Source organism: Stegodyphus dumicola, chromosome 4 (genome assembly GCF_044657685.1).
Source record: "Stegodyphus dumicola isolate Sdum_Otavi_A_Nest chromosome 4, ASM4465768v1".
NCBI lineage: Eukaryota > Metazoa > Arthropoda > Arachnida > Araneae > Eresidae > Stegodyphus > Stegodyphus dumicola.
The window spans coordinates 187560250-187704428 of record NC_140771.1 but is presented as its reverse complement, the minus strand read 5'-3'; the positions used below and the strand labels follow the sequence as shown (position 1 = coordinate 187704428).

At 32.7% G+C, this 144179-nt stretch overlaps 1 protein-coding gene across 2 annotated transcripts; it reads left to right on the top strand.

The window, feature by feature from the left end:
* The first annotated feature begins 51145 nt into the window (after nt 1–51145).
* On the top strand, nt 51146–135904 carry Gug (arginine-glutamic acid dipeptide repeats grunge). 2 transcript variants are annotated; one of them, XM_035370632.2, is made up of 16 exons: nt 51146–51478; nt 65273–65553; nt 79158–79257; nt 79354–79452; nt 80301–80381; nt 85905–86052; nt 91870–91965; nt 97071–97261; nt 97542–97661; nt 100646–100920; nt 101219–102673; nt 111127–111274; nt 115105–115373; nt 118155–118794; nt 118876–119003; nt 132097–135904. In XM_035370632.2, the coding sequence occupies exons 2-16, from the start codon at nt 65465–65467 to the stop codon at nt 132176–132178; spliced, it is 3921 nt and encodes a 1306-aa protein (XP_035226523.2). In that variant the 5' UTR covers nt 51146–51478; nt 65273–65464; the 3' UTR covers nt 132179–135904. The 2 variants fall into 2 exon arrangements, with proteins under 2 accessions (XP_035226523.2, XP_035226524.2); XM_035370633.2 differs by lacking the exon at nt 97542–97661.
* The last annotated feature ends 8275 nt before the right edge of the window (nt 135905–144179 follow it).

Sequence of the window (144179 nt, the reverse complement as noted above, 5' to 3'; positions counted from 1 at the left end):
GTAATATCTGCAACGACCACCTGCTATCTTCATCAGATCTGATAAGGAACGATGATGATCTCTTCTTTGTAAATGTTTTATACCAGCAATTACATGTATCGTTCCAACGTCATTTATAGTTTTCCAATATGCTGTTCAATTTTTACGTTAAAAGGGTGGGTGGTGCCCTTCAAAAATTTCAAAGTTGTTTCACTGTAACTGTAACCGTGAAGGCTTTATTCTTTTAAATCATCACAATCTCCATCGCATACCTCCAAATTACAATATCTGAAATTTCATTTCGGTTGCTTGAGGGGGTAGACGGCTAGGAGCTCATTTATCAGGGAAGCTTTTTTTATGACTACCTGTACATTTATACCAAGAAGAATGATTTTCTTCATTGACCCCCTTACACTTTTCTCTATAATATACAGCATACAACATAATCGTAATAACTATAATTGGGCATAAATAGCTTTATATCAATTGCACTAAGAATATGAATAAAAGTTTTAAAAAAGTCTTTTGTAAAATTTGTTTTAATATTTTTATCTTATTATTTTTTTAATTTTACAAATATAAGCAAGCTTTCTGAAGCAAAATCACAGATTGTATTTTAATTAATGTGATGCCTGCGCTTGACTTAATGATGAAATTTTTTAATATTTGGTATAAAACTAGCACTTTTATGCCAAACCTAATCCTTAAATCCCCTCGTTCAAAAGAAATTCATGTTCCTTGTTTTCTGCACTAAATTGACTTCATTAAAGCCTTCTTCTCTCAAATAAGAAGATAAAAGAGTAAGTAATGCTGGCTCCCTAACAACTTTTGGAATATTTCTCTCGGATGGCGTTTAGATTCCGAGACTTAGTGTACCCACATGTTTTGAATGAGACTAGTTTGAAGATCCTCCTTCAATGTAGTCAGTCCTTCTTGCATTCTAACCAATATCAGATATATAACAGTTAAGAAATTTGTTGAGCCATCTTGGAAGATTCAAATTTTTAATGTCCTGAGCGTGTGTGTGTGTATTTAATTATGGCAAAGCACGCTAGGGCTATCTGCCTGAGGGGAGGGATGCCTTTCGTGGAGGACTTTCTAAGGGAAACTGGCTCGTATACACGTTACACATGGGGAAAACCACGAAAACGCCCATGCAGCCAGCCCGTTCGCGGAATTCGAACCTCGGACCGAACTACCAGTGTTCAGCGTCTTTACCGCTCGGCCGCTGGTGGGCTTTTTAATGTCCTGGAAACGAACATTAAAATTTTATTTTGTGTGAAGTTCCGCGTTCTTTGAATTTTTTGGTTGTGTTTCCTTGAGTTTCTGATTTTTTTTTTTTTTTTCGTGTTGTATTGATTGGAATATGATATAGGTTTATACCTATGAACAAGTAATTATCAGTTTTATTAATAAAATGTTTTGTAATCAATGAGATCTTGGTTGCGGGTATCAGTTGCCAGTGTATGTCTGGCTATAGACCCCCAGTCGACCCCTTGATCAGAACTAACCCCTTTTAAAATTTCATTAAGCCTCGTTGGAAATCTCTGATTTATAACATGGGAACGTTATATATCTTCTGCATGTCTGAAAATTTAAGAAATGTATATTGTAATTCTGATGTATAATGTAATAAAAATATTGAAGGTTTTAAATTATAGTGAATTAAATGCATTTTTATTTAAATCAATGAGACAAAGGATTAATTTTTTAAGAACAACATCTATTCCTTTTTAAATAACTTACTTTGTTAATTAATAACAAAGAGTTTAAACTTAAAAGATAAATACTTTACATTTCGCCAAATGGTAGCAAACTTGAATGAAAGTGAAACAACACAAAATCACTAGTATAAATGCAAATGTTAATATAAAAAATATGTAAAAATAGCTGAGAATGGGGTATAAAATATGAGAATAAAAAACGAATACAAAAAAAATAGATTTCAAAATAAAGTAATTCAAAAAACCAAAGCAGAACCACTTAATTCATCTATTTTTAGGCCATAAAAACGTATAGGTTATTTGAATTGCTGCAAAGCACACGAAAGCTGTCTGCTTAAGGAGAGAGATACCTTTATGGAAGAATTTTAATGAAACCTTACTCGTATTCCTGTTGCAACGGATAAATTCTCAGAAATGCCCATCAAAGTAGCCCAGAACTCGTGTTGAACTACTACTGTTCAGCAATGGCATTAGGCTGCTGGTAGGCAAGAGATAAAAAAGAAAAAGATTGCACGAACTCTTTTAATTACATTAAATGAAAAACAAAAGGCATGCAGATAGAAACAGGAATTTATCAGCTAAATTTTATCATTGAAAATAATGCACCTATTTAGATTATTAAAATACCGAAAAGTGCACGAGAACTATCTAACTATCTGCCTAATGTAAGAGATGCCTTTGCGGAGGACTTTTGCATGGAAACTGGCTTGTGTTATTCACGCTACATGTAGAAGAACCACTAAAATCAACCACACGGCCAGCTTTTTGCGTAGGATTGAACCGCAGCCGAACTCTTCACAATCCATCGATCTTAACCAGTTGGCCATTGGGAGGGTAGACAATGAAATGATTTACATGCTGTTTTTCTATGTAGTCAGTTGACACTGCAGCAAATTTGTTCCAACTCCAAAGAAGTTTCTCTATTCCAGAAGAATAAAACTGCATTTTGATCTATTTATGCACAACGTCAATAACGTCTAATCAGTCTTGAAATTCTTCCCTTCTAAAAACTCTTATTTTATGAAAATCTCTTATTTAAAAAAATAAATAATATTTCCATATTACGAATACTTATTTTAAACTCTTTAGCGATTTCTCTGACGATTATTCCTAGACTGCCCGAATTAGTGCATCAACGGTAGGTCAGCTTGTTTCCCTCAGCTGGGGCTCTTGGGCATCGAACATATGATTCATTTTCAACCTCCGCCACCTTTAAAAAAATCCTGCATCAATCATACATTTTAAATCGAAAGAGACATTCATCTTTAAACTTATGTAAGTCTCCAAGAAGTCTGAAATACGCTCTTACTTTCTTTATTCAAAAACCTTATAATTATTTTCTACTCAACTCTGTTGCGAACAACGTGTTCCGTCATGTCTATTACAACTAGCAAGGGATGATGAAAGGGCAAACTTTCGAATCAAACACTTTCAAACATGTATTCGTTTGCCCAATGAGTCACGAGCCATTTATCTATTCAAAATAATGGATCACTGAAAATTCTTGTTAATATTCTAATTTCCTTCATGATTTATTGTAGAAATCCTAATTAGATATATGGGTTCTTTCTCATGCATAATAAACTTCTGAGTAACCCTGAAAGATGAAATTGAGAACAGAGAATCTTAGAACAGAAGGTTTCAAATAGCATATTGGATGACATTCATGCAATAGAAATAATACAAGGTAAATTTTTTCTTTAACTAATTGCCCAAACCAGACATTCTCAAATAAGGTAAAACTTTAAGCAGGAAATGCGCAATTACGCGATTCGAATGCCGGAACAAAAATATTTAAAAAGTATATGCTTGGCCAACCAGATAAAGAATCTGGTACATGGAAGATCATTTCTAAGATATGTAGAGTCGTTTAAAATTTTTTCAATGTCTGGAAACTGAAGAAAGCTACTTTGCTCTCCCTGGGACTCGAACTCTGGACCTCCCGATATGCGTCTAGCGTGCTTCCAGTTACGAAACGAAGACATGCGCAAAGGAGCGAAAAAATAGATGTATTGAGTATGCTATTGAATAGTTTAATATTTAAAGTGTTTATCAACCTTGGAACAAGTGTTGCAAATGGCATGAGATGGTATGCATTTTTTGAGAACGTAAAAGTCCATTCTTAGCTGTCATGTCAATGAAAATGAAGCATTTAAAAAATTGCAGTCTTAAAAATCTTAGATTATTGTCTAACACCTCAGTTTCCGTGTACAAATTGAAGACTGGAATGATCTAAAATCGCACTGCTTAAACATTAAGTGCAAGATTGTTTGTATACAGTAGTTAGGGTATTAAATCTGTCCTCTAGGATATGGTCCTTTCTAAGTAAGTAGAATTAGCAAGGTAGACCTGGGAGTTGTCGAGTTCCTAATAGAGTGTTAGAACAAAAAGAATCAAGTTGACGAGCATAAAATTAAAAATTATTTTAACAAAATTTGTTACTCTGAACCTCTCTCAGTAGGTAACTCCTATAACACTGTGAAGACTGTTATTACAGTTTTACAGAATGGAAGAACTAGGGACTTAATATGAAGGTGTTTGCCAAAAAAAGCCAAACTCCACGTGCAAACTTGAAGGTTGGTGGATTAATTAAATGTCAACAGGGCAGGGAAGTGGGTGAAAGTAACTGATTAGCTAAATTTGGAGGGATGTACTAGACACTGTTCTTTGCTATCTACAAAGCTACAACAACCCTATGGATACAAGTAAATCTACAATATTTGAATTCTCAGGAATATTTTGCTATTATAGGATTTTGGAAGTCAAATTACGAGAAGAATAACTTTTGAGATGTTAAAAAATTAGGAAAAAATTCTTGAAATATATTTTTAGGGTTTATTTTAATTAAAACATTATTTGTTATGTTCAGATCTTTCTTGCGCTTACAGTGCTTCGTCCTCTTCACCAGAATGTGTAAATGAAATTAATTTTAAATAGGACTAAGATTCTACGTTTAGGAGAGAGGGCAACGTTAGTCTGCTTTCAGTCGGCTCCATCTTGCTGTGCTCAGATTCTGACTGACATTCTGCAGCTAGCAGCCAACTTCAGATTGGCTCAGACATCAGACAACTCTATGGTTCCTTTTGCCCTATTTTTCACCCCTACATTTATCTCAAAATCTAAATTATCATCTGGAGGGAATGAGCTGTGGGACTAAGTCAGAGGTGATAGAGAAGATGCAAATTAAAAACTCAAATTATTAGTAAAAATAAATTATCTCAAGATTAGACTGACTTTTAGGCTCGATCAAAGTGAGTTTAACCTTATATAATATTTTGAACAAAATTGATTCAGCTTGAAATTAAAATGTAAATAATAACTACAAATTTAAGCCAAAACTGAAATAATGTTTCCTTGAATAGAAATGTTTTTATTTATGTTTTAATTTACCAGTCTCAATGATATGGTAAGATAGTTTCCTTTTTATTTATTTACTATTTTATCTTTACTTATAATTAGCAATTGGATTTCAAAAGCAAGCAGAAAATCATGCATAAAGCAATTAACTGAAAATAAAATTCCTCAGTGCTTAAGTAATAATAAAAGATAAACTTAAATTTGCTTAATAAAAGGATCATCCGTTCAACATGTGACTAATAGTGCTTTTATAATAATTATAATCTTTCATTTTTTTCAATTTCATACTGGGATTTAATATTGGTATCATTTTGTAAATAATAGTTAATGTAACAATCCCAGAATATCACATTTAAATATTTTAGAATATTATGCTTAAAGCATAGTTTACTAAACAAAGTATAAGGATTAATGATTCCGCATGCTGAGAGGAGTATAAAAATTCAAGATATTTTGATGAATAGCTGGAGATCATATGCTCTGAAATATAACTGTGCAGCATGCAGTAAATCATGAGCGCGATCATCCTTTCGAATAACTTGACTTTTGTTTAATTGTTCCAGTTATTAACAAATTATTGCGCATTTAAATACACTGAAACCAAAATTTCAGTTTTAGATTGAGATGAGAATAGCCTAACTGTGTAAGATTTGCTTAAGAAGTGTGCTATTTCCAATGTTAAATCATGTCCTGGTTCCCTATTGTTTTGTCTGCTCGATCAAAATATGTAAATAAGAGAAATTTTAATAGAGGTAAGAAGCTAAGTTTAGGAGAGAAAGAGAATTAGCAACTTCAGCCGGTCGTAGTAAAAATCTTTTGTTATTTCGCGTGAGCGCTATTGTTTTTAGTTGGTGAGTTTCCTCTTCTTCAAAATTTCGTCAAGTAATAGTCCTGCAAATAGCTCTGTGCTCGTATCTAAATTTAAAATTTTAAGCAGTAAATAATTTTATTTATTGCTGTCTATAAATCCTGCTAGAAGCGTTAGCAAATTTGCATTGGTTAGTTTAGTTCTGTGCTAAGAACTAAAGTCAAAATAAATCTCTAGGCGTTGTGTTTTTGTAGCATTTACTTAATGTATAAGGTATTTCTCCCGCCTTCATAGCGAGCCTTCGTGATGTAGTGGTCTGCACGCTCAGCTAGTAATTGAGAGGTCCGCGGTTCGATTCCCAGCGAAGGCGTTGCATATTTTTCATCTTGCATGCTTCCAAAAAATACCTAATGTCTCTACAAATGTTCTGATATTGATAGTTAAACACTGGACGAAAATTTTGTTTTCAGTGTAGGAAGTATTTAGAAAACCCAAACTGAGCTTAATTTTACGAATAAATGCAAAGGATATGTTAACAATGAAATTAATATTTACTTTAGGAAACTAAAAAGTAATATTTATTATCAAGACTGCTAAGAAACAATTAAAGATTTTTTAAAACTAATCTCAAACAGAAGCATCAGTTGTAATGTGCCAACTTTTAACGACTCCCATACGTTAATGTGATACGAAGATTAGTATATATATATAAATTCCCGTTTTCAACTAGTATGTTTTTTATTATTTATATATTTATTGCTCTTTATTTCTTTCCTTCCTCTTCTCTCTCTCCCCGGTTCTTCGTTCTAAAGCCTTATAAATGACAGAGAATGTGAGTATAATTACAGCTATTAACTTTTTTTGCTCCATGCACTCCTTTCACCATTGCCAGACGATCATCTTCCCCTCCTTTCCAAAAGTTGAAAACTACATATACATTTATTTAAATTTAGATTATTTCTTAATGTGTTTCAGGAATCAAACAAGAAAACGTATAGAAAATATTGATAAATACCAAAATTTTATCAAATGTTTTTTATATTCTTAAACTAAATGTTTAATAGGTAAATAAAAGGTTGACTGCATTTTCCCCTAAAACTATGAAATTCCCCTCTCCCTAAGGTTGAGAGCCCCTGGTATAATAAGAGCCTTCCTACCAACTGATTTTGTAGTGTAATTGTTACCATATGGATTCAGCTTTCTGAAGGTATCGGAGTACAATCCCATCTGCAAAAATCTGGGGATAAATTCCTACAGAATCAAAAGTGGAAGGAAATAGCATTCTTGCTTAGACTTCCAATCCTTTTAAGTTTCTCACAACGCTTGTCACAATCTCGAAATTGCTTCATTCCTTCCTAGAGTTGAATTGAGAGCAGAGTCTGAACACCCGTGCGACTTACTTAGAGTATTTGGGTTTAGTCCAGACTCCGCAACTATCCGAGTCAACACGTCATGGGCCTCATAAGGGCATACATTGATCTTGTTCATAAACATGTTTACACAGTTCACACATACACATGCTTATATAATTCATAATATATGTTTACATACTTACATAGTTCATAGTAGATATAGTTACATGCTTACATACGAGTAGCTCATAATACATTGATCCTGTTTCATAATACATGCTTAAATTTTCATTGGCAATAATATATACAGTACTTACGCATGTGCTATTTTGGTAGACGGTTACACGGATTTTTGACGATTTTTTAATGTTAAATAATTATATCCTGTAAAACTTATTTTAAAGTATTTGAATTTAAATAATATTTTAATTCTTTTAAACGTTGGTATGATGTTTTTAATTCGATATGCAATTTAAGTAATATTTTAATCCAATTAAACGTTGACGCAGTGTTTTTATAGTGGAGTTTTTATTCTATTTCTTTGCTATATGAAAGTAATAATTTAGCCTTACTTTAGTATTTTACTATACTCGTAGTAAACGTATTTATTTACATTTGCCTGCCATCTTAAAAAACAACGTTTTCAACAAATAATTAATCTATTATTTTTAATAATTTTATAATAATTTAATTACAGTCGACATTTTTAGTAAAATAGATAACCAAACATAACCTCACAGGTTTAACAAAAATATTTTTCCATTTGAGACCTTATTTTGGCCAACCTGGCTTTCCTAATCAAAGATTTATTTATTGTTACATGGGTCAGAGGAAATTTATTTTAAATTTTTGGAGGAAACCTCCCTAATTGCTTCTTTAATGAAGTGCGAAAGATGTGGATCACAGATGAAGACCTTTTTTTTTTTTTTTTTTTTTTTTTTTTCTTTTTCTGGTACTTATCAATATACGACAGGTAAAATAAAATACTTTAAAAAAATGTAAGTACTTATTTTTCTTTTACTTTATAATTGTACACTTCAATTTTTATTAAAAAATTAATACACTGTTTTCAAAAATTCCTGAGATATTTATTGCCACATATGTTTTAATGTTAAATAATTATATCCTATAAAACTTATTTTTAAGGATTTGAATTTAAGTAATTGGAAATTTTTAATTCTTTTAAACGTTGATATGATGTTTTTAATTCAATATTCAATTTCAGTAATATTTTATTCCAATTAAATGTTGGCGCAATGTTTTTATAGCGGTGTTTTTATTCTTTTATATGAAAGTAATAATTTAATCTTACTTTAGCATTTTATACTCTTAGTAAATGTATTTATTTACATTTGCCAGCCATCTTAAAAAACAACGTTTTCAACAAAAAATTTATCCATTATTTTTAACGATATTTATTTTTTTTTTTTTTTTTTAAGTTTCGAATACTTTACTTTGCGTAAAATACGTAGAAACGACGTTTTTCAAGATGGCTGACGATTGTAAAAACCACGCCAACAATTTCGCCAACGTAAATCGCCAAAACTCGTCTACTAAATCGTCTACTAAAATAGCACCCTTACGCAATACTGATCTCTGCTAAATCTGCAGGAAAACAACAGGAACAAAAAATAAATAAATAAATAAATAAATAAGATAATCTGAAATGTAATCAAATGATTTTGGGACATATTGCTTAATCATACTGCACGATAAAAACCGAGTACTTGGAGATCAATCGTTATTGTATGTTCTAAATATAAACAAATAAATACAAGCCAGCAGTTTTGCAAGAAAAATCTTAATGCTTCCTTTAGCCTGATAAAGTGCGTTTCAGTGCCACCTATCAATAAGTTCAACGTATATTAAAATAATTCATATGCGAAGTAATCATCCTGTTTCTTAATGAAATAGGGTTTAGTTAGTTTTTCAGCTTGGGTTTCTCATATGGACGTCTCTTAAAAGAAATGCCTAGAATTTAAACGCATGTGTAGGAGTGATGTAGGCGACTGACTTCAAGAAGGAGCGGAATTTCTGATCGAAATCCAAGATTCTGTATTATCACCTACTATATAGCATCAAGTTTAACTGAATGCATAAAGAATGTGTAATGTGGATACGAGCTATCCCTTAGAAAATCCTCCACAAAAGCATTCCTTTCCTTAAGCAAGTATCCCTTGCGGGCTTTGGCATAATAAAGTAAACCAAACCAAAACACTGAGTGTATAATGTTTCATAACAGAAGTATGTGCTTTAGGAGGCCAGTAGTTCATGTATCGCTCATTTCACACGATATAAAAGAAGGTTCATTTCCCCATAATTGCATGAAATGTAACGAAGACAGATATAGATCCATATTCTTCTCCCGTGAATTCGGATATAGACTTCAGAGTGCCATTTAACATTATTGAGTATCACCGAGCATTATTCAATAAGGAGTGGAACAGACGATCTCTGTTACATAATAACTCAAAGCGGAAGCGAACCTTGCTACAAAGGTTTCACATGTGCTTATGAAGGTATTCCCTTAGATGAAAGCATAGACATCTCCAAACTCACAGTTTCAAACATCAGTTCTCGAAAATATAGAGATGAAATTCTAGACCTAGCAGGTCTAATGGGAGAAGCATTCATATTACAATATAATGCGTCTCATCCACTCTAAGCTTCATTATTTGGACAATACCTTTAAGAGAACACTTTTGCATGTATGAATTCACCAGCTAAATTAAATTTGTTTGAGCTTGTGGGGAATCCTGCAGTAATTCTCATCTAGCGCTAAATAACCTTTCCTCATATACAAAGAGACAAGGAGAAACTTCCGTGTTTTAATGATGGGACGGGGGATTTGTTCTGATCTTGGTAGAGATTAGATGTAGAATGATTAAAATCGCGTAACCCAAAATGTTCTGCAAATGTGCTTACACAAGCACTTTAGAAAGATTTCTTTATTTATATTCAGTAGTAGTTTATGATATATTTAATTCGGTATCAAAAATCCCTTTATCGATTCAACGAGATATGACGAAAGTGACAATTTTATAAACGATTTCCATTGATTGCTGAAGAATTTTTGTTACACTGCATGAAAAAGTTGTTAATTCAGAAAATAATTTATATAAAAATATCTGGAAGGTTTCAGATTTTAAATTACGTTCAAGGGTTTTTTTTAACATTTTGTGTGTTACCTTTATTTATTAAATGACATGTTCTTTGCACTTAAACCATAAAATTCAATTCAATAGCAATGCCGCAAAATAATTTTAAAATGAACATATCTTTAGAATTTCTGATACACAGTTCCGCGCGCTGGAGATGAAATGGTTTCCCCCCCCCGTAGAGTGTTGCGATTGCTCGCTTTGAAATCCTTGAGTTTGTTAATCAAAAATTCGTTAAAATTTTATAAAATATGAAATCAATAATAAAACAAATTCCAAATTTCAAATTTGGTCTTCCACATGCCCGTATTCGTAGGAGGATTAGGTCATTCAAAATTCGCTGGCTCTATGTACCGTTATTTTATCACAATGCGAGAAATATATATACATTTATGCAGATTTTTCATTATTTAATTTCTTCAAATATAATGCACGACTCTAACATTGGGTGGCAACAGTTTGAAAAGTGAAACGGATATTTATAGTGATTCAACGCAAAATCGCAAAACGAAAACAATAGTCCTTCAGGGGCAAAGCCCTTTTGGACTAAAAATAAAACGTATGATGAATTATAATTTTAGATTTCATTCCTTAATTTCCCTAATAATAATAATTTATTATATTAGGGAAATATATAATATAATTTTGTTTAATAAATTAAGTTTGAAAATTAAGTAGGGGAAAAATAATTTATCATATGTATTATTTTCTGTTCCAAAATCCTCTTTATCTTTATCTTTATAATGAAATTTGGTAATATGGTACCATTAAAAAATAACTTCAATGGTATTGAAGAATATTAAGCTCGGTGCATAAAAATGTATTATTGTTTAAGAATTTAGCACTGAAAATTAAACATGGAAATAACAATGTATCATTATATTATTTATATATTAAAATCCTTTTTCCTCTCTTTTTATTGATGCAATAAAACTTGATAAGCAGCACCTTTAAAAAAGTATTTTCATTCGTTTTTGCAAAATATTAATTGCTTTGAACAAAATTTTATCTTACTAGTTAATCAAAGCACTTCAATTTTTCAACTTAAGAATAATAATTTATCATACGTATTACTTCTATATCAAAACCCCTTTGACTCTTCATATACGCAAAGAAACTTAATAAAAAAGTTAGAGAGATTTTTCATTGGCTATAGATGGATATTAACTACACTGCTTAAAAATATTATTTCCTTCTTAAAGCAGCTACTGCAAAAGTCTTTTAAATGTCTTATTGTTTAATAATTAAGAACATAATATTATATATGCGAATAATAATTTATCGCCTGTATTATCTCTGTATAACACACACCTTTATCTCTCTTTATGCAGTTTTATAAATGAAGTTTTATAAATGTGGCTCTGCTAGAAAGATATTTTCCTTTATTATTGAAGAATATTAATTATATTACTTGAAAAATATATTGTTGTAAATAATTAATGACTAAAAACTAAATGCAGAACTCAATCAACGTTTAGAAGTCTGTTGATGGCAAAATATGAGGTGTTGTAACCAAGTAAATTTTGACGAGGGAATTGATTGTGTACTTCGATAAATTTGAGATCTGAACGCATCTCTAAAATTTAAAACTAAAGTTTTAATTTACAAGTTGCGAAGCTTTTAGCTCTTAATGTATATAGAGAAAGATAGTATCATCATGCATTTCAAAATGTTCTCCTTACTTGAACTGCAGCGAACTAAGGTCTCATATAGCATTAATCTAATTCAACTATCAAATGTCAGATCTCTCTTTTGATAAGGGTAAAGAGAAAAGAAAAAGAGTAAAAACGTGGTCTCATTCCTTTCGACTTATGTTAAATGTTATTTTTATTTGAAATGAAACGGATTAAAATCTAATATAGCAGTAATCTAATTCAACCATCAAATATGAAATATCTCGTTTGGATACAGTTAAAGAGAAAAGAGAGTAAAAGCTTAATCTCAACCCGTTCAAATTATGTTAAATGTTATTCTTAGTTGATTTGAAGCGAAATAACATCTTATATAGCAGCAATGCAAATCTCTCTTTTGGATACAGATGAAAAGAAAAGAGAGTAAAATCCTGGTCTGAGCCCGCACCGACTGATTATATGTTTACTTTGATTTTTTTTTCTTTTTTTTTTTTTTTTTTTTTTTTCTTTATTTTAGACATAACATTTTACTTTTTAGTCTATGAAAATATCATACTATTTATCAATCAAGAGTTAGTATTAAATAATGAAGCAATGTTTTTTTTTCTTTTTAGCAGTTTAGTTACATTATGATAGATATATGTTATTTTATTTTTCAATATATATTGGTAGTCTTGATCTTGTTTTGAATCTTAGTAGCTTTAAATTATTAACTGTTTTAAATGAATAGCTCAAGGATAGAGACATGATAATTCACTACTTGTAGTTAATGTTCATTACAATCTATTATTTATTTACAAAGTGAACCATTTAAAGGCAATAAATACATTTCTGAATAACTTAAATCTTAATCTTTAACTTTTTAATTTATCTTTATTCCACTGATAACTTTTATAAGCCGTCCTAAATTAATTTGTAATTAATCTTTAATGCTTTAGCTGTTTTCTGATTTTCATTCAGCATTACCAGAGCTTAACGATAATATTATTAGGTTTATTTTAGTAATTATTTTTTTACCGTCTGTTTCTTCTGTCTGTAACAAATATACCATATAGTACAACTAAGATAATGCAGTAGTCAGATAAAAATATGAAGGAATAATGCGAACAAATATTAGAATTGTCCCAAACAATAAAATCATAGCACAAAAAGATAAACGAGCAAAAATATACAGATGAAACTGAATAGACACATTGTAATATTTACCTATTACAGATATCCATAAAGTGTTTAATACTGGTGAGAGCATTGTAATCGTAATTGTAAGCAGGCATTCTGCAATAATTATTATTGCGATTATTATATTTATTATTTGTTAGTTTTTTATGATATTTGTGCGCTAAGTGAACATAATGATGTGTAATTATACTGCTTTAAATTTCTCGCAGATCTATTATTTTTTATGCACCATGCTAAGCTGGACACTAAATTCAGTTTTGTGCCATTCGTATGGCTTATCTATTTGTGCGACAGGAGTAAGCCTAGACCAGCGGTTCTCAACCTTTTGACTAACGTGTACCATCTAAACAAAAGCTGAAAAACTTTAGTACCACCACTACAAAATGCTACTACCACCACCACTTCTGAACAAAGCTCAGATCGCATAAATTTACGAGTGTTAGAGAAAAGACTCATTCAGGATGTTAGGGTTTTAATTTTTTAATTTAATATTTAAAAATACTTTGCATCTTTGCGTATCACCTATTTTTCTCTTGCAGTACACGTACCACCGGTTGAGAACCCCTGGCCTAGACCATGCAGACATAACAGAACCCAACTCCATTTGGGCCGATCCATGTTTTTTTTTTTTTTGGGGGGGGGAGTATAAATATGTGATTTTATGAACTCCGGCAAGTAGAAATAGCTAATATATGTAAAATTTTAGCCAAGTACATGATGTAATTGTACTAAACCTTTTAGTTATGATTTACCTGTTCTTCGTATTATTATTGCTTAACTAGACTTCTCTTTAATTCGGGCCAACAGTTGGTCAGAACAAGGAAAGTTTAAACAAGAAAAGGTGCAGTTAGACAGATAAATAGGTTTAATTTTATAAAAACATAACAGAATCTACACGGAACCCATTAAGGAGTCTGAATTTCTGTGCGAGTTATAGAAACTGCTGCTCGCAGGCTTGTACTTCCAATCATAAAAAAAGGTTAAATGACTCAAATATTCATTGTTGGCAATTTTGCATTTAAATAAAAAAAATTATTTAATCTAAATTACGAAATCTAACTTTTTACAAGTTCTCCCGCTTCCTATACTATTTAGTCTTAGAGTTGAACATCATATCAAGGGGCTATACATAAATTGAAGAACTAAGTGTTTTCATTTGTGCTTATCCAAAAATAAAATATCGATTTAGAAAATTATTTCTGATGTTAATAGATTACGTTTGTATTCACTCTTTTAAGATAATTCTACTAAAATTAATCTTAGAAGATAATATAATCAATATTTCTTTAGTAAATAAATTATATATATATATTTCAAAAAAATCTTATTCACGGAACCTTACAGAATTCTCGTTTTAGAAAATACTGTAATGTTAGTTGCATTAATTAAAAGTTAAAATAATTCTACTTAATGAGTTTATTGTTTCATTTTTAGAATAGGATTCTAAAGTAATAAATTTGCTATAGAATATTAATAGTTTGACAGTTTAGATACTGAACATTAATAAGCTCGTACCAGCTCACTGTCTTGGGTAACATTTACTAAATCAAGACTTTTTGAAGACGTAAGCGAATTATCGCTATGTCTAGATAAACAACTGCGCATAAGAAGGGTGTATCAGAGCCATTTATTCAGAATCAAGTAACTGAACATAAGGCACTTCTTGTGCTTCCAAAACCAGCCAGCGTTTATGGTTTAAAAGAGAGAATTTCAAATTAAAAGTAAATCTAAGTCTTAAGATAGCCAAAAGCTACACAGATATGAATAAGTTGGCTTAAATCTATACCGACGTGACAAGAACTACTGGCAAGAATAAAGCAACGTTGAAGACAGAGTGCTATCGTAGAATTTCAGCTACTGAAGTGGCTTTCAGCAGACGAAACATGCTCTGGCTAGCCAATCGAAACATTTCTTTAAATAGTATATCATTCTACCTCATTTAAATATGAGAGAGCTAAAATTTACATTCTGTTTGGCAGGAAAGGGAGAAATGACAGTTTAGATACTGAACATAAATAGCTGGTTAATTAAAATAAATAATATTTTGAAATCTATTTCTAAAGTTTCAAAAATTATGAATTACATATATGTGAAAGCTCTTTCCACATGCCAGTTGTAATAAAATTAAAATTACGAATTAGAGAGCTTTGTGTGCTACTAAATCACTAAAGCATTGAATGGTATTTAAATGGAAACAATCACCCTCGAATTACTCTAATTTATTTGTTAACCGATCCTTTAAGGCAAGTTGAAAATGACATCATAATTTGCAAATTTGAAAATTAAATCTCTCTTTCAATTTTTGTCACATAGAAAACAAACATTTCGAGTTTTTTTTTTTTTTTTTTTTTTTTTTTTTTTTTTTTTTTTTTTTTATAATGAGTGCAACGTTTTCCTAAACATAAGTATAAGAGTTAGGGAAATCCGTAAAAAGATAGATTTCGTGTTTTCCACAAATTTAATTTTTTCAATTAAGAAATATAAAGATATGAAACTTTGTATCATTTAAAAAAACGTGTTTGTAATTTAAAGTACATTTCTACGGCTAATAGTCACGAAAATAAAGGCATGGTAAGGACTTCTGTGGACACGGTGTGTATTTATAAAACATAACAAACTTAAACTTACCTGCACAGTTATTACAATTAACATATTTTAGTTGCAAGTTTACATGCAGTTTGGGATGCGATCGCTTAAAATAAAACATCTTAAGTATGGAACGTTAACCTTAAACATTTCTGCAACATGATCAAAAGAGGGAAGCGCGGCAGAAAAATTGAGAATACTTTTCTATATGATGACATATTATTATATCTTCGATTTGATTACCTTTAGCTTGAGATGATTATTATTATCATGATAAACCCGAAACATTGTTTTTATCCTGCATTGCTGTGAATGGTGACTACATTCCGTATTCCGTAAGTCCTTTGCATATCGGATTGGCATACCATAATCTGTTGTTTATAATAAATCAATAGGTTTTCGAAAGCTGGTTTATAAAAGCTATTTTATATTTTATTTAAATTATATCTTATGCTGAAAATTGCGCCATAAATTATAAAAATGAAAGTATCGGACTTTCACTTTGAGCCATTGTATTTCAGAAATAAGTATATCCAGTTAAATCCAAAGGATTAGTCTTTTCTTATAATTATTTTCAAACATTATTATATAAATATATACGCGCATATATCAGAAGCAAACTTATTATGGCTCGTCTGTCTTCATTTGAAAAGGATCTGAAGAAAACACATAAACTTCCTTCCGAGAAATATACGGAATAGGTTTAATAGGGTTTCCGTCAAGAAACACGTCAGTTTCTCTTAGGGTCAGAAAGACATGCCTGAGTAAGACTACAATTACCGTTTACGTACTTTGACCTAGATTAGTAGCGCTAAAACGCTTTGAGGATGCCCACTAAAATCCTCAACCTAGCTCAGAATCGCCTCTCTTTAACTCTCCAAGGAAATGGTAAATTTCCTGAAGGGGAATGCAAATGAATTCAGAGTTGTGGTGGTCAGCACAGAGTAATTACAAGAATACAGATAAACCAATACTAAAGCACGTTTTCGTAAATAGTAATATATACACTGTTTCGTGAGTATTTTACCACACTGTTTCTGAAATCTTGTTTCAAGTTTTGTACTGATATTTAAAGGAAAATGTGTAAGTATTTAAATTATGAGATATATTTTTTATTTGTGACTACTTACTGGCAAGAAAATCTATTATAAATTCCACTTTGCATAATTTCTCTAAAGCATCCAGGTGGCTCTGCAAGTAACATTTTTGTAAACTGGAAACAATTCGGTGCAATAATATGAATCAAATAAAGTATTTTTTTGAATATATTTCTGATTTGCATATGCTTTTTTTCCCTGTTTTTTAAGAAATAAGATGAGGCCAACATGTTTAGCAAAATTTCATGCAGAAAAAACAAGCATGATCTTGTAATTTATGTAAATATTTGTGATTATTTCTTTGCTTATAGGTTTTTATGAATTTTCGTATTGTTACCTTTATTTACTTATTTATTTATTGCATTTTATGTAATTTTTAGGTGCAAGGAATTTTCTCCATACTCACGGCTTGACTTTGTGGTTTAATTAGAAGTACGCCCGGCTAGCAATCGGAAGGTTGGTAGTAGGAATCTCGGCAAAAGCATTGCTGATTTCTCTAGGTTTTTTTTTTTTTTTTTTCTTCCTTTCTTTTCGGAAAATTGCAACAGATTCTGCAGTGGCACCCGAACTAAAATGTGGTGGGCATAATTCGTTACCACTTTGATTTGGCGACTGATTTCCCTCCTTTCCATTCGTCCTTCAAGCGGGAGACAAAGTCAGGAATTTTCTCCCTCCTTACCACGTGTTTCCGTGGAGTAACTGGAAACACGTGTGGGTAGTTTGAAACCAGATGAAGGCACTGTCCATTTTCAAGTTTCATGTGCCAAAATCAATAGATTTTATAACTGCGAGTTTAATCTTGCGTATTTTGTGAAGTTGCAACTTCTGATAGTATTTAACTAACTAGAACTGTTTGCTATTAAACGTAACAGTTCACTTTAAGAAAAGTGAACGAGCTGACGAGTTATTTACCTCTATTAATAATTACTATTAAACACAAGATAAAACAGCTATTTAACACAAAATTAACTTTGAAACACAAGATGAAACACCAATTTGCTAAGATACAGTTAATTATTACACACCAAAATTCTATTCAAACTTACTGTTGGGTCGGACAACTTGGTGGCAGTTACCGAACTCAGCGAACAACAACCTAACTAAGCTAACAATCTTCTACTCTGCAGGTGGCATTTCTTATAGCAAGCGGCAATGCAATGAATGATGAGAAGTCTACTAAGCTGTCAGTAAAGTTTACCTATACCTTGTATCAACCTATGTCTCTTGCCGTAGAATTTTCTAAACCTTTGATATGAGTGAACAATGCGACGAGTCAAAGTAAATAGGAATCAAATTAACATAAAATTAACTATTAGTAAAAATTTAATTCATAAATATCAAAATCTCTTCGATTTACTATCACTTGCAGTATTTTTAGTGTGCGTATGTTTAGTTTATGTATTATCTTTTAGAGCTTTTAATTCTGAGTCGACTGACTTTTAAATTTTAAAAACTGGTAAAGAAAGCCAGAGAAATGCTTTGATATGAGTTTTTATTTATTGTCTGTTTTATAAACTCTTTGATATGCGACAACTTACGGCATTTGTATATGTTTAGTATTCGCATTATTTTACAGAGCTTTTAATTCTGAGTCGACTGGGGCTTGAATTGTAAAGATGGTTTAAAGAAAATCAGAGAAATAGGTTGAAGACCCTTACGAATTTCGCCAACTCTGCAAGAAATTTTGTCATCGAATCGACAGTACGAAACTAACCAGTGTGCGAATGAATCGGCTAACGAAAAAGTTAACGTCGGATATCGCAAGTAGCAGAGCTGGACGAAGGAATATATTCCTTCGTCCAGCTCTGCTACTCTTGTTAGCAACGCTGCCAAAAGTCTATGCATAAATTCTAAGAACTCCATTCTTAAATATACGTTTCTCATTTACATCCTGGTGAGAGCTGATGAAAAGTAGAATTCATAGCATAATTCATAATCACAAAGATAATGGGTTAAAATGTTTTACTTGACCTGTAACCTCATCATACGTGAAAAGAATTATCGCTAAATATTAATTATCGCTAATTACTATTAAGAATTATCGCTAATTACTATTAAGAATTATCGCTAATTACTATTAGTCATGATAGGTTTTATTAAATAGAATACTGAGAATAAACGCACCTTCTTATGCCAACAATATCAGCAACAACTCGCGGTGAGGCAACTAAATAGAAACAGTCAAATTCAAGTTAGTGTAAATAGCAGTCAAACAAAACAGAGTTTAAATATACTCTAAGTTGGCTCAATAATTCTAACCGGAGCGTCAAAATCAAATTGTCTACAGCGGAATAATGCAAAGCCGGATAATTTCAACTATCAAGCTGGCAGAAACTAAATCTAGTGTGCACGCGCAGACCAGAAACACGCTCTGTCTTAAAATCCAAAAAACATTTCATCTTAAATACCATCTTAATACAGAAAAGGGAAAGGAGAAGTTATAGTAAAGGCTAAAAATGTCAATAAATATTAACCTTACAAGATTAATCAACTGAAAACTCTACACAACTATTAAGTTTAATTATTTTTTTAAGAAATTCTATCAAACCTGCTAGCGATAACTGACAACATTTATTGCTATGACGCATTAACTTCCTTTCCCTGAAGAGAATTTTCTATATAGTAGTTTATCGTTTATTTTCATCCAGCCAACAATTGCTGTCATGAAATTAAAAACTGAATAAAAAATAGCAACAAAGTTTTCCTGTTGAGTGAGAGAAACAGCAAAATGTTTTTAACAGAATGTAACTGGAGATGAAACTTGGTGCTTTTCTTGTGTCCTTGAAACAATCTGACAGCCATTTTCTTTGTTTGGAGAAGGCTGATTCCGCTTACAAATATTTCGGTTTCAAAATTCTTGAATTTTGGCGATTTTGTTTAATTGGAAAGGGATATTTGTTCTTGACGGACACAAGATGAACTCCATGTGTTATGTAAAAGTAATGGTCAGACTTCTGAAGAAATTCCGGTGTGATAGGCATGAACAAAATAAAAAATTGGCTTCTGCAGCACGGTAATGCGTTTCACACATTCCATTCTCTTCAAGCAGATTCCAGAATGAAACGGGTCAGATATCTTAACCATCACTGTTATTCACCATATTTGGCCCCCGTAAACCACTTTCTCTTCTCTGAAGTGAAGTCTCTTCATAGACTTGCAAATATATGCTGGAAGTTAAGAAGTAAGAATGCTGCTTTCTCCAATTTTCTCCAATATTTTATTCGGTACAAACTCAAGGGCTGCCGACGCACTGAGCAGACATATATATGAATGCATTTTTTATTTTTCTACTATTTTAGTACTTTCTTATGTATTTTCTGTAGGTTTCTTGTTGTAGGTTGTGAAAGCAATATGTTGCCAAGACAGAAGTAAAATACTTCTATCTTCCACGCTTCAGAGTGTTGCCATTCAGTAAAACCTAAAATACTTTCAAATTTAATCTGGGAAGTTATTGAGTAATAAACTAGGCGATTTAAAAGCAATACACATAATTCTTAAGAATATATTCACTACTTTTTAATGTAATTAATTTAAATAACTAGGTATTAACATAAGCTGCCTAATTAGAAATATTCATTATTTTTATGAAATTACACTAGCTAGACTCATTAAAGTCATATATATTTTTTCTTTTTTATGATAATTATTTTAGGCGCCCAGTTTTCTGGCGAACGGCAAGTTTCTAAAGAAATAACGTAGCGATACCAAATTATGCATGACAACTTCTAACACTTTATCGAGAATTCTAAAAGTATGCTATTTTTAAATATTTTGTGGTTTTGCTGCTGAATTTAATTTTATGTATTAAGTGTGTAGGGTTTATATTTATTTTAACTAACATTTATTTTAAGTTTAAACTATCTTTCCTGTCAAGCCTTACTTTCACCTGGAACTGCCAATGCCAGAGTATGTAAATTTTAGTAGAACGCGCAAGGATTCAAATTATCAGCGGAAGTATTCTGAGTTAAATAGAAAGGAAACGAGTTCGAGATGTGCTGTTCTTACTTCACGAGCGCGGAGGTAGTTAGCCAGAAATTGAAGAACCCCGAGTTTCGGCCTGTGTGCTTGCCTCGGAGAATTGTTATTCGTTCAACGTGATATTCAAAGTTTGCTAAATTAGCAGCGGTATTGTAAAACGCGGTGAGGTTAGTTACTTTTAGAGAGCCTCGTAGTTAGAGACTTGTTATTATTTCTTTTCAGGTTCTTATTTTTATTTTACCGCCGGGTCGGCGTAGTTTGTGAGCGTCAAGAGCACGCAATTGTAATTTCTTAAGTTGAATAAAAAGGGAATTAAACCCTTAGCAAGACTCTGTCTATTTTCCAGTTTCAACAGTCACCTCTTGGTTGCGTGCAGGTTGGAGGCGCGCAACTCTACAAGTGCGAAGAAAGTGATATTAAGTACATAAAGTTAACCCATAAATTGTTATTAATAAAAAGTCAAAAGAAAATCTTTTGCTACCCATCTTACTAAGAAAACTAAATATTGATATGGTAAACTGTGAAGAGACAAAAAAAAAAAAAAAAAAAAATCTGAAAGCCTTCAGATTTTACATTACGCCCAAAATAGCGTTTTTTTAACGTTTTGTGTGTTACAGTTATTTATTAAATATCATGTTCTTCGTACTTAATCATAAAATTCAGTTCAACAGCAATATTGTAAAAGAAATTTTTTAAATGAGCATATCTTTAGAATTTCCTGTGCACAGTCTCGCGCGATGTAGATATTTTTTCTTTTTGCTCGCTTTGAAATCGTTGAGTTTATTAATCAAAAATTCGTTAAATTATTACAAAATATGAAATAGATAACAAAATTTCAAATTCCAAATTTGGGCTTCCAGATGCTCATATTCGGGGGGTGTGAATTTGAATAACAAGTTCGTTATTCAAAATTTGAGGGCTCTAGGTACCGTTGTTTTATCACAATGCGAGAAACATACATACATTTATGTAGATCCTTCATTATTTAATTTCTTTAAATATAATACAGGGCTCTAATATTTGGTGGCAACAATTTGAAAAGTAATTCGCCGTTTATAATGAATCAAAGCAAAATGCCAAAACGAAATTAATAGTCCTTCTAGGCAAATTGCCCCTTTGGACTAAAAATACATAAATGTACGCCAATGCTCAATACTGCATTCGACGTTCTAAACATATGCTGCTATGCAGCTTTTAAAACTTTTGCGACTGAGTTTCTGAATTGTATGTGGCGTAAGTGCGAAGAAAAAACGAAGCTCATCAATAAAGCTATTTTTTTTGTTTGTTTTTTATCTGAAAGCTTTCGGATTTTATATTACGCCCAAACGGGCGTTTTTTTTTTTTTTTTTTTTTTTTTAGTCCAAAGGGATTTGAATCCCGAAGGACTATTAGTTTCGTTTTGGCATTTTGCGTCGGACTCATAAATGTCGGTTCACTTTTCAAACTGTTGCCACAAAATGTTAGAGTCCTGCATTATATTTGAAGAAATTAAATAATGAAAAATCTGCATAAATGTATGTATATTTCTCGTATTGTGATAAAGCAACGGTACATAGAGTCATCGAATTCTGAATAACGTAATCCTCCAACCAATATGAGCATGTGGAAGACCAAATTTGAAATTTGAAATTTGTTTTATGATCGATTTCCTATTTTTTAAAACTTTGACGAATTTTTGATTAACAAACTCAAGGATTTCAAAGCGAGCAATGGCAACGTTGTGCAGAAAAAACATTTTTATCTCCAGCGCGTGAGTCTCTGTATCGGAAATTCTAAAGATATGCTCGTTTTAAAACTATTTTGCGATATTGCTCTTGCACTGGATCTTATGGTTTAAGTGCGAGTAACATGATATTTAATAAAGAAAGGTAACACACAAAATGTTAAAAAACGCCCCTTTGGACGTAATTTAAAATCTGAAACATTTCAGATTTTTCCTTTTTTTTTTTTTTTTTTTTTTCCTTTTCCATTCACACGCACATACGCGAACAATTGGGCTAACGGCCTTTTCAACTAAAAATATTTAAAAACAGCATAATCTTCAGAATTTCCGATAGACTTTCTCATGTTCTGCTAATAAAAAAAAAATAATAATAATAAATAAAAAAAAAATTCCGCATACTGTGTTGCCACTGCTCGCTTTAGAATTGTTGAGTTTCTTAAAGTTATGGAAAATCTGAAATAGAGAGTAAAACAAATTTGAAATTCAAACTTCTGGCTTCCAGGTGACCATGTTCGGATGGAGGATTACCTTATTCAAAATTTGATGGCTCTAGGTACCGTCGTTTTATTACAGTGCAAGAAACATATATACATTCATGCAGATTCTTCATTGTTTAATTTCTTTAAATATTATACAGGGCGATAATATTTGGTGGCAACAATTTGAAAAGTGATTCAGTGGTTTAACGCAAAATTGCCGTTTCGACACTAATAGCCCTTCTAGGTTGGTACACTGCGAGCTCAGCGGGAGAGTGAAAAACTTTAACAGAGTAAAACCTTTTGGGCGATCGTTATAATATTGTTGCGTGCGTACGGGTTCGTTATGAAATGAATGCACAAGTCCGATGAAAAATGAACAAAAATTTATTATTATCACAACAAAAATGCTTAAATTTTCTCAAATTATCATGCAGTATTACAATATCTCACAGTAGTTATCTTTTAACTACTCAAATGTCCAATAGAACGTAATTCAAAACAGCTAAAGAACGCTAATCCGCGAATTCGCTACAATCAACAACGGTAGTTTTCTAAACAACAACAAACTAAACAACTACTACAAACTGAGATGTTTTCCTCCTTTTATAAGATTTTAAAATCACGCGCTAGAATTTTCCAGCACTTTCTCGAAATCAAAAAGAGATATTTATTTATTTAACGCACGCGCTCTTGTATTTTTAATTTTTCCGGCTTAGCTTTCTTTTAATATTCGTCACGCGCTGCACTGCGCGAGAAATAAAACCATTTAATTTATAATTGAACTAACATTAGCTTTTTAAATACCAAATTCGTAACACTACCCCCTTACCCAAGGACTGCACGTCCCGGGCAGTACAATCCCTGGACAGGAAGCTAAACTTACAACTATGGCATAAATGCAACTGAGGCATAAACATTACATTACAATATCAAACAATATAAACAATAAATGCAATAACTAACTTAAACAAATCAAATGCTATCTAATACTAAATACAAAACAAATACTAAATACAAATCAAATACTAAATACAAATCAAATACTGAATGCAAATCAAATCAAATACACATTTATAAACAAAAAGGACCATGGTCTGATACTATTTACAATTATTTACATTACGTACTATGGCCATAGTAATGAGCTAACCTGTCGTAATGAACGACTTTAGGTTTAGAGTTCGAAGACTTACGAATCCGAACCACGACGTCATTCAGCCTTTTTAGGACTGTATACGGGCCATCCCAAGGTGACTGTAATTTCGGACAAAGTCCTTTCCGTCGAGTCGGATTCCACAACCACACCTTGTCTCCTTCGTGGAACTGATGTTCACGAAGTAGCTCTTGTGTCGTAGCGGGTCTTCATCTTCTCCGTCGCCAAGTTGACTCGCTCTCGTGCAAAGTTGTGCATCACTTCAAACCGGGCCTGGAGATCTTGAATATATTCCTCAGACGATGAAGGAGCATCTGGAGGGCGGCCAAACAATAGATCACAAGGCAGACGAAGGTCACGACCGAATAGCATCTGTGATGGAGAATAGCCGGTAGTCTCGTGGACAGCACTGCGGTAAGCCAGTAAAAACAGCGATAATTTCTTGTCCCAGTCCTGCTGGTTTCTGGAAACCACTAATGAGAGGTTATTAAGGATGGTTCGATTGAACCTCTCTACCATGCCGTCTGACTGGGGATGTAATGGTGTCGTTTGGGTCTTGTCAATGCCGAGTAGTTTGCATAGTTCTTTGATTACTACCGAGGTAAAATTCCTTCCCTGATCGGAATGTAACTGAAGAGGCACTCCGAACCTGGAAATCCAGTGCTGTATCATTACCTCAGCTATTGTGACAGCCTCTTGATCAGGAATAGGATAAGCTTCAGGCCACTTGGTGAAGTAATCAACGACAACGAGTATGTATTTGTTGCCATCAGCAGTTCGTGGCAGAGGTCCCAGGATGTCAAAGGCGATTCGTTCAAAAGGCGCCCCTACGTTGTAACGTTGCAGCTTGCCTCGGCTGCGTCTCTTAGGTCCTTTCCTACCTGCACAGGCATCGCAAGATCGGCACCACTTTTGCACGTCATCCTTCGCATTATTCCAGTAAAAGCGCTCACGAACTCTCTGTAAGGTCTTCATTATTCCAAAGTGACCTCCCGTAGGGCTGTTATGTAGTTCTTTAAGGACATCAGGAATGCGGGATCTTGGAAGTATCAGCTGCCATCGGAACGTCTTCCCATCATCCGATTCGAATTTCCGGTATAAGACGCCGTTTCGAATGTGAAGTGAATCCCAGAGTGCCCAATATTGTTTGGTTGTAGGACTACAGATAGAAATGTCCTGCCAGGTAGGTTTTCTGTTTGACGACTCCATTAGATCAATTATGGGTTTAATGTCGCGGTCTTCCAGCTGGTCTTTCCTGACTTCATCATCACTCCACGGTTCTCGATCAGCAGATGTTGATGTTGTAATTTGTCTTGCGACCGGAGTCAGCAGCTCGTATTTCGCTTCCACCCTGGAACAATATCGACAGTTTTCTTGGCAAGGTCTTCTAGACAGGGCGTCGGCGTTTCCGTGTGATGATCCCTTACGATGACGGATAGTGATGTCATATTCTTGGAGTCTCTGTATCCACCTGGCTATTTGACCCTCAGGATTCTTGAAATTTAAAAGCCAGGTCAATGATGCATGATCGGTGCGGAGCAGGAATTTTCTGCCGTATAGATGGTGATGGAACTGTTCTACAGCTTTGACTATGGCGAGCAACTCTTTCCTGGTGACACAATAATTCCTCTCCGGTTTAGACAGGCACTTGCTCCAGTACGCCACTACACGTTCTTGGCCGTCTATTTCTTGGGACAAAACAGCACCAACACTTTCATTACTCGCGTCGGTGTCGAGAATAAATGGTCGGTCAAGCTGAGGATACGTCAGGATTGGAGCAGATGTTAAAGCCTCCTTTAAGTTGTTAAATGCATCCTCGCATTCTTTTGTCCACAAGAACTTTTGGTTGCTCTCTGTCAGCTTGTGTAGGGGTCTTGCGATGAAAGAAAAGTCCTTCAAGAATTTCCTATAGTAGGTGCAAAGCCCTAGGAAGCTTCTCAGCTGATGGACATTTTCGGGACGTTTCCAGGATTTAACGGCTGATACCTTTTCAGGATCCGTGCGCACACCTTCTGCAGAAATGACATGTCCCAGGTAAGTCACTTCCTTTCGGAACAATTTGCATTTAGCGGGACTCAGCTTCAGATTGGCTTCTTTCAGTTTCTGAAGCACCTTCCTAAGATTTTCTAAATGTTCTTCAAAACTCTTTCCGACGATGATGATGTCGTCCAGGTATATGAGGCAGGCTTCGTAGGAAAGGCCTTTCAAAACAGTTTCCATAAGACGTTCGAATGTTGCCGGCGCATTACACAGTCCAAACGGCATCACCTTGAATTGCCAAAGCCCTTGTCCCGTAGTAAATGCCGTCTTTTCTCGGTCTTCAGGCTGTATTTCTACCTGCCAATACCCACTCTTTAAATCAAGTGTTGAGAACCACTTGCTGCCAGAAAGAGTGTCTAGAATGTCGTCAATTCTAGGAAGAGGGTAACTGTCTTTCTTCGTAACCTCATTCAACCGGCGATAGTCGACGCAAAATCTTGTTGAGCCGTCTTTCTTTCTGACTAGGACGATGGGAGATGCCCATGGACTTACTGAAGGCTCGATGACATCGCTTTCTTCCATATCTTTTAACAGTGTTCTCACCTCTTCCTGTTTAGCAAACGGTAGACGTCTTGGATGTTGCTTGATCGGGGGATGATCGCCGGTATCTATTCTATGTTGTGTCAAACTAGTTCGACCCACGTCAGAAGATGAGCGGGAGAAAACAACTTGAAGATCTTTAATGACGCGATCGGCAGCATTCCTCTCTTTATCGTTTAATTGCGCATTCTGCAATAACTCCGATGTAATTCTCTGTGAGGACACGGATTCTTGGATGTTACTCTTTCTTTCAACAGTGGTTACTGGAGTACATGCTGCAACCACTTCACCTTTCTTAATAATTCTCCCCTTCTCAGTTACATTGGCGACTCTCACCGGGATAACCGTTCTGGATAGGTCGACGAGTGTTGAGGCTACTAGTACTCCTTTTGGGCTATTACAGTTATTGGGATATTCTATGATGCCGTAGCGGAAATTTCTGTTTTCGGCTATGGATCCAGGAAGTAAAATTTCTGTTCTTGCCGGTATTGTGATATTGTCTTGTGCTATGATTTTATGGACAGATTTAACTTCATCATTGACTCCAAATAACGCTATGTCCTCAGATGTAGAATGCAATTCGTTATTTTTAAAGTCCAAGGAAAAATTGTATTTCCTTAGAAAGTCCAATCCGAGTATGCAAGAATCAGTGATCTCTGCTACATATGCCGTGTGATGGTAAGCGGCACTTCCAAACGTGATGTTAGCATTTACTTTTCCATCGATGTTGATCTTCTCACCGGACACAGTCTGTAGGGTAACGCAGGGCGGCGTCCAGATAAGTTTGCTTCCCAGTTGTTGAGCCAAATCTTTTCGGATGATGGTAACGTTGGCTCCTGTATCTATCGTCATATTGCAGGGAACTCCATTAATATGTCCTATTATGAAAAGTCCATTACTGCCGCCTCTCACTGCAGAAATCTGAAGCGCTTTAAACTGGGGCTTTTCATGATCTGGCAACCTCCGCCCCGCGAGATGGCCACTAATTAGTTTCCCTGCTGTTTGTTAGGAGCGGTCTTAGCATCCGTGCCCTGGGGTGTTCTGCAGTTTCGTCGGATGTGTCCTTCAGCACCGCAGTTCCAGCACTTTACGGTCGGTTTCTTGTCACCAATATTCTGTCTCAAGGCGTTCAGTTGTCTAGTTAAATCGTCTAGACGAGCAGTGACTTGATCCCCTGGCTCCTGGACTTGAGCAGCTCTGACTGGATGGCGGTCTCGACGGGTGACTTGCTGGGCTGCCTCAAATTTCATGGCATACACTAAAGCGCTTTTCAGATCTTTAACATCCGCCATTCGCAGTGCTTTCTGTATTTCAGGGTCCCGGATGCCATCGATGAAATATTGCAGGGACAGGATTTCCCTTGTTTCTGTCGGGCACTCCGAAAAGGCGTGATGTGACAGCCTTTCAACATCCGTGGCGAGCTCCTGAAGCGTTTCGGTGAGCTTCTGTTGACGAGATTTTAATTGGAGCCTGCTGTAGTCTTTTAAACATTTCTCGCCGAAGCGCAGCTCCAAAGCGCCGGATAGAGCTTCGAAATCTAGCCTTTGATTTTCGGGAAGCGTCTGCAGGATATCCGCTGCGTCTGCTCTCAGAGAAGCGGCGAGATGACAGGCCTTAGCTTGGGAATCCCATCCATTCGCATCCGCAACGATAGAAAATTGTGTCCTATACACCTGCCAGGAGGTCTTCCCATCATATGTAGATAGTTTCAGAACGGAACGAGCAGGCATCGATAAAAATTTAAAACCTTCAGAATTGTTTCCTACCGTCGCTATGCACTTCTTTAAGCTGTCAACTTCTTTGGCGACGGCAGCAGAAACCCTATCATCAATTTGTTGTTCGACGGCAGAAACTCTCTCTTCTATATGTTCTTTTACAGAAGAAATTCTTTCTTCTACTTGTTCTTTTACCGAAGAAACTCTTTCTTCTATTTGTCCAACTTTAGTTTCAACCGCGTCTATTCTGCCTTCCATAGCCTCAAATTTATTTTCTATTACGCAGGTAATTTCTCTTTTCATTTCGTCCTGACCTGCTTTCATCTCGTCTTTAAGGGATTTCATCTCTTCCTTAACGCATTCCTGGCCCAATTTCATTTCTTCCTTAACGGATATTTGACCAGCATCCATTTTCTCTTGTACAGCTTTTATATCTTCCTTAACGGAGTTGACGGCTCCTTCCATCTTTTCTTGGAAAGCAGCAAATGCAGTCATCATTTGCCTGAATTGTTCTTCCATCGCTCTTGTTATTGGCATTCAAACCCCACTCCTGACACCAAATATTGTTGCGTGCGTACGGGTTCGTTATGAAATGAATGCACAAGTCCGATGAAAAATGAACAAAAATTTATTATTATCACAACAAAAATGCTTAAATTTTCTCAAATTATCATGCAGTATTACAATATCTCACAGTAGTTATCTTTTAACTACTCAAATGTCCAATAGAACGTAATTCAAAACAGCTAAAGGACGCTAATCCGCGAATTCGCTACAATCAACAACGGTAGTTTTCTAAACAACAACAAACTAAACAACTACTACAAACTGAGATGTTTTCCTCCTTTTATAAGATTTTAAAATCACGCGCTAGAATTTTCCAGCACTTTCTCGAAATCAAAAAGAGATATTTATTTATTTAACGCACGCGCTCTTGTATTTTTAATTTTTCCGGCTTAGCTTTCTTTTAATATTCGTCACGCGCTGCACTGCGCGAGAAATAAAACCATTTAATTTATAATTGAACTAACATTAGCTTTTTAAATACCAAATTCGTAACAATATGAAAACTTTTATATTATCTTTTATCATACCTCATAATTATTTTTTTTTTTTTTTCCAATCCCTCATTTATTTTTCAATTGATTCGAAAATATTTTCTTTCTTAAAAAAAATGCAACGCACGTGTTACGACAAATTTTACATTAATGTACTGAATTTTAAACTAAAACTAATAATAATCGAAAAAGTGTTTCTTATATTTGAATGCGTATTATATAAGAGAAGCGCACAATTACTCCAGAAAATTGTATTTCAGCGTTGGTATGGTCAGTCTTTCCGATAGCAAAGGCTACTAGCGCCATCTCGTATAGATAATTTAAAATATTATTTTAGAATAGTTTGTTTTTCTTTTTTAAATATAATATTTGTATTGAAAAATGTGTAAAGGAACATTATCGTCAGCACGTCGGCAACACATCAAAACCACGCTCTAGAAAGCAGTAATTTCGAGGAAAACAAAATTAAATTTTAATTTACGAATATGGGTTTTGAGAAAGATACAGTTATAATTTTAAATATTAATTGTTTGATATGCATTTCAAAGTATTAAGTATTAAGGTCGGAGAAAACAATGTCAATGGTCCTGACGTTCTGATAGTAATCGATTAAATGATAATTATTGATGTTATTGATAAGTATTGATGTAATTTTTATTCACAGAAATTCCAAAATATGATTATTTTCTCTTTTGAAACATTTTTGGAATGAAAATATATGCCTACGAACAATGTTTGCGAAAGTAAAGACGTAGTAAGGATTTTTATAGGCATCATTTAATATGTGAGACCTTCTCAATAGGACAAATAAAACCTTTCCAAAACGTGCAAAATAATGCATACATAAGATATACAATGCGTTTCAGATGTTCCCTATTAAACCTTCATTTTGCTATTGATTCATTTTCTTTTAGTTGTAAAGTATAACCTGACATAATTCTAGTGCTCTGACTGTCGTTTCTTCCTTTCTCCTGCTTAATGTGTATGGTACTTCACTCTGTATACGACATAAGAGTATAAGCAGAAATACTAGCAAAAGATTCTCGTTATTCCAGGAACTAATAGTTACAATAAGAATTCGGGGACTTCTGCGCTATATAACATACTTTGTAGTAATATAATGAGAAAATGTTTTAGAAGGCTGATACTAAAGTCAATAAATGAATTAATAAGATGTAAAGTAATATTTTATTTTTTAAATATAATATACTCAAAAGTCTAACATACTATTGTTATTACTGTATTTCCTTGCATATTTGTCCCCCTGGCATTTTAGAGCTAAACTCTGAAAATTGTTTAAATATTCGATATTTTTCCCTTCCTCGGTTCCGCATAGTTTTGCTCTCTAAAGATTAGTTTATTGGAAAATTGTTATGCCGTTCGTTAGTTTTGTTTGTATTTAGTGTTTTCAATTTGTATTTGCATTTTTGTATTAGCATTTCATGCATTTTATTTTTCCTCGCATTTATTATTTGAAATGTGTTTTACCCAGAATTTTCGTTAAGCTACCCAACCGTGGCAGGTATTCTCATGCTTAAGAAGCTTTCGGGACATGTGGTTTCACCATACTTCTATTCTTTACGTTCTAGCTCATTGCAGTCTTATCTTCTGATGTGTTCGATCTTCCGAAGTCTGGGTCTTTTGCTCGCTCTACTCTCCTTCGTTCCTTCAATGCCTGGCTTGGGAACTGCGATCAAGACTCATTTATACGAGGTGATCCCGGCCTTTACATCCGTTGAATATCCATCAGATATCGTAATGTTAACATTACTGCATTTTCTTATTCGAATGTAGGTTTCTTTTACAGAAATAATATTATGATAATTACCAGTAGTTTATCTATGACTATTTTTCATTTGTTATGCTTTCACAGTAATCGTATTCTTCGGAAATTAAATAACTTGCATAATTTTCCCCTTTAGATATTTTTACATTAAATTAGCTGAAAGAAGAGGAAAAACACGCGAGGAAGTGTGTACATATCTCTCTAAGATATATATATAGAGAGAGAGAAAGAGATATATAAAAATGTATAGATAGATACAGCTCTCTCTATATATAGATAGGTGTGTGTGTGTGTGTGTGTATATGCATGTGTAAGAACAAATGATGAATTTTAATCGTTAGCTAGTTACTTTATAGTTTTATTTTTTCTCAGCTTATTTAGATCAATTTCTCAAATGACAATGCTTTTACTCACTGTCAGTAAGACTTCGAAATTCATCATACAGCACCTTAATAACTAAGCAATATGTCGCTTTTCCTCTAACTACATTGCTTGCAGTGCCGGATTTAAGTATAAGCTGAACAAACTATAGCTTAGAGCCCCGCACTTTCTTAGGGCCCGCCGAAAAATTGTAGCATATCCCATATCAAAAACATTGACTCATATTCCTCACATAGGGCCCCGTATCTCAAATAGCCAAGGATCTCGCCAAATCTAAATCCGGTCCTGATTGCTTAATATAAAAATATAAACTTTTTTGTTATAGAATTCGTTTTTCTTATTGATGATAGTGTTGAATAATGATAAAATTTAATACCACAACCGATGTAACTAATGCGCATGCAAGTTGACGTTACTGACATTAAAACTGATGTAACTAAATTATTACGCTAGTTAGATTTTTTATTGCTATGCAAACTGATTTTATTGAGTATGGTAGCGAATGACAAAATAAAAATATTCAAATGTATTTTTCTTTCTCTTTTAAAATCTGGGTTATAATTTTCTAAAGTATCATCGTGAAGAGCATTTGCTTCAAGCCTCATCTAACATGTGGCGCCATCTACCCGTTTTAGACAAAAACAAAAGCTATTTCGTTACCCCTTTCATCTGTAAAAGTTCTTTCAGATGGTTTCCATAGAAGTTTAATATGGTATTTTGCTTTAAATAATTTAAAAGGTAATTTCTCAGACATAAAATGTTTTTTTCACCTATATTGTCTTTGTTATACTACTTTAGGCTCTTCTGCGATCTGTGATTTCATTTTGCGTACTGCACAGTGGCACTAACCATATCCTCCAATAATACGTTGCTAGACTTATTGTGAACAGTTGCGAACGCTACATAAAACAGAAAATTGACAAAGAATGTATATTGTTTGTTCTTTGACACTGACACAGCCTTCTCAAATATGGTCAGATTTAAATGAATTATGCAGAGTAAGACATCACAAATATTAGACAAAATAACAATGAAATATATTGTACTACTAAATCAAGTACGTAAAAAACAACATTCTTCCGTTTATTAAACTCAACTAGTTAAAAAAATTAGCCTCGTATTACGTTCAAACTTCCTAAATAAATATAATTAAACTCAGATTGCAAAAGACTGATTCTTCAAGCTTTGAACATTCTGTTGGTAACTATCAAAGCTATTTATTATTTATCCATTTAACTTATTGAGGACTATGGCTTATTTATCGTTCAAGTGTATAGCGTTTCAATATAAATGATCTCACCAATATTTTTGCCAGTAAAGTTCTAGCCCCCTCCCTCTTTGTCCGAACTGGAGCTGAGAGGGAAATAATTTTTTTTGTTATCTTCAGGTTCACAAAAGCAGTCCACTTTAGATGCATTGCAAATGAATGAGTGTTCCTTCTCGAATAGCGGCTGATAAGAGTAGAGTCTCTACACTCCCTCTTTTAAGCATTTCAGGTTCAAAATTTTCCCACTGGAATGCATTCGTTATGCTCGCAGTTCTAAGTTCATGAATTATATGTATCATATATGATCACTAATCAGCCTCTGAATGGAAATGATGTATATGCTGTGATAAGTTATCCTTCTTATCCTCATATATTCATATTTTGCGTAACTGTATTCTTGAATTGTGCTTCTTTCCTGTTGCTTCGAAATGTGTTTTATCTTCAAGACAATCGGACTCTTTCGGACCATGAAAGTGAGAAGTCGACTTAACAAAGGAGAATCTTTCTGTGGGCTAGAAATGTGAATTTTTAAAATATAACAAATCATTGGAATAAGCATATTTTAATTGTTATGTTCGTAATTAGTAACAGGTCAAAAATATTTAGGCCTAAGAGAGTAGGATAAATTATTGAAGAACTATGATGTTGTTTGCAAGTGCAACCAAAGAGAAGCTGCATTGAACCTGGAAATTTCCTAAACAGCATTATACAGTTTACTTAAAACAAAAAATTATAACTGAATAGCTAATAAAAAATACAAATATATCAATCAAGCGCAAAATGGGAAGAAAAATCAAAAGACTATAACAGTGCTACGAAGCTAAAGAAGTATCTCTGTCTGTAAGGCTCTTTTCACCACAAAATTGTAGAGTTCACAGCTGTCTGTACCAACTGTTGAATGGCTCATAAGATAAAAAAAAAAAAAAGAGAGAGAGAGAGAGAAATAACATTAGGCATTAAAAACTAAGTGATGAGAAAGAAAAAAAAAAAGATACATTGTCATGCTTCTGTAACTGGGTAAAAGACTTTTATCTGAGCTGATAAAAGAATACAATTCATATGAAATTCAAAATACAGAAGAGTTTACGTAGCTTTATACCAAAATACTCATTCATGCTTAAAAGGCAAACAGCAGCTGGTTCTTAGGAACAGGAGAAACGCGTTACTTATGTGCAATATAAATGCAACAATTAAGAGGACACCATTAATTAGTGTCAAAAGCAAATGAAAGAGTTAGGATTTACCTCTAACTTAGCAGAGCAACGAGAAATCGTGGATGAAAAAAGTACTTTTAATAACTTTCTTTTGAAATGGGATAGCGAACTGAAAAATGAGATAAAGTCGCTTTACTGTTATATAAGGCGTTATGCCTCTTATTTTCTCCTGAAAAATATTAAATTAGTATTTCTGCCTTCAGATACTATTAAATTAATGATTAAATTAGATTAAATGAGATGCCTATCATTCAGCGTTTAGAACAGGGTATTATTAAAGCTTTCAAATTCCATTACAGAAAATATGTGGTTCAAAAAAATGGTAAACAAAATTGAAACTTGTGAAAATGTGAGAACTTCCAGAAAGCTAATTAAGTTAATGCCATTGCTTGAACCATATATATTTAGTCGATGCATGGGGAGTAAACACTCAAAACATAGTTAAAAATTGCTTCAAGGAGTTTGACTTTTATCCAGAAAACGCCTCGGAAGAATCGAAAGTTATACCCAATGCTTCTACGTCCGTTAAGGAGGTTGCGAATAATCTTTTTTATAATACGTTAAAATTGACGATAATATTAATGTTGCATGGGAAACATTGAGCACGATATTAAGGAAAAGAGCTTCAGAAACTAAAATTTACAGTAAAAGTGATATTGAAGAAGTAGTGGCCATTTTATTGTGGAGACACCTAATAGGCGGCCACCGTTACCTCCTATGGATGGACAGATAATTTTACATCTATGCCTTTCTCCGGGATTCGAAGGGCCGAACCCGGGCCCTTCGGCATCACGGTCAGGATCCTTTAACCACTATGCCGCCTGGGTGGTGAAACGTATTTGCGTTGCTAAGCTACCAACATAATACCAGTAAGAAATGTAAAGAAACCTGGCGCATAGAATATCCGTGTCGGAAGATGCACACGCTTAAAATGTTTTTCAAAATCTGTAATGACTAATAAAGTTGGTTGTTCGATCAAAAATGGCGAGATTTATTCAAAACTTCATTACAGACGTATAATAGAATAAATACCTGGTGGTACCCGCTGGGAAAGAAAGGTGAAACCAAGTGTTTATTTATAAACAAAAGAAATACAGAACGTGTGCGTGTAAGATTTTATGAATATTATGACATTTTATATGAAAATGTTTCATCTTATAAATGAATTCAACTACTAGAACGATATTCTAAGTTTAAGCTTTTGGATTTGTAACGAAAGTTCTAGATCAAAGTCGAATCACTCATAATCCAAAAGACGAGATGCATGGCCTGGAGGGTTTTCCATAAATTTTAATTAAACTTAATATTTACATATATACAATGTAGGCTAAAATGCCTGAATCGAATATTTAATGCTCAAAAGGCAAGAACTGAATAGTTCCAGCTAAAATCTAAATCGAATTCTATTGCGTAGTGCATCGAAATTCTTCCTTCAAGAAGACGAATATGTTTTCAAGTCACGTGTTCAGAAGGGAAAGGTTAAGTAAGCCAATAGATGGACTCGTAACGCCATCTCTTAGCGATATCAAAGAATATTCCTTAACACACTCCCCACCTGAACTCTGACAAGAGTTCATCTAACTCAGTTATACATACAATCAAGTACATAAATCATATTCTATAAAAATATTAAAAAATACTAATTAGTCAAACACTTCAATTCCAATACAGGTATCAAATAATAAATGTTATAACTAATAAATGAACTAAATTTTAAAATATTTTCCACTTTACTGAACAAACTTAACTAACGATATTCAATTTAATCATTAATAGATAAAAAAAGAAAAAAAAGAAAAAACATAACTAATCGTTAAAGTTCAAAATATATAGTTCAAGAGGATATAGGTGTTGAACAGTACGTTTTAAAATCCCATTACCAGTTTTTAATTCGAATGATCGGACTTTACCATCACGTCCAGGAATAATTTTTATGATTCTACCAAGTTTCCATAACAGTTTGTTTTTATTATCTCCTTCAACTAAAACAACATCTCCTACTTTTAGTTCTAGTTGAAGTTGCGGATTCTTAGAGAAATGGGCAGTTCTAAGATCTAATAAATATTGTTGCTTCCATTTCCACCACAACTGTTTTAACAGCAATTCTTGATAACGCTTTCTTTTTAACAGCGTTTCTCTTGTCGTTTCGCCACCGATGATTCTAGCAAAGGTCAAAGGATACTTCAAATCAGTTTGTCCAATGTTTAAGAAGTGCATTGGAGTCAACGGTTGCGGCTCGTCATTGTCGTTGTAAACGTAACTTAGAGGTCGTGAATTAAGAACTGACTCCACTTCGACAAGCACTGTAGACATTTCTTCGAAAGTCAACAATGCTTTTCCTACGATTTTTCTTAAACATTCTTTAACAGATCTAACAAGTCTCTCATAAAACCCTCCCCACCATGGGGCTCGTTCGATTATAAATTTCCAATGGATTCTTTCTTTGGCAATGAAATTCTTGAATTTGTCATCTTTTAAAACTTTTGAAAAATTCTCAAGTTCTTTCTTTGTCCTCTTAAAGGTCTTGGCGTTGTCAGAGTAGATGATTACGCAGTTTCCTCTTCTGCTCAAAAATCTGCGAAATGCAAGTAAAAAGGATTCTGTTGACATATCTGATACAAGTTCTAAGTGTACAGCTCGGGTTACTGCAGAAACGAACAAAACAATATAGGATTTTCGAATGTTTTTAGAATTCTTTACGTAAACTAGTCCGGCGAAATCAATTCCACAGACTGCAAATGGAGGCGATTCTTGAATTCTATCATTTGGTAAGGGTGCTGTCATCTGGTCTGATGATTTAGCTAGATAGTTTTGGCAAATTATACAACCTTTTAATGCTTTTTGACTAACTGTCGTCCTTTAGGAATCCAGAAGCGTGATCTGACTTTAGGCTAAAGTTGCAGCAATTCCTCCATGCATTATCTTCTCATGTTCTTTGCTTACAATTAGAATCGTTAGTCGAGAATTTTTAGGTAAGATTATTAGATGTTTATTATCTAGTGAGATGTCAGAAAATTCCAGTCTTCCTCTCAACCTCATGATTTCCTTTTCATCAATGTAAGGAAGAAAATTGTACAAAGGAGAATTTTTTCCAACTGAATTACCTTCTTTGAGGGATTTATATTCTTCGGCAAAAAACTTCTTTTGCTCTGATCTTATCCAGAAATTTTCTGCTTCTTGTAACTCTTCAGCTGTGAGAGTTCCTTGAATGTCGCTAGTTTTTCTTAATTTTCTAATGAAACGTGTTGTGCAAGCAGTGACTCTCAACACCTTCTCTAATTTGCTATATTTTGATATGTCGAAAAGATCATCTGCACTTTTTTCGATTGTACATTCAAGTTGATGTATATCACCGGATCCCTTTCGGTATTCTAATTAGTTTTCATGTATTGTTTCTTTAATATCTAATCTTGGCCAAAGTTCGTGAGGGAGTTGAAGCCATTGGGGACCTTGCGTCCAAATGGTCTCATTTATTAACTTGGAAATCTTCGTTTCCCGAGATACGAGATCTGCAGGGTTGTCGACACCTGGGCAATAATGCCAATCTTGAGGTGAACTCAATTTTTTTATTTCTTCGACACGATTCCTGACAAAGGGTTTGAAGGCTTCGGGTTGTTTCTGGATCCAAAAATAAGTAATTGTTGAGTCTGTCCAAAAATAGCACGGAATTCTCAATTTCAGTGCTTTCAGAATATTGCTGACTAACTCAACTGATAACAATGCCCCCATTAATTCTAACCTCGGTAAAGTAAGGGATTTTAGTGGGGCTACCCTATTTTTAGAAGAGACAAAGGCCGTTTTGATTTCTTTATTTTCTGTCGTGAAACGTAAATATGCGACTGTACCATAGGCTTTGACACTTGCATCTGAAAAGCAATGTAGTTCGAGATTTTCGACATTAATGTTCGAGTGCATGAAAAGGTAACAAGAGATGGAGAATTCAGCCATTTGAGGTAGCTCTTCACACCACTTTCTCCATTCAGAGGACAAATCTTCAGGTAACGGTTCATCCCAATCTATTTATGACAACCAAATCTTCTGTATTAAGCACTTTATTCTAACAGTGAAAGGTCCTAAAATTCCAATCGGATCGAATATCCGACCCAACACTTGTAGAAGAAATCGTTTTGTTTCTATTGGTTTAGATGTGAAAGACAATAAATTCCGAACATCAAAATACAGTAAGTCCTTTGAATTATCCCATGCCATACCTAAGACTTTAAATGGGAAATTTTCTCTATTAAAATCTTCAGGATTTTCATCTGGAACGATACCCTGTTTTACTCACAATTCATGTAATTGTATTGAGTTACTATGCCATTTGTGAAGCTGCATGCTTGCTTCCTTAAATATTTGGACCGATTCTAGACTCGTAGTTAATGCTTCATTGATCGTTGGTTGGCTTCCAATCACATCATCTACATATACGTTCTCATTCAAAAAGTTAACTGTTGTAGGATAAAGTTTATTATAATTTTTCAGATGATGTTTAATGGTAGCGGCTAATAGAAATGGACTACTATTTATTCCGAATAAAACTCTAGTGAACCTGTATATGTCAGGAGAAATGGTTTCATCATTAGGGAAATCGGAAAACAGAAACCTGGTTGCGTCTCGATCTTTTTCATGTATGAGAATCTGTAAAAAGGCTTGTTTTATATCTGCGGTGAAGGCTATTAGATTATACCGAAATCTTAACAATATTTCGAATATTTCAGGGTATAAATTTGGCCCCACATGTAGACAGTCATTTAAAGAAATGGATCCTGGGGCATGCGATGATGCATCATAAACAATACGTAATTTACTTGTAGCTCGATCCTCGCGTATAACTTCCCTATGTGGCAAGTAAAACACGACATCCCTTTCATTTGAAATTTCTGAAACTTGTTCGATAATATTTCGATTTAACTCATCTCTTAATACGTTCCTGTACTCGGAAAATAGATTAGGATCTTTTTTAAATCGTTTTCTAAGTCGATGAAATCTTTGTTCTGCGATTTCCCTATTATTATTTAGATTTGATGTGTCATGTTTCCAAGGCAATCTAACTTTATAGCGAGAATTTTCATATGTTATATTTGATTCGAAATATTCGACGACTTCATTTTCAGTTGAATTGAAGTTTTCCCTCTTATCAATAAGTCCTGAGTTTTCCAAGTCCCAAAATTTTGTTATTTGTTTGGAAATCAAATCTTTCCCTACAACTACATTGAAAGCTAAAGAGACATCCTCATCACCTTTTCGTCCATGTAGGCACCAGCCGAAAATAGTTTCCACTGCAACAAGATTTTTGCTTAAGCATTTAACGTGTCCCATTACTATGTTGTAATAATAATCTGCACCAATTAGAATGGCAATGGGTTTTTTTACAATCGGGAAAATCTGCGAGCAGCAAATTTTTTAATTGTCTGTTTTGCTTAATTTCTTCTGATTTAGGAGGAGGAATATCTGCATCTGATATATGATCAGTTACTAATAATTCAACTTCTATTCTAGAATCGGGAGAACTTCTATGTTCTAAAGTTAATTTAACTACGTCATAATTTTTTTGGATGGAAGAAGTATTCCCAAAAGTGTAGACAGTCAATTTTTCTTTTCTTATTACTTCGAGGTTTAATCTGTCCGCTAACTCGCGAGCACAAAAACTTTTCATACTTCCACTATCCAAGAGAAGTCTGGCAAACACCTTTTCCTTAGCTGTTTTAACTTTTATCGTGCAAGTCTGTAAAAGAATTGTATTATTTGCATTATGTGAAACGGCCGAAACAATTTCTTCTTTGTGTTCCTTAGTTTGTGTATCATTTTTCGAAATTGATATACTATCCTTTTTATCACTTGGTTTATTTTTAACTATCGAACTGGATTTAAAACATATGGCTTCTGAGTGTTTACCTTTGCAAATTTTACAAACTTTAGTTTGGCGTTGCCGGCACTATGAGATTTTGTGTTTAGGGGCCAAACAAAGAAAACAACGCGCTTGTTTTTTCAAAATACCTCTCTTCTCATTAACTGTAAGGCATAAACAGGACTCTGAGTCATGGTTTTGAAAGCAAAAAATGCAGTTTCGATTTGATGACGCGGCTGCCATAAATTCATGTGTGGTGACAGTTTGTTTATGTTTCGGCGTCGGTGGATATCTGTTAATACCTTTCATTTCCGGGTTTGACTTGCGTGGAAAGGATAACGAATTAATCTTTTCTCGCGATTCTATTTCTAATCGGAGAAAGTCGAGAAATTTGTTTAAATCATAGGTTGAAGGATTTTCAGTATTTGTACGATGAAATTCTAAAGTTATATCGTTCGGGACAATTTTCATCAAAATTGGAATAAACATGTTGGAATATGTTTCTGGTTTCACACCGAATGCTAAAAGGCTTCTGACTTGAACGTTAATTGTATCATAAAGTTTTCGCAATTTTGCCACTTCACTTGAACTTTGAACGGGATTTAAATTTAAGAGATTAGAAATGTGTGTATTGATAATAAGGTCACTTTGACTGAATCTATTTTTAAGAATGTCTATAGCAGAGTCATAATTAGCCTCTGAGATTGAGAGACCTTCTACGGCTGATGCTGCGCTTCCACATAAATAAGTTCTCAAATAATTAAATTTTTCTGTCTTCGAAAGTGTAACATTGTCATGAATAGTGACCTTGAATGAATTCCAAAAATTCATCCAATCGTTATAGTCTCCGGAAAATTTGTGAATTAAGAGTTTGGGCAATTTCACATTGCCTTCAATCTGTCTTTTGGTTTCAACTTCTGTAGATGAATTATTTAAATTCGTGTTGATATTTTGAGTATTGTATTTCCTTAAATAGCGGTTGATTTTAGACTTCGCTATTATTATTTTATCGTTATATTCCATAGAAGTGTTAATATCTGAATCTAATTTTGATTCATCTTCAATCAAATTTTGTATTTTTTCATTTAAATCATGTAGTTCCGTTTCTTTACTATTTAACAATTCCAAACAATTTTCTAACTCTTCTTGATTTTCTTCTTTTAAATACTCATCTACATTTTTAATAATTTGAGTTACAGAAGCACGTATATGTGCTCGATTCTTAATTAGTGTCTTCTGTTCCATTTTAATAAATTATCAAAGGAGACTTATCGTGAGAAGTCTTCGCTTACAAAGCTAATCCAAAAGGCAAAAAACACAAATTTTCAAATTAATCAGATTCTTTTCTGGAGCCGATGCACCATTATGTAACGAAAGTTCTAGATCAAAGTCGAATCACTCATAATCCAAAAGACGAGATGCATGGCCTGGAGGGTTTTCCATAAATTTTAATTAAACTTAATATTTACATATATACAATGTAGGCTAAAATGCCTGAATCGAATATTTAATGCTCAAAAGGCAAGAACTGAATAGTTCCAGCTAAAATCTAAATCGAATTCTATTGCGTAGTGCATCGAAATTCTTCCTTCAAGAAGACGAATATGTTTTCAAGTCACGTGTTCAGAAGGGGAAAGGTTAAGTAAGCCAATAGATGGACTCCTAACGCCATCTCTTGGCGATATCAAAGAATATTCCTTAACAGGATTAAAGCGTTAAAGTATTTAGCCTGATTACGATGTTCGTTTAAAATTTGAGCTCTTGTATTAGTGTCGCGAATTTATTACGTTAATATTAGAATATTTCTATTATAAAATTTCAGCTCTTGTATTAGAGTGAAAAATTTATTATGTTAATATTATAATATTCCTATTCCTAAATTTGAGCTCTTCTATTAGAGTCCCACATCACGAATTTTGTTGTGTGAATCAAGTTAGAGGCTTGATTTTTTTTATTTATTTACTTTAGTATAATTTATTAAGAGCAAGCTTCGCAGATTTTTGTTTATCGGAAAGCACATACGTTTTGTTGCATTAAATGTTTCAGAAAAAGAAATAAGTTTTGTCATACTTGAATTTCTAGTGAAAAAAGAGACTAGGTTGAGCAAGTTGATTTGAATTTTTGAATATTAACTAAAAGCTTTTTAAAATTAATTTTGAAATACTGTCCAAGAGTTTTTCTATTTCTGAACATGTCATTTCTTGCCAAGGATAGAAAACAAGATTTAATAGAAGTAGCCGAAAAATTAGGTGAGGAAGTGCCGCTTACTAATAAGGTCCCAGAAATTAAAAATTAATCACTGAAAGTCAGTTTTACGATTAGGAAGAAGTTGAATTAATTCTAAACTGAATAATTGCTGAACGCCTGGCTCAAGAAGAGAGAGAAGAACGCCTGGCTCAAAATGCGAAAGAACAACGTCTGGCTCAGGAAGCGAGAGAAGAACGCCTAGTTAAGAAAAAGAGAGGAAAAATAACAATTAATAATATTGTTATTTTACCGGTACGAAAGTAGTTGATGAACACTTCTTTCACCGAATCAATTGGGCGTAAGCAATTCCACGCTTCAACAACATCACATCGATATGTATGCCGAAATGAAACTTTAATCAACGTGCACATATTCTTTTTTACATACTCATCACGACATCTTGTATACTTATTATTTTTTTTAATTCTGACATGCAAAGCAGCTAAACATTCTTTATTTCTGAAACTAGCCTCTTTCTTATTTAGCCTTGCATGTTGACACACACAATCTGTCTTAAAAATAAACTTTGCTGTTTTCTATTTGCATTGTTTTGTTTTGGAAGATACAATCCAATGCACGTGGGAAACAACTTCAAAATGTATTTCCCAATTCTCCCATTCATCTTCGCTATTAAGATCACATCCGATCTCAAAGTCGAAATCCTCTTTTCCTCCGAACTTGGAAGACACTACTTTGTAGGAATATCCATCAAATAAAATTTTATAAAATTCATTTTCTACTTCATTTGACATACTCGCAGCCATCACAAATTTGAAACAGAAACCGACAGCATTATTTCCTTTTGCGCGTGCGCTTGGTGTCACTATTTCACCAAGACCTGATAAATCGCCAAATTTAGTCGCGGGTTGCGAGTAGGGAGGAAGTAAAAATACGCGACCGGGCAACACATCTAAGAGAAAACATAATGTAAGTGAATCTGATCTTTCTGAAAATGATAGTATATTTAAGAAACCCAATAAAACTGCTAGAGCTCCTAAAGCTAAGACTAAATTTTTTGCAACTACATCTATTAAATTTGAAGTATTAAGTCATGCAAATATTGTTGATAACAGTGTAACTCCAGACTGTGGCAGCAATTCTCAGCCTGAAAATAATGATGTAGCTAATTCAAACTCAAATGTATCTGCAAATATTTCATCTAATAATATTTGTAAATAAAAGTTCTCAGCAGCACGCCCCTACTGCTGTTCAACGTGTAATTCCCCCCCATAATAGTTAGACCTGATGCAAACGTTAAGTTTAATGATTTTGCTAAGTACTTAGCCGCTAAACTACCGATGTCAAGTTTTTATTCCGTCTGAGTGGTGAATTTCTAAAGGTTGTACCCTGCACTGATAATGATCATAGGACTCTGAGTAAATACTTTCTCGAAAAAGGCATTGACCGTTTTGTAGTCAATTTTAGGCATGAAAAGCCTGTTAAGCTTCTACTGAGAGTTTACTTTCTGATATGGAGGTCTCCGAAATCAAAGATGAGTTAGTTAAGCAAGGATTCAAGGTTCTCAAAGTAGTGCAGCTGACAAAAATAGGACTCGGGCCCCATGCCCTTATTTCAAGTACAGTTATTTAAAAATGAAGTAATCGATCGAATCTATGAACCGAATGACCTTCGTCCTTTTCCAATTACGGTGGAAAAATATGTTTCGAAATCCCAAGTCCGCAATGCTTTAACTGCCAGAAATGGCACCACTCCTCGGAGAATTGTCATGTTTCCCCACGATGCGTGAAATGCGCTGGACATCATAAGACTCAGGACTGCGATAAAGAACGCTTAGACGTCCTTTTTAAGTGCTGCAGCTGCGGAAAAGACGGCCACCGAGCCTCGTATAGGGGTTGTGAAAAATTTCCTAGCCTTAAGAGGACTCGGGCCCCATGCCCTTATTTCAAGTACAGTTATTTAAAAATGAAGTAATCGATCGAATCCATGAACCGACTGACCTGCGTCTTGTTCTGATCTTCTGAAAAAGCCTTCTTCTGATCGCCGCAATGGTGTGAGTTATGCTCAGACTTTAAAATCAGACAGTGAAGAACAAAATGCCAATTCCTCTTTGGAACCTGCTGCTATGGACTTAAATTTTTCTACATATCTCACCAACGTGTTAACTTCCTTTTGTAGTTAAATTAATCACTCGTAAAATGGTTGTAAAAGACAAACATTTATTTGAAGATAAATCTTAATAACTTATACGTAACGTATTCGTAAACGTACATAATATAACAAACGTACTTACTGCATCGTACCGTTAAACATTTGAAGCGCACATCATCTCAATGTATATTTTTAAAATTAAAAATGGAAAGACATCCAGAAATTAGCTGTTGCCATTTTCTCAATAGATATTTTGTCTAATAACAATTAAATAATTTACAATCGTTCTTACATTCGACCATCCTGACTTTTCAATTGTCCTCAATTGAACCAAATCTTATCATGCATTAAAACGACAAATAAACAACAACAAAAATATAATAATAGGTAGGAAAAAAATGAAATATAATTTTAAAAAAAATTTATAAGTCCTATACGAAGTCTCTATAGCGCAATGGTTTGCGCACTGTTCGCTTGGGCCTTTTAAGTTCGTCGTCAACCTCGTCATTATCATCATCTTCTCTATTTCTGGAAATGATGGCCTCCGAAGATCTGTTTTTAGCACGTGAATCAGCTTGGTGGGACTTTCGACAACTCATTTTTGATCTGTAAAGTGGACAAGATCTATATCCTTGACCGCGTGGCTGCTGTTCTTCGTCATTTCCTTCAGTATCTTTACTAGTTGCTTCTCCTTCCATTCTACTTTGACTGCATTGAGTGTCATTCCTATGATAGTGGGTTTTGCTATTAAAGCACCTTTGATAAAATCGTCTGGGATTCCAGTGATTGTCTCTTTCACCTCCTGAAACTCTTTGTTCGTTTTTTCTTTCATTTTGTTCATCTTCACTTCCATCACGTTCAACGTTTCGTGGAAGTCCTATGGATATATAACTACAATATTGCCTGAAGTAAGGATGACGTAATTGCCTTCGCAAAGGCCTTTGAGGTTGTAGTTGCTGCTTATCATCTACATTCTTTTGGCTCTGACTACCATCACTTTCGTCATTCTGTCTTTGCCTTGGCATGAAGTGGTGTTTAGAGAACTGTTGGCCACAGTGTCGATTTCTATTTGCAGCATAAGAACTACTTTTCACCGAAGTGCGATTCAGTCCAATCAGATTTGCAGCTTCATTCCTCTCTCGAACAACTTCAAATTCACCATATCCTACACTTTGAACGGCACTTTTTGTATTGTTTTTCTTTACTGGAGTTTGGTGAACGAATGTATCTTCTTTGGTGTCCATTTTTATGAACTCAGTGCACCTGAGTTCTGAAATATTTAGTGCGAAGCTATCTCTGTATTCATTCGAAAGACGCAATAACACTTGCTGGTGATCAACGTCGAGATCCGAGCCAATTTTAACTTGGCTTAAATTTATAGAAACATTTATGTTGTCAATATTTTCCGTTTTTGCTAAGTTCGAGCTCAATTCAGAAATTTCAGTATTTAAACATAGTTCAACTTCTTCTGCTCTCCCAACGCAATGATCTTTTTGGAGCCTAACACTTATATCGCCAACATTAATCACTGGTATACAAGTTTCGCCATTTTTAATTTCTAATAAACAGCTTATACCTTTGGAAGGATTTTCTATCATAATTAATCCATTATCTACAGAATCTGTTTGAGAACTGACAAGACTGATTGTATTTTTCTCTAATTCATTTTTCTCAAGAGCTTTAAGGCAGACTCGATTTATTTTTTCATCAATTTGGAGGTTACTAAATAGTTCATCTTCCCTATACCCGACGTGAAATCTTTTTCCTATTCTGACATAAGCCATGTGAGGTAGATCAAGCCATGTCCGTCCGATGATTAGATCAACTGGCTGTGCATTATCAGGTACAAGGTATATATTTATGCTTTGGCCTTTTACATTATCAACTTCAATATCGGCTTTAATCATTCCTATGGAGGTCACTGCAGGCACCCTTTGATTTCCAAAACCGTCAATTCATTCATAGCAGGTTCTGGTTTCACTTTAAGTTTCTGAGCAACTGAAGTCCTTAAGAGACAACAAGAACTCCTCGTATCAATTAAAGCCTGTACTTCTTCAGAATTATTCAGTTTTGCTTTCTTCAAATATGAATTGCTCTCTTCTATATTTTCGCCAACTTGCTCAACAGAATAATTTTTATCATTTGAATGATTATTTTCAGCTTTAGTAACACAATTTTTAGCTTTATGACCTGTTTTATTACATTATCGGCATGTTACTACTGGTTTGGGCAGCGAACAGTCCCTTGAGATGTGTCCAAAATTATTACAGCTGAAGCATTTTGGTTCACGTTTTTCATTATGTGTGATAGCGTAGAGTTTTTTCTTTTCGTTCATTGTAGCAACTGGACCATCTTTAAAAGAGTTTCGTTTATCGTAAGACCCTTCTTTACGCGGTTGTTTATTGTTGAAAGTTGACTTGAAGGTATCATAATCATCTAGTTTTTCAACTAAATCAATTGAAATCAATTCATACCATATGTCAATAAAATGTTCTTTTACTTCTGGAGACACTTTACGTTTTATCTGATCCGCTACAATAAGGTCGCTAAGTTTCTCAAAAGTATCTACTTTAATTCCGCTTATCCATTTATTAAAAAAATTTCTTAACTCATACGCAAAATTCTTCCATGTGTTTCCTACACTCTTATTGTGCGTAAAAAATTTTTGGCGAAATTTTTCAGGTGTCATCTTGTACCGTTTTAGTAAGATCCTTTTAACTTCTTTATAATCGTTTGCAATCTCATCGGTTTCTCTGGTGATTAACTGAGCAATATCATACGGCAATCCAAACAAATGAGTAACCCATGTATTTTCTGGTATTTCAACTTGTTTAGCCAAACGTTCAAACATGATTAAATATAAACTGATATCATTTTCGTCAGGTTTAAATTTTTGCATCAAACGATGCAAGTAGTTATTAGTTAGATGAAGCTCTAACTTTGGATTCACGTCTACGTTCTTCAATTTCTTCTTGACGTTTTCGTTCTTCAATTTCTTCTTTTTCCTTTCTTTCATTTATTATAATGTTTAACCATTCTTTGGCGCATTCTTTATCGTACTCTTTGCTAGCCAAAATTATCTTTTTCAAATCGCTCATTTTATGACTCTCATTTACATCTTCTCCCAATTCTTCAGCGATTTAAGAATATTTTCTTAAATCGCATTTCTTTGCCTTACCGAAAATAGACATTTTCGTACTCATTAAAATGCAAATTATATATATATGCTAGTATTATTAACTTCCAATTTGACAACTTAGTAGAACACAATTATTGGTATTTTATAAGTTTGTTTGACGTTCTAAATATATTTAAAAATTTAAAGAAATGAAAATAATAAACTCTCTTTCCAAAATGATAAAAAAATAACAAAATTAAATTCTATAATAAATATGTTACATCAATTAATGCACATACCTTGAAATTCAAATTCTTTTCAATTTATTTACGTAATAGCAAATTCTTGTAGCTTTAGGCTTAGGTTTCAGAATAATCCCACTTCTGATTTATGTTAACTTCCTTTTGTAGTTAAATTAATCACTCGTAAAATGGTTGTAAAAGCCAAACATTTATTTGAAGATAAATCTTAATAACCTATACGTAACGTATTTGTAAACGTACATAACATAACAAACGTACTTACTGCATCGTACCGTTAAACATTTGAAGCGTACATCATCTCAATGTATATTTTTAAAATTAAAAATAGAACGACATCTAGAAATTAGCTGTTGCCATTTTCTCAATAGATATTTTCTCTAACAACAATTAAATAATTTACAATCGTTCTTACAAACGGTAAACACGGCATGAACTCCAGCAGTTTGCCAAACGGCAGTAATCTGATAGAATTATTGGAACTAATGAAAATTCTATCTGAATTTCAAAGAGCATTTGGAACTAACGCACACAAGGTCACTAGGTCTCTCAAAAATTAATTCTATAATACATTTATAAAAATATGTAATAGAATGTTTAAAAAATATGTAATTTTCTGTATTTAAATGTTTATATTTAACTGTTTAACTTTTGGTACCATCTCTTGCTTTGGTTAAGACTGCTGGGTATTTTTGAACTCCTTAATTTTTGCTTCCTCCTAAGTACTCCTCATCTTACTTGCATTTCCCAGCGCAGTGGCTAATCGCACCGACGGTGCGAATAGCCAAGAAGCTATTTTACGCCGATTTCCGTAAGGTAGGCGGTAGCGAGAGCAAAGATTGTTAACCCAGCAATAGAAAGGGTTGTTAATTGTTCACCAGCAAGAGAATAATTTCCAAGTAATAATTATCGGTTACAAAGACGAAATCAATCTATATACATGATAATATTCAGGAAATGATTAGATAAAATAGGGATTTAATGATGGTTCTATTTGCAAGAGAGGATGTGTAATTAGTTAAAAAATCTTTAATGTATTGACAAAAAGGCTGCAGAAATTACTTAAATTCTTTTATTTAACACACAAATTTTTATGCAAACTTAGACCCTAGTCTTATAGCATTGGACTGTCAGAATTATTATTCAATAAGAAAACAAGTGAAAATTACAATATTCTTATATATTCATCACTTTTTCAGTATCCACTCATGTTTATAGGTTAAAATGCCATATTCAAAATCAAAGTTATTTATGAAATAAAACCTTATAAAATCTGATAAATCATTTGTGTGTGCAAATTTTTAAATCTAAAACTCTTACATTAAATTATTTCTGTCTTTTAAATTACATATCATTATTTATTTCAATTTAATTTATTAATGTCTTTGTATTAATATTTCAAAGTTCTTTGAAGTACCTTTTCGTGTCCTGAAAATGCCAAGTACTTCTATAAAAAAATAAGCAGGTATACAGAATTGTCAATAACCAGTATTATATGATTCATTTATTAGTTGATTTAATCGCTTTTAAGTCATTTCATGTATAAATTTTCTGCACAGAAATCCTCTGTCTAATTTTTATTATCTTTTCTCTGACGAAAATTTTCAAAGGAGAATGAATTAAAGTCTTGAATGCGCAAAACACATCTTTGAAGCTAAATGTATTCTAAGAAGTACAAAACATGTAAGCAAGATCCCCCCTCCCACTAATCTGTCATTTAAACTATTCGAACCGTTCAAGAAAACAATAAACATTGCGAACATAAAAATCTACTCTTTTTTATATATACTTTAATAAAAGAAATGTTTCTTCTTTTTATAAGAAAAGGAACCCATTTTTCTTTCTAAATTTTTGAAAGTCGCCAACGCTTAAAAAATGATAAACTACGCCATGGTAGTAACCCGCCTTTAAAAAAAAAGATTCGGGCAGTTCGCGTACCTGGAATCCGTTACTTATCTGACAATTCAATGCGCATGCGTGGTTAATGGTGGTGCGAATAGCTTAAGCGGCTAATCGCACCACTGGTGCGAATAGCATCGACCCATTTCCCAGCCTAATTTGAGTATCGCCATTGGTGTAGCCCTGAAATATTTCATCGAGGACTTTTTCCGCTTCCTACATTGTTCCTGATCGACGTGAAGTCTACTTCGGAAACTCTATCATTGCTTTTCCCTACGAGTTTTTCAACTCGTAGGGAATGTTCTCCCTCTTCTATGCTCGGACATATTATAAATCGAAAATCGTCAACATGGTTAGCCCGGGAAATACGACATATCATCGCGATAGTTCATTCATCTCTGCGCATGCGCCAGCTACACAATTTCGCCAAGACCTGATAAATCGCCAAATTTAGTCGCGAGTTTCGTTTCCTAGGGAGGAAGAAAAAATACGCGCCCGGGATAGGGCTACCGCGCGGGTGCCTGATGTTTGCGAACTGCGTTCGCCTGAGTCGACCAAGAATGACCCCGAGAGCTATGATGGTTTCTATCGACGATCACTACTCTAGTGAAAGAAAGAGCCAATGGGCATTAAACGAAACTAGAATAAGGCATTCTGGCAGCCTGCCTTTATTTTTACTAGGCAGTCTACTGCTTTTACGAAACCTAAACGTCGCCAGTAACCAGTAATTCGAAAGCTTCGATATGCATTGCTCGATCTACGAAATCAGAAAACTTTTAATCTTTTTGAAATCTATGATAGATTTATCTCTTTTTGCAACTATATTAGTTAGCTCTTATTATTTGGGAAACAAGTATTATGTCAGTTTAATAGTGAAAGAAAAGCTTTATATTTTTATCATTGCAATTTTTAGACTGCTTAAGATGCAAAAATTAATACATCAGTTACGACCCAAATTATTAGTATTTGCTCATTAAGCATCATATTTAAATTCTTTTCTTATCATAAAACATTTTTACTGTGCTTCATATTTTCAAGTTGTAAAATTGGTTTTAGTTTATTATCAGCAATTTTCAGCTTTGCATGCACAATGAAAATTAACATTTCGGGTTTTTTTTTTTTTTTTTTTGGTTTGTTTATGGTTAGAATTCGAAATAATCTTGAGTACAAGTGGATTCAAAAATCCAAAACTAACTGCTGACCTTTGTCCCATTTATTAGATTACGCTTATGGGATTAGCTAGCCTTAATTATCAATTTTTTCCTCCAATCTCTTGTAAGAGAAGGAAGCAATGTGTTTTATCTTCTGCAAACTTTTTTTTTTCCTAGTTGAATATTTGTCTTCGATTTTGATTACAACTTTAATATTTCTGCGCTTAAGTGTCATAACAGAAATAAAATTATTGTTCATTTCAAAGATAATATACTCATTGCTGTCACGTCAGGATGAGAAAATGTACGAGTTGCCGTGAATGTGATAAGATAATACTTCGATATCAGTAATGAAATTCTAATAAACAGATTTATATTTCAAGTATTACATCTGTATGATTTTTATAGTTAAGCGATAACTCCGTCGTTTAACGTCCGTCGCAAGTGCTTAACCCAAACCACGGATTACTATAATCAAAATGGCGTTCATTCGAGGGTTGTGAGAGGCCGAGGGCCTTTTCTGCGTGGAAATGTAGTTCTAAGGATTTTAATTAACGGTTATCGATTATTTGTAATGAACACCTCTACACGCACAAAATAACCAAGTAGAATGTGCCATGTCTTACGTGCATTCTGTTTTGGTATGTACAATAATATTTTATGATCAAATTGGGTGAAATGTTTACGTATTCAGAATTTGAATTAATTTTAAGATTGTCTATCTGAATCTTCGAATCTTGATAAAATATTTAGAAATTTATATTGAATAATTTTTATTTGCAATGGCGTTAAATAAACAAGGAGCATGTTGTTTCATGTGACTTCAGTGATGAGATAAGCTTTAAAAGTATTGAATAAGCATATTTGTTGCATATGTTGATCATCACTAGTGGTATAACAGGAAGTCTCCATTATAATTGCGTATACATTAGAAAATTATTTTCCACATTTCATTTTTCATTTAAGTGCTTGGGTATGAAAAGTAATATTTTAAAATTATTTTTATTTCTCAGATTATAAAAATCCATTAGGCTTAACATCGTCTACATTAATTAAGCCCATATAGATTAGGAACAATTTAGTTAAATTTATTACTGTTTTTCGTATGTGCCGTGCAAAAAATATATAAATGTAAACAGACCTATGAATAGAGAAATACAGCAAAGCTTCCGCTGAATGTTAAATTTAGTTTGCAGTATTATTTTCTTTATTTTAGAAGTGTTATAAGCTATGCTACATGATACCGTAATAATTGCAAAATAATAATTAGTAATTATAAATTCTAACAATCCAGTAATATTTAATGATGTTTATTAATTAATATTCGTTTGTAGCGAGCGTATATGTCGTAAAAATTGTCTTAATTTTTTAAGAGAGAGTTTGAAACCTTAGCTTCTTTACTGCTCGGTAAATTTCATACGATGCACTTCTGAATTGTAATGCTGTTTTCTACAATAAATCTTGCCATAACTGTTGTATCAAGCAAACGTGCCATACGTATACTTTTTAAGTAGACAGTTTGCAGTCCATGCATGATTAAAAAAAAATGTATGCAGTAATTATGCTTAATTTTTGTTCATGCTTTTAAGTGTGTGAAATTCTTAAGAATTGTTTTATTGATTTTCACCATAAGATATATAAACATAACCCAAAATGGTAAAATATAAATCTCTATTTATAGTAGCCTTGTATCATCATAACCAGTCTTAGTTGTTAGAAATTAAATTCAGTTATGTTTATAATATGTTAAATATAATTTATCTGCATTTATAAGACACATGCAGTAAAATAAAGCTTCAAAAACTCTTAACTGAAGTTTTTTGGCACTTATACTTTTACACCTTTGTGCATAATTTCTCTCTGATTTGTCGATTTGTATTTAATATTCTAAGGATAAGGTATTATCCTTAGAATTCATAGTATTTTCCGTTATTTAATTTGGATTATCATAACAATGGTAGCACATAATTTCTAATAATTTTAAAATCGAAAATATTCTTTTCCTTCTACAATTTCAGGAAGCAATACTGAATTATAATTTTACTTCTGTCATTATAATGGGTTGTTCATGCAATCTTCAACCCAGTTATTATTTTTAGATGGCCTTCAGGTCTTGATAATGTCTAATCATAAATAAATTTATATAAGTAAAATGCAAACATACTTTAAGTACCACTTTATCAAAATTAGTTGATTATAATCATTACATAAGTTCCTACAAGTTAAGTTCCTTTTGCTTGATTCTGCACTACTTGATCTGTTTATCAAATGGAAGTAAAGCATGCTATCATGAAATATAAAACTAAGCAACAAAAAACAACCTTTGTTGGGTGTAGATTTACGATAATTTTTTTTTTTTTTTGTTTGTTTGGTTCTGAAGAAGAGGGATGTGTGTCTGATTGCCCTCAAAATGGTAAGAGTTTTATACAAAATTTAATCAAACAAAAGTTACTTTTTTGCTCAGTGTGATTATGTTTAAAAATTTTTCATCACAATCATTCTGCCTTTTTGCAGTTTTGGAACTCAGTTAGGGAGTTATTCTGGTGTGTTGAAATCGAGTATAAATACATCTGTATATTAAAATATCAGTAGTGTCGCTGAAATTTTCTTTTATTCAGCAAAAGAATTCTGAAAATGTTATATTGGAATTAAATATATTAAAAGTATTATTAATGATATATTTAGTAAATTTCATAGTTTCTAAGCATCCTTGGGTCAGTGCATTCATGTGCTAAAGCTTATTTGGTCTAATAGATAAGAAAGGCATGTTCGAGCGTTATAAAAATCTTTACATATAATTAAGTTTATGGAACAGATAACATTTGTTTTAGTGGGAATGATGGTAGTGACCAATATCTGAAATTTTTACTAAATCTAAAAAAATACAATTAAATTTTACTTTTCATTACTGTTGTGTAGATTTGAATGAATTTTAATTTGATAAATTAGTTTTTTATTGCAAAATGGGAGGAAATATTTTATTGCTAGATTTTATATTGAGCAGTTTTTCCTCTGATTGTGTAACCTAATGTCGGTATCTGTCTCATGATTAATAAATATGAACATAAGTACATTTTTACTAGCAGAGGCTGCACTAGCGGTCAAATGGTTAAGACCACTCATTAGTCTATCTACGTAAAATGGGGCCTACGGCAAGAAAAATTGTGCCCTCTCTTTTATAAATATTTTTTATTAACTTGGTTTGGCATTGGCACGAGTGTATGAAATGGCATCCCTAGCGCATCCATTCCATATTCCCTTCCTGCCATAGCATAGACCCCTGAGACTGCTGAATACTGGTAGCTAGAACTGCCAGTGTTTGATTGAGCTGGTTTCAGCTATCCTAAGACCCCAAAACAATCCTATCCTAAGGGAGATAGCTCTCATGTTTTAATTTTGCCATTTCCAAATAATGTGTCGTAATCTTCATTAACTGGAAATATAATATTATAGAAAAAAGGGGTTTGCAGTTGAATCATCAGTTTTCTATGTTTCATATTCACTTATTCTGTGCGCATAATAAAGATTACTGAATTACTTTAAAACTTCTTAAGAGGTGGTTTCTTTACATAATTTGAATAACCTCTTTTTTGCAACTTCAGCACTAAGAAATAGAATTCAGCAGAAAGCAGAGGTAGAAACTACATTTCTAAACATGAGTTCATATCCTGCCTGCCTTATTACTTTTGTTTATGGCCATATTCCTTTCACTTTGCAGAGATTTGCGTATCACTTTTAAATTTTTTGAAATATTACCATACATTATCTCTTCTTGCACTTTTAATCATTTTTAGATGAAAATTATTTACTGGAGCAATTGAGTTGGAAATAGCAAATTTAACAAGTAATGTTTTGTTAAACCTGTACCACTTGACACTTTTTTTATTTTCCCATATTTCCTGGACATCAGTTTAATTTAGCTTCTTTACTGGCTATAATTGTCTTTATATTCATTTCTCTGTCAGTTACATTTCACCTAATCGGGTGTTTTTTTTTTTTTAAAACTTCAGTGGAACTCACAACTTTGAATATCTCAAAAGATAAGCAGGCAGTTATCCTGTATCTTTAAGAAATATAGATTATTTACAAAAGAAAGTTTGTATCGCATACTTTTGAATACTTATGAAATTAAAATATTACTTAAAACCAAAAAGGCCACATAGTTTTTCTTTCTAAGGGAAAGAAGTTGCCCCCAAAATTTTTTTTGGTCATCTATTCCTTAATTGCAGCTTATTCATTTAATTAATGATGACAGGAATCAATGTCTACCAAGTTTTGGGTTTCGAAACTTCTTTCAACTGAAGTGCAACACCCTACAGGAATAACTACATTTATTCATCAAGACAGGGCTTCTTAAACGTTTTCCTGTCGTAACCCTTTTTTATCATTGAGATTTTTTTGCGACCCCCAGGACCCCATAATATTTACAAAAATTTTGTGTGACCCATAAGCTTTGCGCAAATCTGACACACTCGTGAGTGAAGCTTTCAGTTTTTTAACTTGTACTGTAATATACTATTGCAGTTTTAGGTCATTAACTTTAATTTCTAATTTTAAGACATAGAACAATGGGAAAATTTTAAATAAGTAACAGACGAAATGACAGCATCCCAGGCAAAGCAAGGAAAATGAACGTTTATATTATAAAAAGAATGTGTCGAAACGTTTTAGTTTTTTGCGTTGACTGCATTTACTTATCTTTATCTAATTTAAGATACATTGTATAAAAATATTTGGTAGCTGTAAAATTATTATAATAAGTTAAATATCAAAACTGCTAAAATTTTTGGCGACCCATAGTTTAAGAAACCCTGCACTAAGTGAAAAACTATAACTTAGGCCTTATTCCCCTTCCACAATGTGTTTTTGGAGGATTTTGTCATGAAATTATAAAGGTTTCTTTGTTGCTGTTCCTGATCGCTCCAGTTAACATTGAGCCAAAAACACAGAAGAAAAACTAAAACACAACAGCAAACAATTTTTGTAGTACAGCTGCAATGGAAAAGCATTTTTTGATGATGATTTTGCAAAATCTCTTAACTGAGCATTGAATAGATTAAACCTCTGAGCATCCGGTCATGAGATTTTTTATAACTTTTTATGTATTAGCTTATAATTTAAGATATTTTGCTTTCTTACTTTCATTAATAATGTAAATACCATCTTGATGAATGTAAGTTTATGAAAATAGAGACTAAAATAGGTAAATATGCAAATTTATCTAATTAAGGCTCATTAAATACAGATGTTTATGACAGATCCAAAACCCCAGGCCGCTCAGAGGTTTGAGGGTTAGCATCTGATTTAACTGATTGGTCAGAGATTATCTCTTGCATTACCTTTTGTTGTACTTATTTTGAAGCTTGCGTGTTGTGTTTTGCACATACAATCAGGGTTCGTACGATCCTTAAGAGTCCTTAAATTTTTTAAAATCGATTTTTGGTCCTTAAAAGTCCTTAATTTTGGCGAAAATAAGTAGAAGGTCCTTAATTTGAATCATCTGAAATTTCTGTTTGTTTTTACGACTGCCATTTTGAGTGTGAATTAGCATTCTGGAGGCATATTTTTGGCAATTCAGTGACGTATATGGTTATCTTTTGAATGGATTCATGGGTTATAATTTGTTTCTATTTCTAATATAAAGGATGGGATACTCGAGTTTCTAAGCAAGAAGTGAAGCATTTCAAAATTCATTTTTTTCTAATAAAGAGCTCTTAAACAACTTTTTGCTTTTGGAGTTGTGAATTCTTTTATTAAATGATTCTAAATTTGACGACTTGTCAACATTTTGGCAATTTTAAGATCAGTTTCTATAGAAATTTTTAATTCTGAGATCTGAGTATTTTTCGACGATTTTTTTAAAACATCATAACATTGATAAATTTTATTAAATAATGGTAATATATTGGAATTATATTTAAAAAATGATATTAAAATGAAACATTTTTATTTTTCGCTGTCATATTATAAAGTTTCATTTTGGCAACTTATTATACAATATTTTGAATCTGAAAAATAAACAAGGTATAATGCTATAAAGCATAATTTACGAAACAACCCTTAGTAAAAGCAAAATTAGCTATGTAATTAGTTAAAAATGTGTTCTTTTGAATTTTTTCATAGTAAGCGTTTTTCCCATATAATTGTCTCAGATTATTCAAAATTCTCAGAATATGCATCAGTTTTCTCTATAAAATTCATTTTACACTTTTTCCTTCCTTTTTTTTTTCCAAAATATTTCTGCCTTTTTGCTATTACAGAATTGATTGGGATAATTTTTTATTAGTATTTTTGACATTGCAGCATGGAAAGTTTAGATGGATTTGAAGGCAAGATTTATAGACCCACGATTCTAGAAGATTTGAGAAATATGTGACAAAATGAAAAATGTCTCCATGGTATCAACACGTAATGGATGTATTTTACAGAAAGTTGTGATGAATTTCTTACTTTTTGGAGAACGTCTGGAAGAGCAATGGAAACATAATATTTGAATATTTTACTCCTGATACTACTTGTAGAATCTTTCTCATAACATGTTTATCTTCTCTTTCTTTTTTCTACTTTTCATTAGACACAAGCATGGAAAATATCAAAAATGCTTCTAATCCTGTCACTAGAACAGGCATTGTAGAAAGAGATTTTTTTTATTAATAAAGAAATTGAAAACTTAAATTTAAAAGATTCATCTAATATGTCTTAATGCATCATACACATAGCTGGCACTAGGCATTTTCCCACCTGATGCAATCTCTGTGGATCCTAAATTCTGCTGCCTAGTGCCTTTCTAAATTCTGCTTCCAATGCTTGCTCTAAATTCTAAAAGTTTTGCCATTTCTAGATTTTGTTGTTCGGTGTGTCACTAAATTCTTAAAACTCTGCCACATCAGTTCTGTAACCAGCCTTTACCATATTCATATTTCTTCTGAATGTCCATATTAGTAAAGAAATAAAATTAGCTGCTTTTTCTGTACATTCTAAATGCATTTAGTGTTATTTAGAGTAACAGAAATCTTTAATTAAATCCAAAAATTCTAAAATTAAAAGGAAACATGTTGAAGAAAGAAACTGAATACATAAAGAAAATTATTCTTCAAAGATATGTGCAGTTATTATTATGTAAATTACCCAATTGTTTATGATGTCAGCCTTTACTATATCTTCTCATTTCTGTTTCCTCATATGATAGATTTACTGAGCCAGATTAAATTAAAATTATTTAGTTGATTGCGTTGATTTTGTACATAAACACTTTTCCGTCTTGTTTTTTTGCATTCCTGCCTTAACCCGTCACTTTAGACCCTACATTCCTATACAAAAAATGCATGTTTTAGTACGCTCCACCACCTCTTCAAGTTTGCCCAATGATCTATGAAACACCCTGTATATACAGAACAACTTATCACCTCTGGTGCTTTAATGGCTTATTGGAACCTTAAAGTATATTAACTGGGTTACAACCTCTGGAACTCTACATAAAGCTATGACATTGACTGCCTTTAGCGGAGCCTGACTAACTTTCAACACTTGCCAACCGTGCCTACATCAGGCCTTTCAGGTTTGTTCCAATCAGCAGGTCTCTCGCTAGAGAAGCAGCAGAGGGACAACATTCAGTCTTTTGTTATGAATCATGCTAGTTATGATCTTACTTCTAATTTTAACATATGCTGTTTGATATAAAATCTCCCTGCTATTTACTAAACCTCTAGATTGACCAAGTATATGACAAAATTAGACATAAAAAAATCAACATAAAGCTAACTATTAGTAAAATGTAGATGTCACTTATTTTCTTTCTAATGTGTCCAAGTATTATAAGTGTAAAATATTTAATGCTGCTTGGTAACTGCATGAAGTTTATTTTATTCTCAAACTTATTAATAATTATGTTAGTTAATTCATGTTTAGTAATAATGCATACTACTTAGGGATCTATTTTATTTTTAGGATGGTATTACAATAATGAAATTCAGGCATAGAATAATATTTTTAATTGAATTTATTCAGTTTCCATTTGCTCATAGATCCTTAATTTTTTCATTAATGGTCCTTAAAAGTCCTTAATTTCCGTGTGCAGAAACACAACCGACTGTATCATGGCCTTGAAGCGAAATCAGTTTCGGGAGGTCACATGATCAAAATAGTCGATCTCTTTCTCTTTACAGCCCACCAGTGGCCGAGCGGTAAAGTCGCTGAACACTGGTAGTTCGGTCCGAGGTTCGAATCCCGCGAATGGGCTGGCTGCATGGGCGTTTTCGTGGTTTTCCCCATGTGTAACGTGTATACGAGCCAGTTTCCCTTAGAAAGTCCTCCACAAAGGCATCCCTCCTCTTAGGCAGATAGCCCTCGAGGCTTTGCCATAATTACACACACACGCTTTCTCTTTACCATAATCCCAGAGTTAAATTTTACCGAAAATAGTAGTTTGTCTTAAAATAAATATAAGTAAAATTAATAAACGTGAGTAGGTCGTATGATTTACATTAAATTTTTCACAGTGCAATATTTTTACAGGCAGTAAAAATGTATATCTTCAATAATTTTTTTAACAATTTGTACTTAGTTTATGTAACTAAAAATATCATTGAGAATCACCACATGCGAACTTTATTTATGTAATTTTGATAAAAATGAAATTCATTTATGTAATTTGAATCAAATTTATTGCCAAAATAATATAAAATCCACATAAGGGGGGGGGAATTCAATAGATTTATGGATGCAAATTTTAGATTTTCATACTAGTAAAATAAATATTAAGGGAAAAATTATTTTGTAAAACTCCATGCCGCTACCATCGCATTAGCTATATAAATTTTTAGAAGTCAAATACCCATAGTCATCTCTCTTCACTCCATTCACTAGTAAAATCTGCATATCTCAATTTTATCGAATCAGGGAAATGAATTAAAATTCCTTAAATGCTAGAAAATTTGAATATAAAGATGAAATTACATGCACGTTATACTATAAATAAATCTTTCAAGATAATTTCAAAGAGATAAATGCTAATTGCATTCATAAAAAAGGACAGCCATCTATTTGTACCAGTTCCAATTTTATGTTGAATCACTTTTTCCAAACTATCCAAGAGATAAGTGATTAGGCTTGGTTTTTATTTTTAAGTATTTCCCCAAATTACAGGCCTATTCCACTATTAAAAATAAATTCATAAAATTTGGAGCTGTACCATTACATACATGCTACATATTATTATACATAATCTATGCAGAAACAAAGCATAAATCAAAATAAACAATTGAGTTATTAACTGAAATTAATTAATTTTTTTAACATTTTTATATGAACATTTTATATTAATTTTGTCATTTTTATATTTTGTATAATTATTTAACATTATTTTGCAAATTATCAAACATATTTTCTAACCGAGTTTGTAAATTCATTCCACAAGTGCAAGAAGCTGTTAAAGTAACTGTATAGTGTAATAACTGCATGCAAGATAACTTATATAAAATATCCATTTGCTTTCCTGGCATAAGAAATGCATTTTCCATGTTTTTAAGAATTTCACCAAATAAGAAATAGACAATTGAAGATTTTTAATAGAGTAACTTCAGATGGAAAATTTTTAATTTCCCCCTTATCTAATTCTTTAAGAAAACAAAAAATATCATCTGCTGTATCTACTGAATGAATACTTTGCAACAAGTCCTGGCAAACATTTCATTTTATCACTCTTAATTTTTTCATGGCATCATAACCTGAAACATAAACTAGCACTGCTAAAATATCAGAAGAAACATTTTCTATAAAAAATCACTAATTAGTAAATTTGAATAATCAATCAATATTCGCAAAAGTAAAGATAGAATCCTTATCATAATCTGGTAAAAGGGACAGTGATATTTGATGATGAAATTATAAAACGAAGCTTCTTCTCACTTTCTAATAATTGTAGGTCATTTATTTAATAATCTGAACCTGACATTTGCCGATACATTTCAAAACGTGATTCAGGAGCGTCAGTTTGAAATTTTCCTAACAATATGTATTCAGCTTCATACTTTTGAAACAAACATGGAATCAATTGAATGAATGCATCTGTAGTTGTTATTAATGCCTGAAATGTTTGTGGTGATAAAGTTTCTTTTATTGGGACAGAATGTCAAATATGCTATTAGAAAGAAATAATCAAAATAAGGAATTCCTAAAGACTATTCCAAACAAATATTCAAAACAACACTATGCGAAACGTCCAAACTAATGTATTCGATGTTATGTTAAAACGAAATACTTGAATAGGATTGAGAACAGCTACAAATTTTCCTAAATAAATCTAAAAATTAAAAAAGTATAAAACGAAGTATAGATAAAAATATTATTTACCTTAGCGTTAAGTGATTTAAAATCACTTAGCAAAATATACATCCAAAAAATCTACGACCACGAGTTCACAACCACACACTACGACAAAAACACATCGACCATCTCGATCACGTGACTTTTGCGCTTCAAGGCCATTATAGAGTTGGCTGTGTGCAGAAATGTGTATGAAACCTGTTAATGCAAAAAGGGGAAATTCTGCAAAAGATGAAGGCAGGTTCCACACTTTGGTTTATAGCAGAATTGTATGGAATTGCGACATGATTGTGTATGATATACGGAAAAATAAAGAAAAGCTGTTGAAATTTTGCAGCAACAGAGATTTTAGCACCGGAATCCGAAACCGAAAATCTTTGCATGAGGCGAAATCGGCAAACCTGGATGCTGTGTACATATAATAGAATGAATAATATAATCAGTTTATACATGTAATAATAATTTAACACATATAATAAATTATTGCAATAATGTATTAATAATTTAATTAAATGTATCTAATACGCCTTATTTATTTTGCACTTTGAGTCTGAATATTATGATTTATCTTTTCTGTCTTGAAATTTGCAAAATCCTAAAATCCGCATAACCTCTGGTCCCAAGCTTTGCAGATTTCTGGACTTCTACTGTATTACAAAAGAGAAGTTCAGGCACATATAATATTTTAATTGAATTTATTAATTTGCTATTTGCTCATAGGTCCTTAATTTTTTTCAGTAATGATCCTTAAAAGTACTTAATTTCCATGTGCAGAAATGTGTATGAACCCTGTAGTTTTTTTTCATTGTAATCTTTATTGCTCATGTTATTGTGTGCATTAAGGAAAAAAAAAAAAAAAAAAAAAAAGGACATATGCTGAAAGAGGACTTTTATTCAGGAAAGGGGGGAGCCCCATAGTTGTTTACCTTTAAGTCAGTTTTAAAGTATTAATTAACTCTTGTCGATGGCAAAAAGCATTTGCCGTGAAGGTTTCTTTTCCACATTGGTCAGTGCCATCTGTGCTGTTTGCAAATGCAAGCAAGTTTAAATAAAAGGTAAAAATATTCTTTAGATTAGAAAATTCTGATATATATATATATTAGATTCAAAGTAATTTGTTACAAAATATTTTCATAAACTATTTCAAATGATGGCTGGTTTATTTAAATCTTTACATAATGCATTCGACTGCAAATTTTGTTAATCAGTAATTAAATATAGACTTTAAAATTAGATAAAATTCAGCTTTATACTAAGGTATAACAAAACTTTATAACAAAAGAAAACTCTGAGGGGAGGCATTTTGAGAGAATCATGTCAGATGAAATGCATAAAAAAGTCAAAAGTTGAATAGATCTTTAATAATGATATATTTTTTAAAAAATTTCAGAATTTGAAATTGATTTAAATGTTGTTTTTTTTAGTTTTTCTTTTACAGCTAGTTTTTTACATCACTACATACCTAGTCTTCTTCATCTGAGTCATAATATTATTATATATGAAAGAGTTAAACATATTTTCCATGACTATGAGGAAATTTTTAATTTTTGTTTATATCAGTCATCGAACTCGTATTTTATCTGTTGTTACTTGAATTATGCTTCGTGCTTGAAATGAACTCTCTTGGAGAGAGATGGTGTAATTTTTGCATAGATTAGCAGTGGAATGAATGAACTTTATTCACACTTTGGTCACTGTATATTGAACAGTCTCAGTTAATGATTCTTGACTGTTTAAATCTACCTTTATCAGGTTTAATAATGTTATTTTCGATGAACTTTTATTCTGCTCTCATTCAATATGCATGCTAAGTTGCCTGTATTGCATGTTATTTCCAATGGAATGATGATTGGTTGATGGTTATCATTCTGTAATGAATAAAATGTTTCATATGATTTGATTATTGGAAAAAAAATGTTTTGTGTTTAGCATTTCTCTCCAGCCATAATTAGAAATTTCATTGCTTTGCAGGACTTTCCATTCATTTTTGTCTTTTAAAAATATTTTTAATTTTTACTTCATTTCTTTTTCCCTTCTAGAAAGTTTAGAAAAGAAGTTTTGCCTTCTTTTGAATCACATAAGCATCATTTGTTTTTATGACTTTTTGCCATCTCAGCAGTAGCTGACAAATTTTCTTTCTAAAAAAGTCATTAGGTTTATTTGTAAAAAGTTATTAAAGTGCTGTTTGACTATCTCCAAAGAAGTAAGCTCCAGGCCATTTGAAAAATTTTGATAAAAATCCAAGGTAACAAATATCTGTGAATATTGGGGGAGGGGCTGACGCAAAACATCCTAGTGATACTCGACAGGTGTGCATCTGACAATCATCAAAATATGGGGATGAGTATTGTCATGATGGAGCATAATTGCTTAGTTCTGAATACTTTGCTTCAGTTTCTGCTTTTAAAATTGCTATTTGAGAAGAGTGTGTGATTTAATAGTAAGAATTCATAATACTCAATTCTTAGTCCCACCATGCACAGTGTGTTAATTTTGGGATGAAGCTTGCCTCTTGATGTTAATAAAGGAGTTTCATTTGGCTTATCCTATGATCTTTCTTGTTAATATTATCATATAGTATTCTGCTCATTATGTATCGTACATCATAGTGCCTTTACATGCATTGCTGTCTTCAAATGGTCATGTACTGTACTTTTCAGAATATTTAATCTGTCTGATGGCTACTGAACTTTACAATGTGTATTTTCAGAGAGTTGGAATTTTTGTGATAAACTTCTGAAATTACCTTTGAATTATGTCATCAGAAACAGCACTTTTGTCCATGTGCAACACAAATTTTATGAGTGCTTTGGCATTTTTTTCTTTTCTTAAATAAAAGAACATATGATGGAAATGAACTTCAGAGTTCTCCATTATTAGCATGCATTGAAGCCCGAGTTATGTCACATCACATGCTAGAACTGTGTATCATCATCATCCCTTCTGAAATATCTTCTGAACTTGTTTCATCCCTTCTGAAATGCACTTAATCAACTAATTTTTTTAAAAAAATAAATCTACTGTTGAAATAATGACAGTATCTTTGAAATGAAATACATAAAAATAAAATATATAAGAAGGAAAGCATATAGTATTAAAATGAAATAAAAATTTAAAGTAGTATTAAAACCCTGTTAACACTCATAGTAATTTTTTCCGGCCCAATTTACATCAAAATTCAGCAATACATTATACTAGTATGCAGAATACATCGTATTATAAATCAGATAATAAGCTCTAACAATATCCCAGGCTGTTTGAAGTGGAAAGATGCATTTGAAATGACAATATAGAAGCAGGAAGTGATTAAAAATGGCTGTTATGTAGTAATTACCTGTCATTTTCAAGATTTCCTTGGGAATATCATACCAATAAATGTCTGATTTGCTGTTGCTATCATTTGTACAAGTGCTAAATTGTTAATACAGTCACAAATACTTTGTTTCCTTAAAATCGGTTTATTTATCCTTATAATTTAACTGACTTTATCACTGTTTGCCTTCTATACTATATTTCCATGAGTACTATATACTTTTGTTATATAGGAAATAGCTTGTTTCATCTTTGATGTGTCACAATCTTGAAGAAAGCAAACAGCTTCTGTTTTCTTTCCTTTTTAAAATTCAAGTATGAGAAAAAATATATTAAATCAAATGCAGGTCAATGGTGGTATGTTTTGTTGTTGTATATTGCAGAATTAAGGTTGAAACAAAGCTACTGTTTATATGAATTGTTGCTGTGATTGTGTTGCACATCATTTGAATATGTTCTGGTGCTATATAACCCTGAAATTCAATACCATGAAAATTATTTGTAATGTTTCATATGAATCAGAAGTATTATTATTATTTTTTTTTTTCCTGTTTGCATTTTATGCAACTCTGTAGATGTAAAAAATGCATAATCTTTTTTGGTGGTTAAAAGAATATGATTTATTACAGTCAAAGTTTTATTTTTTATGCAGTAAACTGTACGAAGATGATATTTATTGGTTGTCAAATCTTTGAAATGTTCAGAGCTTTTGCTTCGTCTTTTATTTAATGCTTTTGTAATTCTTTTATTGCATATTAAAAGTCTAGTAGATATAGCATGAAATAATATTTCTTTTTAAGGCTCAGAAGTAAGACCTTGGAACTACATTTAATTGTAAATGTAAGGGACAAGTCACTTTACATAGAATTGTATTCTTCATTAGAGATTCTAAAACTCACAGGCTGGCGGCGACAATTCAAGGTGAAATACGGGTGGGTCCCAGCCACCAGGCTCGCCTGCCAGAATATAAATCAAATATAAGGCCTCACGAAATGCCAGAAAAGTGTGAAGTACTTGAAGAATTGCGATGGTCTCCTGGTGTTGCTGATTGTGATCTCATGATGTATCTTCGTGCAGCTAGGTATATGTTATGATTCTGACCTTATGCATGATATTATGGCTAAGTATTTTACTTTATTATGAAATGGATAACTCATTTAATGTTTGCATGTGTTTACTACTGCATTCTGTGTTGTCTAAATGTATAATTTTTAAGTGTAAAACATGTTTGTAGTTCGAATCTTTTAATTATTTATAACTTCTAAGTTGAAAAAAAGTGGACAGTATGCAAATTAGGGTTTTTAAAATGTGTATTTTCTTTTCTTATCCACTGTGTTTTTACTACTTGTACTTTTATAATTTTGCCTGTATTTTATTGCATAATGTATAGTTTACTAAATGAAACTAAAAAATATTTCTTAGAAATTCCTTGAAAAAAGTAATTAAGATGATGTAGCAGATGTGCAAAGTTGGCATAGCTTCTTGTTATGAGTATTCTGCTGTTTGAGTATTAGTCCTTGCATATGTGAAATAAGATTTTAGAAATTTGTTCTTGCTGTTGCATACTTAAAAAATGTTACAGAAACTAGCAAAGAAATAATTTGACAGTATAATGCTTGACATGCACATTTATTTACATGCACGTTGCGATGACAGCATACAATAATAAAATCAAGGGCAGTTTAGTGCTGCCTGCAATTATCATGCATGCTTCATTCATTAACACTTTCTTCTGAGTGATGTACTGTCATCAGATGTTCCTCCTACCTTTTGAGGTGGATGACAATACACTCAAAACAGTCACAGTTATTATAATAATGCACAAATTATAAAGGAAGTTAAAGGAAATACAAAAGCACTTAAAACAGGTAATATGCCCTCAGTAGTATATGAGATTATAAAATACAAGTTTCACTAAACATTGTATACAGAATTCAGAGGCATAGTACACATTTCATTAGTCAACCACTGCTTGTTGTCAGAGGAGTTGGATCATCGTGAAAAACAACACTAAATTGAATACTTATTAAGACCATAACAATCAACAGTTGGTCTTAAATTATTAACTTTTATCATCTTTTTCACTTTGGAAAGATTTGTTTTTGAATGAAAAGTATCAAAGCTATCTCTTCTCTCTGTTTCAGAAATTGTTAAGTCCTTATAATATAAGGTTAACTTTCCTAAGTCATATTCATTTAAAAAATTAATTTATAACTGTTTTTACATTTTTATAAAATCTGAAAATCCAAGATATACTTATAATTTTTTTGAATTGTGAAAAATAGTTATAATGCCATTTAATATTTTCATCAATTTTTATTAATGAAATTTTAATTGTTTTAGGCATTTCTGAATTAACCAAATCTTCTGGCTCCCTTACAGCATTCAGCTAACATTCTCCCTTTTCACTTAACTAATCAGATCTTTCCCACCATTTCCATTCTAACAATTGCTCAACAGAGCATCTTCTAAATACAAGAGTTTTTGCCATACTTCAGGGAAGGTCAAAAAATGAATTTCTAATGCATGATTAAGGACTGAAGTTTTCCTTTATTCTGATCTCTTTGTATTCAAAACAAGGCTGTCAAGAAGTCTGATCAGCAATAACTATAAATCTCAGATAGATTAAGATCCTATTCAAATTTTGAATTTCTGATCAAAGTTCAAAAAGACGATTTAAAACTTAGATAACCACCTTACTTTGAAATATAACAAAAGTGTTTCATGTTACTTGCCCATCTCTTGGCATAAAATCGTAAATATTCTTGAAATTAAAGCTCAGCTTTTAATCAAATTAACAATTTTCACAGCTTGATTTAAAACGATTTTCAGGCTTTCAGGGATTGTTTTGGCTACTAAAATTTCACAGTGTATGGAGCAGTGAGTAAATTTAGTTTCAGGTGCAACTTTCTTAATTTGAGAAATCACTCTGGAAAGTTTTTCTGTTAAACCCCGAGCTCCATCACTGCATACAGCAATGTACTTATTCCAAGGAATATTATTCTCAGACAGAAAATTGTCAATTACTTTGAAAATTTCACTTGCAGATCTGTATCGTGAAGAGATTCACAAAATAAATAATCTTCAGCAATTCGTTCATCTTCTTCGAAACATATGTAAACTAATAATTGAACTAAGTTCATTATATTGGTACTTTCATCCAATTCCAATGCGAAATACTCATTGTGTTTTATTTTTTGAATAAGTGTCTCTTTTGTGAATTTGCCATTTCATGAATTCGTAGACTTACTGTATCATTTGATAACGGAATATTATTAAGTTCATTAGCCGGGTTTTTTGTTGAATAATCATAAAACGACATCTTTAGCTGCTGGTAATATTAAGTTTTCTACAATAGTGTGAGCCTGCCCAGTCTTAGCAATTCTTAAACTAAACAGGTAACTAGCTTCCAAAGCTTTTTCACTTGAAGTAACAAAACCTTTCTTTACTTGTCTACCATTTTTAAACTCTGATAATTTCCTCTTAAAATATTCAGATTTATCCTTTAAATTAGCATGCTTAGATTCAAGATGCCTTTTAAGAAACGATGGTTTCATACTACGGGTTTACTACTGATTGGGTGATAGTTAATCGCAAACATCACACTGAGGTTAAGGTCCATTTCTTCTCCATTCGAAGTTAATCCAAATGATAAATAAATTTCATTATATTTTCTAGAAACAATTTTTCTTTTCAATATTCTTACTGCTAATAGATTGTCCTGGATCCATCACATGTGAATCATCACTTTTTCACTTAGCCAATCCTAGCTATTTTTACATTTTGAAAAATTTAGATTTGTCGTATTATTTTTTTACAAATATTTAAATGCACAATATATTACGAATTCTTCAAAATCAGTTAATGATATTCTCAAATCGTGTAGAAAAATAAGGATTACAAAGCAACAAGAAGACAAAATACCGGCTGTTAGAGACAGCAAACCAATGTAAAAAATGTTTCTCATTGAAAATGGAGCAATATGAGCCCGGAAATGGCAACATATAGTGCTGACACTCTAATAAATCAATAAACCCTAAGAGAATTAATGAGATACTATTATCTTTTTTATAGGAACTTATTTTTATTTCCTATTAAATACAGCATCCATTTCTTTCGCTTCTTTTAAAAACGTCATTCATGGCAAATTTTGTTATGTCTACGGCTAAAAGAATGTTTGTGAAATGTACAATATGGAAAAACCATGAAAACTGCCATGCAGACAGATCGTTCGCCTCTTGTTAAGTGATTATTGACCTTTAACAAAACTCAGATCACATAAATTTATGAGAGTTAAAGAAAAAACTCAACCAGGATGTTGGAATTTTAATTTTTGAATTTAATAGTTAAAAATACTTTGCTTCTTTACGTTACCACCTATTTTTCTCTTGCATACCACCGGTTGAGAACCCTATAGTGCAAACCAAGGAGTTCTTACCAAGAGATTGTAAAGGGATCAATCTGGTTTTAAGTGATAAGTGCCAGTCTAGATCAAGTGTGAACTAAAGTAGCTTTTACCATATTATGATTTTTTATTCTTTTCAAGTAACCTTTCTGACTGCCATCATAAAACAAATGTAAACTGATTACCTCATTAATTGATTTAAGGCCAAATTATCTGGATGCACGCATACGTATTAGAAAATAAATGCTATTCTTTAAATCAGACCTTTAAGCCAAATTGCCTGAAATTTCATCGCCCCATTAACTCCGTAAGGACCAGCGTAGGAGAATGAAGCGCAATCACGGGACCGCACTCGCTGAAAGAGATCGTCGCCTTCGGCCTGCGCATTTTCAGCAGTTAAGCCTAATTTTACAAAAAAAAATCATATAAAGTCATCATTTTGATATTATGACTTCAATTTTTAAAGTTGTGTATTTAATGTACTTGTTTTTAATGTGTATTAATAAAAAGAATATCACATTAAGAGAAAAAAAATTAAACAGGCAAAATACTAAAATCATACCTATACGCACAGAAATAAATATTATAAACATGAAAAAAATTTACAAATACTAAATTAAAAAAAAAAAAAAAAACACTAAACAAGAATTACCTATAGAGATTCCAATTTAAAAATTCCGCTGTGTGAAATAATTCAAAACAAGGATCAACATAAGAGTCCTACCTTGCATGTTTCGCACTCAAAATATGTTGTTTGCTTTCGCTTTACGTAGGTTTTAGCTCACACAACGCTTCTTCTCCTACCTTTATTACCTTTTCCGTCAATGTGAATTTTCAGAAACTGTCTTTCAGTTAGATAGAAAGGTGAAGCATCCTGTGATTTTGGACAAATTTTTTTAAGTTTTTAAGTAAGGTCTCTTAGTCATGGCTAACGGAATGAAACTGAATATAACCCTAACACATGCCCCAAAACGTCTTCAAAAGACACTCAGAAATATTTCATTCTCAAAGCCTGTGTGACATCAGGTTTGTATTAAAAAACTTCCTGTTTCTCTAAATCGAAAACAGCGTCCACAATGACCGGAAAGTGATCAAGGAAAGACCCCCACTGGCGGGATATCCGTTACTGATCACGTCAATATATACATTATATGTAATTACATTATATGCAAAGTAAATGCATTATATACCAAAATATGCCTGCGTCATTAAATATGATGACCATTCAAGGCATTATATATAACCTATTAAATCAAGTAAGAAAAAAACGCTGGCTCTTTCCTGAGAAATACAAGCAGGATGCATTACGCATCCAGAAAGCTGATAGTCTTTCTCCTTCTGTAAATAATGTTACTTTTTAATTAGCCAAGAAAGCTTATGTTAAGTTTCAAAATAAATAGAATGAAAAAGAAAAGAAAAAAAAAAAAAAAAAAGAGAGAATCCTTACGAAATAAACAAAAATGTCTGTTAGCCTTTAATTCACAGGTGCACTTATAAAGAGCCGTGATTTCCAGTTTGTTTATTTCAATAAATCTCTCAAAACTGGAAGCACGAAACAGAAACTAATGCAAGTGCATGAAGGTCAAATGTCGTATGAATCAACCCATGTGAAAACAATTATGGCTGATCTTTAGAATATGGTAACTGGTAGTTTGGCGACATTTTGGAGGCGATAAAGGTTACTACCTAGGACTTTGGTAATAATGTGAGAAGCACGCAGTTCGGATTACGCATTATTTTGTGTGAGGGAAATGAGAGATCATGAGATATGTCATGTGACATTAATGGACGAATTACAGTTGTTTAATCGGAAAAGGGGGGAAATCTGGAAATTTCGTATTTAGCTATATTCTGTGTTGTGTGAAACGTGACATTAATGGACTAATTATAGTTCTTTAATCGGAAAAGGGGGTTAATTTGGAAAAGCTTCATTGTGTGTTGTGTGAAATAGTGTTGATTAATTTTCGGATTGCATGCCGCTTTGTAAAGTGAATTCTAAATTTTTAATGTATTTATCTGATAATAATAATAAGTTGAGATTGTGTGAAAGGAAGGATATTACAAGTTTAAATGGCGGTGCAAGAAATATGGTGAAAATGGACATTTTGTGAAAAGGAGTGTAAGGAAGGGTACTTAGTTTGCTGAAAGTAGTTTGAGTATAGGTGAAATTTTATTAATTTCTTATTACTTGGTGAATAGACTTCTAGTTGACTACTGGATTTAGGATTTAGAAATTAGCAGTAGTACTGCAGCGACGTAATGAAGATTCTGAAGAAGATTAGGTAAGTTAGTATTTTTAAACATTTGAGGATATTATTTTTATGCATTGTTCTAAATGTAAGGAGTAAATAAATTAAAATGGTATTATTTGAAAATTGTTATTAGCAATGATTTAGTTTAAAGTAATTAGGATTGTAATTTAATTTTTATTAATTTAATGTATGTGCTTATTTATATTTCAAGTAGTGTTTTTTAATTTAATTATATTTTAATTTAATGATCGTGATTTTGTGAGTTATATGTTTGTAGTATTTTGGAATATATTTGAGTAGTATACGTTGAGTATTTTCATGCATTTTCGTGAAATTTTTCTTAATTTATGAGAAAAAAGCAGTGTACATGGATATAGTGATGAGTGCGCAATGCCATTTTTGTGCAATTCTGGGATGTTTTTTTAAGTAAAAATAAGTCGATGTGTACATGGTTTAGTGATATTTTTATTAAATGATAGTTATTTTGTGAATTTTGTGTTTGTAGGAATTTGGTATACGTTTTAGCTGAAGTAAACGTGCATGGAAATAATTTAAATATTTGACACTACTAAGTATTTGTAATGTTTGCGGTATGAATTCGTTGGTGACGTTTAAAATATAATAGATAATTTAGAGGTAAAAGTTTTTAGATATTTTATTTATTTTATACGTGGAAATGTTTATATTTGGAAAGGGTATATACTTTTTTGCAATAAGGTAATTTCATATATGTTCTTTTTACCGGGTTTAAAGATTGAGAAAATTGTTATGCATTTTCGTGAAATTTTTCTAATTTATGAGAAAAAAGCAGTGTACATGGATATAGTGAAGAGTGTGTGCAGTGCCATTTTTGTGTAATTCTGGGATGTTTTTTTAAGTAAAAATAAGTCGACGTGTACATGGTTTATGTGTATGTGTTATTTTGAAAAACTCGTAAGGAGTATGGTATTGTGCACTTTTTCCCAATTTTGCAGTGAATATTTGTCATGATTAAGCAGTTTTGTTAGATAACATTTTTAGCATAAGTGTAATTCGGCTAGTAGATTGTTGGAAGAAGTGTTCAGTAGATAAAAAGAAAAGAAACATGGCTTTACTTCGTGAAGACAAAATGGCGGCGGGGAAAAAAAAATAGAGGGTTGCTGTAGGAGAGTTGGTCGCCAAATTTTCGCCAAAAAATCGCCAAGTTATCATAATGTAAAGATCAACCACAATTATCACTTAGCTCCATTTACTGGCTTTTAAAAATTGAAATAAATCAATTCCGTTTTAATGTCATACAGGACGCTGGGCTGGTAAGAATGGAATCATTGCGTCCCGAACAGGTTTAAGTTTCAAATTATAAGTTTATTTCTACGTTTATGGCTTTCCTTTATAACTTAGTGATAGGGCAAATAATGAACTTTCCTTTGGAGTCTTTTCTATTATATCTAGTGATAAATAATTTTGGAAAATATCACAATATATTTTGAATTTCTCTGGAGATTTAAATTTTTAGTACTTGGCATTTTTTAGCTATTGCTATTCTCCAAACATTTCCCAAATGATATTTTTGAAGAATTTTACATTTTCAGTTTTGTGGCATACAAATCTTTCGATTAACGTTAATTTTTATTTTGATGTTAAAAACAACTTTCTTGCGCTTAGCACTCGTAACATTTTCTTTATTCATTTTTTAACTCAGAAATTTTAAATCAATTTAAATTGATAAGAAAATAAGCATGAAATATAAGAAAAATAAGAAAACACATGCAAATGCAGGAATAAAGCTATATATTGTATGCATGAATTCTTAGCTGTATATATATATATAAGTATTCTTAGCTATATATTGTATGCATGAATAAGAAAATATGCATGGAAATACATATGAAACAAGAAAATCCCGGTGGTCAACCAAAACAATATATTCAATTATGCACATGCAGAACGAATTGTATTAGTAATCATTGCAACCAAACCTAGAGATGCAAGCAGTTTTTAGAGCAGGTTCTGTCTTGAACTTGCACATGTTTGTTTTTTTACACATTTTTGTGCATAGTATTGTTGCGTGTGTACGCGTTCGTTATGAATTGAATGCATATGCTCTTGTATTTTTAATTTTCTGGCTTAGCTTTATTTTAATATTCGTCACGCACTGCACTGCATGAGGAATAAAACAATTTTATTTATAATTCTACTAACATTAACTATTTAAATACCAAATTCGTAACACTGCCCCCTTCCCCAAGGTCTGCACATCCTGGGCAGTACAATCCCTGAACAGGAAGCCAAACTTACAACTAAGGCATAAATGCAATAATAAACATTACAGTACAATATCAAACAACATGAACAAAAAAATGCAATTACTAACTTAATCAAATGCTAAATACAGAGGCTGTTCGCACATTTTTTAGATGATGTATATTGTATTCACAAAACTAAATTACATAAAATTCTTATGTTTTAAATGTTCTATTTGACATCCCTTATTCTGAACTATCTTTCGACACCACAATTTCCAGGATAATATTGCCTTTTGAAGTGGCAGAAGCGATATTCTATCCCATTCCTCCCGAACAGCTTTGCAGAGTCCTGTTAGGGTTTGGGGACAACGTTTGGATAATGCAGTTTTTAAAAGTCCGAAAGCGCAAAAATCCATAGGTGACACATCAGGAGATTTAGTAGGGATATCAGTGAAAGGTATGGCTTTGATACCAGTTTTTGTTCCATTTCTTTTAGGAAATTTACAGTGGATTTTGATGTGTGACTGCTAGCTATGTCCTGATGGAGTCTCACAGATTGATGGCACTGTGGGTAAAGCGATGGTGTTTCATTCAGAAAAATTGGTGATAAAATATGTTCCTGATAGTATTTGGAGTTAATCTTGACATTTTTTTGCACTCTCTTTATTTTTAACTTGCCATTATAAGAAAAACCAGCAACAACCATGAATCCCTTAGAAAAACTTTCTTTCGATTCTTTGAACCATGTACTTAAAATTTTTTCTCTCCTTTTATGATAATAAATGGCTCTTTTTTTTGTTACAATCATTTAAATACACCCATGCTTCATCTATTGTGACAATTGTTTTCCAGTTTTCTTTGGATAAGTGTTTCTCATATAGAATTCTGCAGCGTGTCCTGCGTTGAGCGATATGCTTTGGAAGAAGACGATGCACATTGCATTTTTTCGCTTTCTTAAAATTTAAATCAACGTTTATCATTTTGTTTACAGTGGACACCGAGCATTGTAATGATTTTGCAACTGTCCTTTGACTAGGGGGATTTTCTTTTAACATTAAACAACGTACCTTTGCAATAGTCGAAGATGTCCGTTTTTTCCTTGGACTCTTGTTTGGAATTTTTGTCCCACTTGAGGCTCCAATTTGACATTTTTTTTCCTTTCTTGTTGATGATATTACCTATCGAGGATTTAGATGTCACAAAACCATGACTCTCACATCGTTTTTGGATAGCGGAGTATGCATATTTCTCTTCAGAAAGAGCGTAAATGTAGCCTTCAAACCTCTGCTTTGTTAAATTCGCCATTTTGAATAAAAACAAAACTTTCAAGCCACAGATGATAATTTTGACTTTTAAAAACATAGTACAATTGCAATTACTTCTTTTGCAGCAAACGATTTTTTATTACCGCTTACCAAAACCGTCTAAAAAATGTGCGAACAGCCTCTGTACAAATCAAATACTAAATACAAGTCAAATCAAATATACATTTAGAAACAAAAAGGATCATGGTCTTACACTATTTACAATTATTTACACTGCGTACTATGTCCGTAGTAATGAGCTAACCTGTCGTAATGAACGACTTTAGGTTTAGAGTTTGATGACTTATGGATCCCAACCACAATGTCATTCAGCCTGTTTAGGACTGTACAGACCATCCCAAAGCTGACTGTAATCTAGGCCTGACTTGTTTTCGTTGAATTGTGTTCCACAACCACACCTTGTCTCCTTCTTCGAATCGATGTCCAGTAGCTCCCGTGTCATATCTGGTCTTCACTTTCTCCATCGTCAAGTTGACTTGCTCTCGTGCAGAACGGTGCATCACTTCAAAACGGGCCTGGATATCTTGGATGTATTCCTCAGGCGATGAAGACGCATCCATAGGGTGACTAAACAGGCGGTCGCAAGGCAGACGAAGGTCTCGATCAAAGAGCATCTGGGATGGAGAGGGCTGGCGTTTTTCTTCCCCTAGTATGATTTCAGCCAACACTTGAGGACAGCTTTCTGAGCAGGTCCTTTCAGATAAGATATCGACATTTCCAGGTGAGGATCTCTTCTAGGGATGGATAGTCATGTCCTCAGATGCTCCCTAGAAGTCATAGGAAAAATTGTATTTCCTCAAAAAGATCCAATTTGACTATGCATGGATCTGTAATATCTGCCATATAAGGCATGTGATGGTAAGCGGCACTTCCAAATGTGATGCTCACCGGTAACTTCCTAGCTATGTCGATCTTATCGCCAGACGCAGTCTGAAGGGTAACACAGGATGGCATCCAAATAAGTTTATCTTTAAACTGTTGAGCTAAATTCGTCCGAATGATGGTAACATTAGCTCCTGTGTCAATGATCATGTTACAATGAACTCCTATTGATGGATAGCCCATTACTGTTGCCACTCACTGCAGGAATCTTGAGCACTTTAAAGCGCCGTTTTTCATTATCTGGCAATCTCCATTCTTCAATATGGTCATTAATTTGTTTCCTCCGTCATTGCCAGGAAATGGTCTTATTTTCCGTACCTTCGTATGTGGCCTTCAGCTCCACAGTTCCAGCACTTTGGTTTCTTGTCATTCCTTTTCCATCTCATGACATTTAATTGTCTGTTTAACTCGTCTGTCTCATTTTTCTTACCCTGGAGTGTTCTGTTGTTCCTTCGTATGTGGCCTTCAACACCACAGTTCCAACACTTTAGGACTGGTTTCTTTTCACTGTTATTCCGTCTCAAGGCATTCAGTTATCTAGTTAAGTCATTTAGACGAGCAGTCAGTTTATCCACTGGCTCTTGTACTTGATGAGCGGCTCTGATTGGGTGGTAATCTCTGCAGGTTGCTTGCTGGGCTGCCTTGAATTTCATGGTGTACACCAGAAGTGCTTTTTAAGTCCTTGACATCTGCCATTCGTAGAGCCTTCTGTATTTCAGGATCCCGATCCCGGATGGCATCGATAAAGTACTGCAGGGACAGGATGTCCCTCGTTTTTGTCGGGCACTTTATAAAGGCGAGGTGGGACAGCCTTTCAACATCCATGGCGAGCTCCTGGAGTGTTTCTGTTGGCGGGATTTTAATTGAAGCCTGCTGTAGTCTTTTAAACACTTCTCCCCAATGTGCCAGACAGAGCTTCGAAATCTAGCCTTTGATTACTGGAAAGAGTCTGAAGGATATCCGCTGCGTCTGCTCTCAAAGAAGCGGCGAGATAACAAGCCTTAGCTTGGGAATCCCATCCGTTTGCTTCCACCACTATAGAAAATTGTATCTTATACACTTGTCAAGAGGTCTTTCCATCGTATGTGGATAGCTTCAGAAAGGGACGAGTAGGCATGAGCAGAAATTTAAAGCCATCTGAATTGCTCCCTGCTGTTGCTACGAATTTCTTTAAATTATCAACTTCTTTGGCAACTGCAAAAACTCAGTCGTCGATTTCTTGTTCAATATGTTCTTGGATGACAGCTACTTTTTCTTCAATTTGTTGTTCGATTCGCTGTTGGACGGCCGAAACTCTTCCTTCGATTTGTTGCTCTACAGTAGAAACTCTCTCTTTTATTTGTTCTTTCACAGAAGAAACTCTTGAATTTCTCCAACTTTATTTTCAACAGCATCAATTCTGAATTTGTTTTCTATTATGCGGGCAATCTCTCCTTTAACAGATTTCATCTCTTTAACTCATTCTTGGCCCAATTTCATCTCTTCCTGGCCCGCTTTCATTTCTTCCTTAAACGAAGCAAAGGCTGATATTAACTGCCTTAGTTGTTCTTCCATCGCTCTTGTTATTGGCCTTCAAATCCCACTTATGACACCAAAAATTGCTGCGTGTGTACGGGTTCGTTTTGAATTGAATGCACAAGTCTGATGAAAAATAGACAAAATTTATTATTATCACAACAAATAAAACAAAATGCTGGAATTTCCTGAGAAATTCGTACAGTATTACAATATCTCACAGTAGTTATCCTTTAACTACTCTAACGTTAAACAGAACTTAATTCAAAACAGCTAGAGAAAGCTAATCCGCGAAATCGCTGCAGTCAACAAGAGCAGTTTTGTAAACAAACTCTCAAAATAACAACTAACTAAATAATGAATTGAGAGGTTTTCATGTCGCTTATATAAGCTTTTTAAATGAACGAGAATTTTCTGGTATTTTCTCGAAATCAAAAAGAGATATTTATTTATTTAATGTTAAATGTGCGCGCTCTTGTATTTTTAATTTTCCTGCTTAGCTTTATTTTAATATTCATCATGTGCTGCACTGCATGGAGAATAAAATAATTTTATTTATAATTCTACTAACATTAACTATTTAAATACCAAATCCGTAACAGTATTAAGTATACGTACATGGGCACCGTCTTGCATAGATAATCAAGAGTGCATTCTATTTTTATTATTTGAAGTTCTGTTTTATGTGTTTGATATATCTTTTTTTTTGGTTTGTAAGAACATTTTAAGGACTCTATAAAATGAGTAATTTGGAAGTTTTATAAAAAGTGCCTACTTAGGAAATACTCATTTTAAAAATTCAATTCAAATTAATTCTAGATTGATCAAGTCTGGTGTAATTAAATATATATCGTAATAAAAAATAAATTATCAAAGTGGCATTAAAAATAAGAGTAAAACGTGTAATACTTAATTGAATTAGGAAAAATCTTGATTCAGAAACTGAGTCAATTAGTGAAACAATAATTGAAGTAAAAGTTAAGGAAGTGTGCATATGAATAAAGTTCAGTAAAGTAATTTGTAAATAAAATTGGAGAATTTGAAATTTTTTTTTGGTGTGTGTGTGGGTGCATGTTTGAGAGAGGGAGAACTTAGTGGTAGGAATAAAGACGCTATAAGTGTATAGTAAAATAATATATACAGGATTTTATATCATGACAAAAACATTCATGAAAAACCTGGATTAAAAAACTATAAATGCAAAGTATACGGTTTTGTCTATACCATGCATATGTCTTCATGAGAATTATTATTATTATTATTATTTTTATGTCTGTTATCATTTCATTATGATTGTAGTTGGAAGCATGTGTAGCTGTGAATTGGAAGGGCTGCCTAGGTGGTATAGTGGTTAGTAACACTGACTGCCATACCGATTGGCCCATGTTCAAATCCTGGAGAAGGCATGGATATTTGTAAGTAATGTGTGTGAGCTACTCTAAATACATGGTACTCTAAAGGGAAGGGTCTACTCTAAATACATATCAACCTGTCGAGGGGATGGGAGCAAAAGAGGGCCCCTCTGGGGTATTATCCCTCAGAATTGGGACAGAGTTGCACAGTTAGTGCAGCAGGCTATACTTGTGCTGTAAGTGATAAATTTCTTGTGTCTCGCATACTTCTACCCGTTCCTGGTATTGGAAAGTACGGACTGCTGCCAGAGATACAGCATGTTGTAAATATTTGCTTTATACTGAAAAAAGCGCTTTATGCGTGAGAGTATAATTGATGCCTCCCTTCATTTTTTTTAGGGTGGTGGTTAATAGTGTTTATGTGTGTCCCCTCTTAGCTATAAAATTGGCTTTTACGTCTTCTGTAATGTAGAATATTTTTCATACCATTTTTAAATAAACAGATGTAATTTTTTAGTCGAGTTTTTTTGTCATTTTGCTGAAAAGCTCTTGGTGTATATGATCATATTCCACTTGTTAGAATATATTATATTGTGTATGAAATGATTGATAGCAAAAATTCACTCTTTAAATATTGCTTAAAATGTTAAAAAAATTATAACTATTTTTAAAAAATGAACTGTTAACTCATGTGAACATATGTGCTAAAATAATGAATTGTTTGAGCAGAAGCATGGCTGCATTTGCTGGCATGTGTGATGGTGGATCTGCTGAAGATGGATGTGTAGCTGCCTCTCGTGATGATACAACAATCAATGCCATGGATTTGGTAAGTTAAATTTTGAAAGCTTTTTTAATGTATTATTTTTAAACATCTATCTTATTTCAATATTTATCTTAATATATTATTTTTGTTTCTCCACAGTTGCATGAAAGTAGCTATGACACTGGTAAAGCCTTGCAGGCTCTTGTAAAGAATCCTATTCCACCTGGTGTAGAAAAGAAATGGGTTGAAGAAGAACAGGTAAGAAGTTATTAGGCTCAAGTAAATGATATTAATTTTACATTTTCATACCATTAACTTTATGAAGGAAATTTTAAGCTTCTTCTGAAAAGCCTTTATCACCAGAAGGTGTTTAAATAAACAATTTCATGCAATTCTACACAGGCAGAAAGATCCCACCTTCCTGGTTTTAAAAAAAGTTGCTTTCTGATTATTCATCATTCCAGAAAAGTGTCCATTAGACAACTCACCACGACACCAAAAAATAATTTATCTCGCAAGCCATGTGTCGCCAAAAACGTGTTTAAGTAACAACCCAAGTATACACATTGCATACCCTGAAATGGCTTTACACTTCTTTGGAACTCCAAGTTATCCCTCCTATGAAAATTTCAGTATTTTACCATTAATCGATCACATACTGTAGTTTTTATCATTTTTGATGAAATCTCAGGCTTATCTGTATGCATGCATAGAATGTAATGTGGCTTGCTTAAAGGCATCATGTTTTTTCCTCCCTCCCTCTTCTCATTTTAGAGATTTGGTGCCGAGTTTGGCACAAAAATCAAGAAGAGTGCATGTCTTGTATGGAAAAAGAAGAATGTAAAATAATAATAATAATAATAATCAGCACTGGATGCATTATTGAAATAGACATAAAGGTATCCAAATAAATGCTTTTCTCCAAAGTTGGCAGGGAGTTATCTACTTTTTGTAGAGATGCATGTAATCTGAAAATAGCTGTATCTGTTTAAATTTGTTGTTGTTTCAGTGTGTGCAAATGCAGACTTCAAAATTTTCAAAAATGCTATAATCTTTATATGTATTTTTAATATAGAGAATTAAAGAAAAATTATTTATTTTTGCAGAAACGTTTTGTTAAAGGTTTAAGACAGTATGGGAAAAACTTCTTCAAAATTCGTAAAGAGCTTTTACCTCATAAAGAAACGGTAAGATTTTGCATTTTTCCTGTTATTTTATGCATGGATTTGTTTTATAAGGCCAGAGGGTATAATTTGAAGTACCTTGGAAGAAATAATTCACTGAGCAGTTCTGTATTGGCATTAAATAATGTATACAGTCAAAAGCCTTTAATCCGGAATGATCTATAATCCGGACCTCAAAGCTACAAACTTTCTGCGCATGCGTGTACGCATAATGCGTCTACTCATGCGCATAATATGTTTACGCATGCGCATTTAATGTATAACGGATGGTGTAAGCTAAGCTAAAATTATCTAATTATCTATTTCAGTTAAGGTTGCAGATTGCGTTGTTCCTTAATCTTCTAATTGGACCTGGCTTATTTTTTGCAGATTGTTAGGGCAATTTTATGCGAAGCAGGTCGTTTCGACACCAACGGTTCGACGCCGGAGCAGTTCGATGCGGGGGCAGTTCGACGCCATAATTTTTTCTTATTTTTATTTCTTTTTAGAATAAATATGAAGTAATATAAATAAGTAATATGACTGATTTTTATTTATTGAATTAGAGATTGTTTGCATGCATATTTGAAATAAATATATGTGTGTATATGTGTAAAAGTGCTCTAGATTTTTGTTTGTGTTCCAGATTAGTGAGAAGCCCCCTCACAAACCCCCGGGGCATTAGGGAGGGTTTTTTTTTTTTTTTTTTTTTTTTTTTTTAAATATTTATTTTACAAATCAGCATCAAAAAAGCAAAATACAGAAATGGTAATTAAACAAATGGTTACAAAGAAGTTATATTGCAGACAAATAAAATTACGGATAAATAAGATTAGAGATAAATAAGATTACATCACAGAACTGTTATTATACTAATCCATTGCAAAATTATGCGCCACACCTTTCAGTTATTCCATTATTTCTTGATTTTCAAAATCTTCAACTATTACTTTAATTCTCATATCAGCTCGCAGATACCTATTCCGCTTGTGCGGTGGTTCATCTCCACGTACAAATCGTTCATAACATTGATCAATTGATTTTTGAATGTGCATGAGACCATCTATGAATTCTCATAATGTGGGGTGGGAAACACCAAATTCGTACTGTAGACGCCTGTGCGCTGCTTCCGCGAAATTATTGGTGCGTCCTTCGTTATTTAAGGTTTTAGCATAACATGACCACATTTCTGGTTTAGAAGTAGGATGACGGCGACGATTATTTTTCTGAATCCTTCCAACGTAATAATCTTCAAAGTTATCTAAAATTGGGGTTAACTCTTTAGGTAAATTCTCACTCAAAACTTCTAAAACATTTTCAAGTTCTTCAGAAGGCACAAAACTTAATGCAGAAATCATATGTGCATAGATAGCAAAATCAGTATCGGTATTATATTATTGCATTAAACGGAATTCTACTAATTTGCGCTTCATATTTTTCCCAAAGTGGAACAAGCACCCTTGAATTTCTGTGTTTGGAAATTTGCTTGAAAAGGTGTTAATTAAGGCAATTTCAAACTCTAAAGAAATTTTTTTTGGCTTAAAAAGTGGCCAGTTGTCTTAAATTATTTCAATCATGCGTGTATATGTTTTTTCCGCCTTGTCGGGTAAGAGAGCATAAATGATTGGCAGTACCAAAACCTCTGCATTCGACCATAATAACAAAAACCTGGGAAAAAAGATTTGGTGCTAGACTAAAAGTTCCATTAATGTAAATTTTTGTTACGTGGTGAATCCAATCGCTGACACTGTCTTTTCCGAAAATTAAAATTCGGTCTTGATCACCCGATCCCGAATCGCCGATAACAAAATTTTCGTCATTTTTTCCATAATTTCTGGCAGTTCAGTGAAAGCCCTGTCAATTGGTTGCGACAGGGCTGCATTTATGTCTTTTCTACGTTGTTTAATAACTAATCTTACAGCTTCTCGACTTGGAAACTGTCTTAATGCTCCAACAGACAGCTCATGCGTTTCTTCCATGCGAATTACTGCGGGAGTTTCTTGTGTTTCAACAGCTTTTCGCTTTATTGATGTTAAAGTCCGGACAACTTCCATGCGTGCTGCATTTCCATCATGAGCATGATTGCGAACAAGTTTTAAAAATTGACCCGTAACTGCATCAATGTAAATTCTTCCTTTACATTTATTGTTTTTGGAAAATTCAACGTTACAACGACACAAATTTTTTGCTCCATTTTCTATATACTTATCGAAACAGTATAAACGTCGCGGTGCGCAATGAACTGGAAGTTGATCTGTCAGTACTATTCTTATCTTCAGGGCAGATGTTTTTATTTTATTCAGCTTTTAATTCCTTACTAAATGTAGTATTTCATCTCGATGTACTCCATCTCTGATATGGTTTAAATCAAATTCGTCATTATAAATATCGCGAATACACATCAAATAGTTTTCTAGTTGGAATTTTTCTAATTTCGACTATGCGTAATGTATGCTTTACGCATGCGCCCGTTGAAAAAAATGTTTAATAAAGTAAACAAATAAATATTAAGCTTGCTTTTTAAAAAAAAAAAAAATTTGGTATCCTTTAGATCGTAATTGCTCTTTATTCCATAAATTACAGTTTCATATTTTTAATTTTATAATTTCTAATTAATATAATCGCCGAAGTCTCGACGAGTCCGGATTAAAGACTTTTGACACTGTAAATATTTAAGAAAATATTCATATTTGCCATAATATGAAAATATACTAATGAATTTAAATCCAGAAGGCATGCAAAATTTGTCTAATTCCAAAGAGATATATACTGGTAAAGAAATATGAAAATATTTAAAAAAAATTTTCTCCCTAATGGCATGCTCTAAATGTTTATAGGCATTGTCTGCTGCTAAGGCCAGAAGCAGTGGTCTGTTTATTGTGGAGACACCTTACAGGTGAGGATAATGAATACACCTTATAGGTGAGGAATGGACAAATTACATTCATGCCTTCTGTGTCATTCGAACCTGGGTCCTTTGGTATGCCAATCAGAGTCACTAACCACTTTCCCATCTAGGTGGCTGTTTTTAAATTATGATGCATATTTTTATAAGTTTCAGTGTATATTATTCCCAAGAAGCTACCATATCTGAAATTTAAAGAAGAATTTTCAGTGATTGCAGGGAAGAATCAAATTAAACAGTAACTAACATTGTAAATATTAAACTGTAGAAACTCTTTGTATTCTCGTATGATTTTACAGTTGCAAAGTGACTTTTTGTAGTTTTACAACTTTTTTTCTTTATAAAGGACAACATTTTTATGCATATATATCAAACAAAATTACTTTACCATTCAATATTGAGCACTGAATAAGGTTTTAATGTTCTTCGATATCCTAAGAAAATTGCTGTGACAGCTTTTAATACCTCTAACCATTCTAAAATTGAGGAATATCCAGAAAACTCTTACCACCAATGTTTGCTAGAAGGATCGTGAATTTTTAAGAGTTACAAATAGTACATGATTTCTGTTTTTACAGTTAAACAAGGATGATATGAAATGTGAGTGACAAAAACAATATTAAATAATAGCATCATTTAGGCAGCAAAATATGAACATTCATTTTTAATTATTGTGTAATTTAATTACTCTTGCATTTTGGAGAGTTTGAAAGAAGACTGGTTAAAGTTCAAAGTCCAGAAGAATACTTAAATACAAGTGATCTTGACTGGAAGTCTGAAATATTACAAAAAACACAAGCAATATTACTCTGATTTCAGCAGCTTTGTCTTTTCTGTCAGAACCACATTCGACTTTTCAGGTTGTCTCATACATCCTTACCATTTTTTTTTTTTTTTTTTTGCTTATAACGTGCTCCGCCCTTAGGCACTACACAGAAAGGGAGGGATGCCCCGTGGAGGTCTTTTTAAGAAAAACTGGCTCATATCAACAATACACATGGGGAAAACCACGGAAGTGCCCATGCAGCCAGCCCGTTCGTCGGGACTCGAACTACCAGTGTTCAGCAGCTTTAACCACTCGGCTGCTGGTGAGCCATCCTTACCATTTGAGAAGGAAATCTAAAGCATTATACATAGCTGCCAGTTCATCCAGTTTTTCATCCCATTTCCTGGTTTTTCTATTTTTAATTTTTAGCTTTTACTGAGAAAGTTCTTTTATAAATAAATAAGCTTTTTTTTAAGCAAGATTTTCTCAGTATAAGAATGTGAGAAAATTACAATATCAAATTAAGATATATCAGAATCGTATTATAGATAGTTTAGTTACCTGAATCATGCATGATAAAGTGAATTTAAGTCAATTTGAAGTACTTTGAAATGGTAACACTGCATAATATGGAAACCTGCTTAAAAGCTTATGGTATTCAATCAAGGCCCTCCTAAAAATTTCTCAGTTTTTTTTTTTTTATTTATTTTTTATATATATTTCAAAGTTTGCAAGAATGCATTATGGTTTTATGCAGATAATGTATACAATTAATATGAATATTTGTCATTTCATTCGCTCTACTTTAAAGATGACTTTTAATAAATGTGAATAATTTTATAAATTTTTATTCATGGAAATGATAGAGAGATACTGCAAGGAGATAATCTTTTCTACAGTTGTTGCTTTACTGAAATATCTAATATATTCAGAAGTCCTCAGAACATTCTAAAAATATTACGATTACCCCCTCCCGTAATCAACTGTAAGTTTTTTTATTTTATTTAATGTGTTCACTATTTTTTCACTCAGTCTGATGGAATATTTCTTATTTTCTCTTTCAGTTTAGTCTGCTCTATATTCTTTAATTCTAAAAATACTGTACAAAGTGCTCTTCTCAGAAGTATATATGCAGTTATTTACAAATAAACACAAACATGCTGAAAGTTTCTTTGCTTGTCTAACAGTTTAATATTACTCACCAATAACAGAGCCATGAGATATTTAAATGTTTATTAGTTTAGTTTTAACCATCTATTTAATATAGAAGTGGTACAAAGTTTAGTCTGTAAAATAAGCATTGAAAAGGTAGAAGGCACGAAAAACTTCTAATCATTTTCCGATGCATTATGTGCGAATAAATAAAGCATTTGCTAGTTTTTAAGAACAAATACTGTATATAAAATATTACAATATCTTTGTAATGCCATGAGAAGTTATTAATTAAAAAATAAAAAAAGATGGCGTATTGTTTACTACATTTTTAAATACTGTATATAAAATATTACAATATCTTTGTAATGCCATGAGAAGTTATTAATTAAAAAATAAAAAAAGATGGCGTATTGTTTACTACATTTTTTTTTCCTAATAATGACAATCGCTGTATGTTACGGTAACCTTAGAAATGATGATCTGCTAATGTTGTAGCTTAAGATATAACAGTAGTGCCTTATTCCTATAAACTTGCTGACAATTCAAAAAACAGCATGATGCATTTTTGAAAATTTGCAAGTTAATGTGCAAATTTTCTTAAAGAGGAGTTTTGTTAATTTAGACTGTTATCTATAATACTTTATCACTTCTCTTTTTCTGCTAGTATCTTTATTATGTATGATGTCTTAAATCAGGTTTTGATTACTGTAATTTTTTTTAGGCTGATCTAGTAGAATTTTATTATTTATGGAAAAAATCGCCTGGAGCTGTGACGTCTCGGACACATAGGCGTAATCGTCGTCAAAATACCCTTCGCCGTATAAAACCTAGTCCGATCAAGCAAAACAGACCAACTTCAAATGATTATAGTAAACATGTTATTATTTGCCAATGTGTGATAACATTACTGATGTTGTAAATTCTTTAACCTGAACCATTATTCATCATATGTTGCAAAATTAAATTCATGATATAAGAACAAAATTTATTTTATATGCGTGTATTTTATGTATTTTTATACTTTTAATAAAGATTTCTTTGACATATTTTTATTAAAAAACTTTGTATTATTAGAAGTTAGATAAATTCTGAATTTAATGTTATAATTCTCTTGAAATTAAGATTTTGTTCCATATATTCTAATTTAAGTAGTTTTGCGTGATATAAAAATAACCTATTTTATAATGTTTTTTTGAGGTATAGCTAGAAGAGTTAACCAAAACTTTTGATTGTTTAGCATACTTCATTTCTGATAATTCATTGTTAAAGATGTCAGCCCCTAAAAATTAAAAGTTGTGGAAACTTCTTCTTGATATTCTTTCCTTTGATTCTAAAGGATTATTGAGGAGCAAAATCTACATCAGGTTGATAAACATCTAAATTATTTATTGTAACATTTCATTTCTGCATTTACAGTGTATTTTTTTAATACAGTAGAGGAAGAAAAAATTTCGATAGTGGAAAAAAAAATTATATTTGTTTGCAAAAATTGACTTTTAAAACATATAAAAAAATAGTATTTTATACAATTGATAATAAGGTCTAAAGTAATGCAAATTCAGTAAAAGGGTTCTGAAATGCAGGTAGTTCCCATGTAATATATACTCAGAACTGTTACGCAAAAAATGCTGTGTTGTCAGAACTATTATACAAAGCTAAAGAAGAGACGGCTCTGAAAATTAATCACAATATATAATTTTACTTTTATTAGCATCGGAAATATGCTCATAAATTTTATTATTCCGTTATTAAAAGGTTTGATAGTTTAATATTAATGCACCTGGTTGTTTCGTCAATGCTGTTAAGTAAATTTAAGAGCAAGATTTTCTCTGATTTTCTCTGAAGATTTTCTCAAAAAAAAAAAAAAAATAATAATAATAATAATTTTTTTTTTTTTTCCACTTTTAACTCAAAGCGGCTGTTATTGGATTGTTTCATTTTTTAATTCATGATTTTGCATTTCACTTTGCATTGTTTCACTTTTAATTAAAGTTTGTTGCCACTCGGCAAGATGTAACTTATCTTTCAAATTTAATGTCTCTGCTACTGATTAATAAACTAAGCTGTTTAAAAGAAATAGGTGCAGTTTTTAAGAATATTATTTTATTTTTAACTTTTAAATCTGATTCAGTTAAATAAAAATGCCTTTATTTTACAATATAGCTGATTGAAGACATTAAATATTTATATAGAATTATGTTATATACTTTTTCATTTCTCAAATGTACACAAGATACATAACATTTTCATGTCAAGCTAAATGTACACTGGTCATCAAAATTAAAGGATAATGACAGAAATAAACATAACTGATACTTGTGAAAAATTATTAATGGAAATTTGTACACAAGCATTAGTTAAAAAAAAGTGTTTGGCATTTGGTTAGTCGCAAAATTCAAGTGTATTCGGTCACAAAATATTGAAATTAAAACCAAATTTATGGAAATTGGAAAGTGATAGGCAGATTAAGTATTCTTTTGTGGGAAAAAGTTTTCTGTAATATGGTGTTTGGTCACCTCGAACAGATATGCATACCTTACATTTTGGATTTCGTAGACTTAGCAAAGTATTGGTCAGGTCTTGTAAAAATGCAGGTCACTCTTCTAAAAGTGTACCTTTCTGTTCCTGAAGGGTCTGGGAGGAATTTGGCACCATATGAGGCATCCCACACATGCTCAATCGGTTTCAGCTCAGGTGAGTAATGTGGCCGATCTGTTCGAGTGATACTTCCCATTTGCAAGTATTCCGATACTGCGTATGCTCGATGAGGCCGAGTATTGTCATCTGTTAGCAAAAACTCTCGACAAACAGCACCCTTAAACTGTCTAACTTGGGGTTCCAATACCTCATCCCACATATCTTCGAGTGGTCACAAAATCTCCTTGGAAGATATGCAGCTTGGTGTGGCTATTTGTCATGATTAATCCCCAAACTGTTAAACTGACGGGCAAGTTGCATGTTCCTTCCTCTCCATATCAAAACGCATCTAGAATCACTAATCAGACTATACCTGGACTAGTTAGTAAACAGTACTTGGGCCGAGTCATCTTGGTTCCTTTGAACATGACAACAGCACCAGTTTAAGCAAGACGTTCTGTAAGCTGGAGTGAGTGGGATACAAACCATTGGTTTTCTCATATCCAGTCCAACCTTGAACCCTTTATGCTGCAGTAGAACGGCTAATTAAAGTTTCTGTGGCAGCCTAAAGGTCTAAAACTAAATCCCTTGTAGTTGCTTGGCAGTTTCCTTGAGCTGACAATGATAGAAAACAGTCTTCTGATGCAGTTGTTATTCTTGACCAAGCATTGGATCAGCTGATAGGCTGATCCAATGCTCCAAACTCTTGAAACTAAACTCTAAAAAGTGGCTCCAAACTCTTGAAACACGTTGAAGAATATTCAAATCTTGGACCACCTCCATTTGTGTTTGACTTCCCTTGATTCTACCAAATATTTACCACTTTTGACCTTCACTTAAATGATGCCTTTGAGCCATAACTACCGAATATTGATCACTCTTAGAAACAATGTTCCGTTTAAACAACTCTACAGGGAGTTCCAACATGTCCCCATTGTGCACTACATTGTCAGTCGCCGAATTTGCAATTTACTGAGGCTAAACTATTCGCCAAAGTCCAATTTTTTGTTAATTTGTATTTAATTAACATAAATAATTATAGCATTGGACATTGTTTGCAATGTTAACTTAGTGAGCATATTTTTTCTCATTATCCTTTAATTTTGATAACCAGTGTATCGGGTGTACAAATAAGTTTTGAGTGTTTTTTTGTTTTTTTTTCCAAACTTTTAAGCTTTATTCAGAGAAATGTATTTTATTCAAAGTATTGTCCACAGTTAGCTATGACTTTTCCCCATCTTTCAGCTAGCGTACGGATACCGCATTTAAAAATATTCTTCATCTTTTGAGGTGATCCAAGAATTGACCCAATTTTTGTCTTTGCAAAGTGAAATCATGAGTCATCTACCGGAACAAGTGGAAGTCGGAAGGAGCGAAGGTAAATACAGCGGGTGGGGTAGGACATCCCATTGAAGCACCTCCAAAGTTTTCTTGATGACTTTTGCAACATGCGGGCGAACATTGTCGTGCTGAAAGGTCATGCCTTTTGGTGTGTTGGGGGCATTTGAGCTTCAATGCATCAACTGTTTGTAACGTTCCTCAGTGATGGTTTGGTAAAACATCAGTAGCTCATAGCCGAATACTCAGAGCTGATCATAATAGATGCACATATTCATTCATAGCTTCTTGCTATGAATATTCGGTTTGGCCATTGAAGTTTTGATGCATGGCTGTGCTTACCCCACGATTTTCTGCACTTTGGGTTGTCATAATAGCTTCATTTTTTGTTTCCCTGTCACGATGTAAAAACTCTTTCTGAATTTGCCTTTATAGCAGTTGTTCGAATGTGAAAAAATGTCATTCGACGTCTCTTGGCTTGAGTTCATATGGAACCCACCATTTTGCACCATACCCATGGCCTTGAGATGCTTTGAAATCGCCTGTTGAGTCACTACCAAGGTTTTCGCGAGTTCCTCTGGAATTTAGCATGAATCTTGGTCCAATAACCCTTCCAACTCAGTGTCTTGAAACTTCACTGTCACATGTTTTTATTGATGGAACATGTTTCCCATATGCTTCACAGAGTAGTCAATGTCCATCAGCTGCACTTTTCTTCAGATTAAAACAAAAAAGAAGCACTTCCTGCAAATTTTGTTTTGTTGGTACATGGGTTGAGTGCAAAGAAAGTTTGTTGTTTACACTTCAGCGAAATGAAACAGACTGATTTTTAGACAGAAATGCTAGGGCTTTAACATGAATGTTACAAGATTGTCCGATAGGATTTTAATACTAGTAACGCCATCCCTCAAAACTGTCAAAACTTTTTTGTACACCTAATATATTCATCAAGTATTATGTAAAATGTTTAGCTGTTCCATCTGAGCCATCAATATTGATAATTTATCCAGATAAACCACATTAAACTTTAAAAGAACTCTTTAAGTTCTGATTAAAATCTTACTCCTTTCAGTTTTTTTTTTTTTTTTTTTTTTTTTTTTTTTTTTTAAAGTCGGAAGAACTTAAATCAGTATATGTGATTTTTGATGTGTATAAATTTAATTTCCAAATGCTGCCATAAGATTACCTATTTTTGAATGCATTTAGGATAGTATTTAACGTACTTGATGGATGGAAAATTTTTCTTAAATTCTAAACTTCATTAAGAGTAGGGATGTGTATTTGAAATCAGAACCAGGTTGCATTTCTAGGTTTTGCCTACCAATACTTAATTTAGAGTAAATATTGAATTTCAGAATTTTCTTTTGTGCTGCCATTGTCTGAATTGATTTATTTTCTTTAAATGGCAGTTTAACTGACAGTGGTAGTTAATAGTTGTTTCATCAGCCTGCCAGCAGTTCGATATTTTTATAAGTCATTATGTCAACAGAATTTTGACATAATGACCTTTCTGAATGGTGTAGCAACACAAAGTATGTTAATGCAGATATTGTTGTCACAAAGTATTCACATACATGCAGTGTGTAGGTGATATGATCTGTTGAGCAAGTCAATTAAAACCATCTGAGTGGCATGGCTTGTTTAGCATCTGCTTGTGAAGAACTGTATTTAAACAATATTATCTAAATTTTTGGAATTAGTTCTTTTAGACTTGGCTTTCCTAGATTTTCATTCATTAAGATGATATTTAGATCATTTAAGATAGTAAGAAAGCAAAATAATTTAAAAAATAAGGTAACATAGACACAGTCTCATGACCAAATAAAGGGTAGCCATGCCACTCTGTGGTTAATGCATAATTTGCATTGGATAATGTATGAATAGATATGAATTCACTAGATCCGGGATGTACTTTTTAAATTGTACAAGAAATTTGATGCTTCAGTTTGTTAGGAGGTTTACTTCCTTGCCAAATGCAATTCAATCTTGGCACTTAGAAGACCTCATATTATTTTTAATGATGTCATCTAGTAACCAGTTCTTTCATAAGATGGCAGCCAAGTGCCGTATTTTATACAATAATGGTCATCTATAAACTCTCAATATCGCTTCAGTCGGAGATGAGGATTTCACTTTTCATACGTTTTTCATTCCAGAGTTGAACAGTGTTATGCCAAAATGAAACTCCTATGATACGAAAAAAGTTAATAGCTTACTTGTAAGCAAATACAGTCTGTGTTGTATACTGAGTTCATCTAAATCACTGCTTTCTGCTCATTTGATTAGATTTTCAAAGAAAATTGAATTTAACCACACTGTTTTCTTAAAAGATTTTTAGTGTTGTTTTTTTTTTTTTTTTTTTTTTTAATGACAAAGCTGTGATTATAACAATTCAGTATTTTAAAAAAATGTCCATAAATTCAGTAGATCTGCCATTGGTAATCTGGATTTGTTGTTTGTTGAAATAAACATTGATTGCAGTTCATTATTACAGATTTTGCAGCAATTACAAACACTACCTTATTAAGAGGGAATATTTGTTTTTACAGGAGATAAACTTCCTCTTTTTAATACAAATGTATTTTTTATTTTATAAGACTAGTTTTATTGTATTTGTAAGTTTAAAATATTTTTATTGAATTCCCATGTCTCCATATTCTTGAATATTTTAAAAATTTCTACTTTTTACTAATTATGTGTTTATATCGTAGTGGATGGTAGTTCAGGTAGTGATGAAGGAGAAGACTCCGAAGATTCTGATTCGAGAGATGTCACTGGATATCAGTGTCAGAATTGTTGTACAACTAGTAAGTTTCTGTTTTATTTTGTATTTTTGCTGCTATAACTGCAAGGTTGTAGAAGTACATTATTTTTGGGAGGAAATGTAATTTTTTTTCCCTCTTAATTTACACAATTTCTTAACCCGTGAGAAGTCACGCGTAGCACAGTCACCCCATGCGTCAAAAATTTCATTTTAATTAATCATCCTTCTAGTATCATCGTGTTTGACACTCCCCTTGGAATGTGTATTGTTATTTTTGCTTGTTTTTCTTTTCTGCAAGAGAAGCAATCGTTTCTTGAAATCCATGATGGAATGGGGTGACTCGGTCACCCCGTGCGACCATTACTGCTTCGAAAGTTTTCATTAGTAGCAGCTTAGCTTCATGCTCTTGTGTGTTTCCATTGTTGATCTGTTGGATTATTTGATAGATAATAGCTTACAAACGTAAATTTACTGAATATGAAAAAGAGATGGAATGTTTGAAAACTCTATTAGATGAAGTTGAGTATTCTGAAAAGGAAATTGATCAAGATAGTGAAAATGAATCTGATGAAGAAATATACAGTTCTCACAATAGTGAAGTGAATTTGAGCAGAATGATGAAGACGACAGTAATCGTGATTTAGTAAAAATAATTTTTATTAGCAGCAATAAGAGTTTGGCAGAAAGGAAAACCAAATTAAAAAGGGAAAACATCTTCTAAAAATAGAATAACTCATTTACCAGTATTAAGAGGAACTGCACGCAATATAACAGAGTCTCTAGAAAGTTGGGAATTGTTTTCCAATGCTAAAATGATGCAATCCATTGCAGAGTGTACAAATATTTGTATTGAAAAAATATCGGTAAATTACACCAGAGATCGGGATGCCAAAACGACAAATGATGTGGAAATTTGAGCACTTTTTGGGCTTTTATATCTGTGCGGCTTGCATAAATCATCACATATAAATACGCAATATTTGTGGGCTACTGATGGATCAGTCATTGAAATTTTATGGAACACAGTGTCATATAAAGGATTTAATTTTCTTCTCAGGTGTCTAATGTTAGACAATGTGACCAATCGTGAAGCTCGGAAAAAATTGGACAAACTGGCGGCTGCGAGAGAATTTTTTGCCAATTTTAATATGGTCTTCCAATTTGGAAAAGTTTTATACTTTGTGTGATAAAATAAAAATATAGGAAGTTTCACTCCCGTATGACGAAACTTGTTCGGGATGTTTAATCTCAAATTTTGCAATTTTGTATATCATTTTCAACTAACCTTGAAAGATTGGTTAATTATGTTAAAATAATTAGTGCAGTGCAGTTAAAGTGCAGCAAAAAATGTGTATAATTTAATAGGCCGTACACGGAAGTCATGGTGTTCACATAAGATTTTTTCTTTTAATTAAAAAAAAATTGATTGTACATGTTCAGCAGTGTTTTATTATACATTATCTAATTATGTACTCTGAATTTTTTCTGAGCATCGGATGCTGAAGTAAAGGATACTGAAAAAATTTAAACAAATTATTTAAAGCCATCAGAATGTTTATGAGTGATGTAGAGAAATGTCAGTTATCTTAATTAAGTTTCTCTTTTCTTTTCTTTTCTTTTCTTTTTTTTTTTTTTTTTTTCTTGAAAGTTAAACCCGCTTAATATTATCTATAGCCTTTTAATCGAATACTTTCAAAATATTTAAAAAAGGAATGATTGCAACACAATGCTGAAAAAATCTTCATTTGAATAACAATTAGAATGTAAGCTTTTGGGATGTTAGAATCTTTCAAGAATTTTCAGGATGTTTGACTTATTTCTTGGAATTGTTTAAATTTGGGAGTACTGGCTGTTTGAAAATTAGACTTTGAGGAAAAAGGCTAGACTGTAGTGTTTTTACAAGTTTTTATTTGATGCAGTTCTGAAAAATGAATGCTAAAAGTGACAATGTTTGTGAAGCAGCAAAATTGTTCAGCATTCTTCCATCCTTTGTAGAATGTATCGCTTGCAGTGTCTAAATTTTCATCTTTGCAAACTGTAATCATTTTACGAATTTTACTGGTGGATTTTACAAAGCTTATATTTGTTATGTCAGCCTTGTTAAGAATTGCTCAAAAGCCAAAATGTGCTTTTGAGAGACAAAGACCAGTTTTCATTTGAATGAAGATGTCAACCCATACAGCTGCTCCATATGAATAATTTATGCAATTTAAGGCACCATCTTTGAGTGTGACTGTATTGAGATTATACGTGACTGTATTATGATCAATCAGCAGTGCATATTGATGGTTGAATTAAAATTTCAATGCTGAAAACTTTTAAAAAGTTTAAAGGAAAGGAATCTTCAGTAGAAAATTTAACATGCTTTAACTAATGTTTGTCTCTATGGGTGGGGGATGGGCTTTATAAAATCTTGCGTTATATACTTCTGAGAGTGTTTCGAGATGCCTAAACTGTGACTTTAGTAATTCAGGATTCTGGAGCCACCTCAGATATTCTTTAGATTTTGATTCCAATTAATTTCTGGTAGAGAACATGTTATTCACGTTATGAATCAAAAGTTATATTTGGTGTGAAGCAAGTTATGTTTTCCTTGTGCAGACACAAACATTTTACTAATTTGATTTCTGTTACACCTTATGATATCTGTTACCCTTCTTATGGAAATCAAATAAATTTAGTAGTCATTTTTATTCTTTTCAAATATCTCCAGTGCTCTTATCAATAATTCTCTCTTTCAAAAAATAAATTATAAATTAATAAAAATTTTGACAGTGTATGGGGTTTAAAACACAGTAAATTTTGTCTCTTCCCTGCCCATGAATTTAAAAAACTTTATTGACATTAGCTTCTTCTACTGTTGTAATTAAATGTTTCACGAAATTCTTCTGAAGAGATATATTGTGAGATCTGAAGCAAATCTTTTATATTGGCTAACTCCTCTGTGGAATGGTGTACACACCAGGGGCCTAGGTGGCTAGACCTTACCCCTAATCAAATAAAGTTAGACTTACCAAATCAATACCAAAAACAAACAAGATTAACTAAATTCAGAAACATTAACTAAATAACTTACTTCAAAACATTAACTAAATTCAGAAAGAAATACTCCCCTCCCCACACATGGCTAAGTTAGCAAAAATAATAAGCAAATTGTATATTAATTTTTGGAATTAGTAGAGTAATAAAATCTGTTAATCGAGAAAGCCTTCGAACTGATGTAGTTGCTGAAAACACATAATAATAAGCAATAGGCAAAATGCGAATGCTTTTAAGTAATGTGATAGGAAAAACAAGACATGCAATAAATCAGGGTATAGGTGAGTTTGCAAAATAAAATCTAATTAATTGGAGAAAAAGTAAACATACATGAATGTGATGAGAATTGAACTTACATATTATAGCAGAATCATACATAGAAAGCAGACAAGTTCATAACCAGTTATTAATCATTATTCATGTTGAGAACTGACATAGGTCTGTTACAGTTCAGAGGGTATTAAAACATCATAGTGACAGATTTTGACAGCAGGGCCAATGATTAGTTTTTGATTTTTATAAAAGTTGTTAGCAAGCCAATAATAACAAGTTCTTAGTAGTTCTACTTTCAGTTCCTGGTGAATCCTATTCATCTGTATATACACCATGGCGAATCTGTGATGGAGACTATCTTTAATTGCTTTAATTTTGAATTCCGGACTTGTGATTAAAAGAAATTGCTATGATAATTCAATCTTTTGTGTTTTTTTAGTTACCAATATAGCTGTTAACTGTCAGCCATTATTAACTAACTGTTTTGTTTCATTTATTTCATTAGTTGTTAGAATAAATAAAAATAATTACTTTTTTAAAATCTGCTGCGTCTGTTGTGGTATTTGTAATAAATAATCCAATCCATTTATGGAATGTCTTACCTTTTTTGAGAGTGGGAGGGCTAACCATGTTTTATATGATGATATAATCTGAGTATATCAAAACAGTATTCTTATCGATCTATGGTATAGTTTGGAATTTTTCAGCATTAAAGAACTGGGCTTAATGTTCAAAAGTAATTCCTTTTATCAAACATTTATAAACTGCAGAATATGCAAGTAGAAGTGGTGTGGAAAATCATCTGTAAAATCTCTAAGCATTTATTGAAAATTCCAGAAACAACAACAAAGTAATGCCTTATAGATTGAATTTATTCTTTATTCAGTCACACTCAGCATCAGTCATAGCCTCCAGACAGTTGCAGGAGTTAGAGCAGTCACATTCTATAACCTCGAGTCAAATTTTGAATTGCATGCCAGGTTTTCTTCTTCATCTATATTTTTATAGGCAGTTTTATTAGTTATCCTTGCGACTGCCTCTATATATAATTGTGATGAGGATAATAGGTGAATTTAAAGGTGCATATCAGGAGAAACATGGGAAAAATTTATCATCGAGTTACTATTAAGTTTTCTTGGCCATGTGTACTGTTGCAGTTTTGCCAGAATATATCTGGTTTTACTGTAACTCAGACTTCAAGAAATCTTAAGGAATGAGATCCTGGTCAATGATCTTCTGAGTTATATCCGAAATGGAATTGTTACTCCTCACCCCGTTTTCAACTTGACCTTTCTTTTCCCTCCACCCTGCCAACTGTAGCCTCTTTATCAAATTCTGAATCCACCAATGCTTCCTTATTATCTGAATTGCTCTTTGTGGCAACCTTAGCGTGTTTAGGTTGCCAGTTGACAAATGTGATAGCTTACTCTTCAGTGTGCACAGTGCCAAATTTGTGCAGTTATCTAATTTTTAAGCAGAAACAGATTACCATGTGTATGAGGTGTCCCAGGTATACAGCAATTTGTTGCTGCATAAATGAAAATCGGAGAAATATCCATATTTAATCTATTTTATATTTTTTGTATTTATTCTGGATCCAATAAAATAGTGACTCTTTTCATGAAGTTTTGTGATTTATTAGGATTTATGTCATCCAAATAGATTTCATGTTGGCACTAAGTTTCACCTTATTAACATAAAAATATGCAAAAAACATGGGTGAATATGTGTAGTGTAATGTTTTTATGCCAATTCTACTTGTGCACCTTTCATAATCATATTGCTCTTTTTTAGTAGTTTCAAATAAATTCTTATTTATTTATTTATTTTAATTAGCTTCAAAAGACTGGCTTCCTGTAGGTAAAGATTTGCAAGTTATGTGCACTGAATGCAGACTATATTATAAAAAACATGGAGAATTTCGTCCAGTTGATTCTAAGGATAATTTACCATTTCTTTTCCAACCTGTAAAGGAAGAGGATGGTGTTAATGGGAAACATGTAATGAGAACTAGAAGAAGTAAAGAGGTGAGAATATTTTTTTATTTCATAAAAATTAAAGCATTTGTTTTAGTATCTTTGTCATGTATCGCCAAAGTTAACTTCTTTAAACTCTATAAAGCTGCTTTAATAATTGTCTATGTACCTGTTATAAAGCATAATGTAAGCTGTTTTCTTACATTTATTTTTTTAAAAAAAACTGACACTTTTATTCTTATTTTGCTCTGCTGAGCTATTAAAATTTCATAATTTTAATATTTTGTATGTTTTAAATGTAAAATTAATGTACTGTCGCTGCATATTTTAGCGTCAAAGCCCTAAGACAATCAGTAATGAAGCTGGGGCAGCGGTTACAAAAGCAGGGAGAAAATCTCCTGGGGCAGCAAGCAATTGTAGCACTGGTAGTTTAGACCGTGATAAAAAAAAAGTATGAATTTGTCTTCTCAATATTTTTAATGTAGCATACTGACAGTTGTGAAAATACTTTGATTTTTTTTTTCCCTTTAAAATGTTTTAAAAAATCATACTTGAAGTTTGAGAGTTATTTTTGTAATTAAAATTACAGTAGATGTTTTCATAAAAGTGTAATTTCTTAAATATTTAAAGATATATGTTCAACATGAAATATGTGCTTTTGACTTACTTGAGGTTTAAATTATTCATTTGTAGTCTTTTAAGAGAATAACTGTGGTTGGCTGAGATTGTTTAATATTTACTTAATTAAAATGAAAGAAATGTAAATTGAAGACTTGTCATGTTTACCACTTTTTATCAACTTTCAAAGTCAGCTGTTTTCCATATAGAGCATTTCTGAATAGTTTTCTGAAATTAAAATTTACATAAAAATTCCTAATTCCTTATAGTAATTAGTGATTAAGGAAAGTGGAAAAGTTCTTATCTTACTTGTGTAATTTGCCAGCACCAGCTTTTTAAAAACTGTGATGAAATTTGAAGTTATTAATTGGAAATTAAATTAATGAAACTTCTTTACGAAAATTGCCACAGTTTCATGGGATACTGGTCTTTTGTCAAGTTAGTCAATTTAGATAGATGAAATTTAATATTGATGTTCATTTATATTCTGAGAAATGCTGTTTGCTTTCAGAAAATAATCAAGATAATTTTGAGATTAATTTTTTGGTGGGCGCTGTTCGTAAGGAAAACTAGATGGTTTCCTTGTGAAGTTTTAAACCTTGGTTTCAGGATCATAACCATATATATCCAAGTTTCATCATTTTTAAAAAACTGGTATTTAAAGTACCACAAACATGCATCTCTTACAAAACTGACAAACACTGCAGCTTTTGTTTGACAGAAAAATATGCGAAAAAATTTCTTACTCATTTAGATCCTGTTTGAGTCTTGTTTTTTAAAAAATACTTTCTCAGTTTATCTTCGTTTTTTGTTGTGAAAGCCATCTCGCTCTTTCCTCGTCTTTAGTCAATTTATAGCCATTTTGTTTTTAGTGCATTTTACATTAACATTTCGTTTTTAGTGCATTTTTGAAGTATGAAATAAAATTTCATGTTAATGTGTTATTTGTGATCCATGGCACCCAAACAAGTTGAATTTATTGCACACTGTTACTGGGATTTGGCGCACTGTTTAGCGTATTACAGATCCTTATCTTTTTGTTGGATAAGACTTATCAGCTGTATTTAATATATACAGTCAAAAGTCGTTAATCCGGACTCGTCGGGACTTCGGCGATTCCGGATTATCGATTTTTCCGGATTATAGATCATCAGTTTAAATCTGGTAAGATGGCATGCAGAAATTACAAAATTAAAAATATGAAACTGTAATTTATGAAATAAAGAACAATTATGATCTAAAGGGTATCAAAATTTACAAAAAGAAAAAGCTTAATATTTATTTGTTTACTTTATTAAACATTTCCTTCAATGTAAGTTGCTTCATTTCATGTGATAATACTTTCTCTTTAATTCTATTAAACAGACATAATTTCTTGTTTAGTTACAAAGTTCCGCTGTTCAAGTCCTATAATTGCTGTGTTGAGAATACCGACTAATTTGTCAATCGAAATATTTTTGTTTTCAATAACCTCTGGGTCACTTTCTTCACTATCGGAAGCGAATTATAATGACGAGGAACTTGATTTAAATCATATCAAAGACAGAGTATATCGAGATGAAATACTACACTTAGTATGGAATTATAAACCAAATAAAATAAAAACATCTGCTCTGAAGATAAGGATAGTGCTGACAGATCAACTTCCAATCTGCAGCGTGAAATTGATAAACAGATTTCGGATTTCAAAACATACTTTCGCTTTGTAGATACAAATTACATATTAGTAAATATATATCGGAAATTCTATTTGACATAATCTTTCTAATTTATCATAAACTAATAATGACGTTTCTGCCCCCCCCCCCTCTGCCACAGAGCAGCGTGAAATTGATAAACAGATTTCGGATTTCAAAACATACTTTCGCTTTGTAGTAAATATATATCCGAAATTCTATTTGACATAATCGAAAGTTCAAGCTTACTTTTATAAAATTGCTCTAACAGTCTGCAAAAAATAATAAGCCGGATCCAATTCGAAGATTAAGGAACAACGCAATCTGCAACATTAACTGAATTAGATAGCTTTAGCTTAGCGTATAACTCCGTTACACATTAAACGCGCATGCGCACAAACATATTCGCAGCTGTAAGAGTCTTATGCGCTCTCGTAAACGCCTGTGCGCATGCGTGAACTCGACGCATGCGCAGAAAGTTTGTAGCTTTGAGGTCCGGATTATAGATCATTCCGGATTATGGGTGTCCGAATTAACGACTTTTGACTGTATATATATATATAACATGTCTTGTATATCCTACTTATGCTGAAGCATTTTGTTTTAATGTTCATGTAAACAATTATGTGAATTAAATCAGATCTTGGATGGAATATCTAATGTTCCTATTCAATTAGAGGTAGTTCATTAATTCGCATTAATTCTGATCGTAAATTGTTAAATATTGCTTATAACGCTCTATTAAATGTGATGCAAATAAATATTTTTCCTTTTAAAGAAGACAAGAATAATTAATGTGAAGAGCTCTGAGCATTTCAGAAATGTCTTATATAGGTAGTTAAGGAAAACCTTTTCTTTTAATTTTTAGAAGTTGTTTCAGTATTATATACATCCAGTATTTTATGCAGTGTTGCTTAAAATGTTTATAATTTTTTCCCCTGATTTCGAAAGACAGCGTTTTTGTTATTAATTTACCAATTCCTAGTTTAATAGATTGTTGGACAATTTTTCAAAGATGTTATAAAAAAGCAGCTTAATTCAGTAAAAATATAAGTTGATTTTTAGTAATGCTAAAATGAGTTCATCAAAACTTTTCCTTGTTAGAAATTTTAAAATAAGAGTGGTGTTGACTTTGTTTCAGAAGCAACCACAAGATTCTTCAAAAAATAAAAAGAGGGTTAAAGAAGAAAAAAATGCTGTAGAAGATGAAGAAGAGGAGAAGGTTGGAAACTTAAAAAAGAAAAATAGATCAGAGAGTCCTTCTGAATCTGTATGCACAGAAAGCAGTGTTTCAAATGAAGAAGCAGTTCCAGATGTAGAAGCTCCTAGTTCACCAAGCCCTGCTGTTAGTCCTGTTCCAAGTCCTGCTCCATTATTACCTCAGCTTCCAGCTGCAAATGAGACAGAACCAGAAGTGTATGTAAAATATATTTATTGACATTCTGATATACTTTCTAATTATTACTAGTGTGCTGGTTATTAGAGTTAAATCATTTACAATTTAATTAAAAGAAATGAGTTTCTTATGATAATTATTTAACAAAATAGTACTTTTGCTGGGAAAGAATGTTTATTCTTAATAATATTACTTGGAGTGTAGTTTTCTTTTTTATGAAATCATGATTATCCTTTTGGTATAATTATTAAATTCGTTCTGTGATTTAACTTTTAAAAGCTCTTTTTTTTTTTTTTTTTTTTTTTTTTTTTTTGTCAGACCTTTTGAAGCAGCTGCCACCACAGCAGATACTGAGTTACCCGTTACTGTTAAAGAAGAATTTGTACCACCAGTCACTCCAGAACCGGCTTTGTGCCCAGTAGAAATAAAACAAGAAATAATTACAAATGAAGTAGAAGAAACACCAGAGAATAATGAGTCTGAAAATCCATCTGAGCAACTGGAACTCATAGAAAAAGTTAAAGAAGAAGTAACTGCAGCATCATATACACCATCACCAGTTGCTTCACCAGTCAACTATGGGCCATCATTAGAGGAATCTGCCCCAGCTCCAGAAGAGCCTTCTTCTCCAGTTGTCACAGAACCAACTAGATACCAGTCGCCAAGTGTAGAACAGCCCGAAGAAGCCATTATACCAAATCCACATCAGTATCCTGGTCCTTCTCCTCAAAATATAAAAATGGAACCTGTTGATATTGCAGCTTCACCTCCTCCGTCATTAGTTCATGAACCTGTGCATCATCCTCACGCTTATGCTCCTGCTTCATCTACAGCTCTTTTCTCTAATAGCATATCAATAGCAATGACAAATAGTACTGTGACAGGTTCCATATCAGCATCATCATCAATTTCACTTTCTTATCATAACCATTCTAAAATGCCTTATCCTGGACATTCGACTCTTATAGCTACCTCACAATCATCTATGTCAGCATTTAATTATCGACCTTTCTCACCTCAATATCCCTATCCTCCTGCTTTACCTCCATTTCCTCAAATGCCACCTCAGCCAATAAAACATAAGTATTCTACTACTCCTTCCCATTCTCCCAATAACACTCATACACCTCCACCAACTTCATCGCCATATACAACAAATCCACAGCAGTACCAAGAATCACCTCCTCCAAGTAAGTCACATACGCATAGTAGTGACACTCCATCAACATTCCCCCGTAACTCTCAGCCAAGTTCAGTATCTCGGCAATCTCCACCTGTGTCATCACATTCATCAGTGCCTCTTCAGTCTTCTTCACATGGGTCTTCAAAATCTCCATCATCATATTCCTTACAAAGCCAAGGTACACCAAGTGCTCCAAATCAAAAGCCAGTGCCACAGCCAGCACATCAAAATTCTCTGTATTCTCAAATAGGGATTGGTCAGCAAGCATCTTTGAAAGCAAGCAATCATCCTCATCATTTGCCTCGGCCGCACCCTTTGCCACAGTTGCATCCACAGTCTGGTTTGCCTACACCTTCACAACATTTACCACCTACAACTTATGTGGCAAATCTTCCTTCACAGGTCACATTACCTCAAAATCAAATGCATGTTTCATCTGAACGGCAGCCTGAGTCAGAAAAGTGTTCAGTAATACAAGAACCGGTTACCATTGAAGAAGAAGAAGAAGCAGAGCCTCATTTTCCATTTCGAGGCCCTAGTCCTGAGCCCAGAGTTGAGGATGTTGAGTGCCACAGAAGTCAATCAGCCATGTAAGTTTAGCTATCTGTAATCTTTTGCGTTGAAAGTCAAATTTAGAAACGATAATATTTAATCTTTTTAATAATAACTTTAAGAAAGGTATTGTATCCCACCTCTAAATGGTTATTGAAACATTTTTTTCTTTAATTAAAAACTCTCTTATAAAAAATTTAGTATTTTGCTAACTGTATCTAAAAAATTCAAACCCTAAGCTTGCTACCTGTGATAATGTGTACAAAGATAATCATAATAATATTTACAAGATAATGCTGTCCTGAAGTTCCATGATTAAGCTGTAAAAAATGCAAAATAATGTATGTATTAATGCATTTATTGAATCTCTTCCTCCCCCTCCTCCCATAAAAATTGTGATTCACTATTATTCTTGATAGATGTTTCTAATACGTGCATGATGCTCTCAAAAAGGACTTGTTTCAAATGTTTAATCACAGCTTTCAGACATTGTATTGCTAATAAAGTCGGTTTAGAATCTTGAAAATCAGTTTTGTTTTGGGAATAGAAAATAGTCAAGAGAAGGGAAATCCTGCGAGTGTAAGAGCTGTTGTAATATTTTTATGATATCTGTTTTTGCCCCATAAAATGAAGTACAACATCAAGACAAGAACTTTATGCTGAATGATCCAGGACATTGTCATGTAGAAGTAAAATATGAAAAATTCGGGAACTTTAAAAAAAGAACTTAAACATTTTTTGAAAGCAGAGTAAAGTAAGTTAATTTGATGTTGTTTTTATATAAAATATGAGAAGAGACTGGTACCTAAAAGCTTCTCTGTTAACTGATTTTAATGTAAAAAGGAATGCAGAAATTATAAGAAATTGAATATTTGTGTTTTAAATGACTGGTTTAAAATAAGAAATAGCGCTGATCAATGTTGCAGGAAAAAAGCTTTCAGTAATTCAAGTACATTTTATGATGCTGATTTCTTTATGAAGTCAGAATTTCTGAAGCAAGTTTCTTATTCTTTTTTTAATTCTTAATTCTATTGATGTTGTTCTGTGTTGTGCTCAATTTGGATGTATCTTTCATTGTCAGTATTAACTGTTTCCAATAAATTTAATCATCTAATTCATTTCTATTATTAAATAATAAAGTATCTGTATGTATGTGTGTATATTCCTAAACATGGCAAAATTTGAGCACTTCTAGTACTGCACCTAAATCTATGCACCTCAAAGCCCACATTTTTTTAAAATTTTATTTATTTATTTATTTTAAATTATTTTCTTAATGCACAAGTTTAGTGACATTTTGATTCACAAACCCAACAATTTAAAAGCAGTTTGTTGACACTCGGCAAAGTATAAGTAATTTATATTTTAAATTTAATCAGAAAACTCTGCAATTTAAAAGAAATGCATTGTCACTAGCCCTAGCTTAAAATATTTGTCTTTTAAATTTAATTACAAACTCGACTATTTAAAAGAAAATGTATAGTCACTTAGCAAAGTGCAAGGTATTTCCAATTTAATCAACATATTCAGTGATGTAAAAGAAATACATCGCCTCTACCCAAAGTTAAATATTTCTATCTTTCATGTACCAATGTATTGCCATTTTGAAAAGCAGAAGAGATTTAATTTTTCTTTCGGATTGAATCTGTTTGTTATTGCTTGACAAAGCAATATAAAAGTAATAAATGCAGTTCTTTATATCTCTATAGTTATCAATTATTGGGTAGACGTGTGAAATTAAACTAGCTAGACTTATTGAAATCACTATATATTTTTCTTTTTTTATTATAATTATTAAGTGGCTAGTTGTTAGTAAAATTAAATTTATCGCAAATCCATCCTCTTGTTTAATTTTAACTCGCTTTTTACTCCATAAGGATGATTTTATATATAGATTTTTTAAATTTTTAAATGTTATCCCAGTCCTAGAAGATAAAGATCTTATAGGCTTCTTGGCAAAAGTCACTACTTTATTTCAGAAATGGCTGTCCTTTAGTGGCACTTCTTTGTGCCATGCACATAATTATAAGATTTTTAACTTGACAGAATAAAGTACAATTATATTCATGGCATGTTTTATGGAGATCTGAAAGTAATAGCTCTATATCTTTATATGCATATAAACTTTAATACATAAAATAGCATTTTCTCTCCTTGAGTGAAGTACTAAAGGTAAGCTTGCATTGACTTAACGGTTGAAATAATTGTGTATAAAAATATGTATATAAATATTCTGTAAAAAAGTATTTGTCATCAACAATAATTTTGCGTATAATAATGAGTCTCATACTTAAAGCAAAATTTTTGACCAAGTATTTTTGCTGAAAAAATTTAGCGAAAGAATTGCTGTCTTTAGGGGTGATCTATTTTTAACCAAGGTCACCGCTTACCATAATACTTCAATCAGCTATTTGTATTTATGTCGGGATGGAAGGGAAAATAGGTGTTGCGTTGGTGCAGTGGCTAGCGGAATAAGAGTAACCTCCTTTTTTACTCATGCCTTTAGATGCCCTGGGTGATATTCAATCTATGCTTTGAAAATGCGTACATCGAGGTACCGTACATTAGAAAATTTCCCGTTATTCAAGAATACAAAGGAAAATGGTTTTTGTATCTTAGCCTCAACATATTGAACAATACAATGCCAAAAATTGGAGAGGCCAATTTATGTGACATTTTAGTAACCAGCACCAAAATAAGGGTTCATGGAAAAAAATTGTGTTGGCCAATATTTACTAATTACATTGATGTATCCTTGACAAATGCATGGAAAATATTGCAACTTTCTATTAGATTGCATTATTCCTTTTGCAAACTCCTATTGAGAGTATAGAATTAGCCAGTAATAGATCAGCAACAGAAAGGCCTAGTAAATTCAGCATTCAAAAGCCATTGCTTGGAGATGGTAGATGTTTTATCGTAAAGTCTGAGGATAACAGAAGATTTCATTAAAAAGGAACACCACAACCAGACTGTTTATAGTTGCGAAGTATGTAATGTAACTTTATGTCATGATTGTGGGTAAAGCTTTTCATACTTGAGTCTTTCAATTGAAAAAAATCTGCATTTGTAAAAGAAATACAATGTAAATTTTAATATTAAATTAATTAAAAAACGAAGTGTTTTGTGAAGTTATAACAAAACGTTATGCTGCTAGAAAGTATTACAGTGCTCCACTCAAAGAAAACTTCACACAAGTACAATCATACTGACTAAACATTCGTATTCTTATTCTGCTCACCTTGCGTAAATGCAACTCTCGACTTTTCCACATGTAGCAGCATTTTTTTTTTTTTTTTAAATTTTCAGTGTAAATATGTTATAAATACTTATTATTATTTGTATTTCATTAAGTGGCAAGGTGGTGTGCAGTTCTCAAATTGTAGCAGTTAATATTGTAAATTTGCTGTTTCTTAATAAACTGCTGGCCATCCAAAAGTGTGAGATGTGCATCATGTGTATATCACAATGAAATATGCAGATGATTACAATATCAGCACATGTGCAATACAGCATCCCTTATGATTCACATATAAAAGGAGGAAAAATTCCAGAAAATCGGTCATCGTGTCAGACATAGCCAAGCAACAGTCATGCAAATACGAAATGGGAGGGAACGACTGATAGGAGAGACGGTTGCCTCATCTCACTATTCCTTAGGAAGAGAGACATATTGTGCACATGGCACCATGCATTGTCACATCCGCAACCATATCACAATGAATACAGTTTTTACACAACAGTTGATGTCTCGGCAAATAATTCTACATTGTTACTGTATAACAGATTATTCGCTAGGTGTCCGTTGCTTTACTTACCTATGACTTTAGATCACAGGCATTTGGTGCACTGAATGGCAAAGATGGACATCTGAATGGAATGATTATTTTCAAGTGAATCATGTTTCTGCCTACATTACCACAGTGGTCAGATTAGAGTTTGGAGACACAGTGGAGAGAGAGGCTGTTCTACTGTTGTGTTATGCATTGTCATACTGATTCTGCACCCAGTGTTATTATGTGGAGTGGTATTGGATTTCATTCCTACACCCCCCGCCAATATGCATTGTCGGTATACTTACCTGTCAATGCTACATCTCTGAGTTTTTGTTGCCTGCTCACCTTCCTTACCTTCAGGTCTTGCTTGTGGCCACATTTCAGCAGGACAGTGCATGACCATATGTTACATGGAATGTTTAAGCTTTCTTCTTAGCCCACCATATTGTATTGTTACCCTAGCCTGCTAGTTCTCCAGATCTATAACCCATCAAAGATGTCTTGTCAATGATTGGAAAATGCCTAACCTAGCTTGCCGCACCCAGGGGTATACCAGATGAACTTTGGCTACATGTGGTATGGGCTGCCATTCCCCAGCAACACATGCAGAGCCTCTTTCTCTCAATGTCATGACTTGTAGCAGAAGTTATTTACAAGCATGGAGGCAACACTCATTACTGATTTTTCTCATGTTGGTTGGTTTGTTCCACTTGAAAAGTCAACCAATTTCAGAGCAATGACTATAATTACTTGGTTTATTAATTTTCATATTAAAAGTTTTCATTTTTATTTTTCATGATTTAAATTCAAGTTTCTTTAAAAATATTATTCTCGGGATTAAATTTCATACTTCTGGGTTGCTTCATTTTTCTCTCAATGTCACGACTTGTAGCAGAAGTTATTTACAAGCATGGAGGCAACACTCATTGGATTTTTCTCATGTTGGTTGGTTTGTTCCACTTGAAAAGTCAACCAATTTCAGATCAGTGATGATAATTACTTGGTTTATTAATTTTCATATTAAAAGTTTTCATTTTTATTTTTCATGATTTAAATTCAAGTTCCTTTAAAAATATTCTTGGGATTAAATTTCATACTTCTAGGTTGCTTCATTTAGATACATTCTACTAATTTTATATTAGGAGATAATATAATCAATATTACTTCAGTAAATAAATTTTTATTATCTTACTTTGCAGCTGTTGCGTAGGTATTAGGAAATTTATTTCGATTTCAATGAATTTCAGTTCATTAATTCAATATTATACAGTCCAAAGTCCGTAATCCGGACTCGTCAGGACTTCGGCAATTCCGGATTATTGGTTTTTCCAGATTATAGATCATCAATTTAAATCTGGTAAGATGGCATGCAGAAATTATACAATTTAAAATACTAAACTGTAATTTATGAAATAAAGAGCAATTATAATCTAAAGGGTATCAAAATTTACAGAAAAAAAGCTTAATATTTATTTGTTCATTTTAGTAAACATTTCTATCAATATAAGTTGTTTAAGTTGCTTCGTTTTTTGTGCTAATACTTTCTCTTTAATTTTATAAACAGACGTAATTTCTTCTTTAGTTACGTCTTGTTCTTCCACTGTTCAAGTCATTAAATTGCTGTGTTGTGAATACCGACTAACTTATCAATCGAAATTTTTTCGTTTTCAATAACATTCTCTGTTACTTTCTTCACTATTGGAAGCGTGCATGGGTAAACCCTTTACTGGCTTTACGCGCATGCATAGCGGATGCGCGCATCAAACGCATATGCGTAAATGCATTACTCGCATGCGTAAACACATCACGCGCATGCGTAAGTTTGTGGCTTTGAGGTCTGGATTATAGATCATTCCAGATAATGGACGTCCGGATTACAGACTTTGTACTGTATATATATATATATATATATATATATATATATACACAGTACAAAGTATATATATATATATATATACAGTACTTTTTTATCTGATTCTGTTTTTTTAATGTTTTACATGTTTATGGTTTGATTTTCATATGTATTTTTTAAACATGTTGAACTTTTTGGAGCAGCAGCTCTTGGTAACTTTTAGGCGAGCTTACCACAATTTATATATATATATATATTGCATATGACACACTTAACTCTGAGCACAAATGTCTGGTGTGATTCTGTCTTCTATCACAGCCTGTATATGGAGGCTTATCATGATGTAGATATGTATTTATTGTTAGATCATTAAGAAATCCACTTAAGCTTTATATTTATGGGCATTCTAATGATAATTTTTTGTAATATACACTGTGTTCACTTACGCTACACATAAAAAAAAAACTGTTGTGCCACCAGCATATCACAGTCTCTAGAGTCTAATAAATGTATTCTAAAGTATTCATTTTTTGCTGAAAATAAGTTTGCATCTTAAATAAAACTTTGCTCATGTAAATAACAAAACATTCTTTTAATAATCCTACTTACTACATACACATTTGCCGATTCTTTAAGTTGTTTTGTTGCCACTTCCACAAAACAAAACTAATAACAATAATTAGTATCTAAGAAACATTAAGTAAGTAAAATAAAATGAAAGTACATATAAAATACAAACTTCATGGTTATCTGAAATCCAAGCAACAGTGTACTCTTGATTATCTGTATGTGGCGACAGCCATGTATGCACACTTGCACTGTGCACGAGAGTGTGTAAAAATCAAGCGTGTGCGGGTCCGGGCATGCTTTGCAAACTACAGAATTGCATCTTTATTTTCTATAATAGTCTCATACAATTCATTCTGCATATACATAATCCAAATTTTATTTTTTTTTTATTTTATTTATTTATTTATTTATTTATTTATTTTTAAGAAATTAACATATACCATATGCATGAAAGTTAATAGTTTGGATTATTCTTTTTTCTGAATTCATGATCTGCTTCCCTGGCCTTATCCAAATAATTGAGATATACACTGATGTGCAAAAATTAAGGACGAGACGGTTTTTTCAATATAACTTTGTACAAAAGCTTTCCAAATCAACTCATTTAATACCGCAAGATCCCCAAAACGTAAGGACATGAGTAATGTAAGCAACACTTACTAAAAGAGAAATCAGAGGGATAAAAAGAAGCTTTATTGAAAAAGTAGCATGGAGCGCAATGCGACTGAAGGCCGAAACATCCTTGTGATGAGTGTCCAGCAAGAAACATCCAGTCTTTAATAGGGGATATGATCTCCCCTGTCTGCTAGGTAGGTTTCACAGCACACTTGCTGAGAATCACTGCCCATGCTGAGAATGAGGGTGTCAATGAGTTGTTGAGGCATTGCTGCCCACTCGTCTTGCAGCGCCAATCGAAGCTCCAGAATCGTTGCTGGTGGTAAGGTACGAGCTGCGAAGCGTCTGCCAGAAAATCCCATACATGCTCGATGGGCTTGAGATCCAGAGATCGTGCCGGCCAATCCATATGTTCAATATCCTCGCTCTCTAAGAGCTGTTCGGCAGCTACTGTGCAATGACATGGTGCATTGTCATCCACGAAAAGGAACTGCGGACCCATAGCACCTCTAAAAAGACACACATATGGAAGAAGAATCTCGTTACAATAACGGGTCCCGTTGACTGAACCTGCGTCTAAGATGTGAAGGTCTGTACGACTACCAAGCATGATGCCTCCCCAAACGAGAACACCGCCACCTCCATACCTGTCCCTTTCAATGATGTTCGAGGGATGATTGCGGCTTCCAGATGAGTATGCGATGAGAATCGCTACTCAGACTGAATCTGCTCTCATCTGTAAAGAGTACTCGTCCGCATTCATTGTCTCTCCAATTCCGGTGTTCCCGGCACCACAGAGAACGCCTTCTTTGATAGGCAGGCGTTAGAGGTACACACCATACAGGGCGTCGTGCAAACAGACCACCACCGTGCAGTCTTCTAGCCACGGTAAAACGCGATATCGGTCGTTCAGTCACCTGTGTTGTGTGTAGCGATTTCTCCCGCTGTCTGCCGCCTGTTTCTCCGGCCTGTAAGGCAATATACCGGTCATCTGCGGGTGTGGTTCCTCGTGGATGACCACTACTAAACCCTCGGATAGCTGTTCCTGTAGTTTGAAATTGTCTCCAAAGTCGTGAAACGATGCTGTGAGCAATTCCGAACTCTGCAGCCACACTTGTCACACTGTGGCCTTCCTCCAACTTCCCAATGATTCGACCTCGGGTAAAAGCATCCAGATGTCATCTAACAGATTGATTATTCGCCATTTCTCGCTGATGCAGCAACTCGGTGTGATTTTAACTGCTATATGGCGTGCAATCTCTTTGCCGGAAATACTGATCTTACACCGACAACATGCTTTATACTACTCAGACAGTCCCCCATTACGTCTACCTGCATATCTGCGCATGTGTTACCGTACATCACCTTACTTAATCTCCTGATTGGTCTTTCTGTCCACTCTGCCTCTTCGTTCAGCTGATATGCTAATTTTTCGACTTCGTCCTTGATTTTTGCACACCAGTGTATACTACATATGTAGAACTGTAAGTATTGTTTTGAAACTGTTGTTCAGTGGTCCTACAGAACGTTTACAAGGGAAAATTGTTTTTCTTTTTTTTTTTCTTTTTTTTTTCTTTTATATATATATATATATATATATATATATTTGCATATGTGCATGTTTTGAATGTGTATAAATTTTTTTTGAAATGTATTCACTTCATTAAATACTTTTCAGTTTCCTGCGTCATTGGAACAGAGGGGAATTCAATTCATGTGCCAGAACGGATCTTACATTTAAACCTGTACCTGATTCAAAACTTGCACGGAAAAGAGAAGAGAGGGCGAGGAAAGCTGCAGAAAAAGAGAGAGAGGAGACTAAAGCAGTAAGTATCAAATTTTTTAAATTAGTTTTTTTTAATACTTTTAGATAAATTTTTATGGTGTACATTAATATATTCATGTGAAGGACCATAAAAAGCATTTTTTATTTATTGATCTGAAAATAGATATGTAAATCAGGTAACTATTAGTCTGATTTGATGTATAATTATATAAAAAGCAATATTTACCATTAAAATACAGACACCATGAAACTTCAGCTTCATAATTATCTTCGCAACTGCATCTCAAACTGTCAAATGCTTTAATTATTAAATATATTTGGAGTTCAAAATAAAAAATTAGAAAATTGCTTTTTATTTGCATTGTAGGAAACTGGTTTTATGCCTGATTTTAATTATTATTAGTTACACATAATGAAACTGAATATTTTTTAATCTATTCGGCACTTTATATTTCAGCTCATTCACAAGGATAATTAAATTTAAATTTCTAGTATTATTTATTGATTGCTTATAATGTGTCTTATGCATATGAAATAGAGTAATTTTATGTTTCACATTTTCCACAAAGCACTTTTTTGAATTTTATGAGGAGCTATTTAAATATCAAAGAGTTGTAGTCTCATTAAAACAGTGTGTAAATTTAGTAGCATCGTAGCAATTTCATTTCCATAATCAAAATCTTCAGAAAGCATTTTTATCGTAACTTTTTTTTTTTTCCCAATGTGTACAGGAGGTACTTTCCGCATTATACAGGCGGACAGAAATCAAACTCTTCTAGAAAAAATTAGGATCACCATAGCAAGCAACACATTTATTCCAGCTATACGCACACACACGCTGGATACAAAGCAAAAAAAGAAGATACAAAAAAGGAAGATCCTCTCTTGACTGACCACAACACAGTGGATGTAGTAACACACTGGGCTTCCATATGACACTGTTGTCAGCCTCAGATAAAAATTAAACAAAGCTAACTGTAAACCTAAAATGTAAAATAAATAAATCAAATCAATCAGTTTTCTATGGGAAAATTGGACCAGTTTATGTATTGATCTCTTTTGCCTGGAACAGTTTACAAGTTCACTGCTCTTACTCTCTTGTCAGTTCGTTTATAGGTGTGAATTATTCTTGCCATTTTCCACTTATGTGGCAGCAAATTTTCATCCTTAATTAACACTAAATCATTCACATATAAATTGTAATTAGGAAATCTCCACTTGTTGCACACTTGCAACTGAGTCAGACAGTCTTTTGACCACAATTTCTAAAATGAGTGGGAAATCTGTATAACTAATTTCCACTATTCACGGATGGGAATTTTCTCATTCTTAAAATCAGGTTCATGCACACCTTTTTAACTTTAAACTGATAATGAAGTGACCCGCTGTAGTGATAGAAAAATCTTTTGGACCTTCAGAAGCAGCCACTAAAGGATGGGTGTTAAGTACTTCAATCTCCACCATACAATGTAGAAAACTTCTTTTGACAGCATCTGTGATCCTTTAACACTTTTCATGTGAATCTTTGTGGATTTAACAGCTGCCTCACATAGGCTTCTAAAATGATGGGCTGATGGAACATTCATTGTTTATTTAGTGCTTCCATTGGTCAAGTAAGTACCAATTTTGTCTCTTGAACAGGATTTTAAATAATTCTTTGCCCCAATAAAATTCGTTCCACTGTTACTGAATATTTCAGCTGGCTTCTTTCATTGACCAATGAATCATTTTAGTGCTGCAATACATGTCTGAGCACTAAAACAACTAACAGGCTTTAAATGGATGGCTTTTGTAGTGAAGCACACAAACACTCACACATACATTTTCAGTGCTTTAACTCCCCTGCCACATGAAGGGTTGATGGCCTGGCAAAACCAGTACCACATCTAAGAAATGCTCTTCTGAGATATGTTCTCGCAGAAAGTAAATCTGCCATCGTATGTTTCAAAACACAAACAAAAACCTGGTGCAAATAATGCATTTTCTTACACTTTGTATATTACAGTGCTTGCTCTTATAATCCAATATTTTTACCACAGAAATAACCAGTTCTACTCTTCCATACATGTGACTAAGAAAATAAAATTTCACTAATAATTTTTTAACAAGATGATTCTTAGGCAGTATTATCTAATCTTTCAAATGATCCCATTGGTTTGATTGTGCCATTTTTTATACATTTAAATTTTTCTATCTATATCTACTGTTATGGTAAATTTGGGAACTTCTCATTACAGTATTTTATACAGTTTACTTTATTTCCTATAACAGTTCCATGTTGACTTCAGAAAAGTGACAGTTGGGTTGACAATGGGCTAAAGGGATACCAGATGTAGAAAGTGTGTCAGACAGTAAAGGGAGGATTCAGTTAAAAGTTTTACAGTTCAGTTAATCTAGTTGAGGAGTTTTGGAACAGATTTTCAGTTTGAAACAAGTTGAACATAAACAGATGGTTTGCCATACATAGTAACCCACTGTTGTCCAAGAGCAGATTAAAAGAAATTAATGGACTCTTCTTTCTTTAATATTTTTATTTTCTTTAAAATAGTTATTGAAGTCAGTTCTTTAGTTTGATTATAATATCATATGCTTCTTTTAGTTCACTTGTTTCTAAGAAAGGAATCAAAATCCTATCCCTCCTCACATTTCTGATAAACTTTAAACATCAGTCGACAGTTCTGTTCAACTTGTTTCAAACTGAAAAGTCTGTTCCAAAACTCCTCAACTAGATTAATTGAACTGTGAAAATTTTAACTGAATCCTCCCTTTACTGTCTGACACACTCTCTACATCTGGTATCCCTTTAACCCATTGTTCAAGCCAACTGTCACTTTTCTGAAGACAAAATGGAACTGTTATAGGAAATACAGTAAACTCTATAAAATACTGTAATGGGAAATTCCCAAATTTACCATAACAGTAGCTATAGGTAGAAAAATTTAAATGTAAAAAAAAATGACACAATCAAACCAATGGGATCAAAGATCCTTGTCGCTGTCTGTGAAACACTGTTTTCCAAAAATCCACCAAACCTTTCACATCCAATGACAACTCAATTTTATCAGGATATTCATTTAATCCTACGACTTTTAGCTTTTGAACTCCCAACATCTCATCCTCGCTTGGTCCATTTTCTATTCATAGTTTTTCTAACTCTCTATCATTCAATCTCAATTTCCTCAAATTTAACTCCACAACTCTTTAATATTGATACAGCATCCTATGATAACTCAAATGACACACTCACTCTATTTTCACCATAATACATTACCCGACATTGAAAATGAAACACCAAGAAGGAGTGGCCAGAAAGTGATGAAACTTGGCAAACAGAAAGAGATAGCAACGAAGAATGAGTGATCTTTATTTCATAAGTCAAATTTCAAAAAGTCAATTTAATTGAAGAAGATGCATTTTGAAGAACAAAAGATAAAAATAGGATCACATCTACATTCAATAAAGATGAAAAGAACAGAATAACAAAATGAAAGAATAATAATAATAAAAAGTTAACATTCATACTTTGATACCCATTGTAAAAAACTGTTGTATAATGCATTTGAAAAATGCCTTTTCATAATCAATAAATTCTATATGTAAATAACATATACAGCTCCAGCTATAAGTAAACATATTTTAAACACTGGTTAATTGGGGTCTTTAATGATTATAGGTCATAGTTATTTCTTTAGAACTTAAAAGCAGTGAAATGCAAATCAAATTTTATAGCAAATTGGAAGTAAAAATGCAAGACTATATCTAAGAAAAGAACTATTGTTAAAAGCTATAAGCCTTGTAGTGTGCTTTAAAATTATAGCAAATCATGTTTTCGTGCTTTTCTTTTATTAAAAACTAATTTATTTCTTGCAGAGATTAGGTTCCACTCCTGAAAATAAAGCAGGCTCAAGTTCTCAGGCTGATGGGCATCACCTTAGTCCTTTTGATAGACATGTTCAAAGAAATGGACCTGACACCCCTGCTTTAAGACAGCTGAGTGAATATGCACGCCCACATGCTGCATCTTTCCCTCCAGGCTATGCTCGACCTGGACAACCTATTGGTGTTCTTCCTCATGGAATTGATCCCATTTTACATTATCAGTTAAGTTCAGGAATGTATGGTGCTGCTGCCAGAGAAAGGTGATGAATTCTTATCATGCTTTTTTGATATTCATATGCATAGAAGCGTTCTTATATTGATATTTTTTATAATTTCAGTTGATTGCTCTCTTGATCTGAAATGTGTATATGTATGTTGAGTTCAAAAAGTGTAATGATGTTCTGTCATATGGAATTATATTTTAAACCCACCTGTATTTTTGACTCCTAATTGAGGGGAACTTATTTCATGTAAAAAATACAGGCTTGAAAGTGTAATGTAAAAAATAATGAACAGAAGGGAACCTATTTCATGACTTTCGTTGATTTCTACTAGATTGTTAGGCTCTCATTTTACCAGAAGCATTGTTTAGAATGCTAAGAGTATAAATTTCCTGTAGGGAATAGTTCCAATTTATTACTGTTTTGTCAGCTATACTTAGCTTACGATATCATGTCCATTAATACACACTTTTTCCCATAATTTTAAATTAATCCACTGCTTGCTGCTGTATAGAAAACAGTTCCAAAATTTAATCTCTCCTCCATAAGGAAAAATTCAGCAATAACAGTTAATTTATTTTCTTGTTCATAAAAGCAAAACGTGGTACAAGAATCAATCAGGGTTATACATCAAACAAATGTGTAGATATTACAAGTGTGTTGTTAAGTCACATCCATAAATGGCACTAAATTGTACTGTTTCATGGTCAAAGGAATAATATGTAAGTATCAAAATTAGTATCAAAGTCATATATTTCTATAATTAAAAAATATTTTTCTATTGTAAAGCTCCTTATATTCCAACTAAATAAGGTGGTGTCATTTCAGATCTAGAATAATTCAACTTTATTCTAAAACTTTTGTGTTTATATCAGCGATAGTCCTTTGAAAAATTTTCTCATAGAATAGCAAAAGTTCATTTTTAGAATTTATTTTTAGTGCTATTTTTACCAAAGACTTGTGTTTGGTAAAAACCAAATGTGTTAAAATGTGTTTGTTTTCAATAATTTATTTGTTTTCTGAGAACTCTTGTAATATGAAACTTTTAAGTTGTACAGTCCATCAGTTAGCGTAGACAGCTAAAAATCATATTTTAGCTGGGCTACAAAATTTTATCATGTAAGATCAAGCAATTTAAACTAAATATAATTATTTAGGTTTAAAGTAATAAGTAGTTTTGAAAATATAAAAGTTTTTTTTATGTATTTGATTCTACAGTCTATATTAATTTTCTTTCAGTTTACAAATTATAGGGTGAGGCCATAGACAGAGATGGAAGATTTTTTTAACAGCTGGATTAAGGGAAGAAGTACAGGGGTTGAATTGTTGATAGTTAGCATGTACCAGCAGATGTTAGCGTGAGAAAAATAATTTTTACGCTATTTGCTTGAGCTTGCATTTGTCTGAAGAGGATAAAAGCATCAAGGCTTTTGTATCTATATTGCTCATTTGCAACAGAAAATGGAACTTGGGAGTTTTTCTCTTAACTGTGCATTTTAAAGGAATTTTTCAGTAGTTAAATATAGGGTGTAACTTTCTTTCTTCAAAAGAAAACAGGAGGTTGAATTTATGTCTTGTAAAGGGTTGAAGCCTTGGTTATTAGCAACTTCAGTATTTTGGTTGGTTGGAGAGGGATTTAAAAACTAAGCCATTGGCTGAACAAAAATATATTTTTTAAGTTGTTGATAATTTAATGGGGGCATTTATACTGAGATTTCTTTGGAGTTTGTTCGTATAAAGAAGGCATATTTGTTTGGGCTTTCAGGGTGTGAAAAAAATTAGGAGGAGTGATGCAGTTTGCTCCGCTAGTAGCCATGGGCATTCCATTTTCTCAGATGGATGGAATTAGAAAAACTTGCGAGGCAGTCTATATGTTTTTGGTTATCATTCATTTGTTGGCCTTCAGCAGATTTTTAATTTTCAGATCATAAGATCCTTATTGTAATCGCTATAACTGAATGTCCCGACTCTGAGTGGCAGGTAGTCATAATGCTTTGCAAATGTTTCCTCTTTCGGTAGTGCTTTGAGAGGAGGCAGTATTTTTGCCATTTGTGAATGGTCTTTTGTGTAGGTCAGACCAGGCAGCTGTTTCCACAGCCAGGTTCCTTATAGTGGTTGGGAGATAATCATATTGATATGGACAATTGTGAGTGCAAATTTATTGGAGGTCTTCCTGAGATCTCAAACTGTTGTAGTACAGATTGTTGCCACACTGAAGAATACTAACTTAGTGAATATAATTGAATCTGTTTTAAAAAATAGTTATGACGGAAATTTATCACCAACAAAAGTAGCAATTATTGTACATGCTCTGTGAGAGAGCATGAACTCTTAACCTTTTTTCTGTTATTGATATAGTACTTGGAATATAACTTTAATTGGAATTAAAAATATGTGTTTTATGTTATATTTTTAGTCCTTAAAGTGATTAATTTAAAACATAAAAATTAAGCAATTTTTTTATATATTTCATCTATACATATTAATTTCATTTTGAAAAGCTGGATAAGTACCTCCTTTGTTTTTTTGATAAAGTTTAAATAATTTAAAAGGTGAGGGCATTTCATATTCTTTCTGCAACTTTTAGAAATTAATTCTGTTTAATTGGATAGGACTTACAGCATAAGATAAAAAAGATACATAATGTAAGGAAAGACCAATGTGGTTAAGTGAATGAGAACCAAGACAAAAATCCATTATTAAATTAATGTGCTTTGTAATAAATGAAATTCAAAAGTATTTATAAAAATGAAAGCTGAAAAGAATTAAATGCGTATTTTATGACCATTTTGCACATATTTATATTTTTTATAATTACAGCTACAGACTAGAAATAGAAATGGAGAGGGAAAAAAGAGAGCGTGATCTCCATGATAAATTGAAAGCCGAATATGAAATGAAAACACGTTTGCCTCTGACTTATGATCCACATGTAATAGAACTTCAGAGACGATATGGTGGCTTGCAAGGTGGTCCATCAGTTGGTCTTACACCTGCCCATGCAGGTATGAATCATGGACCTTTTGGCTTATATACCCCAGCTGAACGTGAGAGGCTGGGTATACCACCAAATGTTCCTGTTTCTGAAGCTGCAATTGACCGCTTAAATGCTGAAAGAGCTCATATGCTTGGCACTGATCCACTCTTGCGTTTACAAATGGCTGGACTTGCTCCAGAGCTTCACACGCATGCGCATACTCATGCTCATGCACATACCCACCTACATTTGCATCCTCATGATGCTGTGTCAGCTGCAGCTGCAGCTGCTGCTGCTATGGGAGTGCCACCTCATCCAGGTATGGAACCTGGTGTACATCCCTCATCAGGTACACATCCTTTGTTGCCTCCTACTGGTTATGCTTCTGGAGCTCCTAGACCAGGGATTGTACCACGAGCAGAACTTTTGCATCCTGCATCTGGGATGTTGAGACCTCCATATGAAGAACAGTTTGCTCATCAGGTATATTTTAAAGTTATTTTCTAATTATTTAGGAGTTACCTTACTGTCACATTACTACATTTTTTGATTTTTGTGCCATAGTTACAAGCTCAAATTCATCATGAGCAGCTGCAAAGGCAAATTCTTATGGAACGTGAAAGGTATGCACATATGGGAGGCTCCATGCCTCATCCATCTCCACTTATATCCCAGCATGAAGAATATCTTAGGTATGCTTTATTTCTGTCATAATTAATATCTTTATCCATAATTAATATTGTAGATTACTGGTTAAAATTGTTGCTGTCATTTGTAAAAATGTTTTTGATTAAATATGTCACATTTGTATTTAGTAGGTATATTTTCATATTATGTTAAGAATCCTAATTTAATCCATTTTTGGCTATCCTTCAGACCAAAATGCTTTTTTTTTTTTTTTTTTTTTTTTTTTTTATCATCTGTTTATTCCAGTACTTAGTTGTGTTTTTAAAAAGTAATATTTATAAAAGAATTTTGTTTTTAGATTTAGCTATTGATATTTATAGTACCTTTCACAGAACTCTTTTATTTGTGCTTAACCACATTTTACTGCAGAGAAAACATTTACTGCCTCAATAAATTGAGAAAAGAAGCAAAAATGTTGAAATAAAATAATTATTGTGAAAACAAGAATAGCTTATTACCTATTTGATTTAAAAAAGTGCTGAAACTAAGGTGGATTATTGTGTGGTTATGAAATAAAATTATGTAGATGAAGTGCAACATTTCTAATTTGCTCTTAATTTTTTTTAAAAATAAGCAGCAATTATTGAATGTAGCATTTCTTCAGTTTCAGGAAGCAGTACACACTACATGAAATAGACACACATTCATAAAATATAGACATGAAAAGGTAAACTGTACTGGAGCTGTACTTTCATTTGGAGGTTGCATACTGTCTCAAACTCAAAAATGAACTTGTCAGATTTTTATTAAATGTTGAACCAAAATAATTTCTTTTTAGATCATATGATATATATGTACTTGACTTCTTTATGCAGTTCATGAAATCAAGGTAATTAAATGGGATTCTTAAGTATGTACATGTTAAGACTCTTGTAATTAAAAGTTATCTGCAGCTATGTGTATTTACCTAGTTAACTTAGTATTACAACTGCAGTTTATCATTTAATTATTTATATTAACATTAGTTATTTCAGAAAACTTTCTGTTGAGTTCTTAAACCTGGAAGCTAGACCATTGTTCTTCAGTGGATGCCTTTATATTATGGTCTGTTTGGTAATGAGCTGGCTGATTTTTTAGTAAAAAGGAGGATTGAAATTGGGCAATCACCTTTAAATGCAATGCCATTTTCAATTGTAGAGAGACTTATTACGAGTGCATGATGATTAAAGTTATAAACCAATGGAAGCGAAAAAAGGATTGAAAATATTTATTCAATAAAATTTGTAGTTCCTCAAAAGGACGTACTGTTGCAGTTTTCTGTACGTGAAGCTATGGCAATAACTGGATCCGACAGACAAAGCATAACTAGTTTACCAACCATCATTCAAGCATTCAAGTCTATTTTGATCAGCATGTCTAGGCAAACAACAGTGATGACAACTGCCAAGTTTCTGTTACAAGTCATGCTGAGTATGAGCTTACCTGTCATTTTAACCTGTGCCTTTTGACATAAAACTTACCTGTTATTTACTAAACCTCTGGACTGAGTAATTGCATAACAAAATGAGGTATAAAAGAAAAAATCATCATAAAGTTAATTGTTAGCAAAACATTAAAAATGTCACTAATTTGCTTTAAAATATGTGGGACTATTATAAGTGTAAAATATAAATGTATCAGACAATCTTTTAATTTAATGCTAATTATTTGATAAGTTTCATGAAGTTGTTTTTATTCTCGAATTTGTTTTATAATTATGTTAATTTTAGATTATGTTTTATAATAATGCATCCTTCTCACTGATCTGTTTTATTCTTGAATAGTACTACAAAAGAAAGTCTTAAAGAGTAATTAATTTTCATTTGCAGAAATATGTACAAACCCAGTAAGAATTCATGGGATGTTGATACTTGAAAAAAATTATGCATCCTAGAATTAAAGAAACAGTATATATTAGCTTATAGTGCATCAGGCTTCATTTAAATCCACTTTTTTTAGCATTAAAAATTTCTTTTCTGTGTTTAATTTTTTCTAATACAGCTGAGTTTAATATTGTAAAAGTTCAGAAAATGCTGAATGATATACAGATGACAATTCAGGCTATTTGAGTTTATAAAAAAGTGCAGTTTGTGGTAGAAAAGCCAAATGAATGGAAAAAGAAATTTATTATCTGTCATTAGTTTGAATATCTAAAGTGTGCATTTAAAATTATGTAAAATTTTGAAAAAGAAAAAAATACATTTCAGACACAAATTAGGAATATAAGAAAATGGAAAAAGAACTTATCTTCCAGGATAAAATTATAAAAGTACTTTTATTTATTTTGAATTTGAATATCAAAAGTTTACATTTGAAATCATGTAAAAAAATGTTTTTTGGGTGGGGAAACGTATTTCAGGCTCAAAAGTTGATGTATTTGGTAGGCAGTGGCACACACATGAATTTTTCAAGAGGGGAGGTTGAGGATCGAAAGTTTGCCATTCTTGTATTATACCCGAGTATGCCGTGAAACATACGCTTTTGATTTTATCCATTGTTGGGAACAAAAGAATAGTAAAAAATAAATTATTAAACAAATAATTAGCATTCATTAATAAAATAAATTATTAATAACAAATACTTTATTAAATTATCAGAAAGCACAAGAATTTATGTATTTACTTTTTTCATAATTCAAAAATAAAACAGCAAAGCAAATTCATCATTATAGAAATGCTAAGTCATAGAAAAAAAATCTCACTTTAATCTGTAACTATAAAACTAAAAACATGATGATTACAATGTTTTCATTTACAGTCACCAGTCTGCTCCTGTAGGCTTACAAATAGTCACAGAATAAAATCTAGTTTTCTTGCCTTTTTTTGCAATTTCATTTACAGATTCCTCAGGAGGGATGGGAATGTTAATTAGGCATGGTACTTCTTAAGTATGTTTTTAGCCATCTCAAAGTCAAGAAAGATCTGTTGTTTATGCAATTCGTTATTGAAAGACTGCACAAAAATTCTTAAAAGTCTTTTAAAATGAGGATAAAATTCATCATTGCGGAACAAATAATATTCAAATGCAGATAGTGAGGAATCATGTTTTAATATCGTCTTAAAGAATTTCAGCTTGGAAAGTAAAACATTTCTGTGCTATTGAAATAAAGGTTCACCTTTTCAACAAAATTCAGTCAAATTCAAGTCATTTACGTTTTCTGCATTATAAGTTTGTGCATTATGCATCAAGCACAAAAATTTTCCCAAAATATTATTTTCCTCCTGCAATTGTAGTTTGAGTACTGTGATCATGTTTATAAAAGGTAGAAAAATACTTTGCCCATAGTATTCTTCAGCATTAGCAGCTGGAACATTATTATGATAACTGGAGCATTTTCCTTCGTGAAACTAGGGCATTTTCAATTCTTCATTATTTCCTTCTGGACCTTTCAGTAATTGTTCACCTTCATCATATTTATATATATATATATTTAAAGTATAATAAAAATCAATTTTAAAATCCTCAAGGCTTTCAGTTACTGATTCTGCTTAATTTAAAATTTTCTTCAAATCAAGAGTAATTGATTGTAAATATTCACAGACTTTTTTAGTTTCCGCAAACAATTTACTTAAACACAAGGATATTAAGAAACCTGATTTTAATAATGAGGCATGAATTAAACATGAATGAGTTGAGATGTCTCTGTCTTTCCAAAAGAAATTTTTTCAAGGACTGCTAAAAAGCTCCTCCAAGACGATCAAAGAATCGGGTTTTTCAGCCCATCTTGTCATGCATATTCCAACTTTTTATTATTATTATTATTATTTTACTCTGGGCAATATTCTTCGATTTTAGATAATGTTGTCGTTTTCGTGTTTGAAGAAGATTATAAATTCCTGTTACAATTTCCATTCTATTCTGGATCTTCGATATATTGCATGAAACGGATATTGCTAGATTTAAACCGTGCAAACTGCAGTGGATGTATAAAGCAAAAGGATATTTTTCCTTTTAATGAGCATTTATGCCTTGCAGTTTCCCACTCATTGATCTAGCTCTACTGTAACCTTGTTCCCTCAAAAATGATGAATTTATTCTAATGATTCCAGAGATTTTTAAATCATTGATGCTAGATCAATGCCAGTACAACTTGCAACTGGAATAAATTGTAGGAATTCATCATGAATAAAGCATACAGCTGAAGATAACTGCTGAATCCCTACAATATCAGCTGTCTTGTCTGCAGTGATGCTGAAATATTCACTTTTGTGTATATGGTTGACAATATCTTCTAATATAATTTCATTGATTGATGAAGTTATTTTGTTTTGTGTTCTCCAACTGATGTAAGTATTTTTTCCACTGTCTTTCAAATGTTTTTCTAGAACATCATTTCCAACTTCTACACGAAATTTCACCAGCGCTTGAAAGTTTCCTTCATTTTCACTTGTTTCCTTGGTTAAATTTAAGGGACCATAATCCGAGTACCCTTTTAAAGCAATTCCTTTTTTTACCCTTGAAAATTACAGTTTTAATAATAGAACATAAAATTTGATGATTTTTTATAAACTTCTTTAGCTTTCTTTTTGTCTAATATTTTGTCGATACTAACAATAGAATTTTCACTAATTTTTTTCAAATTTGAGTAAATTTCGAGACATTGTTGGCGATATTTTAATGATCGGGGTTTTTAAAATGTTCTACAGCATGGTTTCTCTTTTTGAAAGGTTCTGATATTGATTTTCCAGTTCTCTGATTTTTGAGGGTACCTACTTCTTTCATGGAAAATAGCATATTTGCAGAAGGCACCATCCTTTTTTATAGAATATCCCAAGCAATGCCATTTCAAAAACCACTGTATTTGAAATTTCAAATTTTTTGATTTTGTAAGTGTAATCAGAAAAGTATAATTTTTATCAGGGTACTATATATTGCTTAAAATATCAATTACCTCAAAATTTGGTGTGGGTCCTTTAAATTTAATGTAATTTGCTATGTCAAAATCAGTTACTGTGATATTTGAAACTAGTGTTTGAATATTAGTTTCATTATTTTGGCTGCAACTCGCATACCTTACGTTTTCACTTCAATTTTTCTCTTGTACATCATCATCCAATACCTTTTCAGGCTCAGGTAAATCATTTGTGGTAGACCGAGGATCTTTCACTTGCAATGTGGGCGTTGTTATGCAATGACTATAAATGGACTGTATTAATTAATATTTTATTCTACAACCTTAAATAACATGCGTGCCATCTTTCAAGCGATGTCTTACTACTAACAACAGCAGCAATAAAAAACTGAGCGAGCGTTTACAGGGTTGCTGTAATGAACATTTGCGCCATGCATGGTGCCAAAAAGAGGAAAAATGACGTAATCTTACAGTTAAATAGTCGTAATGACTTAACATATCCCTGGGGTTGAAGGGTTACTTCAATAATTTTGTGCGATGATACTCGTAATAACATACAAATTGTACATTTACAACCTTATACAATAAAGCAATACGAATTACATCTTAATTCAATACAATAATTTTCAATACAAAATTGTATGCACAATAGAAGTTACAATACAAGTTTTGTAATAATGTTACTATTTTTTTCCTTCCTACACCAAATGTTGCGTTTATTTTCTTCCTTCACATTCGTACAGGCTTCGTGTGGATTTGGAGTGAATAACAACGACAGCACTTGATGGAATATTGAAACACACTTTACTGGTCGTTATTAATCAGGACAGCCATAAAATCATGTTTTACAGTCGTTGAAGATCTACTATACACTCGCTGGAGCAATCAGCGACAAAGCCTTTAGGTTATCGAGCTACAATGGTGAAGACAGCTTCACTGTGAAGCACCAGAGTACAGCTCCCAACTCTGCTCGGTCGTTCTCGGAACTCCACGTACTCTCGAGACTCTCCAAGCTACAACTTGTGATGCACTCGACGATACACAGAGCACAGCTCCCGACTCTTCGGTTCAGTCGTTCCCAGAGCTTAACACACTCTCTCGATGATGCACTAACCGCGATTCACTAAGAGACTCTTCGATGCACTCGACGACCCACTCAGCACTTGCTGCCCGGCTGTCAACTCGATCGACTCTGCACAGACGGACTATCTTGCATTCTAGACGAGGCATACTCTCCCGACGATGCACTGAGTAACTGACTACGAGCCAGCAGGGTTTATATAGCTTTCGCCTTTTTTGAGAACATTCTGGGCTAAGCTGGTCAGAATTCGTTCCAGAAGGTTCTCCATACGTCCATGGTATGTCGCCAAATGGGAGATTTTTGGCCAAATGTGGCAACCCTAAACCTTATTTGCGGGGAAGCTATGTAACCGCGCCTGTACATTTTGTAACACTCGCCTTCCCAAGGACTGCACATCCCGGGCAGTTCTACCCTTGGTCAGAAGCTAAATTCGATACAATCAAAACATTTTAAACCATGCAGATAACATAACTAAAGAAGCAAATATTTACACTATTGTTTAAGTTATATACACAAATTAAGCACATCACAGTTTTAAAAGAAACAAATATTTACAATATGTTCAAGTTATATACAGAAATTAAACACATCACAGTTTTAAATTATACAAATTAAAGTTAAAAATGAATATCAGTCTCAGTCTTTTTATTAAGTTGTACCCGGGTCAAATACTTTTCCACTGCAGTTCTCAGATGCATTTCTGTTTTGCATATCGCAGGGTTCGTACGGTCCTTAAGAGTCCTTAAAAGTCCTTAAGATTTTTGGAATTGATTTTTGGTCCTTAAAAGTCCTTAATTTTGGCCAAAATTGACGGTAGGTCCTTAATTTTAATCATCTGAAATTTCTGTCTGTTTTTACGACTGCCATTTTGGGTGTGAATTAGCATTTTGCAGGAATATTTTTGGCCATTCACTGACAAATATGGCTAATTTTTGAATGGGTTCATGAGTTATAATTTGTTCCTATTTTTAATATAAATAATGGTGGGATACTCGAGTTTCTGAGCAAGAAGTGAAACATAAGCATTTCAAAATTATTTCATTTTTTGTAATGAAGAGCTCTCAAACAACTTGCCGCTTTTGGGGATATGAATTCTTTTATTAAACGGTTCTAAATTTTGCGATTATGAACATTTTGGCAATTTTAAAATTGGTTTCTATAGAAAATTTTTAATTCCGAAATCTGGGAATTTTTCGACGATTTTTTAGAACATTCTAACGTTGATAAATTTCATTAAAATAATGGTAAATATTGGAATTATATTTAAGAAATAACATTAAAATAAAGCATTTTTATTTTTCACTGTCATAGTATAAAGTTTCATTTTGGCCACATATTATACAATTTTTTGAATATGAAAAATAAGCAAGGAATAATGCTATTCAGCACAGTTTACAAAACATTTTTTAGCAAAAGCAAAATAGCTATGTAATTAATTAAAAATGTCTTTTTAATTTTTTTCATGTTAAGAATTTTTCCCATTTCTCAGAATGATCAGAATTCTCAGAAAATGCATCAGTTTTCTCTATAAAATTAATTTCACACTTTTTCCTCCGATTTTTTTAAAAAACATTTCTGGCTTTTTGCTGTTACAGAATTGGCAGGGGTAATTTTTCTGTAGGATTTTAGACATTGAAGCTTGGAAAGTTTAAAAAGATTTTAAGGCAAATTTATAGACCAACGATTCTAAAAGATTCCAGAAAATGTGATAAAATGAAAAAGGTCTCCATGGTAGTAACATGCAGTTTCTTACATTTTAAAGAACATCTGAAAGAACAATGAAAACATAATAAATAGTTGAATGTTTTACTTCTGATTCTAGAATCGCTTTCTTAACATTTTTATCTTCCCTTTATTTTCTCTACTTTTCACTAGATACAAGCATTATAAAAATAATTTTTTTTTATTAATAAAGAAATTGAAAGCTTACAATTCAAAAGATTCATCTAATATGTCTTAATGCATCATACGCAGAGCTGGCGCTAGGCATTTTGTCACCTGATGCAATCTTTGTGGATCCTAAATTCTGCTGCCTGGTGCCTTTTTGAATTCTGCTTCCAATGCCTGCTCTAAATTCTAAAAGTTTTGCCATTTCTAGATTTTGTTGCTCAGTGTGTCCCTAAATTCTAAAAATTATGCCACACCAGCTCTGTGACCAGACTTTACCATATGTATTTCATATTTCTTCTGAATGTTCGTATTACTAAAAGTTATAGGAAAGGGAAACGTATTGAAAAAAGAAACTCAATATGTAAAGAGAAAGAAAATTATTCTTCAAAGATATGTACAGTTATGTAAATTACGTGTTAAACCTTTATCGTGGTCACAAGGTAAAACACAAAAATATAAAAATTCATGTGAAACTTATTCTTTGCATCTCGTGAGACTTAATGCAAAACAACTTATCACCGCTAATGCTTTAGTGGCTTAATAGAACCTTAAAGTATATTAACTGAGTTACAACCTCTGGTGTGTATTTGGTGTATTTAATTATGGCAAAGCACACGAGGGCTATCTGCCTAAGGGGAGGGATGCCTTCATGGAGGACTTTCTAAGGGAAACTGGATCGTATACACGTTTCACATGGGGAAAACCATGAAAACGCCCATGCAGCCAGCCCGTTCGTGGGATTTGAACCTCGGACCGAACTACCAGTGTTCAGCGACCTTGACCGCTCGGCCGCTGGTGGGCCATACAACCTCTGGAACTCTACACAAAGTTGCAACACTAACAGCGTCAGACAGAGGTCAGCTAACTTTCAAAACTTGCTAACTGTGCCTACATCAGGCCTTTCAGGTCTCTTTATAGGCGAGCAGGAGCGGTGACAACAGCCAGTCTTTTGTTATGAATCATGCTGATTCTGATTTTAATGCTCATTTTAACCTATGCTGCTTGACATTAAAATCTACTTACTATTTACTAAACCTCTAGACTGAGCAAGTATGTGACAAAATGAGACATTAAAAAAAAAAAAAAAAAAAAAAAAAGCTAACTGTTAGTAAAACGTAACTAAAATGTCACTTATCTTCTTTCAGATATGTCCAGTTATTATGAGCGTAAAATATTTAATGCTACTTGATAAATTTCATAAAATTAATTTTATTCTCAAAATATTAATGATTATGTTAATTAAGTTATGTTTAATAATAATGCATCCTACTCACGTTCAGGCATAGATATAATATTTTTAGTTGAATTTATTCAGTTCCCATTTCCTCATAGGTCCTTAATTTTTTTCATTAATGGTCCTTAAAAGTCCTTAAAAGTACTTAATTTCCTTGTGCAGAAATATGTACGAACCCTGATATCGGAATCTGAAGATATCAGACTTCTTTCAGACTTGTCATCCACAGAAAGATGTGAAACAGTTTGTTTACCACACTGTAGTTCATTTGCAGCATGCATACAGTTCACCTCGGTATTTTTAGCAGCTGGTACATACTCGTTTCCCCCCTGTTTCCTGGGAACCAGCTTCAAATTCTGCATCAGAGTTATGAACGGAACCCAATTCTTTACAAACAGAAGCATATTGGTTTAGAATCAAGTCCTTGTCTGCATAATTTTCACTATGAGATGCACACATAGTTTGCAAAGTGGGTGTATTTTCTTGCAATGCCGGAGCACATTGCCTAAGCTGTATATCAGCTTCTTCCATCTCTGCATCACATTCACTTTCAGATGGTTCAATTCTTGCTAACTGCAACTTTGTAATTTTACTATCAGTTTTGTTGAACTTAACAGTCACATTTTCATTTTCTTCCACTTCCACTTCAGGCACTTGAGAATCAGGAAATTTATTTACATGAATTATTTCTTCACCCCTTTCAGAAGCTTTACAAGCCACTTTATTTCTTCATCTTTACAAACAGTATTATCACTGTCTTCCAGTTCAACTTCATACACCTGAGAATGAGAAGCGTCTTCCCAGTCTTTTTCTTCATCTTTTCATTTTCTTTCTTTTTAATCTTGTAAGATGTTTCATCCTTTATTTCTTTAGCTTTCTCGGATAATTCACCAGCTACTTCCTTCATTCTCAGATTTTTCAAATGTCACTTCTGTCATTTCCACATCTTCTTTTACGGCTCCACTTTCTTCTGTAAGCTCCCCTTTCATCTGTAAGAATTGCCCTCTCAACTTTTCTTGGCCGACAGTTATTTCTTCTCTTCCGACTTTCTTCCCTTCCAATCCGGCTTCCATCTCTTTCAGTGCGGCTTTGATCTCAGCTCTCATCTCTTCATATCCAACTTTTATCTCGGCTAAGAAGTTCATCAAAATCTTCGCTCCCTCCATCATGGCTTTCCTCTGCAGGCGGGTCACTGGTATTCACTCGCAAACCTCACTCCTGACACCAGTTGTTACCGATTTTTTTTCTTCCTAACACCAAGTGTTGTGTTTATTTTCTTCCTTCACGTTCGTACGGGCTTCATGTGGATTTGGAGTGAATAACGATGACAGCACTTGATGGAATATCAAAACACACTTTATTGGCTGGTATTAATCAGGACAGCTCCAAAGTCACGTTTTACAGTCATCGAAGATCTACTATACACTCCCTGGAACAATCAACAACACAGCCTTTAGGTTATCAGGCTACAACGGTGAAGACAGCTTCACTGTGAAGCACCAGAGTACAGCTCCTGACTGTGCTCAAAACTCCACATACTCTCAAGACTCTCCACATTACAACTCGAGATGCACTTGACGACACACAGAGCACAGCTTCCGACTCTTCGGTTAAGTTGTTCCCGGAGCTTAACACACTCTCTCGATGATGCACTAACCGTGATACACTAAGAGACTCTTCGATGCACTCAACGACCCACTGCCCGGCTGTCAACTCGATTGACTCCGCACGGACAGACTAACTATCTCGTACTCGATACGAAGCACTCTGACTCGCCCTCCCGACGATACACTTGACTGACTGCAGGCCAGCAGGGTTTATATAGTTTTCGGCTTGTGTTGAGAACATTCTGGGCTAAACCGTTCGGAATTCGTTTCAGGAGGTTCTCCATTCGTCCATGGTATATCGTCAATTTTGCTGCCACGTGGACGATTTTTCGCCAAATGTGGCAACCCTGCCTTCTCTTGGCATTTATGGCAACCCTAAACCTTTGGGGGGAGCTATGTAACCGTGCCCTGTACATTTTGTAGCAATAATAAGCTAATACTTAACTAACTTAATACTTAACTTTCTTCCTGGGGTAAAATTGCAATTTTTGTAATTCCACGCTTAATGATGCCTTTTGCTGTATGTATTTCTACTACTCTAACCTTACCGTCAACTTCAGGAAAAAGTCTTGTAATGTGCCCTAATACCCATCTACTAACAGAAAGCTCGTACTCCTTAACTAGTACTAGCATACCTATTTTAATATTTGTTCATTCTACCTTCCATTTTGAACGCTGTTGTAGTGTGTTTAAATAGTCCCTATGCGAACGATTCCATATCAATTGGACAAATGTGATCGTTTGTTTCCATCTTGAGAGTCTGTTTTCAGGTATATCAGTTAATTTGGGTTCTACTATAGCATTCAAGGGTCTTCCAATGAGAAAATGGCCAGGTGTTAAAGCCTCTAAATAATTTACATCTGAGGATAAGGGAATAATAGGGCGAGAATTTAAAACAGACTATCTGAGTTACTAGTCAGCCTTGCATTACCTACAATCCGCCTTAAGTGATATTTCATGGATTTAATTTCAGATTCCCATAGTCCACCAAAATTAGGTGTCTGTGGGGAAATAAACTTCCAAACGATTCCTTTTTCACCTAAATAATCTGCTAATTTTTTGTCAGGATTTCTTATTAAATTGTTAATTCTTTGCAATTTGGCATTTGCGCCAACGAAGTTTTTTGCGTTTTTTGAGAAAATGATTGAGCATTTTTCGCGTCTAGCAATAAATCTTCAAGGTGGCAATAAATGCGACAGTGGTGAGGTCACTCACTAGTTCTAGCAGCTTAACAGCTTCCGTAATATTTAGTTTTTCATCTTCATGTACTTTTTTTTTTACAAAAGACAATAATATGTCTTGTTTTCTTTTTACGATTTTGATCATTCATGTTTACAGTATAGTTTAAAAATTATATTTTTACAATTTGAAAATAAAAATACATTTGTGCTGCATTTAAAGAATATGCCCATTACATTGTCATGTAGAATCATGAAATACAAGTAATGAAGAATTTTTGACTTTGTTGTGACGTGGACTTAATGCATGTGGTGAGCGCAAAGTACAGTAGGAAGCAAAAGAATAGTTCAGGTTTGAGAATAAGAGGGTGTTTTATGTATGCATGCAGTTCAGTTTTGAAGGGAAAGAAAAAGAGAAAAGAAATTTCATTGTTTTTAATTTTTTAAAAAAAAATATTGCTACCTTTGTTTGGAATTATTTTATATATATACATAGGATTTTAATCAATTGGAAAAAAAAAAAAAAAGGTGATGGTAGGGGTTTTGAAACCCACCTTGTGTGTGCCACTGTTGGCAGGCCTTAAATATACGAAAGTAAAATATCTTATCTGATTATGCAATCTCATTAATCATGAAAGTTGGTGGAGGTGCTCTCAAGCTGGTAGCAGTCACTCTGGCAAAGGTTTAAAGTAACAGTTTAAAGTTATTTATTAAGTTATATAATCAACAAATATAAGTTATGGATATATAAGCTGATAAAAAACTTGAATCACTGATAACGTTTAACATTACATTGGCATTATCCATTTTCAAATAAAATCTCATATGATGCCCATTAGCGTTCGGTGTCCATACAGGACAAAGACAAGTCCCAACTTATAATTTTTTCAAAATTCAAGAGAAAAGCAGGTAAATTGCAGTTAGCTTGTGTAGCCTTCTGTAGAAAATTTAAACCAGCTTATCAAGAATTGATCAGCTTTGCATGAAACCTAGGTGAGAATCTCATGGTTATTGTGTGACATGCTTATTCATTATTAACACTAAATCGTACTGTTCAGCAACAACACCCTGTATAGGCTTCACGATGGCTTTATAGAAGTCTCTTTTTTAGTTTTATCTGATTTAACTTTTTGAAAAAAGTATAAATATTCAGGTTACTTGAGCTTTTTAGTAACTTGAACACTAGATAATGAATTTTGACTGTAATTTGCTGTTTAATGTTCTGCTTCTCAATACCAAAGTTTTTATAAAAATTTTTGAATTTCTTTACTTGATAGGCAACAACAGCAGAGAGAAAGAGAACTCAAATTAAGAACTTTAGAAGAAGCTGCTCGAGGAGGAAGACCACCAATGAATTAATTCAAGACATTTTGTTTTTATACGTGTAAATATTAGGGAAAATATTTTCATTTAAGAACATGGCGTTGCCTGTAATCCATATATATTTATAGACTAAATTTGAACTAGCTAGTCTAGTTGGCTTCTTCAGTATTTTTGCCACTGATTCTATATATATGTTGCAGTTGTAGATTGCTGTTAATTATGGCAAAGAGTGTTTATTATTCCAGGTATAATTTGATTTTTCTCTTTGCTTATATTTATCCCGGTTTTGTAAATTATGCAGTTGAGTGTAATATCTTTAACATTATTGTATTTTAATTTATTTTAAGAACATACATTGTAAAAATAATTCCATTTATATTTCATGTGAGAGACATGCATTTATGAGAATGATTGTTAAGTTCATTATTGAAAGTGATGACTTTTCTATGCATCTGAATTGGTATGTGTTTGCATTAGCTGTAACTTTTAAAGGTTTTTATTGTGCATTTTTGTACACTTAACAAAGCAAATTTTATCCTGTAATAGTTCAGATGTTACATTGAGAAAAATATGTAGGTATATAAGAAAATTAATTTGCTAATGATTAATTTTTTGTATCCATGAAGTATTTTTGTAATTTTTATTTCATATGAAACATATATATATATATTAAACATTAATTTAAGTTATATATTTCTTTTTGTTAGCTCACTATTTTAATGCAAATTTTGCTTAATATTGTTTAATATATAAAGCGAAATAGCGATATGGTCTTTATCCTAGCCTGTTAATATTTTTTTTAATGTCATGCAGTGGCTTTTGCATAAGATATAATATTACAAGCTTAATTTATTATATTTTAAAGTTTTGTCTGTATGTGGAAGGTATTTAATGGGGGATACTTTCTGATATAAGAAAATGACTACAAGCACTTGCGTATTGTATGCCTATCTTAAATATGAAATATGAACCTTTTGCCAAGCAAAATTACAAAATCTGCATTTCAGCTGGAAATGTTATCTTTGCACAAATGTGTATTATATTGTTGAGCTAACCAAACTGACAATTAGCTTCATATAGTTAATTGTCATTGTACTAGACTTATAAAGTTCTGTATTTGCAATTTTGTAATTTTGAAGTAAATTGAGTTATTGAATAAATTTTAATTAACTGCTGGGCATCGGACGCAGCAGACTTTTTAACCACTGAGACCATATGTCACCAGTTGAATTGATTGTTGCTACTAAACCGTGTAATCTAAAAAAGTGCTAAGCCAACTATAAAAGATTGCATTGCCTGACTTTGGGTTATAATTTGCCATTTAAATTGGTTTTATAAGCACACATTTTTAGGATAACCTGTGTTCTGTTTAATACTAATAAAAGTGATCGGGTTATAATTTAGGTAATAAAATTATTGATTTATTTTAAGTAGTTCAAGTTGTTTTAGGGGAAAAAATTGTTAGCCAAAACAGAACACCAAGTACATTTTATTGTCTAAGGTTTTTGTAATCCTTCTCCTTTCTTATAAGATGTGTTTTCTGTATTTAAAAATATTATTCACTTACCATATTTAAGCCTATTAAATATAATTTTTTCTCTAAGCTTTTGTTTTAATGCACAATTTTACTTATATAGTTGTATCAATAAATAGATATAATACACTTGAGTATTTTCCATAATGATGTCTTTTAATAAACCCCTAGAGCCTTTAAAAGCTAAATTTGGTTACAAATTAATAATCAACATAATTGATTATCATCTTCTGTAGGATGACCATCTCCACAGAATCTTCTAGAACTAAAGGTGGTTGTCTTGGAAAATGTTAATTTTATATATGTGTGTATATATATATTTGCATTTAACAAACATTCTCTATTCGTAAAAAGCAAATTTAAAGTTAATTAAATTTTAAATGAAATTGAATTACAAATAAATGATTAATTATTGCTGAGAACTAATCTACAATATCATTTTTTAAATTCTGAGAGCATATGTAAGTCAAGTGCAAGTATCAAAATCTGTGAATATATAATGTATCCCCAAAAATTCTACAACCACGCAAAGAACAAAACCATATAAAAATTTCTATTTTTTTCCAATCACAATTCAACCTTTTAATTTTTCACGCAAAAAAAATCGACAATGCAAATAACCCTTTTTACGGGATGATTCCCCTTCCGGAAATAGAATGCAACTCTGGAAGCTTAAAGACTTGCTTCGAAGTGAAAAAAAGTCAGGAAATCTGCACCTTTTCTGCTAAGAATATATATTTAATTGTGTATATATATATGTATATATTATTATTATAGTAAAGAAATAATAATTAAATCAGAATATGAGGTTTTTTTCAAACGTTTGTTTATACACTATTAATGAGTGCATACAAAACTTCACGAATTGTGTTGCAAAAGTACTTGGAAGTGTTTCCTAAAATTTAATGACACTGGTTGAATAATAAAGTATATTTTTTATGCATATTTAGTTTCTAAATCATGTAAAACAGTTAAGAACTAATTATGCATGGCTATAAGCTTAATTAAAACATGCATGCTTCATTAGAGATTCAAACTTATGATATTTAACACTGTGGTACTGTTTCAATATAAAATGATTGACCATGATAATTCACTTGTAAATCATACAGATGGAGTTTTTGGAGAATGATGGAATTAATTTAAAAATTTTTCCCCATGATATTTTCCATTTTACAAATACTTTGTGCTAATAAATTGTTTGATTTACTTCCAATTTTATTGTTGTGTGTTTTGGTGAATGTCTCTGAAAATGCAAAACATTGGGTGTCTCATAATTTATTCTACTTGGCTTTTTTTTAATTGAAACTAGCAAATTAATGTTATGCATAATTCATTTTTTAAATTTTCAAAATGATATATTCAGAAAAGAAGAATGTATAATTTATGACTTGAAAGTACAAAAAGTATTGCAATTATTAATCATGTACACATGTGTATATATATATATATATCAAAGTAGTAAAAGCATTTTTAATATTCAGTTTTAAATACTTCTTGATGGAAAGTTTTTAGTATTTAAACTCAATTTTTTGTTGATTGACTGTTGTAAACTTGAAAAAAATAATTTAAATTGATAGATGGCTGAGTTTGCTAATGTCAGAGTGGGGTTTTATAAATATGTAAATAATTCTTAAAGAATTGCATGAAAGTTCATGTATTTAGGCAAAATCAGATGTTGACATAATTTAAGATATTTGATATATGTGTTATAGAAAATTTCTTTAATTGTATGCGAGTATTGTAAAAATAAGCTTGTATTATTACTATAGACTCTTTCAATAACTTTGATTTTTGTTATATGTTTGGGTAATTGTATCTTGCTTATGTAGTATATTTCATTGTATTTTTATATCAAGGCACTGCTGTTCACAAATGTAAATATGTGTTAATGATGCAAGCTTGGATTTTGTAAAGCATATATGTATAGTTTTGTAGGTACCCACTGGGTCACATGAATTGTACAGCCTGATTTTTATCATTAATTCTGCAATGACTTTAAATATTATGACAGACAGTTATTAATTTAATAACATTAGGAGTTTTTATGTCATCTAAATGTAAAATTTAAAATGTAGACAATGAAATATTTTGTACAAAGTACAGAGTGAAGTTTTTATTGAATATTCAGTTTAAAGTATTTTATTGTTTTCATAAATTTTACTTAGGAGAACATTATATACTTCAGATTTGGTATCTATTTAATAAAAATAAAACTGGTATTCATATTTTTTGTAGTTTTTAATGTTTTACTATCTTCAGTTAGCATTTCATCTAGAAATTAACACAATATAATTTAAATTCTAAAATTTTATTGATAATTTTTTCATTTTAAATTTGAAAAAAAAATGTTGAAAGTAGAATGTTACATGCATATATGGGTTCGTAATGAATTGAATATACACAGAACTGATGATCGACGATATCTTGATAAAATTTATTGTCCCGAAGAGTTTACTGTTTTCAAACTCTTCACAAACATGCTGCTATAGGTTTTGTCAGTATAACAGAGCACAATCAGTAGTTATTACTAAGAACGTTGAACACAACGCTTTTAAAAAAATGTAATAAAAAACCTCGGATGCATGAATTCGCACAGTGATCTCTCAATACTCTAATGCTCTCTTGGTATGTTGCAGTGAGTTTCAAGAAATTAACTATCCGACAATTTCCGAGTCCAAAATTTAATTGAAATCCATAATATAATAATTTGTTCAACATAGCATCTTTATTGGAGAAGTCAAAAAACAAGAATCAGCATAATATTTGTAAATTTTGCAAGACTAGTTTCGATGGTTCTGTAGTTAAACCAGGAAAACTAGTCAAGAATAATATACTACGCTGATTTTTGTTTGACTTCTTCATGCCATATACATTTAAAAAAAAAAAAAAAAAAATCTAAACTTCAGCTTTTAGAATCAAAGTATTTTGTGTTGCCAATCCAAGAATGCTAACATCAAAATTAAATTAGTGATACACGAAAATAATGCTATAATGGCTGGGATTCTTAACCGTTGGTACACAAAGAAGAACCGTTGATACATAAAGAAGCTATTAACTGTTAAATTCAAAAATTTTAACTATTAAATTCAAAAATTAAGATCCAGACATCTTGATTGAGTTTTTTTTCTCCAATACTTGTAAATTTATGTGATCTGAGCTTTGTTTAAGAGTTGTGGTGGTACTAAAGGTTTTCAATTTTTGTTTAGATGGTATGTGTTAGTCAAAAGGTTGAGAACTGCTGCTATATCGTTTATGTAATACTGTCACCATTTCATTATACAGCTTATAATCAAAATAACCATTCAGTTACACTTGCATCAAAGTTAGCATTAAATCATAAATTGACAATTTAGGAAGTTACTAGATAATTTTCAAATTCTAAGACAATTGCTGTCCAAAATAAGGTACTTTAAACTACAGTCAAAAGTCGTTAATCCGGACTCGTCGGGACTTTGGCGATTCCGGATTATAGATCATCAGTTTAAATCTGGTAAGATGGCATGCAGAAATTATAAAATTAAAAATATGAAACCGTAATTTATGAAATAAAGAACAATTATGATCTAAAAAGTATCAAAATTTACAAAAAAAAAAAAAAAAAAAGCTTAATATTTATTTGCTTACTTTATTAAACATTTCTTTCAGTGTAAGTTGTTTAAGTTGCTTTGTTTTATGTGCTAATACTTTCTCTTTAATTCTATATATACAGACGTAATTTCTTGTTCAGTTACAAAGTTCCGCTGTTCAAGTCCTGTAATTGCTGTGCCGAAAATACCAACTAACTTGTCAATCAAAATTTTTTCGTTTTCACTAACCTCTCTGTCACTTTCTTTATGCTTTTATCCATTTTTTGCAGCAATTCCACTTTTTGTTTGATGGACATCAAAACATACTTTCGCTTTGTAGATCCTTTGGGAGCTCCAGCATCGGAAATTCTATTTGACATAATCGAAAGTTCAAGCTTACTTTTATAAAATTGCTCTAACAGTCTGCAAAAAATAACAAGCCGGATCCATTTCGAAGATTAAGGAACAACGCAATCTGCAACATGAACTGAAATAGATAATTAGATAATTTTAGCTTATACCGTCCGTCATACATTAAACAAGCATGCGTAAACGTATTATGTGCTTGCGCACACGCATAGCCGTAAAGGTCTTGCACGCAGGCGCTTACGTCAACGCGACTCATGCACAGAACGTTTGTAGCTTTGAGGTCCGAATTAACGACTTTTGACTGTAGTATTAAGCATCTCTAAATTTTGCTGATAGTCTGACAGTTCTGCTTTTTCCTACAGTTTTATTCTGAAGGCAGATTCTCCTTAAATCATCTTGAGTATGCTCTGCACTTGGAGTTTCACTAGAACTCATATCTGTAAAATAGGGTTAATTTCTAATGGATAAATTCTTTTGTCTGGCCGTATAATCTCACCCCATGAAATCTTCAAATGCACAATACATGTTTTGATCTTTTCTTGTGTATAGTTCAACAGGCTTCGCTAGAGGCCTGAGAATTCTCCTCGAATCACTAAATCTCGCATGTGAAGCTTTTTGGGAGAATAAAATTAATTTCAAAAGTTTTCCCCATGATATTTTCCATTTTAGAAATGATACCCCTACAAAATCTCTTGGATATTCTCTCAGGATCTGGTGATATCTTTTTTCGACATCGATCTTATCCAAATGATCAAGATCGGGAAAATCAAATCACCTGGGTCCTTGGACAAGTAAGTCAATGGTATGACAGCAAAACAATCGCAAAGGATGCTTCTCATTTCCCCACAATAGACAGAAGCATTTCCGAAAACATATGGAAGGAATCGTTTAGTCACTTGAAGTATATGCTCTCAAAATCCACTCCACCAGGGAGCAGAAGGAGTCGTCCATTCAGTCCTAAAAGATCTTGGAAGCTTCTGATTCACAGGTTTTCCAGTCTAAGCTTTGAAACATGTTTCCGGCCCTATGAAGTTCTTCCCATTATCACTAAGTATAATTTTGGGCCTATGCCTGCGAGCAATAAATTGTTTTAGATTTAAGAGAAAATCCATGGTAAAAAGTGATGTATATCTCGGTAAACACCGCTAGTGGAAAGGGCATTCGAGCTTTTAGAGCCTTCTGTTAAATTAAGTTGATCAGCTAGATCCATCCCAACAACTTCAAGAGCAGAGACCTGTTGTATTCTGTCAGAAAGCAAGCTAGCAGGTTCTGTTATGTTATGTAAGGCTAGGTTTCAAACAATGGATAGCTCAGAAAGGACTCATAAGTCATCTCCCCAATGAATTAACAGCTATCTTATCATAAATGGAGCACTTCAAATCTTTTAAACTTAAGGAAAAAGGTTTACTTACACTTTTGTACAAGTTAAATGAATAAGAAATATCTAGTTACATAGTGCAAACATTGTCCTTAGCTATTTCAACCGCAACTACTCGTCCTTTTCTGGCGTCCCATGACGTCAGTCCAGTGGAGTAACAAGCATAACTGCCGCCTGGGGCAAAAATACCTTTTCTGGCACCCCCCCAAAAAACAGTGATATGATGAAAATCTTGTTTGGAGCCCCTCTGTGAGAAGTGCCCAGGGCATCATACACCCCCTCGTCACGCCACTGCGTCAGTCTCTATCTGGCCTTTGATTCGTTGGCGTAGTGATGCCATTCCCAACAGGTTCTGTCTCAATGCAGTTGGCACTGTATCCATCTTCATCTTATGTATCTTAGTCCTTTGATATATTCTTTTGTTAAAACATTATTTTGGATTATTTTTATAACTTTTTCTTTGCACATATTATCTCAAATAGAGTTATTCCTCCCCTTTCTTGAATTTCTTCTCAATTCTTAGCATTATTAATGAGTTGTAATGCCCAACCAATTATTCGGATGCATTTACAGTTAAAATGTGAAAAAATTTTGAAAGTTAAATTCGAGACTGTTCATTATTTAGAAAAAGATGGTCAAACAGTTCAGATATACAATAAATACAAAAGTGTGGAATGATTGAAATTCTTTATATTGAATTATTTACAACAGCAGAAATCCTGTAAATCACTTTTCTTTATATGTTGATTATTTAGTTCTAAATGAGGCAGGATTACTAATTTATATGCATTCAGTATCTCCTATCCTTAGCATGTTTCTTCTATTTATTTGCACTTTTTTGTGTGCAATAATTTCATAAATGTGTGTTAAAAAAGAAATTATTTTAAGTTTATTGAGCTCATCAGCAGTTGAGTAGTAAAGTCGCTGAACAGTGGTAGTTCGACCTGAGTTCACATGCCCAAGACTGGGCTGGCTGCATGGTTGGCTTTCACAGTTTCCTTATGTATAATTGAGTATGAGCCAGTTTCTCATAAAAAGTTCTTCACAAAGGCATCCCTTCCCGTAGACACTAGTTGTCGAGCTGCTTTGTCTTAATTACCCTAACCTAGTGTTTATGTTTTATCCTTCTACATACAGAGTACTCGAGTATAAGACTGCTTTCTTTGCTATATTTTTACTCTAATGTTTGGTAGAATCTTATAATCAAGTATTTGAATAAATGAAATTGGAGTTTGCGAGAAAATAATTTAATTATTATACTATATAAAATATTTACAGCGTTTAAATGCTAAATAAACTTCATAAGTACACAGGTTAATTGTAAATTGCATAATTCCCTTAATTATGATAGCCGCATCTACTTGAGCAATTTAATTTAAGTCTATATTTATTGTACTGGTTGTGGTTAATTTTGAGTTGATTCATTAAAGCATAGCAACTTGAGAGCTATCTGCCTGTGGGAAGAGATGTCTTTATGGAGAATGTTTAAGTGAAATTATCTTGTATCCATGTTATACATGAATTAAAACCACAGAAACACCCATTCAGCCTCACCGGCTCGTAGGTATTCAAACCAGGTAAAACTACCAGTGTTCAGCGATTTTAACATTCGGTTGCTGGTGGGCCCTATGCTGCCTGATTATATACTATATGAAAAAATAATTATTAATGTCTCATTAATTTTTCTCTTCTGTGTACCATAGTAAAACATTGTGTAGCGATCTCGTGATGCGAAGACTTTGGTGGCTTCAAGTGCTTGTCATTACTGGTCGCTAATAGATAGTGACACGGCATTACTTGCTTGTTTCACTATCTATTTGCAACTGGTGAGGAGTGTATGAGTCTCACATGCCTTTGAAGATGGTATCGATCCTCGGTTTGATCCTTGGTCTGTTTAATGAGAGTCGGAATTCTCAACCACCAGTGTAAAAGAGTCCTCGTGCGTTAGGTTCAAGAATTCCAACTCTTTCGTATTTGCTAGCATTGATTTGCTCTCGAGATCACTACAATTGTATTTAATTAGGTAGCTTTTTTTCATTTGCATCAGAAATAAATGAATTCTAATCAGAATTCTGCTGTAATCAAATATTCACCTGCACTTTTATTTATTAAAATTTATCCTAAAATGTAAAGCTTTACATTTCTGCAGACAGACAAACACGTCTCAAACTTTTATATTTGCCATTTAGGTTGATTTTTCAAATGATTTAAATAAGTGAAATTCTATTTTTATCCAAATAATTTCTACCAATCTTGTGATTTGCTGCCATAATTTTAAATCTGTTAACAGTAACATTCATGAGATCTGGCTTAGTAATTGAGTTAATTGATCTGCCAATCAAAGAGTGCCGTAATGTTAGAAGTTCTAAATCGTCGATGTCGGAAGACAAGGGAATCAATAGTCGTGAATTTAAATTTGAGTCATAATTGTTAAAAATTGTTCGAATGTTGATTTTGCATTATCTACGACACGTTTCAAATGATACTTAAAAGATTTCACACCAGCCTCCCAAACTGAGCACTCTGGGAAGGAGAAATTTCCATACAATATTTTCAGAACTCAAATAGCCAGCCAGAAGCTCATATTTTCCATTTTCTAATTTGTTTAACTTTTTTAATTCTTTATTTGCACCTATAAAATTAGTAGCATTAGCACTAAATAATTTTGAGCACTTAGCTCCTCTGGCATAGAAGCATTTCAAAGCAGCAATTAATACTTCAGAAGTTAGATATATTACCATTTCCAAATGAATGGCTTTAGTGACCAGATGAATATACATGCATAAATCTTCTGATGTATACCTTTTCTCTGGGTTTTATATTTAATTAAGAATGGACTGCAGAGATCCACCTCAGTACAATTAAATGAAATATTAGCTGTAATACATTCCTTAATTCCTTGAATCATCTATGATTTGCGGAGATATTGTGGGATTAGCTTTGAAACATGTCATGCACTATTTTACAACATTCCTACAATAATTTTTACAATTAACAATCCAAAATTTTTGTCTTATATGATATAATAAAGATTAGGGACCTATATGCTGGTATTTAACTATTAATTCTGTTGTATTTAGAAGGTAGAAAGCAGAATAATGGCAAATTTTTTCTCATGAGTTAAATTGCTATTTCTTAATCTTACTCTCTATTCTATTAAAAACTACTACCAGATCTTAATAGAATTATCCTTTGGAATCGCACCTGAATTTTTAGGACTATCTCACTTCACCTTGTGCTAATCTCATAGAGACATTAGGTATGTTTTTGAGGCCAGAGAGATGAAAAATTAGCAACCATTTTCGCCGGAAATCGAACCATGGACCTCTGAAATACTAGCCCAGCGTGCAGAACCACTACACCACGCTAGGAAAGTGGGAGAAATACCTTATAATCTTAATTAAGTTTCTTCAGTTATTTTTAATTCTGCCAATTATAAATTACCTACCTTCTTAGGTACATGCTTACAGTTTTTATAAAACCTAAAACAAAAAATTATAATATCAATTAATTTTAAATACTTATTGCTACGATTCAATACATCATTAATAAAGTCACCCACATTAAAATAAAGAGATGTTAATAGTTTAGAGTTAGAATACTTAAGTTCTTTTGAGTCTCTTTCAGTTACTGTTTCAGGTTCAGTTTTGTTAGGGTGCTCATCCTTCATCAAGAAGTCAGATCCGTCATACCACAGTTGACTTAGTCGCAGATTTTTACCTCTAACATTTATGTAACTTAAAAGTTATACCTCTGAATATGAAGTCAGATGGTTTTCTCCAGAAGCCATGTAATGGCACTGTTCAATTTCAGTAGGATCCTGTATCTCTGATATCCAGTTTGCAACAAATGCCTTGAGCAGATAGGCAGTTATTCAATCCATGACAGCACAATCATAGGTGCATCACTCCAAAGGTTAATTTGAAAACTCTAATTTCAATGATGATCCACTTAATGCATTAATTAACCAAGAGAACTGCTGTGCAGGGCTCAAGTCTTGGGATTGAAATCTTCTTCTTAGATTTACTGTACACCAACCTCGCTGATATACTGCTTGATGCTGATGTGGCTTTACAGTAGATAACTGTTTCATAGAGTACCTCTGAGAAACCTTCTACCTTGATTGTATCTGGTAATAAAATACATCTATCAACTTCAATGTTATTAATTAACTGTAAGGTAGTAGAAATTTATTTCCATTCTTTAACCTCCCTTACTAGCAGAACATTCCAATTAAATTTTAATAACCATAAATTCTGCATGAGTATCTTTGCTATAATTATACCCGGGGCTACTAAACCCAAGGGATCAAAGATATGAAGTATAACAGATAACACTTTCTGTTTAGTGACATTCACGTTATCGATTTTAACGATGAAGCCCAAAAAATCTATTTTCGAATTCCATAAAATACCTAATGCTTCAGATTCTTCCAATTCACCAAAAGGGTATATATTGTTGTTTTTTCACACAATTCAATCGTATTACTACACCACTTATGGAATATCATATCTTCGCTCTTTAAAATACCTCTTAACTGATTTTGGAGTTCTAATGCAGAACTTAAAGATTCAGTTCCAGACAAGATATCGCCCATGTACGTGTCTTCTCTTAGTACAGGTGCTGCTACAGGAATCTTATCTTCTTCATCCTTACACAGCTGTACAAGTCTTCATGTGGCTAAAAATAGTGCACTCACGATACTATTGTTATGCAATGGCGGGAGCTGTCTACAAGATTTTATGAATTTATGTTACTTTACATTTCATGATTAACTTTTTGTAGATGGCATTAGCTTATTAGTTTTGTGACGCATGTTATGCCTCAATCTTTTGCTTATAATGTTTAAAAAAAAGTGTTAAATTTTGTATTTTTTCTGTTTTTGATAGTATCTCATTGGGATATTTATGTTTTGATTGAAGATGTATGTGAAGCTAGTTATATCAAATGCTCAATAAAGTTGTTACTCGTCCAAAAACATGTGCATTATCCAGGTAGATGAAGTGTATCTTTTAGCTCTTAAATAATTATTACAAAGAGATACTCAGATAGTAGACTCGCTGTAATAAGATTTATATATTTATATATATATATATTAAGGGCCTTTTCAGAACAACCGTTGAAGAATAGTCTTATGTTCAACTGTGGGTATTGATGGGACCCAGGTCATCAATCTTAATGTGGGTA

Coding starts and splice junctions, on each gene's coding strand:
- Gug (XM_035370632.2), top strand. CDS start 65,465: ATGCCAGAAAAGTGTGAAGTACTTGAAGAATTGCGATGGTCTCCTGGT. Junction 86,053..91,869: donor ACCAACTTCAAATGATTATA/GTAAACATGTTA, acceptor TTTATATCGTAG/TGGATGGTAGTTCAGGTAGT. Junction 97,662..100,645: donor TAGACCGTGATAAAAAAAAA/GTATGAATTTGT, acceptor ACTTTGTTTCAG/AAGCAACCACAAGATTCTTC.